Genomic DNA, 144,179 nt, shown 5'->3' with positions numbered 1-144,179 from the left:
ATAGCAATAGAGGGCAGATGGACCACACATCTGGCCGAGTGTCTCCTGAGTGGCTGCAGGTCTCACCTCCTCCTTTTCTTTAGGATGTTAAATTGTCCGACACCTGCGGTGCATGGCGTGTCGCCTCGCCTCGCCTCCTGCAACTTTCCCTTTTGTTCTACCACTGGTTTTTCTCCCCATGGCGTCATGAAGTGGCAGTTTGACTCGCCCAAGGGATGGACCAGGTTTCCTGAAAAAGCCTTTGGAAGGAGTAACAAAAATGTACGATAATGCCTTTATCATGAAATCTCCGCGAAAGTCTGGAATTTCGTTAAACATTTACACTTATACATGTTTCAGCGGAAATGAGATGCCTAAGCTACAAAAGAATGCTCACAGCCCATAATAATCCCTTGATGTCGATTAGTTGAACATCTCAGTCCTTTAGGAAAGCCAGCTCCATCTGTCTCCACCCTCCCATCCTTCTTCATCTCCACTCTCATCATAACAACAAATTATTTAGTTTTACAAGATAATCTGTTCCTTAAAACGTTGAATTGCATAAATAAATCATGCAAGAAGCATCATTATTTCTCCATAAAACTTTCCCTGGCAAACATTAGGAATCGGCTCCCCACGTAGCTTGCAGCTTACAGTGATGCAATGCAATAATAGAAGCACAGATAAAATGCATATTTGCATAATAAATATTTCAGCAATAGCAAGAACACAAGCATAAATTATCCAATCATTTCAGTGGCATGCATTTTCGCTTGTTATATTCATGGTGGAAAATCTGTTTTCTATAATTCTGACATTCGGGTGACCCTTCAGATAACTGTATGTCATAAAATACTGTGTATTCAAAATGAGAGAAGGTGTGATTTTTTTTGGAAATCCAGAAGAATGTTTTCCCTGGCATTTGGCAACCCAGATCCATTTCTCCTATAATACTTGTTCCTTTCCCAACCAGAAAGGAGCCAAATGAAAAGCAAAGGATGTGGAAATTCTTGCTCAACATAGTGACCCAATTTGTTTTTTACACTTACTGAGAAAAGCAGAAGAAAAAACTGTTGTTTTTCAGGGACAAAAGAATCCTGTGACAAGGAGAGCAGAAGGGTTTTGGCAGGAAGTAAGCTGAAGAGGCAGGAACCTGAACCCAGCTTGTGGCTTTGGTACGGCCTTGCCGGTGACCACTATCCACGTCCTTGGCACGGACTGGCACGGGGCTACACTGACCCTGACTCACGCTAACATCCAGCCTATCGTGTCAGTGCCCTTCGGCAAATTAGAGCCCATATACTGCATGGAAAAGAACCTGCAACATCTGTCCGGTTGGACATACAGTACAGAGAACACGGGAACATGACCTGCGGCAATCAGAACCACTAGCAGATGCTCAAATTAATTTTAGAACTGCCCTTCACTTGTATGGTGTTATAGAAATCGTCATGTGAAATTTAACAAGGCAAAACAAATTTTACAAAAATATGGAAAAATATGTATAAGGTGAATCAACAGTTTGCAACTGAGCTACTAATCACTATTTTGGACCGTTGTAAGGATCCTGGCAGTCTGTGAGTACATTGTTGGAGTAATTACAGTATGGGTTTGACTCTGTATCGAGTTACACGTCACAGAAACTCTAATCAAATAACTCTGAGACTAAAAGTGGAAGGACTATTTACTTTACATATAGCTGGTTGGTCATCAGTGATGTAAATTTGGAAATCTTTTGTGTCGTAAGGCTTTTTTAAGGGTACGTCCAGTGTCAGTGGAGGCCGATAAGGCCCCCCTGCAAGCGTCAATGCCAGCCCCCACCCACTCTAACGTCACTGTCCATCCATCCATCCATCCATTTTCCAAACCGCTTATCCTATTGGGTCGCGGGGGGTCCGGAGCCTATCCCGGAATCAATGGGCACGAGGCAGGGAACAACCCAGGATGGGGGGGCCAGCCCATCGCAGGGCACACTTACACACCATTCACTCACACATGCACACCTATGGGCAATTCAGCAACTCCAATCAGCCTCAGCATGTTTTCGGACTGTGGGGGGAAACCGGAGTACCCGGAGGAAACCCCACGACGACATGGGGAGAACATGCAAACTCCACACACATGTGACCCAGGCGGAGACTTGAACCCGGGTCCCAGAGGTGTGAGGCGACAGTGCTAACCACTGCACCACCATGCCGCCCCCGTCACTGTCCAATGACATGCATTTAGATGAAGTGATTTTTCTAAATGTCCAGTAGTTTGCTGTTGGTGTGTACCTTCCAGTGGACTAACATTGATCCGGGGTGTACCCCTGCATCGCACTGTGTGTTGCCCTTTCTAGGTATCAGTACCCATCACAAGCTGTTGAAAGACGGATGGATGGATGGATGGATGGATGGATTGTTAATTGATCTGGAATACTATATAAAGTGCTGAGAAAACAATTTAACTGGTTCATATTCTACCTACTAAAGCTTTAACTCATCTGACAAGTTATATTCACATTTTTACACTCAAAAATTGAAACTCTTTTTCTCAGCGTCAGTTTTACAAATCAGAATGTCCTTGTCTTCTTCTTCAAACTGATGTTTCCTAATATAAATGTTCTTCTGGGATTCCTATAATATTCACACAGCAGCGCTGAGAAACAGGGCGTCCTTTCTGGGGAACCTTTCTGGCGTCTTCAGTACCCGGCTCAGCAGGAGTTCCCATTGCTCCCAGTCCCCCTGATCCCTTTATTTGTCGCCTGCTGGATCTTATCTTCCCTGTAGTGCGACTATTCTATCTGAAATAGATGCTTTTTTTCTGGGGTTATTTCTGGTTAAATGTCTACATCCATTCCTTTTCTCGGTTTCCGTTGTCAAGTTAAAATATTCCTGAGGGGACACCTTACGCTTTGGTCTACGGTAGGGGTGGCCAATCTTACCCAGGGTGGGCCGCTGTGTGTGCGGATTTTCACTGCAACTCCCTAATTATATTACTAATTAGAGGACTGATTGGCTGAAGAGTCCTCACACCTGGGTTTGAATGGCTGACCCAAAGGTTATCCCAAAAACCTGCATGCACACTGGCCCTTTGTGGATCAGATTGCCCACCCCTGATCTACGGAATATCTCCAGTTCCCAAAGGCGCGTCCTAGCGGTGACAACCTGAATATGGTCTTCTGTCCCTGTCACAGGCAGTTATGGGGGTGGAAGTGTTAATAAAAAAATCTGATACAGCCCACAACAGCTGCTCTACACATCGGTAGACATGTTTTCACTCCCGCCACATATTTAATGCATACCGATTGATCAGATGGCTTTTAGCTTCAGAAATAAAATAAAATAATAATAAAACTGTGCAGCTGTGGAGAACGGCACATGACCTCAGCACTCCGCACCGTCGATAATGCTCCGGCGCGCTGCACCGTGAAAATGGGCTCGTGTGGCCGTATGCTGGCCACAGGAGTGCAGCAGGACCTCTAGGGGGTATCTCAGATGCATCGTAGAGAGTAAAATGTAGGTGGAGAATATCCAGAGGATGATGCATCTTTGACAGGGATGCTCACTGCTGCACGTCAAAGGAAATATTCAGAGCCACTTCCTTAGGCTATGGATTGGCGGGGTAGATATAAAATCCCATTCATCTTTATCTATTATTAATATTTTCTGTTCCAGCGATTCCCATGGCTGTATTACTAGTGTGGGCAGGCTTAATTATAGTACCATTTCGTGACTGTTTTCCATTAATTGGACTTGGGTGTATTCCACTGTGTCATTATGATTAGATATGGAATAGAATGTAATATTACTGTATTTATATATTTTGAGGCCAGAATACAGTTTCTATAATTATGATCATAATAATCTAAGTTGTTGTTGTTAGCAGATGGTTTCTGTACATACATGTTTAACTGAGGCATCTTGCTTTAATATACAACACAGTATATAGAAACGCAATAGTCGCCTCAGAAAGGGACCCTACAGCGTACGTCCCGCGTCATGTGACTGCGTTACAGATCAGCCATTCGCCCTGCTCACAGCGCCATCTCCCCGCCATCATTAAGGAGCTGCTCCTGTCATTTATCTGGCCTTTGCCTTACATTAGATCAGAGTGGAAGGTTAAAATGCATCAGGAAATCAGCCTAATAAGCAACGTGAGCACCGTCTGAGTAGCTGCTCTTGTGAGAAAGGTCGCAGACGCACAGCGAACGAGGCAAAGCACCGCCTAAGATCCCAAAAGATGCGGCTCACCTCTGCCTAACAATACTCCCATTCAGAGGATCGGAGAGCTGCAGGCAGCTTCTCATCTCGGTTCGGGGGTTTGTTATGTCGGAATCATTTTTATATACGACAATAAGTCAGCTAATCTGCATATCTTCACGAATCATGGTGCATAATTAAGTTGATTAAGTAGCCAAAAGAGGCATTATGCTTGATCTTATTAATCAAATAAACCTATCTATATGCTTCCATTTGCATTTAGATGGATTTTTTTATGTTTGCATCACACGCATAAAAGTATAATCAGCAGGGAAACAAGGTGCAGAGAACTTCTGCTTCAGGAAATGAACGTGTTTCAACGTGTTTCATGGAGGGAAGAAAAAATTCACATAATACCGTGCGAAGAGTGGAGAGTAGGACAGGACCTGAATTTCACGGTAATGTTTCCTGAATTCGATATCCCAGTGATATTTGCAGATCAGTTACATTTTAGTATTCTAAGAATGCACGACATTTAGAAAATATGTCTTCTGCAGTAAGTGGATCCTATAGTATTAGGCTTTGCCTCCCACTAAGCAGATTATTAGAACGAGGATGCAGGTCAAAAGATGCATGTGACCTCAGTCAAGTCACATCATGCAAATCTTTGGTCTTCGTTGTTTCATTGTTTTATGTAAAGTGACTCTCGCCACATATCACACGAACAGCCCGCGAGTAATGACTCATATAAACACTTTGCACAGTGTGGATTTACAATCAGATCATCGAACTATTGACTAAGGCAGCTGTTACGGCAACATTGATTAGCGGCAGTTTCTGTTTGGAGAAGAAACAAAGATTTAATTAAGAAAGGATTTTATTTCATTTATAAGGACTTTATAAGGACTTGTGGTTTATAAATAAGGATTTTAACTTTGAAAACAAGTATTTAAAATAAAGTTTGCCCTTCTGGATATCTGTAATGAAGGGGCAGAATGAAAATCTTCCCTCACAGCTTATGTGCTTTCTTCGAAACTTAAGCTTTCTGTAAAATACTAATTACTTCCAAACTTCGACTTTGGTTTGTGTTCAAGTGCTTCCATTAGAAAGTTCTTGGAGTGAACTTTATTGATATAAACAGAATACTAGTATCATGACCAGCGCATTGGAGTTGATCAATACTGATCAAGAGTTCAAGATCATCACGTGATCATTTCCCGAGGCACGATTCTGAGATATCGTAAATCATTATGTTTCACAAAACAATATGAAAGTAAATTTTTTTGCCTGTTATTGTTACTTCTGGTGTGTGGGGCCTCGTTGATTAATTGCAACCTGGTTCATTCAGTTCACCATTCACCAAAAATATGAATGTGTTCAATGAACAACACTCATTTAGTGCATTCATGCGCAACTTTGCTGTTAGACAATAAGTGGAGTACAACCCTAGTGATGAACATTTGGGACACACACAGATGGTACGTGTTATAAAAATAAGCGTAAAAGTGTCAGACTGACATTAATGAAAGCGAAACAGATGTTATGCCCTCAAAATTCTGTGGACCCTTGTCTGTTCCCCTGAATCATAGAGGAGAACAGGCCACAAATGAGGGAAATCTACATTTTGACTTTCGTGATATTCTGAAAGGAAGTGTGGGGGGATGATGTTCTCAGCAACTCTATCCTCCTTGAGAAACTTCATTCATTGACTCCCAGTGCTGATATACATTCATACTCATTTTGGAATTCATCTGTCCCCCTTTTGTAACCGTTAGCAGGGGTTCATGAGCTATGACCTCCTTGTTACCGGACATACATGTAGGGACACCTTTCTGTGAGTGCACGTTTATAGAAGTATGGAATTACCCCCCAAACTCCCAGCACATCCTTATCTTACATGTCTGTCAGTGTGTGCAGATGACTGCTTAAAAACACCGAAAATCAGATTCACATTATACACAGTGCGAACAGCCGAACGTTGTTTTCCCTGAAAGTTCTGTCAGGTACAAACGATTGATTGCAGAGCCTAAAAATAAATATTTACTTTTCTCTGGATTCTGGAGATACTTTTTATAGATTTTCCTGGGCCACAGTTGGTGGTGGCTGATTTATTATATCATGGATGTGTGTGATATATCACAGACTAAGAATACAGAGCACATTACTGAAACCTAGATTTCCAGGTCTGTGCAACTTCACCCATCTCTGCAAGAAAGGAAAGGCAGAGGCCCCGGCTTACTTTGAGGATGTGATGCTTGTCTTTTGAAGTCTCAGTCACATTATTTTGGGTGCTTAAAATTCACTCGGCATGTTGGAATGATTAAGAGCGAATGACTTTTACGTTTTGTTTTATTCTGATTAAATGGTTTTTGGGTGTAATGTGTGGATTTTGCAAGATATTCAGCTATTTTTTTCTGCACTCTTGGGCAGAAATAAGGGCCAAATCCAAAATTGCAAAATGCTACGATTTTAATGGTCTTAGCAATAAGTCATTGGTCTGAAAATGAACAAGGACTAAAAGAAAATCCACTGCCAAGACCAGTACCACCGTTAGCTCGCCGCTGAACTGAACTGTTAGCGTGAAAAAGCAGGAACCCAGTCTTCTTGCACACAAAGATTAAATCATAAAAATATTTAAATGTTTGATATACTGTAGAATTCAAACTAACACATGTCTGCGTGTGCAAAAAATATTTTCTGGCTATTTGCTGTGGAGACCCATAAAGCCTAATGATTAGCAGTTTTGGGTTTGAACCATTTTTTTTTTCTCCAGGAGTGAACATGAGTGTTCGGTTTTCATAAGCATTATCTTACTGTGGTTGTGTACATCTTGCTGAAATGAAAGGTATGATGTAATTGCTTGGTATATGTGTGTAAGCTTGCAATCACAGGCAGCACGTTGTATAGGAATACAATTTTTTGTGTCAATGCACAAATACTCACAGAGATACACAGGCACACAAAGAAAGTTATGGTTACAATAAGTGATTGGTATATGTGCATTAAAACATACAGGAACACAAACACACATGGGGTAAGGGCACATCATTGCACCTGCTCACATATATCAAATGCCATTGTACTTGCCACCTGTATAATGACGATAAAGGCATTCTGTTCTATAATTCTGCCAATTAAGTTAGATAGAGCAGATAGTAGAGCTGGATTCAAAACCAGATTGCCTCATGAATTGGGTAATTTTGCATTTCAGTTCCAATTTTAATATTGTAACGTTTTTAATATTGTAACAAATATATCATTTTATAGCAAATAAATGAATGAAGTCCCCCTAAAAAGGAGCATTATTATTCATAATCATAGCCTGGGACCCAGATCACCATGAACGCTCTTCGTTTCCTCATTTATATTTTTCCTTTTTCCATTCACAAGTAATGCATAACCATCCATTATGGAGCTGGAACATTAGTAGAAAGGGACTCTGGAGTAGCAGTCATCATTTATGCAACATAAGTACAGTTACATATTGTTGAGAGTTTCCCAAACCCGGTCCTTGGGGACCCACAGACAGTTCATGTTTTTGCTCCCTCCAAGACAGTCCACATTTTTGCTCCTGGAGCTGGGAGGGAGGAAAAACGTGGACTGTTGCAGGTCCCTGAGGACCGGATTGGGAAACTGTCCTAAAAATCATTAAAACGTGGCATGAAGATGGCCTTTCTCGGGTCATGTACAGCAAAGTGAGAAATGTTCTCCGCAAAAACATACCTGTCAGTTCTGATAAGAAACTCACGAATTATCCATGAAGCATGATGGGGTGATCTTCTGTTCTAGACCACTAATGATGTGGAATCCTTTTATTGAATGAAATTCAACTTGTGTTTTTCAACTTATTTTCTCATAAGTAGTTTATGATTATTTAGTGCCTCTCAGTAGCAGATTGTGTCTTGTTAGACAGTGTCAGCAAATTATTTATGGCACAAATATCAGTATACATGTGTATGTCTTTATTTATGTACTTATTTCTGTGTCACAGTCAGTAGGCAAAATCTTGCTTAGCAGATTCATCACAGCAATGATACAAGCATACAGCTCTCATGATCAACCATCAATGTACCTGAACCACAGAACCAAGTATGCCCTTCAATACTACACTTTGTGAAAAGTATATAGATCTAAGTAACAAATCCCCCCCCCCCCCCACACACACACACACACACATAACCCAACCCTGCCTGTATCCCGGGCCAGTTTCACCTAACAGTTCACTTAATTGCACATACAAATTTTTGTTAATTAAGTAGATTGTCTAAATTAATTTCAGCCCTGTATCAGTAGGAGTTTCATGTTCCATCCGAAGATTTACAGTTAATGTCCACAGCCATCTCATTAATCACCAGCTATCATTAATGCTCAGTTAATTGGGTATGTCAGAACATCGGCAATGTTTGACACTTCAAAAGTTCAGATGTTCCTTGACATTTATGTATTGGGCAAGATATAACAAATTACGTGTCCAAATATGCACATAAATTCAATGCTTATTTTCAGTAGTTGATGTTTTAAAACCAAGTACTAATATAAAAATGAACGATAAAAAACACCCACTGTGTAGGCATTCATGTTGTGGTGCCGAGATCACTAATATAAATGGTGAGTCTCAGCGAACAGTCAGGATCGTCAAGAGACAGGAAAATTTTCAAGGAAAAATAAACCACACAATTTCTTCTTATCTTGAGAAAAAGTCTTTTGTTATAAATAAAAAAATCAAATATTGTTAGAAATAGAACTTAGATGGCAGACTTTTTGAGGTTAATGCCTGTTTTGTGCTGAGCTGCCATGCAAATCCTTTTTTGGGACAGTGACACTTATGTCATTGTGACATCAAAGAATGATCCAACACTAAAATATGCAAATTGATGCTGATTTTTTTTTTTTTTTTTTTACTTTTTTCGTAACAGAAACTTGTGACTGGAACAGAGAGTGTATATAAAGTAAGGAAAAGGAGCTTATCATTTTTGGACCTTATTTCCAGTAATTGGCACCAGACTTGTTGAGTATTAAATTGAGATCAAGTTTGGCCCTCAGAATAATTCGTCCATACAGTATTACTGTCTTTCTGTAGGTGTCTATATACTAATAGCAAATAAGAATAATCAAATAAGGGAATCGAGATGAGATATAGTTTCCTTTTGCTTGAATTCTTTGTGTAATGCTAGGGCATCGTGTTACGGAAGATTATGGTTTCCAAGGTCTTCAACCTTTTCACAGCCATCATTAGACAGGAACAAATTAATATCAGCTTATATCTGGGTCTATCCCCAGCCTTTTCTTCCTCTTGACCTTTTCCTACATGAGTTTGATAAAGTAGGTTCCTTTCGTTTCCTGCACAAGTTTCATAAGGCAAACCCATAGTGCGTCTTGCCACTTCGATATTGATTGACTGCAATATTCATCCCCTGAGTAATAAAATCCGTTCTTCTGACATCTTGGTCATTGCTGTGAGTTATGGTTCTAAATCAGCAGGTCCATAATGACTGTGATGCGTCGTGCAATGATATTACAGCCATATTGATGGCTGCCATTACCCACAATTCTCCGTTTGCTTAGCCAGTAATGTTGTTATTGAAAAAAGAAAAGGTCAACAAAGCCAACTCATGGTGATGTATACTCGTGATTTCAATTATTTTATATTCGGCCATTTTAGAGATAATGATAATTGCATATTTCAGAAAATGGCTTAATCTAATTTTCCTGGAAGAATGCATTTACAGCCATTCGTGTCTGCCCCTACTGCCATCTTTCTCTGTAAGTATTCAGAGGTGACCCACGCAGGGGGGACCCAGAATTAGCCCAGTCCTTCTTTCTTTCCGTTTACATGAGGGCTATTTCATACATACATGCCTCGAAAGAGCATGCCAAAGCATCAATGCAAAGACCAGCCTTCATCCATGGCCAGAAAAAAATAACTCTTTCTCCTCCATCAGGATCAACGGCAGTACTCAGAAAAGGATACATACTGGGGAGCTATTCAGAGTGGTCACTCTGTGACCCCTTAGGTCCATACTTAGTCAACCTGTAAAATTCACATACCTGTAAACTGAGTTTCAGATGATGGCAGAATGATTGGAAAAGTCCTTGAGTGTCACTTAAAGACCAACACATGATTCATTGCCAAAGGACGCCTAGTAATGGCTTAACCACTTTCCACTGAGGGATGGCCTCCAGTTCCAGACCAGGCAGCGAGGAAGTAGGTCTGCAATGCATTGTGGGTGCCCATACAACAACCAGCACTGAACACATGCATTAATCAAGGTGTTGCTGAGAAATGGTACTTGCCTTCCTCTGGGTATTGGGTTCTTTCAGGCAATAGCCTTGACTGATGTGTGTTTTTTCCTGGTGCTAATAGTTGTTTTAGCTATTCAGGGATACCATTAATCTATTCAATAAAACAATGGCTGTTCGATGACAGAGCTCTATTACAGAATGTACAAGACCATCAACATCAGTTATGGCAAAATAACATCAAGCCTAACCAATACCTAAGTTCGGGGAAAAAAAATCCAACTTGTAACTTGCTAAACATTTCAGTGAGAAGATGACTATCTTCAAATAGACTACTAGTCTATTTCATTCTCAAAGATATGACTTTGTAAATACAGCAAAATAATAAATAGTGTCTTTCATGAATGTCATGCTTGTAATAATTAAGGGGAGGGTCTGATGATGACTAGGATGAACCCCAATTACAACTGCATCTGAAGTCATGATGGTAAAGTTATTGAGTGGATGTATAGTCCCTGAAAGGTTATAGCATACAGAAGGACAATATGAGCACCCGTGAAGTAATCTAAACAGCGCCCTCTAATGGTCGGACAGTGAATTAAGACTCACAAGTATCACTGCATCCGAAAGTGACCTCTAAGTAGCAGTATGAATTATTTGCTACAGCACGTGATATATGATGCTATCAAGCATATCAGCGATATCACAGGAAACATACCACATACACAAGCCAGCTGTGGCAGACTATGCTACACTGGTCTGTCATACATACCTTGGGGTAGAAAATGATGCTCAGTATCGCACAACATTAGCACAGATGTCTGGTACCACATAACATTGAAGTAGGTCAATGGATTCACTACGTCAGCGGTTTTCAACCTTTTTTCTGAAGACTCGCCGTGAATGCTCGTTTATCTTCAACTCATAATTAATGACTCTTGAGTGAGTTGTTGATCTAATAAACTAAAGGATTGAAATCATATTAAAGTCAATGTAACTTTTCAATTATATTAAGTCGTACAAGGCTTTGGTTGATAGAAATTAAGTTCAATACTAATTTGTTTTGTTTTGCTAATTCCAAATATTTTCAGATAGTCATAAAATACGCCAGATGAGGAAAATTCTATTTTTATTATGATTAAGTTGTCATTGATTAATTGAACTGATGTCCGCTGCCTCGAGTCACTGGCTTCCTGAGATAGAGGGCAGGCCTTACCATGACCCTGTACTGGATAAAGCAATATCTTTTCACTATTACAGGCATTGCTAATATAAAACACATAAACTGACATTTGTCCTTAGCTAACCTACTTATTATCATTTTGAACTCAGATTATCAAAACCTGAGCTAATCATATAGTCAGATTTTTTATATAGTAAGTTTTTATGAGATCAGCTGGAAAAAAAAGTGTAATATAGAGGGAGTGGTATTTCTGCTAACAGTCAGCCCGGTGTTTCTGTAGCTTACCTGCTAACTGTGACCCCGGTGTTTCTGTAGCTTACCTGCTAACTGTGACCCCGGTGTTTCTGTAGCTTACCTGCTAACTGTCAGCCCGGTGTTTCTGTAGCTTACCTGCTAACTGTGAGCCCGGTGTTTATGTAGCTTACCTGCTAACTGTGACCCCGGTGTTTCTGTAGCTTACCTGCTAACTGTGAGCCCGGTGTTTCTGTAGCTTACCTGCTAACTGTCAGCCCGGTGTTTCTGTAGCTTACCTGCTAACTGTGACCCCGGTGTTTCTGTAGCTTACCTGCTAACTGTGAGCCCGGTGTTTCTGTAGCTTACCTGCTAACTGTCAGCCCGGTGTTTCTGTAGCTTACCTGCTAACTGTGACCCCGGTGTTTCTGTAGCTTACCTGCTAACTGTCAGCCCGGTGTTTCTGTAGCTTACCTGCTAACTGTCAGCCCGGTGTTTCTGTAGCTTACCTGCTAACTGTGACCCCGGTGTTTCTGTAGCTTACCTGCTAACTGTCAGCCCGGTGTTTCTGTAGCTTACCTGCTAACTGTCAGCCCGGTGTTTCTGTAGCTTACCTGCTAACTGTGACCCCGGTGTTTCTGTAGCTTACCTGCTAACTGTGACCCCGGTGTTTCTGTAGCTTACCTGCTAACTGTGACCCCAGTGTTTCTGTAGCTTACCTGCTAACTGTGAGCCCGGTGTTTCTGTAGCTTACCTGCTAACTGTCAGCCCGGTGTTTCTGTAGCTTACCTGCTAACTGTGACCCCAGTGTTTCTGTAGATTACCTGCTACCTCTGACCCCGGTGTTCATGTAGTTTACCTACTAACTGTGAGCCTGGTGTTTCTGTAGCTGACCTGCTAGGTGTGAATCTGGTGTTTCTGTAGTTTACCTGCTACATATGACCCCGATATTTCCATAGCTTACCTTCTAGCTCTAATAACTCTGGTAACTCTGACCCCAGAGCCTTTCTAGGGACCATAACCGTGGTAGTAGTGCATATGATAACTCTGACCTCATTAGTGACCTCATCTGTAGACACCCGATCTGAAACCATTGTTTCTCTAACATGCTGATTTTATTTCTTTTTCATTTCCAGTTCTGTTATATTCCATTTGTTAAATTAGATAAGCCATTACTGTCAGAAAGGGGAACTGGTAAATTCATGGTGGCCTCCTCAAATAGCACATAAAGTTGCAATCTTTCCCCACTAAATATCAATGACAGGTCTCATTATGTGTGATGGATATGACTCATAATTAGACTCAGCGCTGCTTCGGACTATTAACACAAATGTGTGAGAATGTGTTTTCCCCTCATGTCCCATTTGCTTGGCTGCACACCTTCAACATTCCTCCCCACCTGCAGTGTCTGTGGCCTCCGTAATTGACAGATAGATAAAGAAAGCTGCAGAACAGGAGGTCTGGTTGATTTTTTCCTTATAATATGTCCATAGAATTTTCTCGGCTCAGCGTCCAAGGGATTTGCTTCTCCTACCAAATCTGTGAAAATGTTCCATATCCTGCAAATGTTATTGAGTGTCTTTTTCTTTATTTTTAAAATTATAATGTAAGTCCAGCATCACCAATTTGAATATAACGACATTCATTTTTATTTTGTTATTGTATCCACGAAACCACTTCCCTGTTGTTTCATAATTTTAGTATTGAGATGTATAGCTTGCTTGAAATAAAGTGAGGCTTAATTACATGGACAGTCCATTATCTGTCAAATTAGTGTCTATAGTTTATTAGTATCAATATATTAATGCAATATATTTTCATATTGGATGGCACAAAAAATAATAAATCACACTCCTTGGTAATCGGTTCTTAATGAAATCATTGATCAGTATTATTTAATGCATGCATACTATTCAATGTCAGGACCCGATGTAATATGTGAAAAACTAAATTTAATGAATTCAGAATAGTCAGTCTAAAGCTCAAAATAATACTACCACGCCTCTAAAATAGGTGGGTGCACTCGTGGAATTAGAATGTAATAGTGATGTCATATGTTTAGCCTTTATTAGGATTATGCTCTTGTGAGTTGTCATTGCACTAGTTCTGCACACAAGTCTCAGCCCTCTACTATTCTGTATCTCCTGTTACATTTTCATGCTAGTCATTAAACAATTTAAGTGTAGTAAACAAGAAGAAATTGTAGTTAATCTGCTGTCATCAGATTGCAAAAACACATCACTACTTCCTACTAACCGTTTACAGTTAAAAGTATACCTGACTAGAAGTTATAACCTCTACCCTGCACCATAAAAAAACAAAGTGTGAACACAAGGGACCCATGTGTTCAAGGAGCCAGTGTCCTTCCGGTTATACTGCACCTGCTCAAACAATCAATAGAATATATTCTAGATGGATACATACCTGGCAGGGGAGATATCATGATCACGAAGGGAGTTCAGCCAGGCTAAGGCTCAGCTATTGCACTGCGGATGTGTTGACCCCTGTGAATTCCCCAAATGTGGGAATCTCCATCCATTTTCCAAACCGCTTATCCTACTGGGTCGCGGGGGGTCCGGAGCCTATCCTGGAAGCAATGGGCACGAGGCAGGGAACAACCCAGGACGGGGGGCCAGCCCATCGCAGGGCACACTCACACACCATTCACTCACGCATGCACACCTACGGGCAATTTAGTAACTCCAATTAGCCTCAGCATGTTTTTGGACTGTGGGGGGAAACTGGAGTACCCAGAGGAAATGTAGGAATCTCAATTGCATAATTTCTGGTAGCGAGGGACTACATTCACATCCTCCCCTGATTTTTTGTAGTGATGGCCAAATGAAACTTCATGAACCATTTGCTGTATTTTCTGACCCCACTAGATGGTGCCCTCTGTTCATAAAAGGGCTCAAAGCATGCCCAAAAGCAAACTAAGAGCACCATCTAGTGGGGTCAAGGAATACATCCATCCATCCATCCATTTTCCAAACCGCTCATCCTACAGGGTCGCGGGGGGTCCGGAGCCTATCCCAGAAGCAATGGGCACGAGGCAGGGGACAACCCAGGATGGGGGGCCAGCCCATCACAGGGCACACTCACACACCATTCACTCACACACGCACACCTACGGGCAATTTAGCAACTCCAATTAGCCTCAGCATGTTTTTGGACCGTGGGGGGAAACCGGAGTACCCGGAGGAAACCCCACGACGACATGGGAAGAACATGCAAACTCCACACACATGTGACCCAGGCGGAGACTCGAACCCGGGTCCCAGAGGTGTGAGGCAACAGTGCTAACCACTGCACCACCATGCCGCCCCTCAAGGAATACAGCAAAAGGTTAATCAAGCTTCATTTGGCCTTCAGTAAGTTTTTGTTTTTTGAGCGTGGCAGGGTGGAGAGCAGTGCGTGGCTCTTCCCAGACTCCTGACGAGGCCCTTAATCCCCAGCTCCACAAGCACCATAGGTGGCTAACCCATTGCTGTGACCCTGTGTATGGATCTTTGTGTGTCTCAGGGACAGCAGGATGGGGTAGGCGACCATCATCATCATCCTCATATGCATAGTAAATGGCACTAAGTGCATTTCCATTTCATGTTGGAGCCCAGGTGTTGAGCTACCCTCACTTGGAACATGGATCATACTATGAGGAACTTTCGGAATAGGGTCATAATTAAAGGGGCAGAGTTCAGCATAAGAACTAGTCAGAGGTCCTGTGTGCAGGTATTTCTGTTATTGGTCCGGAATCGACCAACTACAAGATGTATTTCTTGGGCAATGTGTGATAAGGAGCCAATCAAAGTACACAGTAAAAACTGTAGCAGGGACACAGTCAAGTAAGGGCATCCATGCAATATCCTTCTGGATGCTGGGAAAGGTTTTGTAGATTATATTCCAATAGATTTCATGAGGAAAGGGATTAAAGTTGAGATAGGGTTAGGGTTTGAATTGGAGCTAGGTTTTGGGTTGGGAATAAGGTTAGGGTGAGTGTTACAGATTGGTTTGTAGTCTAATATCAGTCTCCAATATTCCAAATGATAACTAAATGTGTAAGTCGGGCCTAACTTTTATGATGATGGTGATGATGATGATGGGTGAAGAATGTTGAGAAGCAGGACAGCATTGACTCCATTTTTAATGGGAACATCGCATATCCCTCTCCTAGGATTTTGCAGGTTGCTTTGGTAACTTCCTAATTTAAACATTCATTAGTCAAAATATTTTTCAGCCATCCTACTTTCGATACATTTTTGCTGGTGCAAAGCCCATTGTGTCCTGCTAGAGAGTTTGTTGGTAAATGGTTTTCAGCACGCTGACACAGGTGCGGGATGATAAATCGGGCCCTATGAGCTCTCGGTGTGGGAAAACAACTTTGTGACATGTTTACGTTGCACAGAGTTTAAAATGACACATTTACAAGCCTTACACTGGGCTACAAATCAAATAACAGTTTCATACTTTTAATGTGCGTCTTTATGATATTGTTTAGCTTACAGTTAAATAGTATAAAGTTATGATGTTTTTGTTATTTTAATTTTTTTTTTACCTGATAGTTGTACTTTATGGAGAGGCTTTGATGCTTGAGCTTGGTCAATTGCTTGATGTCCCTTATATTGTTGTTGCACTCAAGTATTCTTGGTGCCTTGTTACTGTAGGTTACCTTGAGCTCACAGGCAATGCAACTAACCCCCACCCCTGACTCCTCGAGTAAACAGCACTTGGCCCTACTGGCTCCAACATGCAATAAGTTGCTTTTGCTGAGCCCTGGGGGGCTCCGCCACAACTAGGGCAGTAGAGGTGATCAGGAAAGCTGTGTTTTTCTTGGTCATGTGCTCCATGTGGGGGTGGAGGCCAATTGAGATGCATTAATGGTCCAAGAAAAAAAAAAAGAATGGAAGGCATTTCCTGCATGAACACTTACAGGCTGCTCAGAAAACTTTTAAGGGATGAATGATGTTTTTAAAAGCTTTTGATGTCAGATGACTTCAATAGGAGTATTTTTTTACTTTGCGTAAAAATAGTACCTGAGTGGTTTGAGTAAATCATTTTGTTAAAAAGCATATCAATTTTGTTTCTCCGGAATAAAGGAGCTATCAGCGAGCCAATATAATCTGTACCTGAAATCTAACATGTCAGTAATTGAAATGAATTATGTTGACGGGCCCTTAATTGAAAGAGGGAAAAAAAATCATGTTTGTTTCATATCCTTTGAAGAAAGCCTACTTCATTTCCTGATGCTCTTTAGTGGGACAGCATCAAACTCAAACCCAACCTCTAGCCCTTGGATCCATATCATCTGCATTAAATATTGCAGCTTTCAAAAACTGTGTTGGCAAAATTTGGCAAAATCTGTAACCGGACAAATAGGTGAAGAGTAAAAGCATTAGCTACAGGAGATACTTCGGTCTGTGTGTGCTAAACAATGGGATGAGAGGATTTATTTAAAACCTCAGGGTGAGGAGCAAATAGGAAATTCAGTTCACCAGGTTCTAATTAGCCTAATGTGGAGCATCATATTAAAGAAAAAGAAATGACAGTTGCTATCTCAAATCAGCATTTGAACCCACAACCTTGGACAAATCAAACTACACCCCTTTCTGTTCCTAGCATATCTTAGTAACCAATTATTGCTGCCATTTATAACCAACACATTAACGTAATAAAATGCTTTTGGGCTTTATAGTTGGATCATTTGAAATGGAAGGGAATATACTGTAAAATGTGATTGTTTTAAACATACTGAAATTGGAGCATTTTCCAGCATAACATAAAAAAGTGAGGGGCTGATTCAATATGACAAAATATTATTACTCAAAAATGTGTCAGAATGTAATATAATCTCATACTTCTAGTATTTGCATATTTAATGCTTCTAATCAAGTAGGGCAACGTTCACACTAGGCTGCTGTTACAGATACAGAGGATTAAGTGTGTTAATGGGATGTTCAGCCATTAAGTAACTTTAACTGGATACTGACCTTGTAAATCGTGCAAAGTTGACTAGGCCAGTGATCATGGTCACTCATTTCAGAAGGGTCCTTGAGGTTTTATCATTCTTAGATTGTCTTACCATTACTTTAGATTAAGTAGAACACTGTCAAATGTTGGCATATAGTGTTCTGCATGTAGAATAAGTTTGTGTTTATGTATCAGTTCTGATTGTGGGTTTCAAATCAGGAAGTTCCTGTCTTATTTAAGGAGAGTAGCTCATCAGTCATCCATATACTATCTAGCAACTGATATCCCCAACCACTCTGGCGTTCTTGTATTAGGCTTTACAGGAAAGTTACATTAAAAAGTAAAAGCAGACTGCAGTAGCAGATTGAATTAAGGATGTCTACAGTGCCTACAGATTCTAATGAGGGAGGACGGAAATGATTCAGGTCTTGATATTTGTCTTTTAGATCAGGAATTATGAATAGGACGCTGCTGAGAAGAAACAGAAGGATTCCAGAGGACAAGTACCAAGCCCTGCTGGTCATACTGGGGATGGACAGGATCTGTCGTGACAAGCCTACTCCACCCCTCTGCCCCTCCCAAAGCGTGCTCTCCATGCATGGGAGACACCACCACGACCTGGACACATGAGACCAAAAACCAAACTACTGTGGCACTGAGAAAAGGACCACAAGATGCAGGACCCGATTGGTGACATGGAGTAAAACTGACCACAGAGCATACACCAGGCAAGACATGGGGGCAGGACACAGAACAGGACACACAGCAGGACTAGGGGTACAGAAAAGGCAGGAGCAGAACCAAAAGGGCAACAGGACATAAATTTATAGATGCCGTGGATAAGCTTAGAAGCATAACATCCACGGTGGTATTCTCTGGAATACTTCCCGTGCCACGTGCAAGCCAGGCTAAGTTAGCTGAGATAAGGGGATTAAATGTGTGGCTAAAATGGTGGTGTAGGAAAGAGGGGTTTAGGTTTATGGGGCACTGGAAGACCTTCTGGAACAAGTTGTCTCCCACAAACGGCTCTTGCTTAAGCTCAAAGCTGCAGGGATTTTAGGAACTGTAGCAGCTTGGATCGAAAACTGGTTAACAGACAGGAAGCAGCGAGTAGCTATTAGAAACACAATGTCACAGTGGCCCTGCGTTCATAGTGGGGTACCGCAGGGTTCAATTTTAGGACCACTATTGTTCCTAATTTACATTAATGATATTGACACCAGTACATGCAGTAAACTGGTTAAATTTGCAGATGATACCAAGGTGGGTGGTTTAGCTGACACTGAACTAGCAGCACAGAGGCTACAACAGGATCTTGATTTAATTAGCAACTGGGCTGATACCTGGCAGATGAAATTTGACATAGATAAATGTAAGGTAATCCATGCAGGGAGCAGAGATATAAAGTACAGATATTTTATGGGTTCCACTAAAATAAAGGTAGCTGATTACGACAAAGATCTCGGTGTGTATGTTGATGCTTCCATGTCCCACTCTCGCCAGTGTGGGGAAGCAATAAAAAAGACCAATAGAATGTTGGGTTACATCTCTAGGTATGTGGAGTTTAAGACAAGGGAAGTGATGTTACGATTATATAATTCCTTGGTAAGACCCCACCTAGAATATTGTGTGCGGGTTTGGTCACCATACCTTAAGAAGGACATTGCTGCCCTGGAAAAGGTGCAACATAGGGCTACAAGAATGATTCCTGGTCTTAGAGGAATGTCTTATGAGAAGAGGTTAGCCGAGCTGAGTCTGTTTAGCCTCGAGCAAAGGAGACTAAGGGGGACATGATCCAGGTATATAAGATTCTAACAGGTCTGGATGCTGTTCAGCCAAATGGCTACTTCAATATTAGGTTAAATACTAGAACTAGTGGCCATAAGTGGAAATTAGTGGGAGAACATTTTAAAACGAATTTGAGGAAGCACTTCTTTACACAGAGTGTCTTGCTAGTGTAGGAAACCCTGGGTTCCTTTAAATCAGAGCTAGATAAGATTTTAACAACTCTGAGCTATCAGTTAAGTTCTCCCCAAATGAGCTTGATGGGCCAAATGGCCTCCTCTCGTTTGTAAATTTCTTATGTTCTTATGCAGCAGAGACAACCACCATGACACATTCCAAGACAGGACAAACAAGTAGAGGGACAAGAGACAGGAGCAGAAACATGAGGGAGCCACCGGGGATACATACCAGGAGAAAAGACAGGCAGGACAGGGTAACACGGCAGGATCTAATGCTGTGTCCCATTTACCTCAGAGGTTGGAACTCAGAACTGGGAATGACATCACACACGAGTTAACAGTGTTCTAGTACAGCAAGTTGGAAAGCCATTTAATAATATCCGGGACCCGTTTCAAAAAGCAAGATTTATTGCTGACACAGCTAACATGTCGGATTTAATTTACCCCAGTTTAAATGGCCTTCATTTTCATTCACTTACATTTTGCCCAGACTACCTTAAATCCGACAAGTTGTCTGCTTAAGCAAAAAATTCTGCTTACTGAAACAGTCCCGGTTAATTGTTAGCCATTGTTAGCAATATCAGTGGATAACAGCACATTACGCATTATTTTGCGCATAAAACACCGTAGCAACATGTTCACATACAGCCGTAGGTCAGAACTGTGTGCGCGCCCGATTTAATGAGCCACAAATAAGATGTAAGTGCTAATAAACAGTATGAAACTACAACTTTATCTTCTCTTGCTAAAGGGTGTAGCCATCTTGAATTCTGTGTTCGGGGCTGTGTCAATTCCTCTGACTTCATGACTTCACGAGACAGGAATTCCAACTCTATCCAGACCACAGGACCAAAGGGCTTTGGAGGGCCAGCGGACCAAGCGGCACTGATGATACAGCAGACCTGGAGCAGGAGTGCGCCATCGGTCCCTTCCTCGGGCCTCTGCAGGCGAGCATTCCGGGCAGTCAGCATTGTGTGAGCAGGAGTCTTGGTGGCTAGCAGAAGACGCCCTTCTCTTGGGCTTCATCCGATGGTCACCCCAGAACCTGGGATCAGATCAGCTAAGCATTGAGCTGAGGAAAGGACCCATGGAGCAGGACTCTGGGAAAGGCACAAAGGGTCTCACTCTATGTCTTTGAAAATGGCATCTTCCATATCAACCCCATCCGGCCTGGCGCAGCCATGGGGCTAGGCGTCGGCCTGACAGCAGCCGGGGAACCGTACATCGGCCTAGTGGTGAATGGCGGAGGATTGAGGTGGCAGCAAGATGGCCACCCAGGCAACAAAGAGAGACAAGGTGGGTGCCAATAGGACATTAGGAAACTAGGTGGGCACCAGTTGGACACCTGGAGGTGAGCAGTGCACAGCCAGGGAACCTGGAAAGTGAGCAGGGCAGTCCCTGTGAGATGGAAAATGAAGCAGAGCAGGCCGAACAGCCCACAACAGTGTTCTGACCAGGGGAGTGGTCTCAGCTGGGTCAGGTTTGGATGGCATACTTGCCACAGAGTCATTTACGAGCAATATGGCCTCTCTGGGCTGGGAGCCGAGAGCTTAGGTTCTGGAGGAACTAAGCTGAGAATGCAGCAGAGGTGAGGATGGGCTCTGGAGGTGCAGCAGAAGTAAAGACAGGCTCTGGAAGCACAGCAGAGGTGAGAACAACCTCTAGGGGTGCAGCAGAGGCAAGGATGAGCAGAGTGAGCTTCCTCTGGGCAGAGCTCTGGGGGCACAGTGGTAGTTCCCCCTGAGCAGGGCTCTGGAAGTGCTGTGGTGGTTTCCAGTGGGCAGAGTTCATGAGGCAGCAGTCAGGTGAGGTGGCAGCCATGGTCACAGCCCGATTCCTCTCCTTCTTCTTGCTTCGGCCAGAGAGGAGAGTTGTGATGAGGTGACGAAAACTGGTGGATTGAGATGTGGAGAGCCAGTGGGATGAGCTGCAGCAAGCTGAGGAGATCCAGCAGGCTGAGCTGCAGCAAGCTGTGGAGAGCCAGCGGGCTGAGGTGCAGCGAGTTGAGGAGAGCCGGCGGGCTGAGCTTGCATTTCACGCTCAAGTAGCTGCTGCATGTCCCCCATACAGCGTAGGACCTTCTCTGCCTCCTGAGAATTTGCACCTGGAGTGAGCCCCGCTAGCATCTCCCCTGCCTGCGTGAAGAGTGCCCAAGCCTAGGGCACCCTCCACATGGCAAGATTTAGCCTCCACTCCAGGTGGGCATCCAGGAGGGATTTCTCAGCTCACAGGCAGAGTGGATCGGGAAGGATCAGCGTGGGCTCTGGAGAAGAAATGTGCAGCAGGACTGTGGCAAGCTCTGGAGAACTAGGAGTCCTGCTCAGCAACAACTTGGGCCTGAATGGAATCGGTTTCCTTTTCCAGCGCCGTAACCCATATGGGGTTGGCACCAGGGGGACTATCCACACAGCAGTCAGCTCCGCTAGCTTGCTGTGATCATCAGGCTCCTCCAGATTGCTGTCACTTTTTGAGTCAATTACCAGATTGTCCATGAGCCACTGAGGTGAGCAGGGAAGAGGCTTGGGTTGAGAAAGGTTGGGTGTGGTTTTAGATCATGCAGGCAGAGATGCGGAGCATAAGGGGATCCACAGAATAATCGCTGGGCAATTTGCGGAGTCCGATCATTCTCTCACGTCGTGATGGATGAAGAACTCTGGGGCAGGTGTCAGCAAAGTAAAACGGGCTTTATTACCAAATCAGGAGCAGGGAAACAAACAGGACCATAAGGGGTCAAAATGGGAAGATTAACTCTGAGATGAGCACAGGCAACAGAAGGGCTGACATTAATGACCGGACTGGGGAACACAGGACTGGGAAGCACGTATATATGGGGCTAATGAGGGACTGATGTAATTCAGGTGTTGACGTTTACCACAATAGGATCAGGGATTATGAATGGGACACAGCTGGGAAGAAAACAGGAGATTCCGGAGGACCAGCAGCAACACCTGCTGGTCATACCAAGGAATGGACAGGATGGGTCGTGACAACATCTCCCTGTTGGAATAGAATGACAGAGGACAGTCACCTGCTATGGGGAAAATTAGGTTTTGGATCTGGGCTTCTCACTGAGGATTAAACGCTTTGGTGATCTTAACCATGATGGAGAGGTGTGGTCTTTGACGTACATAGAACAGGAGAGTATGCATATTTTCTGAGTATCAGCAAAACCTGTGGGAATCCTGAGGCCATCAGTCCTTGATGAAGGGCTCAGGTCACAGATGGAGTTCTCGAAGAGTGATGATGGATGATACCTGAGGCCTGGAGGAAATGGAGAGGACTCTGGGTGCTGCAGGGAAGTTGCACGCTGAGCTTAGCTGTCTAGGATGCTGTAATGGGGGTTGTGATCCCGTCTTCGGCAGAAGATGGCTTTGCGACTTTGAGGACTGCTGCTCTAAGTTCCGCTTCTCAGTGAAGGTGTTTGGGAGAGCTAATCGTCTCAGTAAACGGGAAGCAATAGATATACGCGCAATGTGTGGAGACTGTGCAGAGCCTGCATCGGTGATGTGACTTGGATTTGTGTTATAGCCCCTGCTCAGTGATGACCAGCAGAGCAGGCAGGAGGTGAGCCCTGTGTGTAATGACTTCTTTCTACTTATATGGAACAAGGGCAGCAAATTAAGTTTAATTATTTATGCGTAATTATTAAGTTTATATTTGATGGTGTAACCATCCATCTTTGGATTAGCAGACCATTATTCTTCAGTGTATTAATAGAAAGCGATTAATCAATTGCCTGTGTTAATTGTTAATTGTTGCATCTGTGGAAAGTAGATAAAGTTTCATGAGAAGAGAGGGCAGCCATGACCAAAGACAAGGGGAGAAAATGGTTTTTCTTGCATGCTGTTACATGTTTATTACTCTTTCTGTTTTTGAATGATGTATTTTCTAGTTGTATGTCTGCATATTTTTTGGACTGTTGATCCTGTTTTACATTTTTTTAATTAACAGTTTATGCTCCAGCGTGTTTCGTATTTGAGATTCTAGTTCAGCAAACTCCGGTGTTATTAGGTGGAGAACTCAGACAAAAAAGAAACAAGCAGAAGACAAATGGTTCCACAATACACTTTGTGCTGGACTGTTATGGAAGCAATTAAATATCTTCTTCACTGTTGTTTCCATTGCACTTGGTGTCATAACTGTCGTAAAAAGAGTGCTAACTATTCAGTGTGTAAGAGCTCCCCCTAGTGGTCAGAGTCAATACGCATATCTGTTGTGACACTGGAATAATGGTGCACTGGTGTCTTAAACTCACTGCAGGAGAAATGCACCATAGTACCGTCACACTGGAATTGTGGCGCACCGTTGTTACTAACAATGCATCCTTTGACAACAACGTTAAACTGAATTATGCCAACGACACTACATTTATCAGACATATTAAACAATAATGTGAAACAGACACCAGGAAATTAGCAGAAAATGAGTTGCTTAACACCTTGACTAGAGCAATAAGCACTGTAAAATTCCCATTATCATGAATGGTCAGGCAATAGACCTACTGGACTGCTTTCAATTCCCTGTTCGCCCGTGTCACGGCAAAAAGGGACACTTACTAATGACTTACAGTCTAGTTTAAGTATCACGCTGAAACATTTTGCAGCCACACTGAACACATATGGAAAAAAACATACAAATGCAAATTTGTCATATTTTCCAACGTTCCTCTCTTGCTGTTCAGCACTGCAAAGGATCCATCCATTCAATGAGACAGTTAGGGCAACTCTCACCTCACAAAAGACCAATTCCCACCTATTTAAGGCGACCAGATCACTTAATACCAAAAGACAACAGCACACAGGAATATTAACCTGAATACGTAGACAATGGGCTCAGTCTTGACCGTGTCACTGACCTTCACAGCATGAGAAAAGCAGGATTCATTCTGTCCTCCACATACTTCTGCATTACTGGTAGAAAGGGGTCTCCTTACCTTCTGTGCTTGTGTGCAACCTATGACTCATTGTCAATGGGTAATGACGCTTCCTCAGGTTTTATAGTGATTCAGTAACTGCTCACATCTCGAACACTGAGTGCAGAGTATAATATTCTAGCTAATGAGACGTTTTGTGTGTCATCATCAGTCTGCATTGGCCTTTCGAAACACGGCCGTGCCGTGTTTCTGATTCCCGCGTGGCGTCGACGTACGGACTCACACCGTGTTCTTCGGGGCCAAACTATGCAGAGCTGTGTGAGGGGAAGTCAGTAGCCCTGAGTGATGTTTCTGCTAAGACAGCTGAACAGGAAGAGGCGCGAGGCGGAATCTGAAAATAGTCCATACACATAGATTTAACTGGCGTGCTCTTGCTGCCCATTCAGCAGAAGTTCTGCTGGGTCTGCCAGGCAATGTATGTGCATGAGGAGGCTGCCCAGCTATGTGTAAGGAGTAAACCAGAGTAAAGTTCCTCTTCATGAAGAAAACCGCTCCGATCACTTCATCAGCTAGGCTGCAGCTACGAGCCATGGCTCTCCCTCTAAGGAGATTTACCTAGCAGAGACTTCTGTGCTGTACATGATCGATTCAGCCTGTCTGTCAAAAAGGCCGTATCTTCAAGGCAACAAATGCTAGAGATGGACCTTTCGGTAACTTATCTGAGGTTACCAGGCTGTAAGAAGCAAGCAGGGAAATTTTTTTTTTTAAAACCCAACAGCTATGGAAACATTGCAGATAATTCCTTCGTGGCATGTTATGGGAAAATGAGGGTGAGTCTTTAGCAAAAGAAGATAACCAACAGGATGTATTTTACTGCATGCTGGGCTGAAAAAGCAGTTTATAAGGTGGTCAGAACTGGGAGGGGGGACTTTAAAGGCTGTTTGAGATTAATATTAAAATGAAAAAACTCAGTGATAGTGGAACTCAAGAGGACCCCTGTGCTTTATGCTTCAAAAAGGCCCATGATGACAATTCTCTTCAAGAAGATAAAATTCCTGCAGCCATTATGAAAATGTCTTTCTTGCAATGTAACACCCTGCGAGGTGATTTAGATCCGTTTGCTGATTGTTGAGGGGTATTTTCGTTGTGTAACAGTTTAAAGTCCCAGCAACTCATAACAATTCTGGTATGAATGCAAAAAACCATCATCTGGAATAATAATGTACCTGAAATGTAAGAAAGAGTCAGTATGTTTCATTAAGAGCTATTGTGCAGTTTTATTCAATCACTCATTCTGGAGAAATGGAAAAAGTACGCTTCTTGGTATCCCTGGCTTTGCTAAGATGCCCCCAGAAGTTACCAGATGTGTTTCCATATTTCTTGCGCTTGACGAATATTTCTCTATTCCCCAAAGAGCATCGGGGGAGCGTCATAGCTAGTGGCAAGATGCTGACACAGAAAGCGGCAAACATGGAGCTCGGGGCCAACATTACAGAGGATACAGCCTCAAAAAGAAATAAAAGATGCCTGACAGTCTGTCGACTGTGGACCGCAGCACAAAATAAAGGGAAATTGGAGCCCGGCAACTTAGAGATTTACAGCAAACATAAACAAATAAGCTAACGGCTTTTGCAAAAGGCCGGAACAGAAATTGCAGGAAAGACAAGTCCACGGGCGAGGCAGAGCAAAGCCAGCCTGAGGAAAACAGGATGAGTGAGACAGCGCAGGAGCCACACAGAGATCTGGCAGGGAGGGAGCCCTGGAAATCTGCAGCTCATTGGGAGGCAAACAGCAGCACCGAGCGCGAGTCCACTTCCTGAAGACATTGCGGACCTTGAGGATCTGACGCGAGATTGTGAGGACTCCTTGACTTCCCAGTGCTCTAAGAATAAACTGGCTTGACTGGCTGTACTGGGATTGTCCAACCACTTCTTTCCTGAAGCAATTTCAGATACCGGGCATAAACTCATTTTAAACAAGCACTTATCGAATACGTGGTCTCGGCGAGCCTAAAGCCTGTCCCAGAATGCACAGGGCAGACTTGCAAAAGGGTGTCAGTCCATCACAGGGCACACACTTGGGTAATTTAATGACACGGATTCACCAAAACGCTGTGTTTCAAAGCTGAGCAAAAACAGAGAGAACCAGAATCCAAGCTAAAGTCAGGCAGGTGTTAGGCCACCAACTGAAAACCCCTGGTACTGACCAGTTACTGCTACAATGTAACCAAATGATCATGCACATGCACCATGGCAGTAATTACACTTCCCACCCCTTTGAAACTTTCCTGTACATAAACTCCTGGGATCAGGACTCCGGCCTCCAGGTCCGGCCGTCCGAAAATTCAAACTGACGAGAGCAGATGTCGTTAGAGCTGAAGCTGCTGGTGACCTGGTTTTCTGGCATTAATGTGCAACCGCGGCACTGATGACAGAATCTTCACGGCGGAAATGCCATGGTAATGCAGGAGCAGCTGTCTCCGGTGAGTCCCACGGCGCCCCCCCCCCATCAACAAGGGCCACTGTCATGCCCCCAGTGCCAGACCCCCTGCCGCTGAAAATTAGCAAGTGTCCACTCAGTCCTTACTCCATCAGCTGCCTTGTCTTAGCAAGCCTAATATTACTTATCCATCTGTCCATCCATCTTGGTTTATCTTGGTCAGGGTCACGGCGGGGGGAGCTGGAGCCAATCCCAGGCAGTAAAGGGCACAAGGCCGGGCTACATCACAGGGCATGCTGTGTTCTGTGAAGTGGATTCTACCGATGCGGCTGATTGCCAAACGATTCACTTGTTGAGGAAACAAGTTACTGTATGTTAAGACACGTGAACAATGTCTCAGCTGAGTTATAAATGTGTGGAATACATTACTATTACCTATGTAACTGAAAACAATCATTTCATTATATCAGTCACCCGTATCATTATGAGAATCTTGGCTCACCTGTTCCCGGGTTAATGGTCTGAACCCCAACAAAAGGATAAAGGGAGTTTAATGACCTACTGTCCTGTGTTCTCTATCCCTTTCAGCTGTTTGACGGATGCCCCTTCATCACAGGACGTCATTCTTAGTACTTTTATCATTCTTTTCATCAGTCTGGTTTTGTTCTCTGCAGGTAAAAGAAGGATTTCAGAAGCAACACAACAAATACGACATGCAACGGGACAGCAACGTACCGCGCTGCCCTGTCAGCGACAGAAACACGTCTGGGCATTCTGAGAGTGTTCTCTGTCTTTCTTTGGAAAGAAAGATACAACACGAAGAAGAAGCGAAGTGGCTTTAAGAGCTAAGCGCAAAACATCAATGCCAAAAGGAAAAACCTCTCACCTCGTCATCACATATATACAGTGTTCACAAATATCTGAAAAATATTGCTTATTCAGGAAAATGATATAATTAGCATTTAAATCTACAATAGATTGTGCTGCTTTAGTCATTATTAGATAAACACTGCATAGAGCAGGGCTCTTAAAATCTAGACCTTGATTCCAAATCCAAGCCTTGTTTTCAGTTTTCGTAGGAAGTTAGTTTAATAATGACTGATTCTGATTGGCTACATAGGCTTCACACCTGGCTGACAGGTAAAGGAAGGCTGGAAGATGAGCAGGGCTCGGACCATGATTTCAATAGCCCTGGTCTAGAGAAACACTGAATTAAAAAAGGTTAAAATACATTATGAGAGGTGAAGATCACATGTTTAAAAAGGTATGCATCTGTATATCCCTTACAGTGATCAGAAGCTAAAAAAGTGTTTACACAGTCAGCTGTTTGGTTCAATACCACACAGAACGTATTAGTGAAAAAAGAAATGTAATTATAATATAATAAAAATATTATTTAGATTTATTCAGTGAGCAACTGTGCACATTTGATGTGTCCTATTTGGACATTTTTACAGCAGAAGGTTACCTAAATGTAATTTATGCATGAAAGCACTGGCTATCTTTCTTACGGCATAAAGACAGTGTTACAAAGGCATACGGGTGAGCAGCAGGTATGAAGCACACACACACCAAGCTAAAGCGTGTGGAGAACCAGCAGGACAGACCCAAAATGGACCCGAAAGGGGATGCTGATGGAGGAGGATGGCCACAACTCCGCTGGACAGAATCTCCGTGGCAGGTACACGGTATCCATCAGCAGCGGTTAATCTAATCTGCCTCCCTTCTGCTCCATCTCCTCTCCAGCAGACGGAGGCTGTCACAGAGACGGAGGTGAAGAAATCTTAAGCTGTCTGAGATACCTTCTGGAGAGTGACAGGAAGACAGGACCGGTGACATCTTAGATGTAAAAAGGGGGTGATGTATCAGCGTCGGGCACGTGTCAGCTACATATTTTCATAATAGTTTTTAGTTAACAGTTTTCAGGTTTTCTAAGAAATAATTACACGTGTTTTATTAAAACCCAGATGGGAAAGCAGAAGGTAATTTCCATGGTCAATGACACCCAAAAACAGGAGCCTATGTCTGACTGCTTCTGTTTGATGTAGAAGGCAGCATAGGTGTGGAACTGATCACGCGGAGCTTCACTGAGAATGACGGATGGCCCAAAAGTAGACGGAGAATCGGAGAGCTTGTCACGTCACAAACTGCGCTCTGTCTATGCCCGGTGGGCTCCAGCGGTCAGCCACTTGCACGTTTTACAGGGATGTCTAACAGATAGTGATCTAATTATTATTTTAAAAATGGAATGGAAAAAATAAAGATGCAATAGTGTGAGTATAAATGCCCTTTTAAATTTGAGTTATTAAACCTGATTATCTTTACAAGTTTTCAGTTATGCGCAGTGACTGCTGCCGATGCCTGAATATTGTTGTTTGTCAACATATAAACGGAGCAAAAAACGGTAAAAAACGCTGAAAAAACGGTACTGTCCAAAAGTCTTAAGCAGTCCAAGAAAATAATGTTTAAATGACCGCTATGCTTCGAGTCTCTGCCTGGGTCGTATGTGTATAGAGTTTGCATGTTCTCCCCATGTCGTCGTGGGGTTTCCTCCAGGTACTCCGGTTTCCCCCCACAGTCCAAAGACATGCTGAGGCTAATTGGAGTTACTAAATTGCCCGTCGGTGTGCCTGTGTGAGTAAATGGTGTGTGAGTGTGCCCTGCGATGGGCTGGCCCCCCATCCTAGGTTGTTCCCTGCCTCGTGCCCATTGCTTCCGGATAGGCTCCGGACCCCCCGCGACCCAGTAGAATAAGCGGTTTGGAAAATGGATGGATGGATGATCGCTATGCTGATGTAAAACTATGACATTTTGTGTGTCAATGTGCCAGCTCAGCTATTTCAAGACCCCTTTGAAGTCACCCCAGTATTTGTAGGATGTTCCTGTGTTTTCCCGACTTGACTGCTGCCCCACATTGTTTGGGTAATCAATACCCCATTGAGTTATTTAACTAATTTAACTAATTAATTAATTGATTAGGCTGATGGTTCAAATTTAACGAACGCAAGGAATGGCCCTGATGAGAAGTTTGAGAACTGTAGCCATATTCCTCTAATCATCAACAAGATATCAGCAACTTTTCACAGAACAGAAGAAATTCTTTATGCTATATTTTTTTTATTGTGTTGTTGTTCATTTGCATATGTTCATATATTTCTTTTCTGAGCGAATATACTCTTGCTACTCAGATAAATAGCCTTAAATCTTATCTTTCACTGCGAAAGCCTTTGGCACAGTACTGTATATTTTTAGTCTTTGTTGATAAGAGTAAGGTCTGTTACAAACCCTTCTCATGCATCCCCCTCTGTCCATGTTCCTATTTCTGGACTGAGGACATCAGACAACAGTAATGAAAGCCACCCTCCCTCTCCCCATTTCGGAAAACCGACTACCCTTCCAGCAGCAGACATTCACTCACTGCACGTGCTTGCACTGTTGCTTGGGTATTGACAGTTCAGCCATCCCCTTTGGGAATCTCTTAGGGTGAGTCTTCGAGCCCTTGGAGATTTCTGGGAGAACACTGAACACCGTCCGTCTGCTTCGCAGGGTCACATGCTCGCTCTTAGGATCGTTCCAAGGGATTAGGTGCCGGTTTTGGTCTCTATCTTTCCTCAAGGCCCCAGCCTTACATCAAACTGGCTTTGATCTCCTCTGATTCCAGACTCCTCCGATAGACCAGGTTTATCAGAGCTTAGATGGGCTACGGGGAAAGAGGCGTGGTCGTGCACATCACATACAGTTGGAGAGATGGGGGAAGATCAGTATCTTCGAGCCCAATTAGAGGAGCATCAAGCAAGAGGTTCAGGGTGACACCTGACGTGGCAGCGCCCACCTGGTGCTCCTGCCCCCGCCTGGCTGCTTGTAGAAACCGGGGTTCATCTGATCCCTATTTACCTCAGGTGGGATATTTTCGTTTTGGCATATTGACACTTTTTGCCTCCCTGATTACAAGGTTACGTCAGAATACAGACACACATTGCAGCACATCCGCGGTGGACAGGCTCTCATTCTTTGGCTAAAAACAACAGATTCACATGTGTAACCTGAGGACAGGCATCTCACACCAAGCTGATCACCTCTGACATGGAATGAAAACTAGCCGTGATGCTCCAAATAGACTCCATCGCTCCTGGATAATAATCAAACTTCTTACAATTAAGGATCGTTACGAGAATATGACCATATCTTTAAAAAACAGCATAACACAAGTATTAGCACATAATAGCACATGAGTTTCATAGCAAACCCTTGGCTCCTAAGTATATAAATTACTTGAGTCGACGTCAAGGGCGACTTTGTGCCTGCGGCCTCCATTTTCCCCAAAGAGACGTGTTCATTACAAGACCCCTGCTCCCCATTGTCTGAGAATTTCAGTTGCTATATAATGAATGCGTGTTGCCTTGGAGTCACAAATAAAAATAATCGCCACCTATTGCTAACATTTTTCATACAGCCCCTCCTCACAAAGCTTGGCGTCACCGAGGCAAACGCTGACCTTTAGCGGAAAAAAACGTTTTTGCATAGCATAGTTGTCCTCATGTGTGTCAGTTGCATTCCATAACCAGAAATGTCTCCTAGTTAATATAAGGCTGGAGTATGTATTCAGTGTGATGGAAAAACAGATAGTTAGCCAGCTGTAGGGTATGGTAAAAATAACCAACATACCTCTATCCATCCATCTTCCAACCAGATATCAAGTAGAGAGACAAAGGGTGGCAGAATATGGGGAACAGGTAGGCAAACCAAATAATTTACAAAACGATCTTCTGGCTCTGAATTAAAGGAGCCAGGAATCGCAGGGTCTTTGCTTTTTGCCTTTTGGGCTCAGAGCACGTGAGCTTTGTGCTCTTAATCCATACCCTATATAGAGTTTATAGGAAAAATTCACTCACCTAAATTATGAAATGGTCACTACTGACCCTCACGTCACATCATGCTTATTTTTTGTGGTACAACACTGCCTCCTGGGGCTCATTGTAGTATTGCATTATCTCATTTAGCCTTAGGGACTTTTAGACATTAGATATTTTTTGCAATGACATGATGGTATTAAAGTTCTATCAAAAACCTTGCTGGTGGCCTTTTTAATAATGCGGTATTTTGATGTAAATGAGCGGCAAAGCATTGTCCTCTTAAGCCACTTCAAGATAATGCTACAAACTGAATCATATTCATTTCACTTTACAGTTAACTAGATGATTTAGATCAAATGAGAGATGGTGTACTGATGGAACAACCAGAGAATATGAAATAATGTACAGTAGTATATTAGTCCTGAATGTCTGCAACATGTAAAAAAATCACTTGAAGTGAATTTTGATACAAGACCAAATGTCATTTTGTGGAACACAGAACAGTTATTATTTTTTTGGTTTTGCCAGTTAGGATCAATATGGCGTATGGATGTATATGATGCTGACCAGAAGTTTGACCCTGAGTGCTTCCTCAGGGGCAGAGTAGTGACTCCAGACAACATATGTAGTTGTCTTTTACTTACAGATTTACTGACCGCAGACCCACCACTGAATCCAGACTCATATACTCCGTCCAAAAGACTCTGCATGTGACAGCAATTAACGGGAATGTTGAGCAGACCTTCACCTAAAACGCCCACAGTGCCCCGAATGGGAATCTGGCCCAGCGCTGGCCTTCAGTAGGGAGGCGTGAGGGACCCCCGCCCTCACCACTCATGCCGAAGTGAAGCGTGGCCGACTGGGGGCCTGTCGGGGGCCCTTAAGCTGTGTGCGTGTCAGCTGTCCAGACTGCCCCCCACTGGCCATCGTCTAGGCCTCGTTCCGGCTGTCAGGTGGAGGTGACACAGCTCGCCGAGCTGGGAGAGTAAAAACCTGCTCTCCTCCAGCAGGAAGACCAGCAGATGTTACCACTGCCAGCCACCCTGGGGTCAAACAAATGTTCCCGACACAGCTAAGGAAATTAATTATGCTGCAGTTTGATTAAACATTTCCATAAAACTTGAACACAAAGTAATGATTTAACAACTTAGAGTTTACGAGCAGTAACGGCAAGCGAGGTAAAATGCAAACTGAAATCACCTTAATAAACCAGAGAAACCTCTTCTGTAGGCTTCGTCATTCCAGACAGTGCAAACAGGCTGATAGAGCTTCAAGCGTGGCTGACTGCAGCTATGACGGATCAGGGCTGGACCGGAATAAAAAGTTGCCCCTGGACCTTGGGTTCCCCCACAATAAATTTTACCGACCTTGGATCCCCAATAACTTTTGCTGGTCCTCCAGGAAATGCCAGATGGTCAGTCCCATCCTACAAATCATGCATAGTTAAAACATAACATAAAACAGTACAGTAAACATCATGTTGCATTATAAGGATGTAAAATACGGATTAAATGTTGCCCTATTTACGTTCATTTAGTCTCTCAAACAAAACTGTGCAATACACGAATAATAATAATAATTTATTTTGAATAAATATGTTTCTTAGTATTATTCATTATAGGTGACACAATAAAGGGAAGAAAATGTATGCATATGGGTGTAATGTAGGCAAACTCCACACAGACAGACCAAGATTCAGGGTAAGATTCAAATGGAGCTCAAGATGTGTATGAACAGAGTTTGGAGAAGTCTTACTCACAAGGAAATACTTCTGCGTAACACACTGAGAGGAGACACCTGAAATCAGCCCTGTGTTGACTATTGTTCAGTGAGTCCGGTTCGAACAACAATGAATATAGTGGTGATCAATTGTGAGAAATCAAACTCTAGTTGAGTGAGTCATATAAAAATAAGACAGAAGAATGCATTCAGAACCAAAAAATACACGAGTGGCTAGGGGATGGATGGATGGGTGGATGAATGGAAAGATGGACGGACGGATGGATGGAAAGCCTTCAAAAATATGGGTATTGCCCTTTTCCCCTTCTTCCTCTGTGAAAGAGTTTTCTGCCTGCTGTTATGTGAAATGGGCTGTGATGTGAAATGAAAGTTAAATTGTGACTGGATAATATAGTACATTTGTATCCGACTGTGACTGTCTAATCTCCTAAAACCCAGGGGGTGCATTTTGAGTTCCACCCCAAGCAGCTCAGAGAAGTTACTATACGGTATTCAGCATCCTCACACTGAGAGCATGCAGATCTATAATTATGATTTCCCATTGTCCCTTGCATGTATACCAAAGAAATTCTTGAAAGAAATGTTTTGTAAGAGTGCTGCTGTGTTCCATCAGTCATCCACACTGTTATGCAGGGTGATTTTGTGGTGCCCATTGCAAAGAAATTATAAGGATTTAAATCAACACATTACTTCCGGCAATTTCTCTTATTAATCCAGTAAAACTAGTTCATGGCAGAAGACACACTATAGGCAATTTAATGTCTCCACATCGTATTAGTGCATGTCTTTGGTTGGGGGGGGGGGGGGGGGGCAGACATACACCACACATGGAAGCAGAGGCAAAATTCAGTACTCTAACCCTGGAGGTGTGAGGTTGGAGGGCCACCCACAGAGCCACTCTCCTGCTCTTTAAAATGACTATTAAACATATATATGTTGTTATATGAAGAAGAATATTCACCATCATCATCAATGTCAACTATCAAATCAGCCCTTCCGGAAATGAATTTGTGGCCTAGTGGGACAAACGTCAGGTAGCTTCAGGTGACAATCAAACCTAGTTCATCCCAACAACAATGTGTGCTATCATTTGGTGTTTTTAATGCCTTAATCCTGGGGTAAGATTGCTTTCACAGCCATATCAGTCTCCGAGGACATGTACAATATCGATGACACACAGGGTATTAATGTGGTTGTGCTGCACAAACGACCAACCAGAAATCAGAATCGGTCCTTCCAGCCTGAATTCAGGACCCAGTGTGAATATGTGAGTTGTCAGGTTGCATTGGAGGATGTTCAAGATCCAAAAGTCTGATATACCTGGTATGAAATATGACTCAAATTGAGATCTGTTTATAAAACAGGACATATCAGTTCAGCTTTATTGCACACAGAGGTCTCTGACAGGCGAGGTGCTAAAATAATTCTGTACCGAGACTTTTGAAGCTGCAAAAATATAATCTTAGGTGAACGTTTGAAAATATGAGAACTGCTGTTAGACACCTTTTCAGCTTCACACCGGAATCTTTTCTCCAAAGGAACATGACACCTTTTGGTTAGACCCAGGCCTCGCCTATTGAAGGTTTGAATATATGGATGGCATGACGTGCTGGGCGCACATCAAAGTCAGCACCAGGGTTGTGATTTATAAACCCTGAAATTGACATTAAAACGTTTGCAACTCAGCCTTCAGCCTACGGGTGCCAACATTTTTCTTGTGCTTGTGCAACTGTGTTGCTGGTACCAGACAAATATTTTTTTCATGAAGTGAGATGAATAAAATAGAAAAGAACAAGGTGTGCCGTAACCGTCAAGAGAAATGCATAAATCTCGGTGGATAAAATCAATAACGATATGTGATTTTTTTTTGCAACAGATTCAAGTGGCATTTAAGTTTTAGCTGCCTAAGTTTTTGAAGCCATTAAGTCTACATGTATAATACGGCTTTGCCACCTGATGCCTAGATTTAGGCTACTATTTATGCATTACTCATTAAAGCAGTGTCATAAATGACTATATGAACAAATAAGATGTAAGAGCAGCACAATACAAGAACACTGTGACATAATGAGAAATGTTCCTGGAACGGAAAAGGCGGCTGTATCAAAAGCGCTAAATCATTAGTAGTTAGGGAGGCTTCAGAGGACTTTGCTAAGGATGCATTACCAGCCATGTGTGCTTCCAGAGACGGGCCAGGCTTCTGTTCCCTGTCATGATGGATAGCACTTTGGCTGCCAGTGTTCGCTCAAGGCCACCCTCATAAACTCACGGCTGTGGGGCGTATCGAGGGGACGGGTGATGTTCCTGAAAAAAATGTTTTATATATACCATTACTGCTTCGCCCAATATTTTAAAAGTGCTGACCGGCTCCACATTTTATATTTCATTTCCGAGTTGAGGCAGAACGTCTCTGACCTTGCTGTTTGTCGCGTCGCTGTATTCAGGGTATAACGTGGCTTCCCACAGGCTTTAAGTTTACTACTGATGCCAAAACCGAGATTTAATAAATCATCCATATGCACTTTTGCTCAGTACGTACCTCATTAGAATTAAATACACACTAAATCTGAATGGGTAGTATCTGATACGTAGTGGGAGAATGAACAGCATGGAGGGACAAAGTCTGAAGACAAAAAAAAAAAAACACGAAATCAATCATGAACGATAAGACTAACTTATTACTAACTAGAGCAGGAAAGACAGTTCCTGAAAGAGGACACAAAGCTACACTTCCTCCTCAAGGATCTGGCCTTGAGGGTATAAGACAAAATATACACTTCCTACATGAACACGGGGGATGTAACGATACACTCAACTCACAATTTGATACGATTCACGAGTTCACGATACGATTTTCTCACGATTTTTTAACAGAATGAGCTGCAGACAAATTTATTCAAAAATATTCCTTTATATATATATATTTCTAAACTGTGCAAAATGTGTCCTCTTAACAGTGCAACTGAAATTCAACAAAATACTGTTCCCAAATCAAAATAAATTAAAAAAAATCTTCAAATAAACAGTAAAGCACCTACATATTGTTTATATTGCATTCATAAAGTGTTCATAAACATCAGGCATGTATACCTTGACATCCTAACATCCCTTAACAGCTATAACACATTAATATCAAACATTGTACAATACCAAACATTATAACTGTAAATCATGTAATGCATTGTAATGATTACGTATGAATGCATTATGAAGGTGCACTGAATGTTCTATAATTGCATATGAATGCATTATGAATGTGCACTTAATATAAAGCGTTACCAAATAAACTAGGGCTTGCATGTGCAGTTTTTAGCGTGGTTTGCCCTTTTACTAATCTTCGCTCTGGCTGTGGTAAATTGAGCTCACTGTGGTGCCGATGGACATGCTGAAGCATGTTCGTTGTGCTATTTGTGTATGTTATCAGTCTTTTACAATGTTTGCACGCAGTTTTTGTCTTGCATGTGCTTTCCTACCTGTTTTCGTTTGTGATTACCGTAAAGCTAACATGCTGGGGGGGGGTGTCCTCAATTTCAAATTCGCTCGACATCTCGCGTTAGGTCAAAACCAAAAACGTACGACGTCGATGTAAATACGCAGTGACATCTGAATATAAAGTAGCGATTCACTTTCTACATCAGCCGTTTAAATCGTCATACACTTACATCGATTTTTAACCGATTCGCGATTCATCGTTACACGCCTAATGAACACACATGGATATACTTCCTGTGAGAGGACACAATGCGAAACTTCCTGCAAGAGGACATAAAGCCACACTTCCTGTGAGAGGACACAAGGATATACTGTCAGGTAGAGGACACAAGCCCATCTCTCCCCCATAAGACAGGGGTTAAAGAAAGGTGGCAGCTGAAGGCTTTTAAAACAGGCTGAAATCTTGGGTTTATAAAGTTTTAAAATCCTCCATCCAATATCCCAGTGTTAAAAATGGACTTTAACAGAAGGAATTCAAGGGGAAAGCTTTTTTGTGACATCTCAGTGCATAGTGAATACACTCATTTTACAGCTGCATCCATCCCATATGGTTTGAAAAGATAAAACTGCAGGTTTTGGATGTGCGAAAATACTCCTTCTGTCAGAAAGATGAAACCTATGCCAAGAGGAGCCTCGTACAACACAACGTCTTTCTGTTTTTGAGTACACTGGACTTGGGGTTAAAACAGATGTAAACCGTATGAATGCCAGTTTAATGCATTCCAGTGCACTGTGGCATCACAATGTACCTGCAAACTGACCTTTAAGCAAGACAATGATCATTTAACAAACCCCAAACCCCCCTGAAGTACAGTAAATCCTAAAATTAGGAAAATAGGCTCATTTTGGTTTCAATCCAAGCAGTTTGCACACAGGTTTTTTTTTAAGAAATGTTGGAAAACATGGTGACGTAAACATCAGATGGGACTTCAGTCCAATTCACCTGGACCACAGGTTTCCAGACAGCCAGAGTAACCTGGAGTGACCTGGGAGACCTGACAGCAGCACAAGCAAGCTGGGGTAACCCGCAAACCTGGAAGCATCAAGCTACTCTGTTAACTGCTGAGCCGTATCCCCTAATGACATGCTTATCAGGAGCCAATTCTTCAGTTTTCCATGACGGTGCAAAGCTGTCAGCCAGATTCCCGGGGTCTTTGATCACACTCTTATTTTCATAGTCAATTTGCTCTGTTAGCTAAATTATTTCATTCTTCATTTTATCAGTTTAGTCCCAGCTGACAGAAATTCCTTTCTTCAGGGGGATCATTTTAAAAATTCTAAAATCCCACCATAATTTGCTTGTAATATGAAAAATGTAATGAGCAATTTCCACAGCCACTATCAGCGAGGTTCAAAAGCAATGTTATTCCAAACTGTCCACCAAAATGCACCCCTTTGTGCAGCAAGGTGATAAACAAGCATTCGTAATTTTTCAGAAAACAATGAAATGCAAAGACATTCTCTTTTTGACCAAATGTTTCCTGTTTTACCTAAGCAAAACAGAGGCAGTGCTTCTCTGCTATAGATTATATAAATTAGGTAAACACTACTGTCTAGGCCGGAAGTGGGAAGTTTTGATGTTTTGAAACAATGGAGAGAGAGAAGAGAGTTTCGTTTTATGGTAGGAAGTCTGGTAATTCAAAGCCATTTACTTGCTAACCCTTCTCCATATCCATAAAGGTGCTCGCGACACAGCAAAGACATTAAGTGAAATTTTAACAGCAAAACACCGAGAAGGCCACATCTGGTCATCTCGCCGGTACGTGTCAGCACGCAGCGTCAACACGCCTCGTGCTTCGGATCCAACTACGTGAACAGCGTAAGTGCAACGGTGCTTGTGGGCGGCGCGCCCTGTACGCCGCTCTGTGAATTTCGCGGGAGCGCGGCGCCGTCCTTCAGTTCCGCTGTCAGCCGCTTGGTCGGTGGATCGACGTCGGTACCGAGTGGAGACGGGATGCGCACGGCACTGCAGTGAGGTAACGGCGCCGTGCGGGTCGTGCGCAGCGCGGGCTACGGGGGTGGTGCTCGCCTGGCGGCTGGAGGGAGCCTCAGTGGCGCTCGGAACTCGTCTAATCGGCGTCCGTCTTTTTATCGCTTTTGTCGTGATTATTGTATTAATGTTGATGTCGCGGTCGCCATTGCGCGCTCCCGGGACATTCCGCATGCGGCGTTTGAGTATGTCGCGACTTAACGCGAGGTTAACTAACCAGGTTATCCTGCCTGGTTAGCAGTCCGACGGGTTCTCCGTGAGGTGGTTTCTCACGCTTGTGACTTGTTTTATACTAAAATGCGTTCTGAACGTGAGCTCTTCTGTGTCGGCGGGTCGTCTAGCTGCCAGTCGGTGGACTGGGTGAGCCGGCGTCGGCCGGAGCCTTCCGGTAGACAGGCCGGTGTAGTCACCGGCTTTTAACGTGTTAAAACGCCGAAGACGGGGCCGCGGAAGCGGCGTGGACTGAGACTGATCCGGGCTGGGACGTGACCCGGGTATAGATGCCTCCCCCCCCCCCGGGGACATTGAGTGTCGAGGGGCACTTGGGGCACTTTGAGCCTTGGGGGGGGTCGGAGTGCCAGGGCTGCTACAGTACCAGGGCTGCTACAGTACCTGAGTGTTGAGGGATGGGGCAACATTTTTTGTGCTGTTTCTGATCCCTTTAGAAACTAATTGAAGACTGATGTCTGGCTGCTTTCTCTCTATTCATATAAATCTAAGCACAAGCACCTCGTTGCTCTGTCCGTGTATGTATTTGGGTATTGGAGACCGGTACCTCCGTGAATGATGCTCTTCACTCATCAAAGCACATTTACTATTTATATATTTATTGGTTGGTTAATTATCTGCCTGCACATATAGGTCTGTTTGTCTGAAATCTGATCAGTCCTGTTGGTTTCATCGGATAAGATCTCAATCAGTGCATTACATAATTTCACACTGAAGCTGGATCCGCAGTTGTTCCTCCTGTGGAACTGAGCTTAGATGGCGCTGGATAGCAGACCTGGCCAAACCCGGGGACTGTGTCATTGAGCACTAAGGAGTTTTCACGCTTGGCCGGTGTCACAGGGTGCTGCTGGCTTGGTGTCTTCACGCTGCCACCTCACCCAAACGCCTTTATTATTGTGCTAAGTGCACACAAAGTAAAGTTTGATGCAACAAACCATGCTCTAAATGTTTATTTCTCTCTTGAATAAAACAGCAGGGCATTGTGTCCACAGGGCATTCGCATTTCCTGATGGAGAAGTCCCACTCAGTCCTTGAATGGATACAACAGCTTGTGTCTGGTTTCACTAGTAAACATTTATGGTTGAAACAACACTCACTGCAACTTCTTTATGGTTGTCTTTGCAGTTTTTCTTCATTGTGGAAGTGGGAACGTCTCATAAACAACCTTCCCTGAGTCGTCACGGTCACATGTGGCAGGGAGGCACCAAGCACTCCGGACTAGGCAAACGTTCATCATTTAGAAACAACGTGGAAGAGTTGACACATTTGCCTGTCTTACTAAACTGGAGAATGACACTGACCAAGATATTCAGCTTCCGTTGTGATCCATGTCGTAGAACCTGTTCCTGAAAATATTAAGTATATTGAAATATAAGACAGTTTATTGACAATGAAGGAAGCAATGCTGTGGTCTCCTTTGATGCTGACAGTTTTATTTATGCCTCGTGTCTGTCTGTCTGTCCGGCCGGCCCAGTCCCTCCCTCTGAAGTTCCCCAATCCAAAAATATGGTTGTTAATTTCCACTCTGGGTGCCCTGTGCTAAGCCAGACTCTTGCCACACAGGACCACTGTAGCAGAAGCGATGAGCCAGAGGCTCCCCCGCTGGCTCCTATTATAAAAGGCTGCATTTAATGTCTATATGATGGATGATGGTTGCTACAGATATTTGTATCTCCTCGGTATTCAGGATGACAGTCCTGGTGATTGAACACCACAGGCGGATATAGGCACACACGCACTGAAATGTATGTCCTGTTGTTCTGCTTTATTTCGAGGCTTCCATAACCTTTTATACTCATAATACTGTTAGGATAAATAATACAACTAAATGACAATACAAAGCTGGCTCTCTTTAAACAAGAGGTTATTGGATTCATCATGCACTCACATAAATGACATTAGCATCCATCCATCCGTTCTCTAACCGCGTATCCTGGTGCCCACAATGCCCAGATTAAAATTGACATCGCTTGTGCGACGAGATGCTGGCTGCAATATTCTTCGACTCAAATCGCTTTGAGCTTTTTATTGGGCCGTCTTTGCATTTTCATGCAGGCTATAAAACGGAAAGTCTTTCATTGTTAAAAGGAAAGATTTAGTGCAGTTTGAATGAATAAAACTATAGTCCACAGCCACCTTTGTGTTGCTGCTGTAATCCGAAGCTACACGACCGCATCGTTTTTATTAGATGCTTCATTTGTACTTTTCCCGGGTTTTCACAATGACAATAAGCTGTTTCTCTCGCAGCCAGATTGATTGTGTGTTTTACATCGGGAGTTTTATTAAGCACGAGACCACAGTGTGCTTAATCTTTCTTCTTTCCTGGGCCCCCAGAGTCAGGATTTGGTGCTTAAAGCAGCGTGATTATCAGTGTTTATCTAGAAACAGGCTAACCCAGGAATCCCCTGCCTGCTTAGGTGAGCAGCTTCTGAAAGTGACCTCATGGGGCACTTTGCTTTGGAAGCTTTAGTCAGCTACACTGACCAGATTCACATTATACTCATTAAATACAATTAGGAAATGGCGAGTGGAAGTGAACATAGCTGTCTGCACATTTTTATTATATACATATATATAGTATTTTATACAAGGGGTGCTCCTGTGAGATTTGGTATTATTTTCTATTTCCAGGTTGTACTTTCCTGCCTGTGGCTCTCTTCTGGTTTCTCTGGACTGTAACATTTGAAGTTCAGCATCCTTATCCCTCTCAGGCCTCCATGGACTCCCTTAATCTGCTGATCTTGTTCGTGACCAGCTATGAGTTTCATAGTCTGGGTTGCTTGTCCAATAGCTAAGTGTAGGCAGAACCACTTCCTCCTTTTCCCGCCCCCAGTAAATTTAACTGCAGAGATATAAAGCTGGTTCATCTACTGGTACAGGCTTTGATGTATGCACTGGTTTTCCATCACTTGGCCTGGCTGATTCTTTGTGGCGTGAAGAGGTGAGTTCTCCCCCCCCCCGGGTGTGTAATAACCTGTGTTTATACAATGTGGGTCTTCCTATCACAGGTTCAGGGATGGGGGTAAGGACCTTGATATCAGTGAGAAGGCGCTGAGCCTTAACGTTGTCCTCTGTTTTCCCTGCCAGTCGCTTTTTTTTTTTTTTAAAGATATTCTTTATTTGCCTTTTGACCACTGGAATCCTCTGGTTTCCACATACCCCGTCTTCCTCTCCAATGCAGACACAGTTTTGTGAGGATCATTATTTTGATTTGTGTTCCCGGTGACACATGTGCTTATAAGATCCTGCTTCTGTCGAGCCAGTTCATTTCATGGTTCAGATATTAGCCAGAAGGGTGACGTGTTGCTCTGGAATTACGTGAGTGAGGGTTTTGTAATGATGATTCTTGATTTTCTTTATGTATGAGAGACAGACAGGTGTTACTCTGAGGTGGTGTTTTTCCAAATGAAATTCAAATGTTCAAATTGAAAAACAAATTGTCTTAAAGGAATTGAAATTGTTTGGCAGTGGTACCGGAGTTCTTTTGTGGTTGTCTGTAGTGTCGGTGAGGCGCTAAGGATCAGCAGCAAGTCACTTCTCTCTGATGAAATACTAACTTCCTGTGGCCTGGATATCTATAGCCAGTGTTCCCACAGAGATAACAGAGCTGGAAGAAAGTCAGGTGTGGTGTATCCGTACCCCCCAGCAGCAAAGAAACAACAGCTGGAAGGGTAGCAGTAGGTGTGCTTCTTAAGGATATGCAAGTGTAACTTGAAGGTCCCTATCTTAACACAGCTGGTAAGGCCAAGCTGTGCAGATGTGCAGCCTTCCTGGCAGTCTTGTCCACCCATCGTTTTATTTGGAGGTATGGAATGCCTGCAGAGTCCAGCCTACGCACATGCATATGTTAAACTTTTGTAGTATGGCTGCTTTTGCGGCAAATGTTACCTCAGGAATTCTGGCATTGGTCACCATTATCTCTTAGCCAGGTGGGACTGTACATGTATGTTTATTTATGTGAATCTTCGATGCACCGAGAGTCAGTCCTCAGCTTGGGATCTCAGTGCCGAGCAGACCTGCATCTCATCATTTTGCGTGACATCCAAGACTAAGCAAGATGGCAGATACCTGTTACTAATGAAAAAAATCTGATAATCTGAGCAACCTGTTGAGTTGTTTTTGGAGGGGAGAATAAAAATCCATTAAATAAGCGTTCTCTCTTCTGTTTTGTGTCCAAAGGATCTCAGAGCCATCTAAAGATAACCCCACACCCTCTGTGAGAGTGCTTTGGTTTAACGTGACCGTGCAGCAGTCAGCTCGCTGGTGCACACCTTGAAAGCTTCTCTTTAGTGTGACTAAAGGGCTTGTGCAGCAGAGCAGATGGTGGACACCTTGTGCTCTGCCATGTGAGAGTCATATGAGGGAGCTGCTGCGGCCCCCAGCTAGAGCTCCTCAGCACATGACCTGAAAGTTGAGCCAAGAATGTGGGCTATCCTGGAACTGGAGAGAGAGCCTGCAGCCTCTCGGTGATGATCAGCCAGTGAGACATGCTTCTTGTGTTAATCTGTGTCTTTGTGAATATATGTGTGGTTCTTCTTTGGTCCACCTTTCTCCTCTGGTGCCTGTCATTGAGCAGAAATGTGACCGGTAGCTTCCCCCATGATTTCAAGATAGGTGACCACAATGTGGGGATGTCCTGTCCTTGCTCATGAATGCTACTGCTGCTTCTCACGTATCTATCGGCTTTGCTAGGCTTAGGGTTAGGTTGTGTAACGATACATGAAATGCATGGGACTGTAAGTTTCAGTTTTGGGTTCCCTGTTCAGTGCAGTTTTAGCACAGCAGGGAAAACATTTGTTTTGCCGACAAACGTAATTAGGAACTTGGTAAATCAAAGGCAGTGCATCTGAATAACAAAACCTAAGAGACTTATCTGCACATTTTTACACTGAACTATTTTTTCCAGTTTAACATCATAACAGTCAGAATGAACTAAATCCCATCTTCTCCATCACTGAATATGGTAGTATGTCTGTAGCAATAAGCATCCTTAGTCATGATTACCTTTTTAGCTCAGGCTGAATTTCCTGACAGAAATGCCTTAAATGCCATTGGGGAGACTAATTTGAAGAGATGTCTACCTAGCTTTGGTCGTACAAACACTCGGATGATGATGTCTCAAATGACCATGAGAAAACATCAGAGTTTGATCTATCAGAGCTGGCAGACAGCCTTGGTCTTATCAACGACTCTCCATTGTTGGTGGAATTTATTGGGAAACCAAAATGTTTTCAAACCACTTTTTTGACCATAATTAACCGTAACCAACTCCAGCGCAATTAGTATAATGTGGCCTAATGTTTTACATGTTGAACATCTACTTGTAAATTTGGGTTCCACCTGTGTCAGTAAATGTATGCATTCTTTTCGTCGTGCGAACCGAAAATGATGAAACTGAGTGACACACGACACACACGTATATCGTTACAGCCCTACTGCTCCCTGTTTATACTGACAGCTAGGAAACAGGAAATTAAATTGTATTGTGACTGTGGTATCCAGTGCTGTAATGAGAGAAGGTAATCATGCTTTGTGGTATTGGCATGTGCTTGGCCACCCCTGTATATGGTGTCTTCATGGTTTTATAGAATGTCCCAATGTCCCAATTTACCCAGAATGCTCTGTTGTGATCATGTTTTCTGGTATGATTCCATGCTATTTACTATAACTCGCTATTGGATTTGCAGAACTTAACAGTTAAACAGAGAAAGGGCACAAGGTTTTCAATTGGCTGAGGCTTCCTTGTGCAGTTTTTCTGACAGTAATAGCAAGTCACAGTAGGGTAGGAAACCAGATATAATTTCGTGAGAAATTGCTGACATGGTCATATTTGTGCAATTGTAAGCACTTTAGGTAACATTGTTCTTCAAACGTTACTTTCCAGTTAATTGTGCTGCTTCGTCACATTTATTCATTTTTTATGGACTATAACAACAAGGAGTGGAACTTGGTAAACATTTACTTTTTGTGAAGTGACTTGTGTGGCCCAGTCATGGGCAGCTTACAGATATTCACAGGCTGCAATTGCATAGAAGGAGCTCGCACCTCTAATTTCACAAATCAGCAAATAAAATGCTTTCACAAAGCATTTTATTAAAAAAAAGTTTATTTTTTGAAGGAATGGTTTAAACAGTCGAGGTATGTGGACCTCGTAGGATGACAGTCTCTTAAAGATGGTGATTCGAGTCAGATGTTCCAGTCAGTTCAGGTGTGGGATTGAACTGCCCTGTAGTATTAAAAAAGACACACACATGCAAACAAGTTTCAGCGTTTCCCCTAGGTTTACGGCTTTTTTTTTTTTTCTGACGCGCGCTCTCTGTCCGCTGGTGGGAGTGTGCTCACCTGTGTGTGCATGCACGTGTCTATGTGCGCGTGCATGTGTCTGTGTGTGTGCGTATCGGGGCGGAGCTTCACCGTGCGCGATACAGAGAGGAGAGAAGAATTGTAAACGCATGAGCATGTAGAGACGAAAATGACAAGCTGTTGTGTAAATAAATAACATAAGGCAATTTAGTTTAATAAAAGGGCAATGTATACTTAGACCTGTTCTATAGGAAATGTAACCTTAAATGACTTCTGTTGTGATCTGGTGCTATATAGAAAATAAAATTAAATAAAATTAAATAAAATTAACTTGACCTTCAAGAGGGGGTGGGAGGTGCTGTTGGGGGGGGGGGCGGGGCGCCCCCCCCTAATATAATGGTAATGCAGAAGCAGTTCATAGTCAGATGGGTAGTGTACAACTGGAAGATATCCAGTACTGTTGCTGCTCTCCCAAGGAATGGATGTCCTTCAAAGATCAGTGCAAAGGTGCATCGTGGAGTCCTCTAACAAGTGACAAAGAGCCCTAGAGTTACAGCCAAGGGTCTCTGGAGGCTCCCCTAGCACTTAATAATACCAGTTCATGAGCCTCCCATTAGCAAAACACTGAGGGGAAAAAAGCTGTACCCATGGGAGGTTACCCAGAAAAGTGTGCTGTAGACTGGATGTTCCCCAGCAGTGAACGGATGAGGCAACAGTTGAACTTTTTGGTAAATGTACACCATGGTATGTCTCATATGATATGTCTCATGTAGAGAGGGAAATGCTTGCCAAATGTTGTGCCAGCTGTAGAGCCTCGTGGAGAGAATGTAATTGTGCTGAACTGCTTTGCTGCCTCGGGGTCTGGAAGACTTCTGCTCATTGATAGGCCAACAGATCCCAATTTTTGTCTGGGAATGTCAGGGTGTCTGGTCATGCATCATTATAAGATTGGGTCGAACTGAAGACCATTCATGTTTCTGAATGACCAAGTTAGTCCTGGCGTCTGTCCCACCCTAATGTTGAGAAGTGATAAGAAGCAGGTGGTTCAAGGATGATATCCCAAAAATGTACAGTATCAGTCAAAATTTGGATGCACCTGCTTTTAATGCGCATCTCTCTTTCAGCTATGTTGTTCACCTTATACTGCAGGGCTTTGAGGCAATGAAGTAATGCATATCAAAGGTTGCAACATGGAGGAGTGTTCAACATCTCAACGTTTCTTCGAATTCTTCAAAATAACCCCCTTTTGCCTCAGTAGAGTAGACTGTGTTGGCATTCTTTCAACCAGCTTCCAGATGTAGCCACCTGGAATTCTTCTCCTACAGTCCTGAAGGAGTTTCCATAAGTTCTGGGCACAAGTTGGATACCTTCCTTTTACTCTTTGATCCAATTCATCCCAAACCAGCTCTATAGGGTTTAGGTCGGGGGATTGTAGGGGGCCAGGTCATCTGTCACAGCACTTCATCTCTTTCCTAGTTCACATGATATAGTACTTACAGAACATTGAGATGTGTAGTAGGTGTGCCCAAACTTTTGACTGGTACCTGAACTGAAATAATGTTATGTTGAGGAATGGGCAGAACTTTAACCACTGTACAGCTCTGATCAGCAGCTTCCAAAAGTCTCTGGTTGAGTTTATTGCCAATCAGAATTTCCACTGGTTACCAGATACCTGTATGAGTGTTTGCATGCTTTCTTTATAGATTATTATGTCTTGCATGAAATTCAAGTCTCATTATCTGGAGCATTCATGAAGAAAACTAGATAATTGCACAGGTTGTTCAAACATTTTCACACCCATTTGTAGTAATTGTCACTTGATAATGGTTATGTTAGTGGGCGTGGCTGCCACAGAGAGTTTACGTGCACAGGGGAAGTTCTGACCTTCGAACCCACTCTCAGATTAGTACTGTTTCGCAGCTTACAAGCCACTATCAAAAATTTTACCTACTTACGAGTGGAACATCATCTGCTGCCCACTTGCATTTCTCTACAGTCTAACCTTAAATAGCCGCACTGCAGAAGACAGAGGTATGTTTATGGAAGTTTTATTTTGGAATGGAGACCGCAGATTGTGACGAGAACTTGCTCTGAGCGGACCGGCAGGGCCGGCTACCCGTATGGTTTCGGCCAGCTGTGTCTGTTATTTCTGATCTGCCTGTGACCTCGTAAGCAGAATGAGTTTGTGGGTGGTAGAAACACGTAAACAAGAATTGGCTTGAGCCGTGTTTCTATAGTGAAAATGAGCCCTATAACGGTAACTGTAGCTCATTTGGCAGCTAATGATGTTGCTTTTTGTGATCTCTGAGCACGATCGACTTCTCCTGACTCCTGGGACCTTCTGGACAAAGCCGGCCATTGTGAGCACTGTCTAATTCGACCTTCCTCATAGGCCAGTTTCAGACAGCCGCCTGGTAAACCATGTGATGCAGCCGATCCAGTCCTAGTGGTCAGGTGGCTGTACTACAGCATGGTGGTGATGTACCCACAGTCTGTCCTTCAGGTGCTCTTGTCATGAGAGTGCAGTTAGACAGGTTTTTTTTTTTTTTAAGTTATGCAGTGGTATGCATTTAAATGATCCGCATCAAAGTCGTTGTGACATTGGAAAAAAGAATTGCCTGAGCATATAAATTGTGAGAAATAATTTTTGCATGAGTTTTTTTATATAGTTCACTAATTACTGTTTTGGGCTTAATATTTATATAGTGGTGCTTCGTTGCTGACAAGCTTTTGGCTGCGAAATAGAGAAATTTCGAAATGCTTTTGGTCAAAGTAAACGACACTGTTCGAGTCATTTACACTCACCGGCAGTGGTGTGGCCCTACGCCATCATGTCACAAAGCTGGGAAGAGGCAGGAGGCAGGGAGGGGGATTTCTCTGGGAATGGCAGCGTGTGTAGGGTGAGGGACAGTCTAGAAGCATTTTATTTTATGGATGGTTACCTACAGGTTACCCCTGTATTATCACCTGACCTCTCACTACCCCCACATGCTCCGGCTTTGTAATCTGCCCCGCCTTTCATCAACTGCCAGTGCACTAATTAATAAAGATTTAATGGTGCATTCCATTTTAACTGGGAAGTCGAAATTTCAGAGTTCATAGTCAGAAGTTTCAACTGAAATGCCCCCTGAAGTCTGAATTCGGACTAGGTAAACTCGGAGGAACCTCTGCATCAACAGAAGTGAAAGCTGTAATTATTTACTATTTATTAGCACTTATGTCCTGTTTGTGTCTCAATTGTACACAAAGTACTGTCCAACCTCTGTGAATATGTTGCTGTGGTATTTGTATGCACAAAATACCATGCAATGTGTCATGAACTGCTATTGCTAACAATGGGTAACAATGGCTAGAACTAGTATTGCTGAGTGACTTTCTGACTTGTTGTATTGGAACGTGGTAACTTGGGAGTGACATCATTCCCAGCTCAGAGGTAAGTCCTCTTGAGTCATGCTTTGGTCGCCCTGGTGTCCGGGTACCCCATGATGAACTGACACAGGCAGTCCACACTTTCTGAGTAAGTAAGGGGTAGAAAAGGCAATGTGTGATTGAAAGAGCCACTGTGATGTGCAGCCCTGCTGATAAACAGGTCCGTTGTGGGCTGGCTGCCTTCTTGCTAATAATTCAGCCTTTTGCCAACGACGAAAAGCAGCTATGTTAAAATTATCGTCACATGATAATTCCAGAAAATATAGGTTATTTTTGTTATAGGTATTTTTTTGGGGGATCTCTCTGGAAGTGTAGCGACTCCAACAAAGAGCATATTGATGCCAGACAGGGAGCCATTTGTGTGGATGAGAGATGTGGAAGGAGGGTGAGGAAAGGCTAGATTTTGTTTGTCAGAGGTCAAAGTTCACGCATTCAAGTTTATAAACTGAGTAGTTTGGAGCTCCGAAGATTAGCCTGAAATTGAGCAATGTGTGAAAGCCAAGCGTGGGGCACTGCGACGGAAAAGTACTGTGCGATTTGAAGTGAGTACTTTACAGTCTCTTGGGCTGTGCTGTTTCTCCGGCGCTTGGCGCTGTTCAGGGTCTCCCTGGGTGCAGGAGCTGCATGTTTTTCTTTAAGCTGGATCTGCTCTGTTCATGTTCTCTTTGGCTGACGGTCAAATGAATGAAGCACTGGCTTCTACCCAGGCATGGACCCTGTTACTGTGTGAACTAACTTTCATTTCAGTCAGTAGTAACTTGTAATGATGCTTAATGTTGTTTTTAGCCTGTCTGTCTGTCAATGATACCGATGCTCCTCTCCTTACGATGGTTCGACTTGGGATATTTTGACTTTACAGATGTGTACCTTCAGTAGTCATTGAACTTTGAATTTCAATCTGTTCCAAGGTTAGCGATAAAGTGTGCGATACGTTCCACTGTTCCATCTACGCAGCCACACTTAGCAATTGTGAGCGTAAACATCTCGTACTATGTTTAACAACGTGTCATATAACTATTTATCATATCATATGATATTTGGCTTATGATATTTTCAACTTACCATGGGTGCATTGGAAAATCACCCCATTATAAGTTGAGGAGCATCTGTATATATTTTTTGTACATTTCTGGGTATTAAATGTGATGCCCTGCTCAGATTGACTGGAGCCTGGTTGAGTTGTTTTTCAGACGATGTGGAACTGTAATTAAAGCGTCTGCTGTAATCTTGTCTAGACCATCTGAATCATAGCTTGTCAGCTTTTTTACAGCCTAACGACGTGTTAAATAACCTCAGCAGGGAACATACCCTCTGTGACGTTTGGTTTACGTGATGCTTTTATCCAAAACAATTTACACTTTTAAGAGCTGGATGAGACGTGTTCAGGTCAGATTCTGTTCTCTAGGGCTGTGTTTCTCCACCCGGTCTTTGGGGACCCTAAGACAATGGACTGTCCGGTAGGGAGCTGGGAGGGAGTGTCTGGGTGTCCCCAAGGTCCGGGTTGAGAATCGATGCTCAAGGGTACAACAGCAGGATTCCTGTTCCCAGCACAGAGCAGTGGGAGATGATGCCGCTTATGCTGTCTTGCAGGTGCCCAGCAGTCTGGACGTCATGAAGGTCTGCCTGCTCTGTCTGCTTACCGTCCTGCTGCAGCAGGGCTCCCCCAGCCGCGTCCACAAGAGCCAAGCCCACCACGGGCACTCCCATGGCACACACATCCACGATAGCCTGCGGATGTCCCAGACAGGGACAGCCAGCGGGCATCCCCACCAGGGCTTGGGCCCCAGTGAGGCTGTCAATGAGCAGAACTTCTACATCCAGCAACTCTTCATTCGCTATGGAAATCAGGACCGGTTGGACTTCAACGGTTTTCAGAGCCTGCTGCTGAGCCTGGGGCTGGGCCAGGTCCGGCTGCTGGGCCTGGAACACGAGAACCTGGGGCACGATCATGTAGCCCATCTGGACATGCTGGATGTCCAGGAGGGCCTCCACACCCACAGCCCGCAAAATCATGTGCACTCCCTGCCACGCTCTGAGCCAGAGCACAACCGCACTACAACTCAGCCCCCCCCTTGCAGGCCCGGAGAAGCGAGGGCCACCGAAAGCCCAGGAGCCTCATCGGGAGAACATCATGGTACACATGTAAATGACGGAGATCAGAGGAGCGATGAGCGAAAAGAGCCAGAACGGCACCCGCATCACCACAGGCACCTTGGGGAGCAGCAGGAGCTGGAGGGAGCAGGACTGCAGCCATCTGCTGTGCCCCCGGGCACCCAGAGCGGGAAGCCCAAGAAGCCCAACAAGAACAAGGAGCCTCGCAGCAAAGCCGGGGGCCACGGGAATCGGGAACACGACCACAAGCAAAGACGTCAGCATGACCCCAAACATAACCCAGACCAAGCTCATGACCACGAGCACAAGCACGATCACGAACCCAGCCATGAACCTAGCCAAGACAGAGACCACATCCAAGACCATGACCATGACAGCGACCCCAGCCAAGACCAAGGCCAAGACAGTCGCCGTGACGCAGATCTTGTCAATAACAATAATGGGCAAAACAAACGCCACCTTAGCAAGCGGTCAGCCCCTGTCAGGAGCACTGAGGCCATCCATAATGAAGACGTCACACACCAGCATGAGGAGGTAGGGGGCGCTATTGGGGCGTGGGGATTTACTGTATCTCCTCTTACGGGCTTGTGAGCATGTCATGTTTAAGTACGAGCACAGCCGCAGGGATGAACTTCTGTGTTTTACTGGCTCAGACTTATATCCTGCACCCGAACCCTGATGCCTGTGTGCCCTGAGACTCATTTCTGCATATCAGAGAAGACCAATCTCCATTTGATTTGCAATTCCTGTGTTCCTGTTATGAAGGTAGAGCACTACACAAAAGCATAAGGAACTGCTTATGTTGAAATGTGTGAAAAAGCTCCAGGAACAAAATGAAATCGTTCTAGCGAAATGCCCGGTAGTTAGTTGTAAATGAAATTTGAGACTTATTGTTTTTAGAATGGCTCTGATAATTAGAGCTCTGAACGGTGGCCATGCACTTAGCAAGAATATGAAACGGTAGCAGTCTGGGAGCAGTTAGCATGAGCATTGTTTACACAGTATGTCTGTGAGGCAGATTTCAGACTAATTCTGTCTTATCTGTAGCACATGTGGCATTAAGCGGGGATTTATGGTACAGATTATGAACACGACCTGCTTGCGGCACAGCTTATGCACAGTATGGAGTGTTTCCTCCAGGGAGGAGCTGGATGCAGGAGAGAGGCCAGTTCTGCTCTGCCGCAGCTCACGGCTGGGATCAAATTTTAATCTTTTGTCTGTGACAGAAGCAAAGCATTTTGCTCGCTGGAAAGCTCTGCTCTTTGCCGTGACCCTCGTTCCCTGTAGGGGGCGCTGTTATCTTGTTGCGTACAGTGGGCTTTTCTGTTGCAGGGCGTCAGTGTCCCGGTGCGATCGCTATACCCGTGCGGGTTTGGCCGTGTTCGATTGCAAGGAAGGCGTTACTCCGCTAGACGCTCACCATTCGGTTTTCTGATGTTGAGCAGTCACGGGACACATTGTATCGCTTAGGGCGACGCAGAGACGCCCGGTGGGGTGGGGTGGCGGAGTCACTGGGGACAGCGCTGCCGGTGACGGCGCTGTGCCATCCGCCGTCCGTCCCGCTCCTTTGTTTTCCTGCCAGCATTGTGTTCCCTGATCTCCACTCAGTAATGGCTGCCTTTCATGTTTCCTCAGACACCACATGCAGGCCCGGCCCAGATGAATTTCTGGAAGTGCTCCTTTCTGATTGTTTCTCCCCCGCCCCCCCCCACCCCCTGCAGTGCCTCAACCTCACGCAGCTGCTGCACTACTACGGCCTGAGCCCCGACGCGCTCATCTCCCCTACCCAGTTCTCCTACCTGTGCCCGGCGCTGCTCTACCAGATTGACAGCCGTGTCTGTATCAGGCACTACCACCAGGTGGAGCTCCAGCCCTCGGACCTGCAGCCGGCCTTCTCAGGTACTGCACATTATGAGAGCTTGGCTACAAACAGGATGAGCTGATTAACTACCTGGTAAAGTTAAAATCTTGCCTATTAAATACACTTGTAGTGAGGGATCCACATAACTGGTACGCAAGTACTCATTCGCTTATGTGCATTAGCACTGTTATGACAGGAAATATAAATTTTTTCAATATTATTGTTTTTTTTATTATTTTTTTATTAATAATATTATTTTCCTCTCTGTGTGAGAGGCTTGTGGTGCTCACCAGGTTGTCTTTGTAATGCTTTGGTCAGATAGGTAGTGGGCATTATGGAAGGTTTCTAATCAAACTGCCGACGACCTGGTGTATTACCATTAACAGTCTCACTTACCGTGAAGATTATACTGTATACACTTTTGGAGGGAAAGCATGAGCCCAATGAGCAGCTGAACGATCATTCCTTCCCTTTGTCTAATGCAGAGGGAAGAGCTTTCTGCCAGTCTGCGTTTTTAACACTTGGTTTCTGCCCCAGAACCAAATGAGACGCCCTCTGTGTCTGCCCTCCGTGTTGACTTGCTGCCATTTCTGGCGAATTCCCTCAGACGTAATGGGCTCCCCCTTGTGTCAGTGAGAGCATGGTGCAGGACAGGCTATGGCATATAGCAGCAATGATGTGATCTGAAGGCTGCTTTGGCAGGATTCTTAAGAACCGCATTTCCTGCGATGCAGAACACTGGCTGGAAGTGGAATAATGGCAGAATTAGCACAGTCTCTCTGACAGGCTGCTTTTCTCTGTGCGTCATGGAAAAGGCTGTACAGAATGATCGGTAACATTTCAGTCGTCTCCCTCCCCCCTGCAGTGTGGACGTGGCTCTGGGGCTTTGTCTCCATCACCATCATCAGCCTTCTCTCTCTGCTGGGCGTGCTTCTGGTGCCCATCATCAAGCAATCCTGCTTCAAGTTCCTGCTCACCTTCCTGGTGGCGCTGGCGGTGGGCACTCTGAGCGGCGATGCGCTGCTCCACCTGCTGCCGCATGTAGGTACTGCAGCTGGCCGTCTCGGAAGCAGTCAGATATTCATCCTGTCTGGCTGTCGAGAGACGCAGTCAGAAGGGGGCAGGTGGATTTACAGCTCGACAGGAAATGCTCCTCATTCCAGAGCCTGCAGTATATTAGCTCGGGTAACAGAAAAATCGTCTTTGTGCCTGGAAATGCGGCAGGTGGGCGAGGCGCACATGCGTGTGACCCGGAGTGCATTCCCACACGGTCACGCGTGCTGAGGCTTATATGCGTCTCATTTGCATGCGGCAAACTTTGCCTGTTCTGTGGTGTCCGCTGATGACTCCCTGACCCTATACCCCTGTAACTGCAGTCCCAGGGGGAGCACGACCACAGCAGCTCGGAGGAGGGGGAGGAGGAGGCCGACCTCGCTACGACGTTTGACGGGGTGTGGAAAGGCCTAACCGCGCTGGCCGGGATCTATCTTCTCTTCATCATTGAGCACTGCATCGGCATGTTCAAGCACTACAGGGACCAGCAGGTGAGGCCCGCGGGCCGTCACGCCCCGTAACCTCCGGAAAAGGGGGCACCATTAACAGCCAGATCCAGTCGCTCACTTAAACCATCTGTATACTTACCGTTTTACTCACAGGAGAGCTGGTGCAGCTCCAGCAGGAAGCAGGAGGAGGCCAAGATTGGGCGAAAGCTGTCAGACCATCAGATGAACCGGCGCTCCGACGTGGAGTTGATGCATCTGAAGCCGCTGCCTGCTGCCGGTAAAGCCTCCTTCTGTAGTGCTAATGAGCCGTCCAGCTCCCCGCGGGGTTCCACCCGCTCCTGCCAGCTTCGCTCTGTAGGCCCCGTTATTGTAACTGGCTCGTTTTCCGCACTGTGCGATGGAGAGATGCACCTCACAGAGGGAGCAGTGACACGGCGGAGACAAACACATGATTTATTAAAGCCGTTATGTGGGACCTATGAAGGCGAACTGTCAGCGCGGCTCTGTGAGAGAACTCGAACTAGCACAGCGCCCCCTCATGGCAAGACAGGCTCAGTGAGGATGGCCAATCGGCATTGCCGCTCTTCTACGCTTGGATCATCATTGCCGTCTCGCCACTCTGAGAATGGCTCTGATCTATCTGGGCTCACTAGGGGATGTCTGACTTTCCACCTTGTCCACCCACCTGTTTATCTGCATCTGTTGACTGCAAATCCAACTAGAGTTATGGGGATCCAAGCTTATCTGTAGGCCTACGTGGGATAGCCAGGGACCATCTGGTTTAGGACACACTATAAAGATCTATCATAAGATTTAAATGGTCTAAATACTCTCCTTTTTATCTGTAATAGGAAATAAGACAAGGTCTTTATTTAGTGCTAAGACTGGATTTGCAATGAGGTGGGTTTTACAGACAGTTGGCGACCGAGGTCGGTAAGATTTTCCGACCTCCCCCTCTGATGCATTCGCAGGGGCTGACAGCTCTGCATCATCACTGGTGGACTCGCAGAGCAACCCCAAGTCCTCCAGCCCCCAGGAGGAGTCGTCTTCTGTCCGCGAGAGCACCCAGAAAGCCAAGGCTAAGATGCATGGCCACGCCCACAGCCACTCCCATGGCCACGGCCACGCCCACCACAGCCACTGCCACTCGGACCAGGAAATGAAGGATGCTGGCATAGCGAGCATCGCCTGGATGGTCATCATGGGCGACGGCATGCACAACTTCAGCGACGGGCTGGCCATAGGTGGGAATGACCGACGTTCGCTCAGCGACTCAGTGGCGGGAGGTGGGATGTCTCACAGGCGCGGTTTCTGATCCCCAGGGGCCGCGTTCAGCGCTAATGTGACCGGCGGTATCAGCACTTCCGTAGCTGTGTTCTGCCATGAGCTGCCTCACGAGCTGGGTGAGTGTCACGCCACGGGGTACCCGTCAGCTGCGTTTGTGTGTGGACCTCCAGGGGAGGGTGTGGGGTAGGCTCAGTGTTCGGGGGTGGGGGTGGGGTTCACCGTTATTGTGTGATGCATTCTTCACTGTGTATAGTTTTCAGCCAGCAGTCTTGGCTGGTGTGCATTTTACCCTGAATGGAAAACAAGAAAACATTGTTTAGTAATAAACTAAATTATCCTGCAAACAAAACTGAATAAACATCACTTTTTGAAAAGCCTGAAAAATAAGAACTAAACTTCTTCTTGGACGCTTCAGTCTTCCTGCCATCATTCGGCAGATCCTGCTTGCCTTGCTGTGATCAACCCCCCCAATGACGATTTGTAAATGATCGTCATTTTGGGCTGTATTTTCATCTGAGTGTCAGATGATAAATGACCTGCCCCTTACTTATTAGCTTACAGATCTGCCCAATGATCCATGATTCCCCTGCTGTTTAGTAAACATTCCTCTATTTAATGCTCCTTTTATGGTTGTTAATATTCAGCAAGCCAATAATGATCAGCGGCTAGCCTCAGTAGCCAATCCGGTTTCTCTGTTGGAGCCGTTCACCAATCGGAGTGCGATCGACCCACACGTGGTAGCTTCTGAAATTGACAGATTGGTTTATTAGGCGACAATCTACGCACTTAGTGCCTTGCGACGCCTCAGTCGCAGATGGTGTGTTTCGCTTTGTGACGTCGCTCGTGGCCCGGAGGTCTTCACCATCAGGATGGGAGCTACTTGTCAGCTGGCCGATACGACGATCAGGACGGGGGGGAGGCGATAATCACAGGAGTCGTTTTGGGCACCCCCTTCACCCCCAGCTTGTCTAATGAGTCTGTTTTGTGACACTCATCACCAGTGACGGCTCCTCAGAGCTAATGACATCTCCTGTCACCAAGGCTAATGCCACGGGGTCTTCAGCCAGAAGGCAGGCCTGAGAACACCTGCCAGATTTAACTCGCAGAAAGTTACACCGGGGTCCTGCCAGCACACTTAACAGTACACCTAAGGATCACATGCTCGTCGGTCAGGGAAAATGACGCAGTTACACACCGTGCCAATGGTCCCGCTCGCTGGCACAGACTCTGATCTCGCTGTAAATCACTGCCCGTTTCTGTCCATGCACGGCGCGGCTCTCCGGGAGCGATCATCGGTTGGCCGCTGAATTACCGGGGAACGGCGGCCCACTATTGCTGTAGTCGAGGGCGGAGCCGGCGGCTCTAAACCTGCTTTTTGAGTCATGACCTCCACCTGCCTGCACACTTTTCGGAAATGGTTACACAAGGGTCAGACACGTGCGATTATAGCGCGCTCACGGTTACGCGCTGAGCCGTTGGAGAGGCGTTTCCCGCAGCCTGTTCTGATCAGCTGTATCGCTGTCTCCAGGGCACGTATGCAGGGTGGATGTTACAGGTAGACGTTTTTTTTTTTTTTTTGCATTAGACAGTGTGTCCCTTCCCTGGGTCTGACTTTTCCCATTTCATAAAATTTTTTTGGTTGAGTTTTGAATTTCAGATTTAACGTGTCCGCTGTTTTATTCTCCAGTAAACGCATACAGGTATATTTAGGACAGTCCCCCCATAAAGCTCCTCTGTGTCTAGGCCTTTGGGTTGTTTGTGACGTCGCTCGCCGTGCTCAGCAGCCCGGCCAGGTGGCCTTGCTGACACGCTGTCACGGCTCTGCTCTGTCCGCAGGGGACTTTGCTGTGCTGCTGAAGGCCGGCATGTCCGTGAAGCAGGCCATCGTCTACAACCTGCTCTCGGCCCTCATGGCCTACGTGGGCATGCTGATCGGCACAGCCGTCGGCCAGTACACCCATAATGTCACCAGCTGGATCTTTGCCATCACCGCTGGAATGTTCCTGTATGTGGCCCTGGTGGACATGGTGAGAAACACTGTCGATTCTAAGATTTCGTATTTTTTTTTTTTTTGTTTTGTTTAAGGGGAGACATAAGAAGGTCATTCATACAGCGGAGCCAGTTTTATCACTAGCCAATGATATGTTTTGTATCAGTGAGAAACAGGGGAGGGGCCAGTCCAGGGGCCTTTCAGCTGTGGCCTGGACCCCTGTAGCCCCGCCTCCCTGTGCCTTCACCTCTGATGGCCATGGTAAGAAGGTTCCTACAGCTCTGTGTCAGGTGTTTTTAACCTTCTGGGGTCTCGTCGGCGATGCAGTGTCCTTTTTTCCAGTTTATATCTCACTGAAATCAAAATGCCCATTGTCGGAAGTATTAAAGTTTTTTAAATTAGGTTAAATCAGCAAAGAAGTAAACCATGTCACCTTACTTTGTTTTACCTGCTTCGGGGGTGTAAAGTACTGCTCTTAGCTGAAGATCGCTATTCACAATCTAAATAGTTGCACTTCCGCATATTCAAATTGCGTTTGCATGGTAATTAGATGAATGGTGTAACGCGATCCAGATACATCCCCATCGGGGGGGGGGGATGCGGCCAGGTGTGAATGGCTCATGCATACACATGAAAATTGCTACATATTCAATGAAAGGAGAACAGAAATAGTGACATGAGTTAGCTTTTTCTTATTTATCAAACGGGAATGTTGCAACTACACCATTTAGTCATCTTCATGTAGCCAAGACTTTGGTGATCAGATATCTGGGATCAAAACAAACTGCCACCATTGCTTACTATGTACTTTTTTATAATGTTTTTGAAAATGTTCCGAGCTGCATTTTGCAATGTCTATACTTTGATGCCAAATTGCAAACTTAACAAAAATCTTACATATTTACAATATACATTAAAATCAAGATGAGTATAATGGCAAAACAAATATATAAGAAATAATTTATTTGCCATGAATTAAGTTTATGATATTTGAAGAAATGTGTGATCATGCCCCAGTCAGTGAAAGTGTGTTTCCTACCCCTAGACCCCAGAGGGTTAATCTGTCCTCTGTACGTGTGGTGGATCTGGTGAGAAGCAGCCAGGCTGTATGGATGAAGTTCTTGTCACGCTTTCCTCGTCTGGCCTCCCGAGTAAATTTGATTAATGACAATAATACTTAAACCCATTGTAAATTTGCACTATGGAGTCATGAATTGCACAGGCTGATATAGTGCTTCACTAAATTATGTCTTATCTTTTTCACAAACATTCTGTAAACACTGACACTTTCCTTATTACAATTACAAAACAAGTTTTACGAGGCTCAAATTGTAAACAGCGAGTTGAAACAAAGTATCCATAATCTAGGGGGTGGGGTGAGCTTCTGGAACGCCATGTTGTCAGCCAGGCGTCCACCCACTATGTCTCGGGTTCGATTCCACCAATGGTGCATGTTCAGTAACACCCGCCCTTGTCTCTGCAGCTCCCGGAGATGCTCCATGGCGACAGCGAGGACCACAAGCGCTGCCAGATGGGCCACTTCCTGCTGCAGAACCTGGGCATGTTGAGTGGCTTTGCCATCATGCTGCTCATCGCCATATTTGAGGAGCGCATCGTGCTGGACTTCGGCCTTTAGATGCGAACTGCCCAACCGCAGTCATTCCTGCTTCATCGAGTGGGGTGAGCTCAGCTTTCCATTCCCATAAGTCTGGGTACGTGCTCACAGCCCACCATAACGTCCTCATGGTCCAGGTTAACCTCTCAAAAGATACCTCAGAAGAGGTCTTCATTTGAACCCATCTCTCCCAGCATCAACCAGCCTGAGGCAGTTTCTTGGACAATTAGAGACTTCCGAATGTCAGCCAGGAAATTCTCCTGTTGCGCACTTGAATATAACAAAGAAGCGATCAGACGTTGGTGTTTGTTTTCATTGTAACAGGAAAGCTGCCTTTTATTCCTAAAGCTTTCTCCCAATCCGCGGGGCACGTCCATTTCAGGCTCCATGAGCACAAACCCAGCAAGCCAGCGACAGCCGAAGTCTTACGTCTGTGTACTTGTGCTATGTGTGACCGTCGTGTACCTGTGCTGTGTCACGTCCCATGATTGTGAAGTCATTGTGTAACATCAAGTTTGCAGGACCACAATGCTGAGCAAGTCATTCGTGGGCTTAATTTTTTATTTTTTATTTTTTGGGGGGGGGGGGGGGGGCTAAATAGGCCCATTCTTTGGTATCTGTTTTTCACTGTGAAGTTTGTTGTACCGTCAAGAAACATCACGACTCCTGTGCTTCCACCGGTTGACTCAAGAAGGTTTGCAGATGTGCTCATCCTCATTGGAGCAGTGAAATGCATGTCAGTGTTAAAAGAACGACCCGTTAACAAGTCCTGCATCCTGACCCGAGAGGTCTGATTTCTCTGACTTTGTCCATGTTTGATGTTGCCATTAGTGTTGAGAGACGATGAATTAGAGGAATGAAGGAATGACCTGGAAAAATGACCGGTTTCTGTTTTGCTACCTGATTGTTGTGCTCTGTAGTCTAATCACTGATCAACTTAAAAAGCATCTGCTTCGTCTAAATTAAGTCAAAGGAATAGTCTTATTTTTCATTTTTCATCGTCAGGTGTCTGGCACAAACATGTTTTAGTTCGAGTCATTTATATGAGGGTTTATGCAAAAGCATCTTTGCTCGTCGTCGTCTTGTGTAATAATGTCGGAAACTTGATTTAGGAAGTAATTTTTTCTGCCTTTTAACAGGTATTGCGCTTACACACACTCTTGGTGTTTTAAAATGTTGCCCTTGATCTGTCGAAGGACAGCAGAACGGATTCACTGTGGTGTAATGATGTTTGCCGTGGTACAGGTGTAGGACACGCTTCTGTCATACTACACAGAAGTCATACGGCTCGCTTTGACTGTGTGCTGAGATCCTCATCTGTGTCGGCCAGCTGATCCACTTACCCAAGTCTTAACCAGGTCTCTCTTAAGCCAGTGACCTAGAGACATTGAAGGCCTCGCCCCGTCAAGCTCTCGAGGCCTGCTGTGGATCATCCTTATAAATGACCTCTGTAGATATCTGTGTCCTCCATCGAGTCGTACCGCACAGCACGCGAGCCTTTCTGCAGTCTGTACTTCTAAATGCGTCGTGACTTCTACAGATCGGAATACGGCGAACCGTTCAGGATCTGATTTCACACCGAGTTTGTTCCTCGCCGTACCCAACGGTTGGCTCACCGAGGATATGCAGTAAGCACAAACTAAATGGGCAGAGAGGTGGAGAGCACATCCATGCCACATTAAATACTGAGAGTATTTATTTCAGTGTGCCGGAACAGGTGTATTAACACTCAGTGTCAACACTGCCAGTAGCAAGGAGGCAGGAATTCGACTAACCAGAGAGCTCCAGAGCACTGCACACTGTGTGTGACGACATCATTTTCAAAACTTTGTTCTATATTACGGACAGATGATTGCACTGTTATGCTGATTTATACAGATGGTGTTTTGCTTCCACATCCCAAAAAATGCCATCCGCTACAAAAGAAGATCTCTTCTTAATTCCAAATGGCGAAATTTTGTACTAGTTTATTTTGCATAATTTTCATAAACCAGAAAATCTAAATGTATTCACTGACATCTTCGCTAGTCCTCTATTGTATATTTCCCAGTCAAGACAGAACAATAAAATTATACCAAAAAAATGTGGTGCTGTTTGTGTTGTGCTTAATTAAAAAAAAAAAAAATCTCAGGTGTATAGTCATGACGTACAGGGTGGTTACGTTAAGTTCACAAATATGCTACGTTATTTCACAAATATATAGCCTTTAATGTTACAGCCTCCTCTTGGCATTTTTCAGTCATTTATCCTTGGGAGCGTGTCCATTGGTGAACGTGCATTATGGGTAATTTAGAGACACTAAATAGCTTAGCTGCATAGCAAACGCCACAGAGAGCAGAAGCACTATTCCCACCCCAACCCTGAAGGTGTGAGGTACCTGCCGCTCACTGAGCTCTAATGCAGGCTGACAACATCAAGATGGGATGTTGGGCTGCCTTCGAAACACTTATTGTCATGGGAATTTGGGTTCAGTCAGTATAGGATCCTGGTCACCCTGACACCAGCTTACTTAGTTGTGTTCACTGTCCCAAGCGGGGGACAGTCACTCAAGTCCTAAAATTAAAATGCTAATTGCAGTCCTTCATTTGCAGGCAGCTCTCTATGGACGTGTTGGTCATGCAGGGTTAGTGCCGTGTGGAAACAGGCAAAGTGTTCTGGGTCCACGGCTCTTTCTGTGGAGGGCTCAGCAGTCAATGAACCTTCTCAGACATGGTATCGACTGGCTGATGAAAGGAAGCAAAGGGAGTAGATGAGAAGAGGCGGCTTCCTCCGAATGCTGTCGCCTTTGTACCTCCCCAACGGAAGGTGCAGAAACAGGAGGCGATGAAAAGCCTTTTCCAGGAAGCCCAGGTCCACACCAATACCATTCTGACACTCTCATTATTCCTTTGAAGGTTCATGTCTTTCTGTTTAAAGATTTTGTATAATATTACAGGTACTATTAAATGATACGAAGAGCTCATAATATCATATATGAAGAATAATGGGTCCCTCCACCGACCCAAAACATCCCAAGTTGAAGTCAGCAGCACCCCATCCCCACCATAAACTTGTGTTGATGCTGCACCAATTTCCCGCCCTGAGCCGCCGGATGGTGGACCAGAATCTCCTCAATGCCGACCGGATGTCGTTTTCCATGGCCTCGCCAAACTCCTCCCACACCCGAGTTTTTGCCTCAGCAGCCACCAAAGCCGCATCCCGCTTGGCCCGCCGATAGTTGTCACCTGCCTCTGGAGTCCAAAAGGCCAAAAAGACCTGATAGGACTCCTCCTTCAGCTTGATGGCACCCCTCACCACCGGTGTCCACGAGCAGGTTCGGGGATTGCCACCAGGACAGGCACCGACCACCTTACGGCCACAGCTCCGGTCAGCCGCCTCCACAATGGAGGCACGGAACATGGCCCATTCGGACTCAATGTCCCCCGCCTCCCCTGGGATATGGGACAAGTTCAGCCAGAGGTAGGAGTTGAAACTCCTCCTGACAGGGGGTTCCGCCAGACGTTCCCAGCAGACCCTCACTATACGCTTGGGCCTGCCAGGCCTGGCCGGCTTCCTCTCCCACCAGCGGAGCCAACCCACCACCAGATAGTGATCAGTTGACAGCTCCGCCCCTCTCTTCAGCCGAGTTTCCAAGATATGCGGCAGCAAGTCCGACGACACGATTACAAAGTCGATCATCGAGCTGTGGCCTAGGGTGTCCTAGTGCCAAGTGCACATATGGACACCCTAATGCTTGAACATGGTGTTCATTATGGACAATCCGTGACAAGCACAGAAGTCCAACAACAAAGCACCACTCGGGTTCAGATCAGGGCGGCCGTTCCTCCCAATCACGCCCCTCCAGGTCTCACTGTCATTGCCCACGTGAGCATTGAAGTCCCCCAGCAGAACAAGAGAGTCCCCAGGAGGAGCGTTCTCCAATACCTCGTCCAAGGACTCCAGAAAGGGTGGGTATTCTGAACTGCCACTTGGCACATAAGCGCAAACAACAGTCAGGACCCGTCCCCCCACCCGAAGGCGAAGTGAGGCTGCCCTCTCATATATAAAAACATAATTATAAAAATAGAAAAGTGCATTTCCTGAGGAAAAATGCATATATGATTGCTCTGCAGCAGCAACAGGTGCTGTAGCTTAGTGCTTTCTATAATTATTATGTGGTAGCCAAGATAATGACATTTTTGATAGAGTAAAATAGGTAGTTATGGGAAACCCTAAGAAAATGGCAACCAAAACACCATATTGTTGCTATGCTACTCAAGGTGACTTCTAATGTATTGCTGAAGTAGTTCAGGTGGTTGATAGGGTGTTGCTATGGTTCTGCTTAGGTTGCTAGGATGTTGCTATACTACTGATACGTGGTTGTTGTGGTATCTTTGGTGTATGCTAGGGTGTTGGAATCTTACTCATGGTGGTTGCAATGGTGTTGCTAAGGTAGTTACGGTGGTTGCTATGATAGCTTATGCAGTATGCTGGCAGTGTCGTTGACAGTGACTAAGTGGGAATCCTCTGAAAAACGGATGGAAGTCAACAGGAGGAACAAGTGATGAAAAATGACAAAAGATGAGTGCGAGCCAGTTTGACATTCAGAGCATGTTGGGAGGCATGGCCTGAGGCTATCAAGTTTGGTGGCTGTGGCGTGTGAGTGAGATGAGACGTCTCTGAACAATGAATGGAAGGCAGTTGGAAGATGGAGGGATGAGAGGTATGGGGTGAAAGATGAGTCTGGGTCAATTTCTTTTTGTCTGGATTTTGTATGACCTACCCTGAAGTAGCTTATGGAGTTTGGTGGCAACGATGTGCTAAGTGACCAAGTAGCAAAAAATGACACGATCTGGAGAACAGGTTCATGTATCAAAAAGGTGTATATGAAGCATGCCTGTTGGGTATAGGACAGATGAGGGAAAGCTGGTTTGGGGCTGACATCTCAAAAGCTGTAGGATCAAAAGATTGCCAAATACCAGGCTGAACAAGAATAATAAAAAAATTATCCATAGTGTGTGATGTCTGATTATTTCATCTTCCTCATGCTCTCTGCTTCCTGGGATAGGCTCCAAGCTCCATATGACTCTGCACTGAGGCAGTATGGATGGTGTGTGAGGGGATGCCTCACGATTTCAGTGCAGCACTCCCTTTATGAAGATAAAAGATGGCGAATTTCACTGAACCCTTCAGATTAATACACTTTCCGTAGAAACCAGCAGTCTTAATTTGCGTGAACTGAGCAAATATGGAGGACTCAGCGTGCCTGGGGTCTGAGAAAGGAGAGGGAGACGGAGCCCCTACTGTCAAAGGAGGCTTCATAAAATGGAAGTTCTCTAGGCCGAGGGGCAGTTGTTCAGTTTCGTACCAGTGGGTGTCACTGTTGGGTGACCTCCGGCTGTAATGCGTTCTAAAACAACAGGGTGGAAGAGAAGTATGAACAGGCAGAGCAAGTCATATTTGTAGTATGAGCCTCCAGTATTTTTCACGGCTGGAAGTCTCCTTCTGTACCCACAGTGTCCATTTTGCAGAAGGTAAATCAATACCTACCTGGAGAGATAAAGGCATCCAGCATCAAATCAATTATAGTTTTATAAGACTATTTCTAAGGGCAGTGGGTGGCCACTTGGTTAAGGGAGTGTGTTGTTACGTGTGTAAAGATATTTTTCTGGTGACATTTGTTGTTTTCTGTACGTTTTCAGTATTTACAGATACACAATAACCTAAAACATTATGACCACCCCAGTGTGAAGCGAACAATGTTGACGATCTCATAAAAACTCCATGCGTGAAGGTCTGCGATATATTAGATGAGTCAGCATGTTGAATGCAGAAGAAATGGGCAGAGATAAAGATGTGAGCGACTCAGAAAGATGTGAGCCAGCAGGCATGCTACAGTAGCACAAATTGAAGATGATTTTGATGATGATCACAGGAGTAATGCGTCATGATACAAAGTGCATCACGCCCTACCGTATATGGGAATGTTAGCCACAGATCGGACTTCCGGTGCATCTCACAGATGTTTGAAATACCCGGCTGTCTTCATGGTGCAACAAAAAACGGGATTCATCAGACCTGGAGACCTTCTTCCATCGCTTGTTTGCCCATTACTCATTTTCCCTATTGTAGGTGTTTTCCACAGTGGATGGATCAGCATGGGCACGGACTGGTCAGCTCTGCGCCCCACAAGCCTTATGCTTCCAGAGATGCTCTGACCATAATGATTTAGTCTTTGTCAGAGTCGCTCAGATCTTTATCTCTGCCCATGTCTTCTGCATTCAGCATCTTGATTTCTAGTTCCAAATGTTAGCTTACCATCTATTACACCCCAAACCCTGACATGACCATGTGTGGCTTGTCGTGTTTTGGCTAATCGGCATACATGCACAAGAAAGCCAATAGACACGTGTTGTGCTTTTTGTTGTCCACTATTTTATGATTCATTATTTATTTTGCCTTTTGAAACGAGTACTTGTCCATTGTGCATAAGTTTACCATATTTTGCAGTTAGATGAAGCAGGTGGGACAGCATGGTGCTGCATTGGCTAACGAAGAGTCTCCCCACAGTCTGTACGCTACCAGTCAAACGTTTTTGCACGCCACATATTTTTATCACTTTTCCATTTATTTCATAAACTGCATATTTTTTATTCTTGTTAAACATTGGAAAGTTGAGTGAACAACTATAAATGAAAATTTAAGTCAAATAAAACAAGTTTCCTGTACAACCTGGGAAGAGTATGTAACAGTGCATGTCTGACATCCTATTAACTGGTTGTGTGGTGATGGCAGAGTTAAACTCTAGGCTGTCCCTTAACTTTAAATACACTAGTTCACTTGTTTCATCCCCCGAAACAGAGCAGGATTTAATGTCCAGTATATAAAGAATGCCTCAAATGTTCTCTGCTGTTATAACTACTAGAGGTTACTTTAATGAATCAAACATATGACATTTTCTTCCTAATAAAGGTACTCAAATGGTGAACATACTGTAAATGTATTTGTTAGCAAAGAATATTGAGTGTATTTTTAGTAAATGTTAAGTGAGTAACATGCAAATGTAGAAAATCTCAGTGTGTGTAAATACTTTTGACTGGTAGTGTATGTCTTTGCATGTTCTCTCCGAGTCATCGTGGGGTTTCCTACAGGTTCCCCTGACAGCCTAGAACTATGCTAAGGTGAACTGAAGTTGCCAAATTGCCAATAGGCAATGCATGTCAGTGAATGATGTGTGAGTGTGCCCTGTGATGGGTTGGCGCCCCATCCTGGGTGAATCCCTGCCTTGTGCCTTGTGTCCATAGCTTCCAGGATAGCTTCTGGACCCCCGTGACCCTGTATAGGAAAAGCAGATATGGAAGATGTCCATGCATTTTCCATGGGTATGTCAGAGAAAACCGCATCTCCACTCTGCATACCTTTAATCAAGCACAAGGAGCTGCCTGGCGTCTGTCACTGAGTGCGAGCTTCACAGTGCTGCAGTCCTGCCTTTCTCGTACGCAGTCTGCATGCAGCAGAACAGAAAGAGTTCTTATTGAGCAAAGGTACCAGCTTCCCATCACCTTGTTAATACTATCATGAGCACACAGACGTCTCACTCCCAAGGTTAGTTTATGGCTTAGCCGATTGAGAGAAAAACAAGCCATTTCAGATGTAGCGTGTCATCCCTAAAATCCTGCGTTTCCTCAGACCCACCCAGATACAGCTGGCCCATAGTCAGGAATAAACCCTACCAATGGGGACAGGGGGCTCCCCCTCAGGAGGTTTTACCCCATAATTTCACTATCTGTCTACATGCCTGAGATAGAATGTTCATTTTCCAAACTCCCACGGGCTCAACAGCATAATCTCACCTTGAACTGACCGCCTTCTTTTCGAGTTCCTTAACTGCGGTGCCTCCTGGCATTTCTAATGCCAGTTCTGCCCGGACACCAGCATGTGTGTGAGTGTTGAACACTAACTCTGCTGTAAGCAGGCTGTGCCACTTACCTGCCACCAGCTCCACAGAGCTACTGTCAGCGAGTCATTATTTATTGAACGTCTCCAGGCCTCAAAGACAGTGTGCTCCTGGCGTCTGAGTAGCTGCAGTCACTCGGCTGAGTAGAAGAGACGCGCAGATGCACTGAAGACACGCTTGCCCCGTGGTACTGCGCCTTTAGGCTTCTCGTCTTGCCGTCCCGCCCTCGTCCAGCTCCAGTAGTCTCTGCTACACATGGAATTTAAAAAAACCACTAATCGCTTCTCTTCCATGTCCCAAAACTTGACTCAAAGACCAGTAATACCTCTGTGAATGACGGTATGGACACTCCTTCAGTTAACTGAAGTGCACTTCTGTCAACCTCCTACAGGTTGACGTTTATACCAGTGAGCACCCCTAATTTAAGTAAGTGTCTAAAACAAGTGTCAGTACCCCTGTGTAGGAACCCATTCCCCCAGCAATGTTTCCATAATTTGTTTATATTTTAAACATCGTGTGTTCCACTTAAAACTCTTGGACAATTCCTCCTTGGAGAAGGGTTATCCGAACACCAGAACGTTTGAAAAATTCATGTTCTTTCTGTTTTCTGATTGATTGATTGATTGATTGATTGACCGATCGACCACCGGCAAAAACTACACCTAAACACCACTTGCACTGGTGCACAGGGTTTAGACTCTCATCTAGGCACAAGAGCTAAGTGATTTAGAGTTTTGTTTATTCCTAGAAAAAGTACAAAATGTACCTCAGGACAGACTTTGTTTCTCCTCCAGTAGGCAAAGCCAAAAGTTGAGGAACTGAAAAATCCATTCTTCATACACTGTAATGTATTTATTGTATATGTTATTTTTGAAAAACCAATGGCAACTTTGTAAAGTCGAGGGGCACACACTTATTATCACTGTGGTACAACTGATAATAGAAGACGTGATACCGCTGTCTGACTATGGGTAAGAAATAAGCATCAATTGCTGTATGGTCTGTATCACCTTAAAATGAATGGCAGGTAAACTCTGCTTTTATTCACAAAGTGTCCGAGGAACCACTTCAAAAACACCAAGGTTAGATTATATTGTTAGAAAACGAGCTGCTTATTGATTTAGGCTGTTTCTAAGGAAGATCAGTGTGGTAACAGAGTGCTGGTGCCGACCTGCATTAGTCACAGCTGAAAGCCCTAGATCTGGCCTTTCTTGCGTCTCCAGCCTTAGAAATACTGCCAAAAAAAAAAACTAAAAAATGTGGCAAGATTGTGCTTTTGTGGCCGGAAGTTTCTGCCTCATGTCAGCAGTTTGCTGACTAGCAGATGCTATGAAATCTCCAGCAGCGGGTTCCACAGAGTATTGGTCCAAAGACCCAAATCCCAAGGCAATCTTCCGAGAATCCACGAGCTGATACTCACACAGAGCTCTGGAAATGTTGACGTGGGGAATTGTGTGTAAAATGCCCGGCAAGCTACAGGTCTCTCTCATATTTTTACTTGGAGATGATTTAACTTTTATCTGCTTTGTTCTTCCCTGCTTTAATAAATGATGCATTCCTGTGTTTCGTCTTGCTGCGCCGTTTCTCGCACTGCTGCCATTTAATGTGTGCTTTGCCGAATTTGACACCGTGCGCCTGCTGCATATCTAAATTTATATCTTTTTTCCTGTAAGTTGCTCAAAAATTTCGCTTCCATCATCAAGGCCGAAGAAAGACATCCAGTGAGACACCAGTGATCTTTGAGAGGTGAAGACATGTTTTCTTGCTAGCACAATTCAGTGAGAAGTCAAAGTCAGGTTTAAGCTGGCAAGGTGACAAATGCCACAGAGCTTTGCTCTCACCGGGGCTTGATGAGGGCGGAGGGAAGCTGAGGAGCCACAGCTGCGTACCCAGCATGCTAAGCATGCAAATGCCCCCTCCCTGAATCATTCGAAAGGATTTGCACTTTGAGCAAAGGCACTGCAGTTACCTGACTTTCCAAATGGAGGACTGTACTGAAGCTGCAAATATTACACATTCTTTTTGGTTGTTGCACTGCAATTACAATAAAGAGCCCATTTACACTCTTTTATAGGTTTCTGTCTCATTTAAAAGGAATTGCCTGGAGTTCCAATAGTCTGGTCTCAGTCACGCGTTACATTGAAAATGTGGTGAAGGGAGACGCCCGGAGGATATATGGGGTAGTGCACGCATTCCAATTGTTGATTGGACATTGTAGTGCAGCTGTAAGGAGAAAACCCAAAGCCCTACTGACCACTTAGTGTTTTAACTAATATAATACTACAGACCGGAGTTTTAGCTGTTAAATGTCACAGACCATAAGGAGTCTATGGTCTTAAATGCTACAAGTCAATGTAAGTCATCATTCTTTAGACGTCATCTGTATGGATTGAGTTGAGAAGTGTCCTTGTGAAAACTGTTTATCTCTTTTAGTTTGTCTGAATGGCAGGGAGATTGGACAGGGAGCCCTGAGCACTGAACTTAAGTAGCTTCCTCTCTGTTTTCTTGATGCCCTGCTGATCTTCTCAGGTAGGAGATGGAAAGCAGGACTTGATGGCAGCCTTTTGAAGTTCAGTAAGGGGTGTGCGACATTCAGCAAGGCAGTCGGGTTACTTCACTGCTTTCTCCAAACTAGCAGCACTTCTGAAGCCTGGCTCCAGACTCCTCACCAGGTGCTTCGGATATGATACAGGCTGTTTATGCAGTTTTTCCCCAGTATTTGGAGATTGCATCACGATATAAAAATCCACAGTTGACATTAAGAGTTTTGGTGGCATGTCTGAGAAATCTCAAAAGAACATTGCTTCATAACCTGAGAATGATAAATCGTTAACATTTTATCTAAAGGATTTGTATGATTTTTTTATGATATTGATAATTTTTTTTCCCTCCAGTTCCATGGTTGACGCAGGTGCACACTAATATGTTAGACTGTGGGGGAAGGACTTTTACACAACAAAAGCAGAAGATTCCTTGTGATCCCAGAGAGAGAAGGCTGCTGTAGATAGGAGACAGAGTAGCTTGGATACAATGTGCGAGTGAATCTTTTAGCTTGAGTAAATGAACTTGGAGACTCTGATAGAAACACCGTGTCTGAAGGAGGCAAACGTGTCTCTCCATGGGGACGGAGGCCTGCAGAGATACAGCAGGCTCGACATTCTGCTCCACAGTCATCTCTCTGCAGAGCACCAGACATTTGCATAAACACACAGAACACCTATTGCCTCTAATACGTAATAAAAATGCAGCGATTGTGGACATCGTCTCGCCAGTAGGAGCCGTTTTATTATGGCCGGTCGGGATAAGGCTGATCCAGCTGAAGTGGAATTTAATTACGGATGAAAAGGCTGACGGAAGAGATGAGGACACTTCGCTGACGTGGATCTTTGCCATTGTTCTGCTCATAATGAATTTGCACGTTTAGATAAACTGCATTTTGCTCTCTGGTTCTTTATGAATCTGATCTTCAGCTACAAAAAGCAGAATAAACACTATGCAGCCACAAGGCTCTGCTTCTGGGCCAGGGGCTGATGGGAGCACGATACCTTCCTTCATACGCAGAGTTCTGCTTAGAAAGTAAGTGCCTCTGTTCCCCAAGGTCGTCAAGGCACCAGTGGGTAAAAATGGCCAAACAGAACCCTCTCATCCCACATCAGTCGATATGTGGAACATGTCCTGGGTCCATATTAACCACAGCACAGGACCTGTCTATATCCATCCATCCATCCATCCATCCATTTTCCAAACCACTTATCCTACTGGGTTGCAGGGGGTCCAGAGCTTATCCCGGAAACAATGGGCACGAGGCAGGGAACAACCCAGGATGGGGGGCCAGCCCATCGCAGGACCTGTCTATAAAGACATGAAAAAAAATAAACATTTTATTGATCAGAAAAGGGATAACCGTGACACGGGCCCCGTAAGAGGGGTGTTGCAGGAGCCCTAAGAAAAACGTAACAGGTCTGATTAGCAAAAGTGGACTCAGATTGACAAAAGCTCCCCGCCGATCTGCAAAATTTATGAAGTGGGAGACACCTTTCATCCCCCCAAATTTTTTTCTGGCTGGGGGCCCGCCTATGGCCCCAGACGAGGCAAATTCAACTCTGATGACAGGAAGATGACAGGAAGAGGGTAAAAATTCTGAAATAAATACCACAGAAGCAACTCAGAATGGCATTTAGGAGACATTATTAAAAGAGAGGATAAATATAGTTGATAGACATTTTAGTCAGTTTCACAGGAAGTGTCTGATGACAGCTTTCCTATGTGACACACTCACTGCATTCACACTGACAGCCAGTGTCACTGTAACGTTGCAGCTGCTGTGCTGGATGCTTACTGGCTATGGCAGCTCTCCCCCCCTGACGGCCACGACCCCTGCGGCCACTGGATCGCAAATTCAGTGAGAGCACTGAGATTCCTGTGCCTGACGTTTGGGGCTAGATTTCTGTTTTATCACCTGTCAAGTGAAAGTCTAAAGACAGCGCCACCCGCTCTCCAACCCCCCCCCCCCCCCCCCCCCCCCCACCCCGACAAGGTTTCAGTTATTTCAAGGAATCTCCTGGGAGAGATTTGGTTTGTTTTGTGATTTGACTGGCAGGTAAAGAAACAGCAGGGATATTGAAGGAAAAAATATAAAAATATGAAATGGCAGATTAAGGGTCATGGTGATGCGATTGTACAACTAACTTAATCATAACGACACTGCCTGCTGTTATTGCTTGGTGTCCACGCCCATTCCAGTTTGGTGCCCTTTGAAGGCTGCTAAGCGGCATTAGTCCCCAGTAATAGCACTGAGATGGATTTACAGCACTGAGTACGGTGACCTTACCAATGGTTTTGTGTATTTAGGAGTCTGACCTTGACTGTGATCAGTATAATTATAACATTTGGGTGATGTCGCTGCCCTTATCATAATTATGCTAAAAAACACAGGTGTCTGCAATGACACCAAAATTCCGTAAACTCGCAGCTTTCGCCTTGAGCACAATGGAACAAACTTGCCAGAGTGACATTGAGACGCCGCTGGTGTCATTAGGATTGAGATGATGGTAACAGTGTGGTCTCAGTACCATATGAGTCAATTTCTACTGCCGTCAGAGTCGACATATTGAGAAGGACGGATATCGCTGAGAGCGGCGTCCCTGTTTGCCAGACGGGCTATGTCTGTGCAGTAAAGGAGATGTCATTTTTGATCAGACTGCTACACATCCCTTTGTCTAATTAGTAATCGGTTCTCTGTTTAATTCGGATTCTTGTGGCCGCTAAAAAGAGATTATGAAAAGCAAAGGAAAACTGTACGCAGAAAGCCGCATACATCCATAGAGCATGGAGTACCTGTTTAGTTAGCATACATGCTAAGGTGTTTTTTGTTTTGTTTTACATACGCGCATCTCCAAATGAGGCACTATCAAAGACAGAAAAGAGCATCATTCCCCGATTTGTTTTCTAGGGCCACGTTTCATGCTCTCGCCGTCTTATGAATGAAGGCATGACAGGCCCCTCCTGTCAGTTTAAATTCGTCCTTGCAGCCGTCGGAAGAACGGTGTGCTTTCTAATGTCACTTTGCTAACTAGTCACTAGATTCAAGATTTGAGAGCTTTATTTGTCACATTCACAGTTACAACACGTAGTGAAATGTATCCCTGGTCACTCCGAGCAGCTGCACATAATAAGAAAATAATAGAATATAAAGATAACAATATAAAATATATGAAATAATATATTCAGCTGCACATAATCACTAGCGGACGTTTTAACTAAGGCTGATGAAGCCTGATGGATTCATGTTCATTATTAATATCTTTTAGTCATGTGTTGTTTTCCAAAGATCAGGTTATTCACTTGTAATTATGAGACCTTCAACCATGCCAGTTCCTACAACTAAATTGTAATATTTAGTGAGTCGTTCTATTTGCAAAAAGAGAGACCAGTATATGTCAAAATCCAGATTTCCTAACTAAACTTCACCCAGCCTTTCGTGTTACCAGAGGCTGGATGATTAACTCTAACGAACGTGTCAATCAATATGGTCTGCCATATTTTAGTGAGTAACAGTCAAATTCTTGTGTATGAATGGAAACTGCAGTTATGTTTTCGGACATCCTGACAAACTAAATAAGAACAATCATGGCAGCCTATTCTGCATTCAATTGGGTTTTGCATTGACAAACAACATCCAGAGTCACCATTCTCTGTTTTAAGGCAATCAAAACCATCGATTTTCTTCTGCTGAGAGTCAATGAAAAATTATCATAAAGAATTGTCATAAATGAGGAATGATTCAGATCTCAGGCATTGATCAAAAACTCAAAGGAGCCTGAACTGGAGAAAGCAACACTTCTGAAGGCAGAAAGAAACTGTGCAGAGCTGGTGCTGTGTAAAGCCTCGGGGAACTACTGGAGAAGTTACTACATAGACGTACAAACCCTCAGTAAGCACCAACCTATTCTTTGGATCAGTTCCTTCTGGAAATGACTTTGAGATCTTTTTTGTTTGATCATTGGTATCAGAAACATTGTAAGGAATCATAGCTGAACAAATTTGTGCATCAAACACAACCCCCTCATGCCTTCCCCCCAGAGAATCAGGACCATAGCGTGAATGAGAACTAGGTTTACTTCAATGACCCAGAGATCCATAGGGGTATTCCACAAGGCAGGATTTCTTCATTAGTCAGATAACTCAAGCCAAATGAAAGGATTGGCCAATTGGACGACCTATTGGACGATTGTCATGTTTGGCTTAAGTTATCCAGCTACCTGAAAAATTCTGCTTTGTGGAATAGCTACTCTATACATCATCTGAAGCGTGAGGTCCTGATAGGGCTTCCCACCTCTACTCTGTATGTGTGGACTTTGCATGTTCTCCCCATGTTGTGGTGCTTTCCTCCTTGCATACATGTGCCCTGAAATAGCCTGGCAATCCCATCCAGGGTGGACCTCAGCCTTGTGTTATTCAGGTCCGCATAGCATGCAGCTCGGACTAATGTAGATAAACAGTGCCCTCATGTGGTATATTTAATAATTACTGTTCGGTTCAGTAACAGCGTTGCCAGGATTGTTACATTTAGAACTTCGAGAAAGAAAAGAAAAATCCCAAGGTGCATGCTGGTGTCTTAAGAGGTTTGGCATCATACCTTCAGACTTCTGCTCCACCTCTGTGTGTGGAGTGGTGTGTGCTGGGATGGACTGGTTTAGACTGTTGATCAAGATGAAATGGTTTAAGGCTTAAAAAAAGGGTTTTACAGACCTTGGAGTTTAAACCATCACATTACAGCTATTGCATATATGCATATTTTCTTCTAGTGACGTATCAGGGAATACTGAAATACCCGAATACCGAGTGAAAGCGGTTGGCTTAACATGGTAAATGTGATTTACACTGTCATTCCACACATTTTCATAAATCAGGTACTGCACCCACAACCCCGGACATGTATGGCCTCATTAATAATTGGTCATTTTTACTAAAAAGAAAATCTGACCATATCAATAGTGCATAATATGTAGTAAAATTCATTCTCTGAATGTGCAGGTACTTGTATAAAACATTTAGCAGGCGTGACTGGGACGTAACTTGTGAAGTACCATGTTAAAAGCTGCTGGTCTCTACCGCCGATTTCAAATATTACAGGGAAAAGCGGCAGGGGCGCGGCTACAAGTGGGCAGTGCCGACCACCAGAGACAGGCCAAATTTGAACGATCATTGGCGATTTAGCAGAATCGCTAAATCAGCAAATTAATAACTTTTACCCGCGTCCCTAATTCGAGCACTGGTGCCCGTCAAGCATACTCAAAAGACCCCCCTCCCCCCGTCACACCTCTCCGCTTCTGGGTCACGGATCTCCACGCAAACAGGCATCGGCTGCCTGACACCGGCTGTCTCACACGGGTTTATGCGCCGCGCTGTGGCACCTGGTAGGTCTTGGGGGTGGAGAGGGCGTGGAGCCGTCAGTGGGTGTGGAGATCTGCGGCTCACAACACGGAAGTCAGAAAGTTCCCCGCATCCAATCGCGATTTCGGCTTATCCACCAAAGACATGTTTAGATGTAGATTTTAAACAGAGGGGAAAAAAACACAATTTGGTGATGGGCTGCACACTCACTGGTTGACTCTGTTTAAAGGTTTGACCCTGCAGCACCTCACTCCGATCTCCAGGAATCGTTTGACATTAAGAAAACATGAATCCTCCTGGAGCCACCACGGAGAAGGAGCCCAGCCCGGGCGCCGCCGTGAACCAGATTCCGATGGAGTTCCTACTGCACTTCGGGAAGCTCCTCTTGGTGCTCTACCCCGTGTACCTGACGGGCTACCTGGGTTTCAGCATTAGCTGGGTGTTGCTGTGCCTGGCGATGTGGACCTTTTGGGGCAAGAACCAGAGAAGCAAGAGCGCCCGGTTGGACACGGCGGTGGACTTCGTGGAGGACGAGAAGAGCGTGATCAAACGGGAGCTGAAGGCGCTCAACATGCCGGCGTGGGTGCGTGGCGCTGCCTGTGAGCTTCGGCTCACTGCGGGGGTTTTATTAACGCTCTCAGGTTCATGCCACCCGACTGGGGATAAAAGAGAATCCCCGATTATACTCATTCTGTTCTTTTTATTAGCGACCACCCTGCTTAAAAACTTTAATACATTACATCAAGTTTGTTTTTTTGTTGTTGTTTGCGTGGCTTGTTTGTTGTTAGGGTGTTTGCGTGTTTATTTATCTGGACTGCATGTAACTTAATGTCCTGATAAAAATCTCCGCAGCACTCAGATTTAATTGCTTTTAAATTTTAAATACTCTGACCACGGTCCACAGACTCGATCTCTCTTAGTTTAAGTTTAGATGTGAGTTGAGAAGCGCTTTTCAGAGCTGAACTTCAGGCCACAGACTCTCTTCTAGACGTGCTAGGTCTCCTATGTTATATCAGTCAGGCCTACTGAATAACCAGCAGACGTTGATTTTTCCTGTTTGAATGGTTTACCTCATTATATTATTTACGTCATAATCTGATTTTGACGGATTTGGCGTCGGTGCGGCAATATCCCCATTTGTTTTCCGTATTATATATCGCTCACCTGAGAGGTGTACACAGACCTGAGTGAGTTAATGTGCAAAGGCGTAAGTTAGAGGTTGTGAAACAAACCGAATTTTTGAAAAAGCTGTATAGACTTTAAAACAATGCTGTAAAACAACCACATGTCCCAGAATGCTGTGAGACAGGTTGTCGTTTTTGTCAGCATTACAAGCGTGACATTTCGGTGTCTGTCCTGTGCAGCTTCCACATGCATGTTGTACCTGAAGAACAAATTAGTAGGACATGGCTATTCACCGACTTAGTAATTAACAAATAATTCAATAATTGCGTATTACCATATGCCTTCAGCATGCCACTGGCACATTCTGACAGGCCTGAAATGTTAGGTGGCCTGTTTAGTTGCCTGATGCTTTTTACTCTAGTGTTTTAGGGAAGAGATGGGAAAGTATCAGTTGCATATATATTTAAAATAGCACTTCGTCATGATCTTTAAAGACGTTTTTTTTTCCACCTGGTTTTTTCGCAACCCCCCCCGCTGTCCACTTTTTAAACACATGGTTTAGTGAGTGATTTCTGTAGCCGAAGGACTCGATGGGTCAGTCGTCCTTATCGGTCTGATGTCTGGATCCTTTCTGCTGCAGTTCTGCTGGATTAGTAGCTGATTTTTGTGGAGATGTGAGATTATGTCTCTAATGACCACGACAAAATTGGCAAAGTACATCCATAAAGGTTTAACTTGTGTACTATAGACATAATTCTCCATTATTTACTCCTAGCTGTATACAGTAAGTCAGGAGAACACAAACTGGTCAGACTTTGTTTCTGTAAATACAGATATGATTCTGGCAAAAGTACGTCCCCTTTGGGAAGGAACCAACACCAGTTTTGACTGAAAAGCAGTTTATAATGTCCTGCCACCTCCATGATGGGCAGTCAAAGTCAAAGAGATGCATAAGTTATATGTCATGGTTGTGGAGAGTGTTGGAGACCCAACACACAAGTATAGATTCAATAACGGTATGAAAACAGTGAACAATGGAACAATGTCAGGCTGCCTTCTTAACCATGCCATTGATGTACTCATTTGTAATGTGTAAATGTGCATTTACACATTGGGGGGGGGGGGGGGGGGTCACCAACTCATGGTTAAGCGAGTGATTTTTGTGCTCAAAATACTCAATGTTTCAGTCGTCTTTATCATACTTTGCCCAAAAAGTTTACAATTCACCATTATTGAATAGACTCCACTCCCTCTCTCTGTCTATCTGTCTATCTCTACTGCAGGTCAGTTTCCCAGAGGTTGAAAAGGTCGAATGGCTGAATAAGGTACACTCTTATTTCCCTCCATTGCCCTCTTATAATTACAGTTGCGTGCCACACAATGACGTTTTGGTCAATGACGGACAGCTTGTATGATGGTGCTCCCATACTTAATAATAATAATGTTACTGGTTTATGTATTTCCTATACTCTACTTTTTATCATTATTTTATGGCGTACTCTTTCTACTTATTAAAAAACAGTGTCATTTAAAACAGTATGCCGCGTTACGCACAGTGCGTAAGTACACTCTTATATTCCCACAATGATGAAATTGCTTAACAATACATTTTTCAGAAGGCATCCATGTCATTTAGTGACACATGACTGTATGACAACCAATCAACTTTCTGCTTTTGGGGTTACAGCTGCAGTCCGTACAGCACATGACAGACTGCATCATCTGATCCTAAGGCAGCAGTATCTGTGCACTGTCTGCAAAAGTCGGTCAACTTTCAGAAATGTCTGCTGCTTCAAAGCAGTGATTTTAGTTCACGCCTCAAGAACATTTCCCTGCTTGATTTTTTTCCCCCAAAGATCCTGTTGCAAGCCTGGCCTTTCTTTGGAATGTTCATGGAGAAGTTCCTGAAGGAGAAGGTCCAGCCATCCATCCAGAGTTCTAACCCTGCCCTCAAAACCTTCACCTTTACCAAAGTGCACTTTGGCCAGAAGGTTGAGTCATTTTGCTTTCCCTTTATTGAAGTCACCATCATTAGCGGTACATTTGGGGGGAGTTTTTCCTGGGGTCCAGTACAGTAGCAATGCTAACTATCCCTGATTAGTTTCCTCTGTAGTCTAATAATTGTGCGATTTAATATAAAATTAAGAAAAATATGTACCTCTGTTGCATAATTGTTTGACAAATATATGAATCTTAAATTAACAGTAAATCAAATGCAAATCCTTCCATGTTTTAATTTGCCTAGGTCAAGGGGATAAACCATGACTGTAATATTGCTGTTTACTGTATTATAAGAGCATAAATGCTCAGTATTGCAATGATAATGCAACGATGGTAAATGAAACTCCCATAATAGAGTGTGAGTCATGGTTAAATTCCATTGGGTAAAATGCATTCCATGTTGTTCAATGTGCTTTGTGTTTTGATTCAGCCCCTGAAGATCACTGGAGTGAAGGCATATACTGAGGAAGTGGACAAGAGAGAAGTCGTCCTAGACCTGAATCTCAGGTATGTCTGCCACCTAAAGCGCTGCGTCCTCAGAGGACAGGAATGAAGGTTTTCCACGAAACACCCTAGGCCTGAAAATAATGCTGAGCTATGCAGGGCCTGGTTTTCAAGTTCACCTGAAGTAAATAACATGATATGTGTGTCTGTGTGTGTCAGGGCAAAATTGTTATTGAAAGAACAGTTCACATTGCACTTAAGTCTTTTGCCTCCTTTAAAGGGCTCGTTCTCTGAAAGATGAGAGAAAAACATCCAGCCATGCTAATTTCGAGTGGCGCAGTCTTGACATGTTATCATCGCTCTCTGGGAAAACAATCTCCAAAGGGTTCTTTTTTTTTTTTTTTTTCCTTCTTTTGATTGGCAGTTATGTGGGTGACGTGGACATTGATGCTGATGTGAAGAAACCAATCACCGCTGGAGTGAAAAGTCTGGAGGTGTGTGCACCTTGGGGTAGCTCTGTCCCATCTTCTCCATCTCCTCTCGTCCCTTATGTTTTGTGCCCTGTATACCCACCTGTGTGCTGTGTCAATGCTCTCCTGACGCGCTGCTCAAACACTCCTCAGTGTTTCTGAGTCATCTTGCCAAACTGGTCAAACGAGCCCCATCCTTCCATCTGGTACTCCACCTGAGCTATGGGAATGGGCTTCTGTCAACGGCCAACCAATCAGAGTTGAATAATTTGCATTCTTTCAAACAAAGATTGCGATTGAATGTCTGACTGCTCCCAAGCAATCAAACAGAGCAGGAAAAACCAGTTTTCCCTTTGTGTCAGGAGTTTGCTCCATGTCTGTGATGTGCTGTTTTCATGATTCTCTTTACACGTCTTGTGGATGTGAATTTTCCTTCTAACTTTGGCTTAATCTTCTGGCTCTCGGTTCTTGTCTATACTTTTGTGGAAAGTGTTGTGTTCCGGATCCTTCTCTGGGATGCTGCCTCTGCGTCCTGACAATAGAAAATACTTAACCACATATTTTATTTTATGCTTGGTCTGCTATTTAGGTATCTTCACAGCAAGCTAAAGACCTTTTAATTTATTTGTTTATGCACACATATCTGGCTGTCTTTCTCTCTGCCATATTTGTTTGTCAAATTATACTCCTGTATTTTATGCTTGGTCCTTTCTGTGACACTTCCTCTTTTAGTACCAAAGTTAGCTTTATTCTCAGTCTGGTCCCTAGGGAACAGATAAACTGCTCCCTCATTCATATGTAAATTGTTATGAATATCTATTCCTGTTTGAACCTGGATTACGCCCTTTACAGTTTCATTTGTTCCGCTGCACTCATTTCTCCACAGTTACAAAAACACACTTGCTTATCAGGCCCTGTCTGGTCACCCCCAGTAACGGCCCCTCCATTGCTTCCCCATTTGGTGCAAAGGTGCCCTTGCACCATTCACAGTGTGAAAAAGAGGGAGTTTGGCTGGGACTCTGAAATGCTTGAAATCTACCCCCAGCTCTGTCTGTGTGGGATTTTTCTTCTTCTTCCTGTGTTATGGGCATTTCTTCATGTCCAGTTGTCCCTATAAATTTCTAACAGATATTGGAGGGCTTTACCACCATCGAGGTTTTTCCACTGAAAGTAATAAGTAATGAGCAGAGTTGGAACGTTCAGATCAAAAAAGTAAAAATCCAGATGAAGATCTTTTTTTGACCAACGACTTGAATCTAATGAGTCACAGTCAACTGTACTCAAGTTGACTGTACTCAACTGATTGGTTGGAACAAAATCTTAGTCTGGATTTTTACTGTCTGAACCTGAACTTTTTACATCTGCTAATGACAAAATGCATTCGGTGTTATCTAAAATGGCAGTCTGGGGCAATATCTTTTCTGTTTCAGCTTCATGGAATGCTGCGTGTGGTTCTTCAGCCTCTGATTGGCCAGTCTCCCCTGGTGGGTGGGATCACAATGTTCTTCATACGCCGACCGGTGAGTAGACAAGAGCCAAGTAAATTTGACAGTCTTAACTTAAATTTAATCGCAAGATCTTGTTTGTATAAATTTGTTTCCTAGAAATTGTTGATGCATACATGCTGTATCTTGATGGATGTCTTTTACTATGTATATTTAGACACTGGAAATAGACTGGACAGGAGTGACCAACTTCCTGGATTCACCAGCACTAAAGTACGGCTTATTCAGCTGTGTTTTTCTAAACTCTAGTTTTAGGGAGGACCTTTAAGTAACCCTCCTCCCACCAAGACGCTCACTCAAGAAGGATAGTTCTCAGAGCTAAGGGACCGTGATGAAGACCAGAATGTCTCTACTTAATCTGCCTTAGCCAAATTTCTAGCTGTATAAAAATTTTGGCAGATGTTTAGGATGGCCCCATAGGAAAATGACCCATAATAAGCACTATAATATACTATAAAGATATTTTCTCTCTAATTTAAGATCACTGTGCCTGGGTGCACTAAATTAACCACATATTTTCTCACGCTCATCTGATATTTAGGTACCCTATTTTGGTGAACATACAGTAGGTCTATGAGTTAATAGTGGTGCAGACCGATTCTGAGTAGTGAAAATTAGATCTATTTTTTTTGTGTAGCTGAGCCCTCATGCTTATGACTGTTCCCCTCCCCCCTCTCTCTTCATCCCCTGCTCAGTAACATGACAGAATCTGCCATCTTAGATGTGATTGCCTCCTTGATGATGTTGCCCAACCGCATGTGTATCCCCCTGATAGACCAGGTCAAGGTGGACCAAATGCGCTTTCCCCTTCCTCGGGTGAGTCTTCTTGGCTGCTGCTGGGGTCGCTAAGAAGTTGGTTTAGTTTTTCACTGAGATGTATGACATTGCATCATCATTAACTACACGGTGAGTGTTCATTTGTGATACTAATTTGAGTGTGCTCTAGGGGATAGCTCGAGTCCACCTTGTGGAGGCCCAAGACCTGGTTGCCATGGATAGCTACATGATGGGGCTGATGAAGGGGAAGTCAGACCCATATGCCATCCTGAAAGTGGGCAGCACCCAGAAACGCAGCAAGACGATCAAAGAGACACTAGACCCTTGCTGGCACGAGGTCTATGAGGTGAGGAAAAATCCCATTAGGCTTTAACAATCAACACTTACCAAACTCTGTCGTGACAAATGGGATATGCTAGGTCTATAGTTATATTCCAACTGCAGGATTTTTTTTCCAGAACCAGTGATTCATTCCGGGACTCAGAAGTTATATCATGTTCCCTTCCCTGGAACTTGGCTTAATTATGATTCCTCTGAGATAGTTCTGGAACCTTTTTTTTTAGTCCCTACTCTGGAGTAGGTACTTTTCACTCTAGCAAGAACTATTGTGTAGGGCTTATAGAGATAAACTTGCTGATTAGCTGAACAGAAGCACCAGTACTAACTAAGAAAAGAGATGGTAGTGTAGCAAAAATTGAGCTGATGAAATTATTTTTGTGTCTCAATTACATTTCCTGCATTAATGAATATGTGTTTGTTTGCATCTCCGTATTTCTGCATTGTAAAATTCAATCAATAACCGTTATACTTTTGTCTAACATCACCGGTACTAGCAGTGGATCTTGCCAGTGCTGATTAATGGAATAACGTTTTATCACTTTCTGTTCTGTGGAAAAACAAAGATCGATCTGCTGGCCAGATTTAATAATGAATTATAAGTAGGTTGTGGGTCATATAAATAAAATATAGCTAAAAGGCTGGGCCCTGTCCTTCACACTGCGCGATCGATCCCCCAGTAACCAACAACATAACTTGTTCAATCTTCCATTGGTTTGGGGCTTGCGGTATACTTTTGTATGAAATTACATGTGAAGTTCAACCTACAAGCTTTGTGCAGTGAGACACGTGGAAGATGTTCCCAGTAGATATGGTTGAGGAACTTGAAACCAGGCACTAGGTTCCTGAACTTCAGTGGAAAACATCTCTTTTGTCAGAAATGGTCTGTATTTGAGTATAGCTTAACCTGACCTTGAGAGACCAGTAGCTGACAGTCCCAAGCTGGGCAGCTTCATAATATGGGCAGCAAATTGGGCATTAGCTACCAGAATGATTTTGGATGGTTAACATCTGCCAGTTGTTGCTGTGAAAAATATAAAAAACAATTGACTTCTAAACTCTGTTTTTACAGCTGGGTTGTGTTTGGCGTTTACAGACTGTCTGGTATTGAAGGTTGCGGATGAAGTTCAGTTGGTTAGTTGAATTTTCTACGTAGGATCAGTAAAGTCCATCTGTGTGTCTACAGTTTGTGATCCATGAGGCACCAGGGCAGGAGTTGGAAGTAGAGCTTTATGATGAAGATACGGACAAGGACGACTTCCTGGGCCGGTGAGAACAGCATTTTCATGAAAATCTTATTTAAGTAAATGACTTGACAAGAGGAGAAACGCTTGCTGTCAGCATACCACTGTGATAGATTGACAATTTATCAGGATTTCTTAACGTAAACGTTAAGATTTGGCTTTGTGTCTCCAGCTTTAACCTGGATTTTGGAGAAGTTAAGAAGTTGCGAGTTATGGACAAGGTGAGGTAATCATGAAAAAAGAAAGCGTCAAATATCTGCATGCACTATGAGAGGAGCTCCAGATGAATATCTCATCTTGAAGCTGGGCTACTGTCATTTCGAAAGACATGCAGGCAATGTTCTGAATGGTAGAAGAGATCAGCATATGGTTTTGAACATTGCTTGTAGGGTGTCAAGTGACACCTTGAGAGTCCTTGCTTTTATGTGTGTTGCCTCCTCCTAGTTTAGTGCAAAAGTCCAGAATCTTGAAATGTGAGATTTCTATATAATCTGTACATTGCAGTGGTTTCCACTGGAAGGAGTGGAGCATGGAAAGGTCCATCTGAATCTGCAGTGGCTGTCACTTCAAACGGACCCCAAACTGCTTGTGGAGGTTAGAGCCAAGCTGCAGGGAATTATGGGTATACACGCACAAACATCTTCTGCAGAGTTTTAGCAAAGAGCTTATATGAATAAACATTTCTGCAAGCAATCATCACCAACACTCTAGGAAATGCCACATGAACTGTTGCTGCACCTATAGAGTCTGGCAGGTGTTACTTCTCAATAATTCAATAACTGCTCAAATTGGAAAGAAATGCTTCTGAAATCTTATTAAAACATAGCACTTGTTTCATGTTTTCCAAAATGTGTTTTCAGCTTATGGTAGCTTTGCGAAAAATGATTACCCAGGCAACTACGGGTGGCGGGACCAACCAATCTTATGTCTTGGTCCCACCTCCTCTGTAAAACTGCCATGTCATGTATGCTGTCATGGTGTTAGTAGTGTCTGCGGTTGTTCTTCACTGTAGCCTATGCTATGTAAGCATTCATTATACAACCTTGCACACTCAAGTTGAAACCTCTTGGGTGATATATTGCGCTCTGATACGCTGACAGACGTCTCCATGTTCAATGTAAACATTGGCCATCATTGATGTACTTTATTGTGGTCCATATACTTGGACAAAGACCACATCCATGTGGTATTGGCAAAAGTGTGGATAAAGTGGACTTCACTGTGAATAAAGTCCACTTGAAGCTCCCTGCACTTGGCTTATTTGAGGAACGGGAAACCCTTGAATACTTGCAGTAAGTGCATGAGCGTGCATGCCAAGATTGTTAGCATGTAAGTGGGGACCAAGTGGGACAAATGGCTCAGAACCATAGTCTGTGATTTGTCTAGGTGCTCCAGTATCAATTGGGGCCCTCTTATGCCTTCCGACCCCCGGTCTCATGTCTGTTTCAGACCCTGGATGGCTGTTCTTGTGCTATGCTTGCTGTATATGTGGACAGCGCCTCCAACCTGCCAGTAAGTGTGGTGGTGATGTCAGAGACACTGATCTGCTGAAATCTTCTTTGTGTTACAGCTGCTGTAGGATTGTTTATACAGTCATTTTTCTTTGTGGTGCTGTTTGGCGCTTCATGCTGCATCATCACAAGGCAGCCAACCGACTTTGTCTCTCTCCTCTGCAGAAGAACCAAAGTGAGTTCAGCCATACTGAGAAGCCAGGAAAGCACCACAAGGATACCAAGGTACAGATTTCTGTGAGGAAATCTTCGGACCTGTGACGTTATGGAGGGCATCAAGCTGTGGAGGTTTCTTTAAGATAAAAGAGAGAAATTGTAACATTCATATCATTTGATATCTTTATGATGCCGATGTATCATGACAACAACCATTTCCATGTGAAACCAAAAACGTAAAAAAAAAAATTGTAACAATGTATTGTGCAAAACAGCACCACCTGCAGGTTGATAAGGGAACTTCATTGAAACAAAACATTCAATTCAGAAAGCTAATACACTTAATACACTTAAACTTTAATTGATTGAATAGTTATGGATAATGACCAGGTTAATAGCAACACAATTGAAGACTTGATAAACAGGTTAAATAGGGGTACATCTGTGTGAAATTAGCAACCAATAGAAAATGATTAGGACTACAATGTAATGAATGTTAATATTTGGAATTTGCTATAGTAAATGTTTTGGTCAGCAGCTGCCTCTGGTATTAAGTTTGCTGCAGGTGGCATACTATAAAAACTAGATAAACAGATTCTTCGAAATGTTACTGCATTTTGCACCAACCAAACCCCTGCTAAGTGTTTTTTTTTTTTTTTTGGGGGGTTGAGGGGAGGGGTGACTTCATTGTCCCAGCAATGACAGCCCTGTTAAGATATTTAGGTTTCAGAAATGAGCCCTTTCTGCACCCATTCTTCATCACCCACCCTGTTTCTCTGGTTCCTGCTCCAGGGTCGGGCACAAAATTTAGGTTCTTTGCGTTTTATACTGTTGTGCCACAAATTACCTTTTCATCCCTCTAGTGGTCATATACTGTCACAGCACAACGTGACTGGTGATTTCAGTTAAACATTTAGGGGGACATTAAATGTGATATTGTTTTGCTACTATCTCCTCATTATCTGGAATTTTTATTTTCTATTCAGAAAAGTACGGCTTTATTGACTGAAGAAATCCTGGTTAGTGCCTAAATAGTCACTTTTTCCCCGTCTTCTTTATAGGTAACCAGGAGAAATGCCAACCCGGACTCCTATGTGGAAGTCTCCGTTGACAAACAGAGTCAGAAAAGCAAGGTATGGATGTTTAAGTGTCATTCTTGGGCACTGCTTAGTTGTGCTCGCCATTGATGACGTTATGAAACCGGCTCCTCCATCTTTGCTTCACCATTTGCCTGTCCTCCCATTGCTCGTCAACAGGTGGTGTTTGCATCCAAAGACCCTGTCTGGGAGGACTGTTTCACTTTCTTCGTTCAAAGTGTGACAAACCAGTCTCTTCACGTCCAGGTAAGGATATTGCTCTGACGAGTCAGATCTTTGTGTTGGGTGGATGGAAGAGTGTCCCTCTACCCCTCCCTGGAGAGAATACACCCTGTTATCAGTACCAAGGTCATTTTACTCTTCTGGAGTGATTCTTGTCAGCTTTCTTAGAAAGTGAAATGTTATATCAGTGCTTCTCAATCTGGTCCTCAGGGGCCCACAGATAGTCCATGTTTTTATGGGAGCTGGGAGTGAATGTGGACGTTGAACACGGTGGGCTGTATTGGGAAACACTGTGTTAGATGACTTCTTAAGTCTCATGTATCTAGTTATTTGACAAGTGATATATGTCATTTAAATGTAAGTTTCCTGGAAACATACAACATTTAAAGTTATAAATATGGCTAATTGTATAAAGCTCATTTCCATCATTCTTTATGAATGGTACAGAATTTCTCTTAGTACTTTCCAGTACCAAACATGCTGCTTATGAAAGTACTTTAAAACAAACACAAAAAAAACAAAGCTTTACTGGTCCCTGTCTTCAGACCAGATTGTGTCGCTCAGAATTCGCATTGGATCCACCCCTAGCATGATGCAATGTCACCAGTATTCATCATTATTGGGACACATGAATTTTAGTGGGTTTTCTTGAATCTTGAGTTGCCCTTTAGTCTAGTTGATGTTTGCCCTGCAGGTTTGTTTTGCACAACGTCTTATTTCTAGTTCCTCTGTTTATTTATTTAGTCCCATATTCCTGCTGAGTGATTTTTATTTTTTTTTTTTCTTCTGGGAAAATCAGGTTAAACAGCACGAGAAGAAAACATTACTCGGCACTTTCACGCTGCCTCTCGCTCGCCTCCTCACCGTCTCTGACATGACGCTGGATCAGCGCTTTCTGCTGGAGCGCTCGGGAGCCAACAGTCATCTCAAGATGAAAGCTAGCCTCAGAGTGAGTATAAAATGATAGTGAACTACAGGTTGTTGACTCCCAGTTGACTTTCATTGGGATTGGGGGTCTGTCCAGCAGTTGTGTTCCCAAAGAAATGGTCAGTGGCTCATATTTTCAGGTTTTGCTGGGCCTGTATCAGCCGATGATGCCATAGCCTTGAAAGTGTCCCTCCCCCACAGATCCTGAAGCCAGAAAAGCCAGAGCCCAAAAGTATGAGCCCCCCCCCTGCCTCTCAAACCCAGAAGACCTCAGAGGGGCATCTGCAAAACACCGTTTCCACCCCTGGAATGCAGAGCACCCCCAGTGCACTGCCAGAAGTCTCACCCAGTACCATGACCAATGCCCATTATGGTACTTTACCCAGTACCTCATCCAGTACACTAAGCAATGCCCATCCAGATGTCCTACCAAGCACCCCCTTGGTTAATGCCCAAAGAAAGTTCCAATCAGAGTATACCCCCCGTCGGACCGAGTCGGCGTCCGACACGCAGTCGATGCTCTCTTCCACGGCCAGCTCCAGAGACCTGTCGCACCTTCGTCAATATGACTCCCACAACATTTTCTCCGATAAATCCATGACATCGTCGCGCTTCGACCTGACAGAGCCCTATCCCGAGTGAGTCCTCAGCACAGTGGTGGTGCTGTTCTTAAATCCGAGCTGTCACGCTTTACTACAGAGCTATCGTGCTTTACTAATTCATTCTGGATGATCTCTGGTAGCAGTGCTTGTGTGATTCCTTTGGGTGTCATGGTGTGATGTTTTGAGCTTTGGTCTTGGGTTGACTGCAGGGCCATCCTGAACCACCAGGGAGACTTCGGAGCGATTCATCTGACTGTGCGGTATGCTGCCCTGAGGAAGAAGCTCATCGTCGTCGTGAATGCCTGCAGGTGAGCGGGCTGCATGAAGAAGTTAGAATTTTACCAAGAAATTTTATGTCTTTTTTTTTTAGGGTTGTACAGTGACTTGGTGGAGAACATGGTCATCTCCAACTACTAGGTTTGGGAGTTTGAAACCTGAGTCCTCTTTGTGTTGTATGAGTTTCCAAGTTTCCTTTGGGTTTTCTTGCACAGTTATGTGAACTTGGATCTTGGATCGTCTTCATCGCCTTTATTACATGCAATCATGTGGTTGGAAACTGGATGTAAATTTAACTTGTCGATGTGATAAGTTCATAGAAGATTATCATTGTTTCCTCTTCTGCGGGCTTTGTTTGAGATGCAACTGCAACAGCTGTCCATTTTTTTAAGAGTAGCATGTCTTCTGTGATCTGCAGGAGCCTGTTTCCCTGCAGCGATGAAGGGTCTGACACCTATGTCCGTATCTACCTGCTTCCTGACCAGTCCTGGAAACACAGGATGAAGACGTCCGTAAGGAAAAAGACCATGAATCCGGTCTTCAATGAGAAGTACGGCTTGTCTTCTATCCGGGCTGAGGACACAAGGCCCTGTTCCACCTCTTCTCATTTCTGCTAATGTTCTCATGTCTTGTAGGTTTGAATTTGCTGGATCGATTGAATCGGTAAAGACCAGGAAGTTGGATGTAGCCGTGAAAAATAACAGCATGTTCCGCAAACGTGAACGAAAGGACATTGGGATGGTATGTAATGAGGAAACGCTGTATGAATTATAGTATAATGAACAGTATCATTTGATATACCTGTGTATTTGGTGTTTCAGTTAAGACTTTGCCCCTTTTTTGTACAGGTGGTGATTGATTTATCCGATAAGGACCTAGTCAAAGGCTTCACTGACTGGTAAGGGCAGCTTTGCTCATTTAACTATGACTAACAGTGATAAAATGGCAATTTGAATGTAACTTGAATTATGAATGTAACTTTATTAATCCTGATCGACACAAATAAGTAGCATCACATATACAGAACTAACAGGTTGTTGTAAAATTACTGACAGGATGACATGACTGTTAATGGCTACAAAGTACATGCACAAATCAAGCTTATGAGAAAATCAGCCATTTAAAAAATCCATAATGCACAGCTTGGTGAAGCTTTGCAGTTGAAGTGCAGTAAGTCCTACTGGAATTCTGGAGTGCAAGGACTGGCCTGCCAGAGGTCTAGTAAACTAACGTGACGTACAGAGAAGATCCGCAGACTTATGCTCAGTCCATCCCTCCGTTTACTTCTCCTGACGCAGGTTTGAGCTGACCTTACCTGGGCTGAACAGGCCAGAACAGAGGGAAATTTAAACCAACTTTCTCTGCGAGAATGAAGACTCGAGACGTGCAGCTTCATTCCACGTTTTCTCCTCTCCGTCTTTCATTTCTGCCATTTCTAGTCATGCTCTTATGTTACCCTGAATTAATTTAAAAGCATTTTATAGATGGAAAAATAATTTCTGGAATGTACATGTGTTTATTGTTGACTTTTTTCTGTACTTGTCTGAATTTGTTTCTGTGTTTGAAATTTTGAACATGATGAATTTCATATTTGCTTTTTTTTGCATGAATAGCATGCGATTATTTTAGAGGCATAAATTTGTATGAAATATATATTAAAGTATCAAATTCCGGGAATTTAGTCATGCAGTGCATGGCTAAATAAAGTTCGGTGAGCAATAAGGAGCATATAGTTACGATTACCGTTGTTTACATAGCCTTCCGCGTTCAATGTACGTCCAGCCGTGTATTTGGATCACATGATAGCCGTCGCTGTGTCACTAGTGCGGGATCAGATGGCCTGTGTAACGTGTCAGTGTGCTGAAAGCTGTGCGGCTGCTTCCAGAACATCCCTGGCAAGCAGATTAATGAAACATTAACAAAATGTTACCAGTCTGAAACGCTGGCACTCGGAATTACAGGCAAGAGAGATGAGGCAGCACCACAAACTCGGGGCTTATATAAAGACACTTTTACTGTTCAACCCTCTAATCATATTCAGGAGGTTGGGCTACAAGTTACATTTATTCACTCAACTTTTTTTTGTGATTTTTTTTTTTTTTTGGTCCATTTGTGATATTTATTATTTACTTTTTCAGTCTGTCATATTGTTTCTATATCTGGGATATTCGGTTTAACAATAACAAGCTCTGTGAAGAACAAGGTTACAGCAAATGTCCACTGAAGATCCAAACTGTTGTGAAACTGCACATTAAAACTATACATATGAAATGGATGAAAATGCTGTCTTTGTGTACGGCTCTTCTATGAAATGTGACGTGATTCACTACACATGGAAATGTGACTTTTTGATGATGCTACATCTGCTTTATCTTCACCTATAATCAGGCAGGAAGGGGCAGGTGGAGTAACACCCAGGAAGTGGATGGCAAAGGCTGTCCACTGCCCCAGGGGCATCTTCAGCATCTTCTGGATCTCACTGTTATCACTGTAGACCAGGGCACGCCCATCCAGCATGTTCTCCCGCACCAGGGCAACATAGCAATCAGGAAGCTCCAGTTTCTTCAGCTAAGGATTAGAAACAACTTGGAGTCAGGTATACTACAGCTGCATGTAGGAGTACCACCTAATCCATGTCAGGGAGGACACTTTGAGCTAGAACAGTATTGGTAAACTGCCAATTCAATTAAAAGGACATGGATTTCACTTAAGTACTTGCTGGGTATCAATTTGGTCAGTCTCATAATCATGCATGTGCCACTAATATTAATGTGACACAGCTAGATGAGTCTTTCAATCAAGGAAAAAAACCAGTCAAAGCATAAGAGGAACGGAACTATTCAGCCAATCACAGGAGCCTTTCAGTTTTAAAGTAGATTGTAAAACCTGAAGTAGCTCAAAATGTCCTTTCTAACATAGATTAGGTGGTAACCCTAGCCCACTGTTTCTCAAACCCGTCCTTGGGGAACCCAAGACCACGTTTTTGCTCTCTCCTAATTCCCTGAGACTGGTCTGAGAAATGCTGCCCTAGTTGCACATCACTTAAAGCAGAGATCACATGACACTGTGCATAGCAGCTGAGAAATGGAGTACAATTGTATGGGTGTTTTTTGGGTAATTGTTCTCCTGGTCTCCAAGCACGTCACACCCTGCTTAAAAACGACCTCTGTCTTACCTCCCTACAGATGTCGTCCGTGCTCATGTTGATGACGCTCTTGACTGGCAGTGGTATGGGTGTTTTTTGGCTAACTGTGTCTTTCAGACTGGATATTCCCCTGATCCGAGCCAGCTGCCTTTGGATGGAGTGGTCCAGGTTCACAGTGGACAATTTCAACCTGTTGGCATCGTTGATGGTGAATGTGAAATTAACCTTCAGAAACATTTCAAACAATTCAGGGTCACCATCCTGTTCCAAGAGAGGACGAATCCTGTTTCTGATCATGTACAGCTCCACCCTGGATTCACTGAAGACTTGCCATAAAGTTTTCGAGGTATCAAAGCTTTGTTGGTTTGTTTCGGCATTCTGTTTGTCATCCTCTATGCACTGGAGGATCCAACTCAGCCGACATGGCCACTGATTAGCTAGAACCACCCAAGCAGCCATGTGCTCTGCGGAGGGCAAGTCATGTCCCAAAATCTTCATAATGATGATTGACATTCTAACAGAGGTAATTACTCTTCTTATAGACATAGTGTCTCCCGTAATATACTTACGGATAATACATTTATCACGAATACACTGAAAAACTGATTCTATTAGGTTCTCAAGATCTTCCTCATTCAAATTAATTTCTGGGTCTTTTCTCTCAGTTAAAATAATATGGCATTCCTCTGAATATTTCTCAAAGGAAGAGGGCAGTGGTTCATCTTCAACGTCATCTGGAAGCTCCAAGTGTCCTGAGGAAATCCTATTTATGATATTTCGCTTGGAAGAATCACACAGCTCGGGTATAGTGAAAGCTAGCGTCACAAGACGGTTCAAGAAGGAATGAGCTTGGTCTTCTTTACTAAAACAACTTTCTGTATAATTCAGTTGTTCAGCAAGAACTTCTGGATTCACAGCAATCATGGAAATAAATGGACTGCCTTCATCTGAAAGTAAGATGTTGATGGCATCAAGCACGCAGACAATCCTCCTTGGATTGCATCGGTCCAGGTGGGTAATCTCTAGCACCACTCGTATCTTCTTTTTCTCAAAGGTCTCCATGAAACTGATGAAATAGGAAAGGATCTCCATTTCTTTCTTCACCTCATTCATAAACCCCAGCTGGCTACTCACTTTCTCATTGTCCATCATCTTCTTGATGTTAACACGCTGGTTGTAGAAAATGTTTTTCACAATAAGAAACACGTAGCTGATGACATAGGTGGCAGGCAGTCCAATAATTCCAATGAAAAAGCTTTCAATCGTGTGTAACTCTATATTACTATCTAGTGCATCTATGTCCTCTTGGGAGAAACAAAATATCAATGAGAATCCTACCAGGATCCCCAGGAGTACAAAAAGTATGAAAAGCCATAAAGGAATGCAGCAGAACTTCTTTGACTTCCACTCTGCGGTACCACATCTACTCACTATCCTTGTCATCGGTGTTCTGTATTGAGTTACACGGTATAGGCTCAGGAGGAACTTACCAAAGTCCTCATGTAAAGCTTCATACAGCCGCAACACCAGACCAGCCCACAGCATGTCACTGGCAGCAAAGTGCCAGGCACTAAACCTCACGAATATGTACCGCAGAGACTTTTGTCTCTTATTTTCCTTTGTGTCCACTGGTTGATAGAAGAGCAACCTGAATATAACTTTGAATAAATCCACTACAGATTGCCTGTGCTTCCAGTGTTCATTCTCTTGAGCTTCTTTCGTCATTTGTCCTAAGGAACAGAAAGAACAGCTGACGAAAGAGCCTCACTTATGATATGATGTTATGATATGGTACCTGATTTTGACCGGACAATCTGTTGCATATGATTTCAGAATTTAGTGCTGTTATATTTAAATAAGTGGTCCTCTTCTCGCCCACAGGTACTGCACACTTACTCTCTATGCTCTTCAGTACCATGTGGATGCGACTGTGGCAGGATGAGTACAGGCCCACGGTGGCTGGGGTGGGGATCCTGCTGAGGGTTTTGGACAAGGCGTAGGCATAGATTCTGTCTGAAGGCAGCTCTGTAGGTGAAAATCAGCAACGTCTGCTTTTAATTCCCTTCAGCACATACTTGAGGATGCAACAGAAAATCGGCAGAGACATACAATGCCGCAAATGATCCATCTTGAGTTTAAGTCTCTGCTCTTGGTACCAGTCTCCCACTTATCAAAGTCTATCAATACAAGCCCAAACAACATCCAGACAGACAACACCAAAATGGTGGGGGATCCCCAGGGGCTGCACTGTATCGCTACTACCCAGTATTGGTGGCACGGTGCTTATCCAGTTCTGCTACCCCAGAAAAAAAGAACATGTAAAAATCACTAAATATCATTACATATCAGAAAACATCTCTCTGGGATCCATAGCCAACATCTTATTTTACCAGGTTGACTCTATGTATTCACAAACACTCCCTCAGCTTACCTTCAGTCATTTTAATGATGCTGTAGTGGTCGCTTAAAAAAAGAAAAACACCTTTTCTTCCTGCAAAACAATAAAGTAGACTTGTTACGTTTTTACTGATTCATTATTATTATTGTTATTATTATTATTATTCCTGGCATTTAAAAGGGCTATAAGACTCCAAGCGGAAAATACTCCAGCTCTATTGTTTTGATTACCACTGTGAATTAATCTCAGAATGGCCACCCAATCACCTTGTGGCTCACCTTATTGGTGAATAATGCTGTCAATCATGCAACGGTCCAGTTTTTACCTATATAGTTATGCCCGCCCTTTTCGGCACTTGTTGCGGTAGATGAGCATGTGCGGGTAGTAATTCTAAATTTCGTTTTTAATAGTGTATTCAGTTTATACATTTATATGATTGTTTTAATCCTTAGAACCCTACAAACGCAAAATGGGTCGATTTCCGCAATGAGGCATATATTTTAAACATTTTCCTCCAAAACGTACCCCCAATGATCAATGATCATTCACATTAAATGATAAACAAGGCGTATTTTCGCTTCTGCGACGATCCATGTACTACCCTTCTGAGGAAAAACATTTATTTTATAATAAATTTATTACAAGCCAATAAATAAAGGAATATAAAAACATTCAAAATTGGCTGGAATTCGACTGAAAATAACAACAAAACTCAACATTCTGTTCACTAAGAAGACAATGACAATTTCTGAATATTTATTCGCAGAAGTTTGTATATGAATGTTTGTTGGCAAGCTCTGTCAATACAGTTGAGAGAGTACGCGCCCATATTTCAATTGGAACTCCGATGTAAACAATAACGTACTACTGCACCAGTCATGGCGTGTATAGGCGTTGAAACGATAGCAATAAACATTCAGCGTTAGACGTTGTAAGAGCCTAACAGGATGCAATTGTTTGGTAGTAATAATTAAATTTTTAAAAGTGTTAATAATACTAGTTAATTTCATCAGAATTTATAGATAATACTTTCCCTAAAGTACACAATTTAGTGATGTATAAATTCTAAAATATTTTGAGCACTTATAGCTGATTGGACGTAGTTTTAGTTTGAAGCCAGAGACGTAGGAAGCAACACAGTTTTTCGACCAAGTCTCGAGTTCCCTGTATAATTTGTGTTTTCAAATAAATATTTTTAAAAGATTATCTGATCTCACTCCCTTCATAGGGTAGTACAAAAGAAATGAAACGGAGATGCACTACATTTAGTCAAAAACTCGCTAGCGGAACTAAGCTGGATTGCCTGGAGGCGGATAACGCGGACATTTTTCCGACTCGCGTGGGAAAGGACAAGTGCTCACCGAAAGAAGCTAACGCCGAAGCGGGTAATCCTTTGAGCACGCTCCAGGAAAAGGTATAAAAGTCATCCTTTCTTCTCTGAACATTATGAAGAAAAAATGTGATTTGGGTGCGCGAAGATAATTAGAGAGTTCGGACAAAAACGAAAGTTAAACCGCGTGTTAGAAATAGCGAGCCCTATCTCTCCCTGCAAAAACGTATTTTGATAGCAAGACTTTATTCAGTCAGTGTAGAGTTTTGCCTGTTTTTGAGAAGTTGTTTGCACTTTGTTTAAGAAAGGCCCTTTTTGAGGAAAGTACTTTAAACCTTGGCATGCAGCTGAAGCATTATCTACGATTTGTAAGATAAAAATGAACAGGGAATGCTGTGGAGCAGGGCAGGTCACGCAAGCTAACAGAGAAGGCATTAGAGGAGAGATTGCAAAGGTATATAACACTGAGGAGACAAACATTAGGAACTCTGACAAGCAAAATGAAGAAAATAGAGACAATGAGGTGTGATGCTCAAAATGTCCAAAATGTGAAAGCTATGATGGAAATGATTTTGCAGTCTCTAAATGTTTAATAGTTCTAATAAAGACGTTGGTAACCTTTTGTCTGAATAAGAAAAAAATGTATGATCAAGACAATTGGTTTGAACCTAAAGAATCATCAGTCAGAGAATTTATGAAAACAACTAAAAGATGGATTGCAGCTAAGCATGAGTTCTCAGTGCCAAAGGAAGACTTACAAGATGCTGTTAAACCGAATGAGTATTTCACAAGTAGGGGTCAGCAATGTAGCATATGCTCACACACGCGCATCTCAAGTGGGTTGTGCATAAGTCAAATCACGAGATTCTTCTACATGTGCTAGACAGGAAGCAGAACATGCAGACTTGCTGGAACGTGCTGCAGCGCTGAAGAAAAAGCAACAGCTTGAGATTGAATCTGCCAGGATTAAGCAAGAGTTTGAGTTTGAAGCAGCTAGAATTAAAGCTGAAAAGGAAAAAAATGGAGAATGCATTAGCCGAAAGCCAAGCAAAATTTAAAATGCTTAAAGAATCTGAAAGGTCTGAAGATGGTTCGAGTAGTTATGCATCAGTGTCTCTATGCGGGAACGTGAAGAAGCATAGAATTAGCACGATGCTACCACCACAAGTGAATTTGAATGTTCATGTACAACCTCAAGAGCAGCACTTTCAAATACCTCAACCACAACTGCCATAACCAGTCTCCAATCGCAGGTATGATGCTCAAGTTGCTAGACATGATGACTTCTTAACAGTCATGCAAAGGCAGAATGTAATCACCAAGCTACTTGTAAGGTAACCGCAGCTAACTCAGCTACCAACGAAGGACATTCCTGTGTTCAAGGGTGATACACTACAGTACAAATCCTTCATGATGGCGTTTGAGCATGCAATTCAGCAGAAGACCGACAATGATCAAGATAAATTATACTTTTTGGAACAATTTACAGCTGCTGAACCTCAAGAGCTTGTCCACAGTTGTGCCTATATGACATCTAGCAAGTGCTACCGTCAAGCAAAGCAGCTACTTCATAAGCACTGTGGGGATGAGCTACAGATCGGCAGCGCGTCCATCGACAAAGCACTCAAATGGCCCCAAGTGAAGTCAGATGATGGGAAAGCATTAAATGCTTATGCAATGTTTTTCATCAGATATCGCAATATCTCCATGTAAGATATCGATTTTTTTAGAAGAGATGGATAATCCTACAAACCTATGGACAGTGATATCAAAACTGCCCTGCAAAATGAGAACATTAGCACACCAAAGCTTTTGAGCTCAAAGATTGAAGAGGTGGGAGAGCAAGATTTTCAAATTTGGTGAATTTCATAGGTCACCAAGCTGAGATAGCTGTGGATTCCCTCTTCTGTGATATCTCAGATGGCTGCCCAACCACAAGTGGAAAGAGTGACCAAAAGGAAAGGCATCCTGGAAAGAAAGAGGTCCGTGGAAGCCGTTTCGTAACTAATGCTTATGCCTAAAGCAAAAGGCTTCAAGAAATTCATGTTAAGCCGGCAACCTCAGGCAAAACAGTCACTGTCTTGTAGAAGTCATGTTTATACTGCAGGCAGTCTCATACCCTTGCTTTGTGCAATAAAATCAAAGGTCAGCCACATAAAGAGTGAATGGAGTTTTTAAAATCAAAGGGCCTGTGTTTTGAATGTTTGGGTCCAGGCCATCTCAGCAAATTCTGCAAACGAAGAATTGAGTGTAAAGACTGCATTACAGCACCCAGACATTCTACGCAAAGTAAAAAATGAGAATTCTGTCTTACCTGAAAAGGAAGACGGTGCTCAAGGTAATGGAGTGCCATGTTCTCAAGTTCCTATCACTCAAGAGTCTTGTGGCCTTACGGGGATCCAAGAAGCTGAATGTCTGCTATCACTAGTACAAGTATAGGTCAAGTCAGAGTAACAAGTATGTTGAAATGTACACCTTTCTGGACCCGAAAAGCAGAGCCTGAGACCTGAAAATGAAATTGAATGTGAAGGGAAAACCAACATGAATTCTTCTTAGCATTATGGGTCAAGATAAACCAGGAGAATACAAGGCCATGAACAGTTTAGTGATGACAGACTAAGAATATGTGTGGGCTGGAAGACTCCAAGTTCACTGAGTTACCCAAGGTGTTCACGCATAGCAGTATACCTGTTCATAATGGTAATGTACCCAAACAGTCAGATATACAGAAGTGACCTTATTGTCATGAAGTGAACATTCTAGAGATAGAAGCTGAGGTAGGCCTACTTATTGGAGCTAACTGTTCAAGAGTGTTGGAACCATGGCGCATAATCAGTGGTCGAAATGGAGGTCCTTATGCAGTGAAGACAGCCATTGGATGAGTTGTGAATGAACCCAGCAGGAAAGAACTGAACGACACAGATAATGAACCGCCTCATTTCTCAGTAGGCAGAATCTCTGTGATGGAAACTGAGAAACTACTGACCCAACAGTACAACACAGATTCTCCAGAGTGTAGTTATGATGATAAGGAAGAGATGTCTTAAGACAAATAGTTTTTGCAGTCTGTGGAGAAAACGATGGTTTTGGGGAACGGGCATGGGATTGCCGCTCAGGACTGAGAAGCTCCAAATGCCTAATAACCGTTGTGTGGTGGAACAGCATGTAGTATTGTAGTATGTTTGCTTAGGATGTTTAAGAAGAATTCTTTGAAGATTACAAGAGTTTCATAGAGATCATGATTGGCAATGGCTTCACTGTCCAGGTTCCAGCACATAAGCTGAAGCATGATGACAACAGGGTGTTCTATATACTACACCACAGAGTTTATCACCCGAAGAAAAGAAAACTGCAAGTGGTATTTGACTGCACAGCCTCGTTCCAGGATAGGTCTCTGAATAGTACAGTTACTCCAGGGGCCTGACCTGACCAACACATTAGTAGGTGTCCTAAGATTTTGTGAGGAACCAGTAGCAGTAATGGCAGATATTGAGTCGATGTTTTATCAAGTCCCAGAACATGATGTGGATCTCATTCCATTTCTTTGGTGGCCCAATGGCATGTTGGATGAGCTTATGAAGGAATTCCATATGACAGTGCACCTCTTCGGAGTCATTTCCTCACCAAGTGTTGCCTCATATGCATTGAGAAGAACTGTAGAGGATCACAGAGATGTTGCATCTCTAGAAGCTGGTCAAACAGTCCTGTGCAAGTTCTACGTAGATGACTGACTGAAAAGTGTAGCTACAGAGGATGACACAGTGACCTTAGTCAGAGATCTTCGTGGTTTGTGTGCCAGTGGAGGCTTCACCTTGACAATGTGGATGAGCATAGTAGGAAGGTGTCAATCCCTGAAGAACACAGAACCGGTGAAAGACCTGGATCCGAGACATGACACTTGGATCTAAGTACAGAGGACACTTGGTGTACAATGGGACACGGAAATAGATACTTTCACCTACAGTATAAAGCTGCAAGACCAGAAGAGGCATTTTATCAGTCGTCAATTCCATCCACAACCCCCTTGGGTTTTGGCTTCGGTCACTTTGCCTGCTAAACTCCTATTGAAAGATCTCTATAAAAAATAACATGGTTGGGATGAGAACATCGATGGAAAGCATGCTGAAGACTGGAAAAGATGGAAGGACGATGTTACTTACCTCTCTAACTTCCATGTGAGTAGATGTTTGAAATCTACGGAGTTTGGATGCACTACTGCAGCGCAATTACATCACTTTTCAGATGCCTCGGAATACACATATGGCACTGTATCTTATCTGCTGCTACAGAAAAACTAAGGCAAGAAACATATTGCTTTCCTTATGGGGAAGTCCATAGAGTGACTCCACTCAAGCAGGTCACAGTCCTGAGACTTGACGACAGTAATTGTTTCAGTGAAGATCGACATGATGTTACATCAAGAACTTCAAGTTCCACTGCAACAATCTGTTTTTTGGACAGACAGCATTACAGTGCTTATGTACTTTGAAAGTTATGTCAACAGAATTTCATTGATCTGAGAAGCCACTAAGCCATCACAATGGAAGTATGTTATAACAAAGGAAAATTCTGCCGATCAAGCCAGCAGAGGGCTGAAAGCAAGGAGTTTGGTACAAGAAGGAACATGGATGAATGGACCAGATTTCCTGCTGAATGAGTGTGACTGGCCGGAACAGCCTGTGCGATCCAAGGAAAGCCTTCAAAATGATCCATAAGTCAAGAACACAGTCACAGTTACAATCAAAGTCAATGAAAATATGGAACAAATGAACCAGCTGATCAAATATTACTCAGACTTAAATAAGCTGAACAGATCAGTGGCCTGTATTGTGAAAGTAAAGGAAACTGAGAAAACTGAACAAAGAAAGACAAGTCATAAAGAACAATCAGGCAAGCCGAAAAAGATCCTCAAAAGCAAAGATTGAAGTTAGAATAACATGTTCCTTAACCTGTTCTAATTTGCCTTTCAGAACAGCATCCTTTACCCAGCACACTTTAACACTTCTAGACTAAAGTGCCTCATAAGCATTCTGAAACTTCTTTATTTCCTTTCTAAAGAAAGCATTAGCTTTCTAAGCTGCTTCTAGGCACTGCCTAAGAAAAGCTACCAGTTGCCTCAGTTCAATACTGTTTTCGGCAGCTAGCCGACACTCCGATCGACTAGCGGAGTTCTCCTGTTCGAGACTCTATTTTATCCCTCGATTCACCGATTGTACTCCTACACTGAGCACACTCAGACTGCGAACCTGCCAGTCTGCACTTAATTTTTTGCTGTCCTTCCAGCAAGGCCTGTAACATGTTAGCATGCTTCTACTTTTTCTTGGAACATTTCATGTTCCTTTTCCTACATGCCTCTTAGTTTTCTGGTCAGTCTTCTCTCTTAGATGAGGAAATCTTCTCTCTTCTTGAGGAAAATATCAGCCACAATTAGTTCCTAGGTCACTCTTTCAGTTGTTAGCCCCTTCTCCTGGCTGGCTCGCCAATAGGATGTAAGGAATCCACTTGCAGAGTCTCCACAGTTTCAGCAAAACGGTGGTTTTTTGAAAAGTAAAAATAATATAATGTAATAATAATATGTAATACACTGGGTATTGAAAGGCAGCTCAAATACAAATTAAGGGCAGTTTTTCAGCCCCCTTTATACCCCAAAAGACCCCCCCCCCAACAATGTGCTATGTGTAGATGTTGTGAGTGAATTTACATAAAAAGAGTGACCTCCTGGACTGTGAGGAACCTGGGGCAGGACAGGATGGATCCTTTCTGATCATTGTAATTCAGTTATCTTCCTTATCACGCTAGTGGTACCAACTGGACCCCCCATTCTGTCCCTGACTTCCCCCATGATTATGAATTGCTAACACCGTCTGTATTCAAATGATCAACCAAGAACACTGCGACATCTTTACTACTTTTCCTTACAATTTGTAATGCCTGCAAATTTTGTATTGGATGAGACGAATGGCTCAGAAATTTCAATAGGCACAAGTATTTTTTTCCTCATAAAAAGGATGATGTCAAGACAGTGTCATCAAAATATGACATATCTGAGCTGCTCAGAATACCCTGAAAACAAAAACATTAAGCATGTGTGGCTACCTCATGTACATGCCTCGTAATAAGGCTAAGAAAGGGATAGGAAAACACTCAGAAATGGATAGGGTTGAAAGGGTTAAAACTGTTACTTGCTGTTTTCGTTAGACCTATTGTTTGTTAGCGTGATAGTGATGCGTTGGCCACGTGCCTTAACAGCAATCCATATCACTCCAGTTAGCATTATTATGTTCTGTTATTGTTAATAACACATTATATACAGCCCTACTGTCATGTGGTGCTTCCATCAAAAGATGTTATTTCATCGACAAATCATGTTAGTGTTAGTCTAACCTGTGTTAAAAGTATTGATTGATTGTGGTACGTACTGCTTTTGTAGATTGATCCCCATTATAGTCATAGTAATGCAAGGAATATTCCTGTTATTCCACTGTCTAGTGAAGTTGTATGTGCTACTAAAGTTACCTGTAAATGTATTATGGCATTGAAACATTTATATTGCATATAATATATTGATTGTTTGATAATATCTAAATAATACAGTACGATGAGTATTTTTATTTCAGAACCACACACAAACAGCCACACTCCTATAAAAGGAAGTTGACGAGTGTCTGCTTTGTGCACAATACGAAAAATCTAGAATATGACATCTATCTCATTGTTTTTACCACACAATCTCCATTGACTGTCACCTCACCACTGGTGCTTGAGATTGAGTTTGTCTAATATTCCAACCCAGCACGACACCTGGTTAAAGTGTGAATATTATTAATTTGTTATCTCTCAAGAGTTCTGACATGGATGCAGAATTTGCGCTTGATATGACATAAAACAGAACATGAAGGTTTGATAAACTAAGCATTAATATAACTTTATCCAGTTATGAGAAAAACATAAATGAACTAAAAGAAGACACTAACCTTCAAGGAAAGAGGTACTGCAGACTTTAGACCATAATCAACAGGTCAGTTTTCAGAGTAAATAGCTGTAAAACTTTACAACATGTTGTCATGGTGAGTCCAATGAGTAGTACACAACAGTAGGGGGTGAGTTCGGAGTGGCCACCCTGGAATTGAATATCTTTGCACTGTACCTTTAATTAAAAATAAAGTTGTCCTCCGACGGGGGGGGGGGGGGGGGGGGTGTAGGCAGAAAAAAAAACACAACAGAGACGGATAGTTCATGTTGTTGTCATGATACCAACATTTAAAACTTGCATGACCAAAAAGAAGTACTTAGATTCAATACCATTTTTATACCATTGGGCAAGAAATGTTAACTTTTTTTCTGCTTCTGAAATAATAAGTGGTGGTGTTCCTGAAGGGGTTTTTGCTGCTGAATTCAAATCCGTCTTTGGTTTCTGACTTTCTAGCATTTACAGTTTTTGAGAAAAACAGAAATGACATTTTGCATAGTCAGTCTATAAATAATAATGCATTTTCCCCGGCTTACACGTCTGGAAACATTGCACAACAATTTTTTTGAAAGGTTTTGATTCCTGGAAAGTTTTTGCTGATTGAGACAGGTGCCTGTTGGTTATGCACAAATATAATTTTGGTTTAGCTGCATCACGTAGGAACTCTGAGGAACAGACGGTTAACTCTTTACCAGCGATAACGTATTTAATCGCATTTATGTTTCTCATATGCTATTAAATTCAACATAATTAGAAGTCATTTGCACCGGATGAGCACGGTTCAAAATCCGGATCAGTGTCACTGGCAGTTCCCTGCATTGCAGTTTCTTCATCTGGCATCTAAGGTCCATTCCTCTGGTGGTTTCGGAATTGGAAGACTGTGATCATGTGTCACGGGTCTCATTGCTGAATGCAGATTAGGATATTCAATTGACTACTTGTTTTTGGCAAAGAAACCAGACATATTAGTCAAACATAAATAACAATCCGTCACATGGTCCTTCTGTTCTCGCCATAGCATCGGGCTTTGTCATAGCAAGTCTGCAAACGACATTGTCTCTCGAGTGCCTCTGAGGCAGGGTCTCAGACAGACAGCACATGTCGCACAACAAATGTGAGGCACCCATTACTTGTCTTCATTACTGATTTTACAGCTGGACAGATGATATGCTTTCTTCACAAGAGCAATCATTGAGCATCTGTGAGGCGCAAGCGCATATTCGCAGCAAATAAAGCAGAATGTTTTGCAGCTATTAAGACACTGAGGAGACATATCGACTGACACCAGTCGTCCTGCAAATGTCTATAGCATCTACCTTACTTGTTACATTGCTACTGAGGCAATGCTATATTCTGAAACAATACATATACTGTCAGGTCCCACGGAGGACGGGTAGGCTGGCAGTGGCGAAGGATGAGGCAGGTAGGCGGAATAGGGCAAACAAGGGTTTATTAGGACTGACAGGGGGTATAGCGATGCACATAACGTGGACTGATATACAAAAAGACAAGCCGAAAATAACAGGAAACAGCTGGGCACATTCGGGGGAGCACACGTGGATCGGATGAGCTGGGCGTGACAGAACCCCCCCCCCCCCAAAGGTGCACACTCTGGGCGCACCTCAGGTGAGGCGACGGACGAGACTAGACCGGGGACACGGAACCTGGAAGGCAAGAACAAGACCATTAACGTGGAACCGGGAACAGAACGGACAGACAAAACAAGCACAACAGCAGAAGCCAGGACAGGACCTGACACAGAACAGGGAATGCAGACAGGCAGATAAGGAAGGGAGACACAGAGAACGGAGGAACGAAAAGGCCAGGAGTGAACAGAGGGACTAGGAGTGGAGACAGGAGGTACAGAGGGACCAGGAGCGGGCAAGGAAAACCAGACAGGAAAGGCCGGGAGACAAAGGGGCACGACATGCAGTAGCTGGAGGGGCCGCAGGCGACTGGGAGGTCGGAGCAGGAGGGGACCTCGGAGGGGCCGAAGAGGCAGGCCGGGGGACAGACAAAGGGGACGAGGAGGGAGTCGGAAGGGGCACCAGGGGAGGTGAGGAGGAAACCGGAGGGGACACCGGCAAAGGCAGGGAGGGGGAGCTGCAGCAGGCGACGGCATAGCCACAGCCAGCCAAGGCGACGCGCCGGAGTGGGGGGACCCACAGGCGACGGAGGAGCCGCAGTGGGGGAACCTGCAGGCGACCGACGAGGCGTTGGAGGTGGGACCGAGGCAGAGTGACAAGACGTTGGGGGGGAACCCGCAGGTGACAGCCGGACCGGAGCCCCAGGACCTGTAGGCGCCCCCCGAGCCCCAGCCAAGACGAGTGAGGGTGAGCCAGGGGGCAGGGCAGGTGGGACCCTAATCCTGCGTCTGTGTGCTCTCCCCTTTCCGGACACTGAAAGGCGGGGCTGTGGCCAGGGTCGACCTCACGGGGGCGAGGGCAGAGGAGTCATTAACAAGGTCCCTGGTTGGTCCCATTCGAGCTTCTTTACCTCCAAGGAGGAAGGAACGGTGGTTAGGAATTCCGGGACCTCCTCGGGGACTGGCTCCGGGTCAGGGACTGGGACTTGGGCCACAGGGGCAGTAGTCACAGGCGGAGGCTGAGGGACCTCGGATGTAGCAGCAGGCGGGGGCTCGGGCGGAGGTGGTGGCTCGGGCGGTGCAGTGGGTGTCGCCGGGACCTCCAGCTTGGGCGGTGCAGCAGGCGGAGGCGGTGCCTCGGGCAGTGCTGCAGCCGCCAACTTGGGAACAGCAGGGGGCGCCGCGGATGCAGGAAACACAGGCAGATCAGGCGCTGTAAAAATGGGCGCTGCCCCTGTAAGTGTCATGGGGATTCTCAGAATGGCGTCCTGATTCACCAAGCGCGCTACCCGATAGTGGCTAGAGGCGGCGGCTGCTCTGCGGCAGCGAAATCAGGGGCGAGCCATACCAGTGCTTGGATCAGGAGGAGTTCCTCCTGATACTCGGCAGGGAGAAAGACAGAGGAGAGAGAGCAGGCGCCCAGGTGGATAGTCTGGTCTTCCGCTGGCCTCCCCTTCCGTCTCCTCCGCCACTTTCTCCGGCCAAGGCAGCGGCGAAGGACGAGGCAGGTAGGCAGAATACGGGCAAACAAGGGTTTAATAGGACTGACGGGGGATATATATAGTATATATATATATGTATAGCGATGCACATAACCACAACGACCGACATCAGACAGGGCAAGATGTGCACTGACATACGAAAGACAAGCGGAAAATAACAGGAAACAGCTGAGCACAATCGGGGAAGCACACGTGGATGATGAGGGGGCGTGGCACACACGAGGATCGGATGAGCTGGGCATGACATATGAACTAACAGTTCTGTATTAACCCAATGAGCAGCATCTGTGTATGCAAGCCGCTTTTATAGCCTGCTGAGGTAGCGTCAAGCTGGCTCCGGCCTGTCCAGGCATGGCCTGATTCCGTTCTCAGACTGTACACAACATTGTTGATAGATCTCTTACAGAAATTACAATTTTTGGACACAAATATGAGAAAAATACATGACAAAACTGAAGATTTCCATGAAACGGTATGTGATGGGCAACTTAGGATGTGATTTTCTTGATCAGCAAACCAAAAATCTATAAGGAACACCCAACAATGTTCAAGAAGCAAAAACTTTGTTGTGCAGTGTACTCTAATGTATATAATGTAACTTAATTTAAAAAAGTTATTTCAATTGCAGTTTTGTTTGCAATAAAAACTTCACTCGTCACTATATCTAAAAAACTGCATTGCATTGTCTGTCAATCCATAATAATATTAAGTACAGTAGAAGTCGATTGTGCTGTAATCTTGTTCATAGATATTCACAAGCAGTAAATAAATACTGTTAGAAATTACATTTTGTGTTATTCTTGCAATGCATAATAGAACAGAAATCCGTTACGTATATGCCTTCTTTAAACTGGAAAGGTGAATCATCCCTCACTACCAGTAGTGGCAGAGAATTGCAAGAACCAAAGAAGCCAAGTTCCTTGTCTAGCTGTTGTTATGCGTGTGGTCAGGAACCATCTGGACCATCTCAGTATTGAACATTTCATGGAGAAATACAGGCTGACCTGGGGTGAAACAATGAGCCTCCTTGGTCTGGTGCAGGATAAATTGAGAAGAGGAACACGCCAGATTTTTGCCCTCGGTGCATCTTGCAGCTTCTGACATCTCTCTGCTTCTGCGCCACCAGTTGACTCCAGCAGACCGTTAATTTACATTTACATTTACAGTATTTGGCAGACGGCCTTAGCCAGAGCAACTTGCATAAGTGCTTTATGACTCTGCAATGATTTTTTCCGATACTAGCTCAATAAGGACCCATGCTATGAATACCATCTATCTGAATACTCTGTTGGGAAAGTCCAAAACTTTTTTTTTTTTTTTTTATACACACACAAGGAAAAGAGCTTAGAGTAAGAATACAGAAGTAGTACTTCAGGTATTTCTGAAAAAGGAATGTTTTCAGTTGTCGCTTGAAGACAGTCAAGGATTCAGCTGTTCGGACATCAAGGGGGAGTTCATTCCACCAACTAGGGACCAGGACAGAGAAGAGCTGAGATGTGTGTCTTCCTTGTGCCTTGAGGGGTGGTGGGACCAGTCGAGCAGTGCTGGAGGATCGGAGAGATCGTGGTGCAGTGTGGGGTGTTAATGATGTTCATGGCCTCATCAAGGCTGCTGTGTCCTGAGACTGTGCATGCATTGATCACATTTCTATTGCACTGTGTGCACAACTACATACAATTTCCAGCAGGAGTGGATGCCTCACATGACACAAAAATTTGTTTTCATGCTATAGCAGGCATAACCTGCCCTGTAGGTGCAGTGGATGGAACACTCAACCCTCTTCATACTCGCAGCCTCTTGAGTCTGGCCTACTCCGGTCAAAAACAGTTCTTGGCACTAGGCTTAAATGTCCAGGTGATATGCAACCATCAAGGACATTTTACAGACTTTGTCGCCAAGTGGCCTGGGAGCAAACATGATGCTTATATCTGCTCCAGCTTTGGAGTGTCAGATGGCAAAGGGTGGTGTGTTTGCTGGTGGCTGGTTATTGGGAGACAGCAGGCATCCTCTTAGCCAATACCTGCTGGCTCCGGGACTGAATCTCCAAACTGTGGCTGAAGAAAAGTATAACATCACACGCCAAAGACACACACTGCTGTAGAGGGGGCCTTGGGCATGTGGAAGATGTGACTAGAGTCCTTGTTAGCTCTAAGATTCTACCCTGAGTGCTGCTGTGCTGTTTTTGTGTGTAGTATCATTGCAGTAATCATTTTATTAAAATATATTTCAGTAATTGTTTTCAAGGCTTTGTTTGAGAAGCATTCCTTCCTTTTCCTACTACTGCTCGTTATTGAGCTTTTTTTACAAGAAACGATACCACATTTTGACTATCTTTATACTTTCAACAAATAGGTTATTTTATTTTTGGTCTTAATTTTGGTTGCTTTGGTGTGTTAATTAGGTTATATATTTTGCATATGTAAGATGTGACAATCATATGACATATTTCACCTTTGAATCGGTGTTCCTGTTATGAACAGTGAGTGCTTTTCTCACGCAAAAGCTGGGAAGGAGCCAAGAAAGTACTGCTCAAAGTTAATTCTGGAATAGTGAAACACTCATGGATCTCGCTCCTTCTTTACGTACATCGTTTGTTATCTTGTATATTACACACTAACCGCTGGCTGGACTGGAGTTTTACTTCTGGACCTGAACTTTCCACTTCTTGCTCATAGTCCCCAGTTGATGTTCTGATGGTGCGCCCAGTGTCACACTTTTTACCGTTTCCCGAGCATCTGCTAAGAAGCTAGGAAGATGAAGAGGAGTTTCATCTGCATGACAACGACACAAGGCATCCATCCATTTTCCAAACCGCTTATCCTACTGGGTCGAGGCAGGGAACAACCCAGGTTGGGGGGCCAGCCCATCGCCGGGCACGCTCACACACCATTCACTCACACTCCTACAGGCAATTTATCAAGTCCAATTAGCCTCAGCATGTTTGTGGACTGTGGGGGGAAACCGGAGTACCTGGAGGAAACCCCACGACGACATGGGGAGAACATGCAAACTCCACACACATGTGACCCAGGCGGAGACTCGAAGGTGTGACACAAAGCATATGTCTAAATAAAAAAGGAATGGCTTCAGCAAAAGAGAATCGATGTCTGAGTCCCGAGTCAAAGGCCTGATTCCAGACATTGAAAATCTCTGGGGTGACTTGAGGTGGGCTGTGCAGAAGAGGCACCCTTGCAATGTGACAGATTTGAGCACTTTTGCAAGGAAGAGTGGGCAAATATTGTCAAGTCCAGATGTTCCAAACTGATACACTTACCTGAAAAGACTGAGTGCTGTAATAAAATCTAAATGTATTAGTTGAGGGGTTATATCCCCCCCCCACCCTTTTCACTAAAGTTTCTGATTTGTTTTCACCTTCTTTTTATTGCTTGACATTTTGCAATAAAGGTGGAATAAGCTCTGACATCATTTGTCTTGTTTTTTTTTTTATTATTATTATCACGCAGAAACCAACCATGTTGGCAGGGGTGTGTTGACTTTTTATATCCACTGTACAGTGCCGAACTGTCAAGCCGCACTGACACCATAACGTAGTTCAAAGAAGTCGATGTAGTTCAAAGAGATTTAAAGAGTACACAGTACACAAAATAAATATCCTGAAAAACATAACAATCTTCTCATATTCTAGCAGTACGGGGTCACCTGGATGATGAAATACATTTCAGTGTCGTGCATTGTATGGCACTCAGGGTTTCGTTATTACACAGGTAGTTGTTACCAGCAGAGGGAGCCATACACCAGAAAATAAATAACGTGCTATTTTTTTTACAATGGCGCCGGAGTGGTGCAGAAGAAAAGCTCATTTTGCAAAATTCTTTTGAAATAGTAAATCCCAACTTTTATAAAGGTAAATTGTTCTTATTAAAATAAAGGGATTGTACTTTATGCAAAATAAAATGCAAAAAGAAATTATTATAGGATGTTGGTGAAAATGCGTGATATGCTGTAAGGAAGAATGGGAAAATATATGTTGGTCGAAATAATTTATATAACGTTTGCATCCCTAAAAAGGCGGTACAATAAGTTGACTTTGGCTTTTTCACATGCAGTTCTGCTTTTGTCCAGTAGATGGAGGACAATCAACAAGGAACATACCCAGGGGTAACGAGGGAAGGGGATCTCCTTCTCCTCCATCTCAAAATGAGTCTGGCTGCTAGTCACATCTCCAGAAATCAGCAGTTAATGGAGCCGAACAACGTCATTCCAAATGTTCTTGCTTCTTACCTGTGTACATGCGAATTAGTGTCCAGAGCAGTCACCAATAATGAGTGTCAATTTAGAAAAGAATAGCACGTTCAGAGAAAACGCTAGTTTGCTGGTTGAAGGGGGAATTCCGATAAACACCTTAAAGCCTGATATGTGTGTAAAAAAGACATGTAAAAATGCAGGACATTCAGCAGGTCAGGAATCAGTGCTGGTACAACAGTGCAGGATGCTTCGTCGTGCCGGAGGTGGCGGAGGACCCTCTTATAGGCCTTTTGTTTGTGTGTCGTTCTCTTCTCAGCTTTCTTTGTCTCCAGCTGGCCTGCTGTGTAATTAGCCCCAGATTAATATTGAAACGGCATGCACTCTGTCAGTCATGCTCACGCCACTGAACCTGGGTGTATCGCTGGGCCCGTCCCCCAAGCTACGGCCATCACAGATGGCAGGCTAAACGCAAGCTAAATACGTTCCCCACACATGCTGATCTCTGCCGGCCTCAATGTGACGGTGAGGCTTGGTGGCTTAATGGTAGACGGATAACCAGACATACAGAAAAATGTTATTCATCCAAGAATATGGGTGTTTTGCTTGCACCCTGAGCTCCGTGGTTAGTGTTAGAATCCACATTATAACTGTTTCTAATTTTGGCACCATATATATATATATATATATATATATATATATATATATTTATATATATATATATATATATATATATATATATATATATTTTTTTTTATTCAGTCGTCTAGGGATGGCAATTTTGAAATATCCGAGACATTTCAAAAACATTTGAAACAAATGTTTTGAAACAGCACTCTCAGAATCTTCTGACAGAAACCATCGGCACATCAGAAGGATATATAATAACAGTATTATCTCGGGCACTCGGGACACTGTTTTGAAATGTTTTGAAATTGCCATTCCTACTATGTATCTATATATTAATCTCTGACACACCAACAAACCAATCAGAAGGTTGCCTGCGTGCCTGCCATTTCAAAGTGGAGTTGAAGAGCCGAGCTGAAATCAGAAGGTTTCAAAACAGCGCAAACCCGAGTGTCGAATTTGCCATCAGTACAGTGTTCATCTAATTGCACCCATATCCCATAATGCATCTTTGTGCTTGTGGAGAACCAGCTCCAGTTGTAAGTGTCAGAAAAGTGGGAGCTGCCAAGTGCCATAAATATTTGCCCCAATACACACACACACACACACACCGTCATGGAGTCACCGTGCACTCAGTCAGCCCTGTCCCACACTGGGCCAAAAGACGAGCTTGCAAGCTCAGCACTGTGGATGAATCTGATAATGTTTCCATGAAGGATCTCTGCCATACTGACAGGTCTAAGATTAACTTTGTTAAGCTGTGGCCCAGTCATGCACACTAAATTAAATTAATGGAACAAATTTCCCCCTTAATTAAGATTAAAAAAAAAAATCACGTCAGCTGTAACCTTGCTGTGCACTAATTATGTACAAAGGATTTATCATCTGTTTCAGCCGTAATATTAATCTGTAGCCCATTGATAACAGCGGTGCTGTTAAGAGACAGGACTTGATTAACGCTGACAGTCTGTGCAGCCCAAGTTACCAGGCTGCTGGTCTCCAGCCAGGTGGAACTGCTGCTTCTGTGAAGCTGCAGTCAATTAGCTTCCTCTGACACGCACAGGTACATCAGCCCCGGAGATGCCCAGCCAAAGACCCGACGTTTTTCGAGGAAGTGGTGCAGTACAGCTGGGTTTCCACATCCCTGGGATGTGCTGGGTGCATTTATTCATAAAGAATATTGGACAATGCACCATGACCTTGGGCGTCGCGTGGCTCTGTGTCTCAAGGCGACACAGCGACTCGGCCGCTGAACATCGTTTATTTTGAGGACAGGCCAGCTTATGAGGTCAGCAGAGCAAGGCTGTTTTGCAGTTAGCCGTTAGCACGCTCTTCTCTAATATCGTGTCGTATACTCAGACATTAAGCTGCAACCCGAGCGAAACAAAAAGCAGATGCAACTGGATGCGGTTTACAGACAAATTTTAACATAGCCTATGTTCACTCAATTATGTGGACTTGCGCCCCGCAACGTCTGGAAATGGCCACCAGATGGCGAGATGAATTCACCCTTCATAGGAAAAGCAGCAGCGGCCTGGAGTGTCACCCCTGCTCCCGCTTTGACATCTTAAATGAAGAGCATGATTTTAATATTTATATCCTGACTGGTTTACTCATATTGCTTTCTTTCCGTTCCCGCTCCCGTTGTTCTCATATTTCACCAGCTATCAAGCCGCGCTTATGCGCAAGTCGACATCACTTCCCCTGGGCGGCGTCAGGGTGCTGTTTGGTAGCCCAGGGCGGTAATCAGTGCCCCGCGAAGCCGCTCCGCAAGGGCGAGGCACACACGACTCCACCCAGCTCCCGCTGTCGCCTCTGCGCTTAGTCTCACCAAAACTATTGTTTTTTTAATTTGGTGGGGTTTTTTTTCGGTTTTTGTTTTGCACAAGTCGCAGATTTCTGCTTTGTACACTTTTCATAATTCATGAAAATAGAGGGATTGAAACGCTATGTTTGTTATTTACTTAATGAAGAGTTCTTCGTTATGTTGTGGTTATATTTAGTCATGTGACTTCCGCAGTTCCGGTAGATAAGCTATATAAACAGATTTTTATTTTAAAAAAAAAATCTGCTTCAGGAAGAAAATATGACTAAAAAGGACTTATTTTCAAGTATATGAATAATGCTTATTTCACTTCACACCTTTCTGCTCATAGATCATGACTGAAAGCTATTTCCATGGAAGCAGTCTTTGTTCCCGATGCACGATTAAAACAGCCTGACCAGATCAGTTCCGTGAATAGCTACAGTCTTCCCAGGAGGGGCCGGCAGGAGCAGCCCTATAACTCAAATTTCTCAATTAATCCCAGGCCTGTCCGTTCTCCTCCAGCGGCTCCCCGGCAGAGCCCACGGTGCGGAGCTCAGCAGATGTTTATTGCGGTACTGGAGCCTGTCACAGGCACTTAGGGCGATTTCTTGATCTGCCCCTGCACGGTGGAGCTGCGGGCACGGCACGCCGAGCCGCACTTCACTAAACGTTTTGCCGCTCTGCGAATCTGAGTCTGCGGTTTAAGGGGTGCAGCGAAGCCTGTGCACTTTGCTGTCAGGTAAGTCCCTAACAGCCACGTGTGCACGCCCCTGGTTTCCCCACTGAAAACATAATGGATTCATTCCACTCTTAGAAAAGGAAACCGTGTTCAAGTTAATGAAGGTTTGTTTCAGAGGTGCGTTTTGACCACTACAATCGCATAAAATGAATCCTTTGCTGTTTTATTGAGGAAAGTGGGTATTTACCCACAGCTAGAGGTTTGAATCAAGGTATCAGCCTGCATTGGTTCTGACCATGTGCAGCGTGACATGTAGGATTCTGCTACTGTTTCATCTCGGTTTAACTTGGAGCAAGTTACACAACAGAAGTTATTCATTTCTATGTGCAAGTCTAATACAGCTATAAATAGTTCGATTTTTTTTGTACCAGGCTTCCTTTTCCCACTTCTAAATGGTAGTAACTCATTAATAATAAAAAACAGTGTGTTATAACTTGTTTATAATCGTCTATTCATGATTTTCAACTTAATCAATAACCTGATTATAAACCATTCATAAACCCTTTGTTAGCATGGTCTTGTTGTAAAGTGTTGAAAAAATTTTGTTTATTAAATTCTGTCAAATTGAATAGTTTAACTCTGTACTCTCCCCACCAAACAGTAATGGCTGTCCATGTCAGCCGGACATTATGGGATATATTTAGCGGTCTCTTCGTTGACAGAGAATTGGCCCTTTACACTGGGGTTGAGGGGTTAATTACAAACAACAGAACAGAACGGGGGGCAGCCATGTTGGGTCTGTGACATGTGGGGAGGGGGGTGCAAAGGGTGACCCTTGAACAAGGGCCTGTGACACTGTGTGTGCACTGTGCATACGTCACAGGGACAAAGAGCACTGGTGACACAAGACCACCCTCGGGCATGATGCCGCGTTACGGTGTTAGCTTAGCTGCTTAACCCATTTTTATAGCTCTTCATGCGAAATTACCTTGTCTTGAGGGTGGCACAAATAATGTAGCATTATGCTATTACTGCTGTACTAATTAACCACAAAGTAAGTCTTAGTTACATACTGATCTCATGTTCATTCATCATTAAAGAATTGACATCTTTTATCTCAAGCAGTTACTATATTTGTTACTGTATCTGTTAGTTCTGCAAACCTTTGTGAACTACTGAAGGAAGAAGTAATGAATAACACAAGTGAAACACTAATCTCCTATTTGTTCATCAGTAATGAAGTGCGACGTGTTTTATCTCTATTAGCTACTTTATTTGTTCATGATGTGTACTTCAGGAGTAACTGAGTTATTACTAAGTATTTGTGCTCCATCGAGTAAAGTGTTGCCAGTTAATCCTGTTTCTGTCCTGCTTTCTCCACAAACGGCACCGGCTTGGTTATTAAAATTCCAGAATGTTCATATGTATATTGAATGTGTTCATGTAATTTATGTGATTTAATTTAATATGTCTTTTAATTACTGGTTCTGATGTAACCGTGGCCTGCGTGTAGCCTTTCAATCCCCCATTTGGCTTGTTTCTCTAAAAAGCGGCCGTCTCCCTGGAGTCGTCACCGCGCCGCTGAGCAGCCTGCCGGTGGTGCCAAAGCCAGCCGGATCCTGTTCCAGCCAACGAGTCGGCCCCCGTATCGATCCGGCCGTGCTGTTAGCCGCTTGCAGTCCTGCCTGCTTTCCTTGTCTCGCTCTGCAGACCCCAGCATCGGTAATTGCTCTCCTCTATATCCTCCCTCAATATATTTACTATCGCTCCCACTCTCGACTTACTATAACATCCACTCACTGAACATCTCTGATTTGCTCCGTATCCGGACCTAATAGGCTTATGTTCCTGAGCTGGGAGAGGCGAGTTGGATTAAGAAATCCCTGTCTTGGTTAGTGCTCTTCCCCCCACCACCCACCCCACTGCCGTACGCACCCACCCATGGACACCCACGCTGCCCTTGTTGTATTTGTGGACCGCGGGAGGAAGATAACCCACGTAAACACAGGGATAAGCGAAGTCTGCCATCCCAAAATCTGCACCAACAGGGTGACTAAGCTCCACTTCGGCTTATATCCTTAATAAAAGAACATTCTCACACGTTCATTCTTTTAATCCACCTTTAATTTGATTTCTTTTATCGGTTTTAATTGGTTTAATTAGTTTTGCTTTGTCAGTTTTCCCCTTCATAAGATTAACATCAAGTCCTTGAAGATTGGCCACATAAGGTGATCCTGAGTTCCCATGCCTGACCATCACCATAATTTCAGATGAGTAACGGGCATGCAGGCCAGTTTTCGGAGGTCAGGATGCTCCTGCCTTTTTAGCCCCATCTGATGCCCAGAAGCGTCCTATCTATACGAACTCTCAGTTTAAAGGAATGCGTTTCGTAGGTGGGCTGACCCACCTTCTGTTTACTAAAACAGAGACTCACAGAGACAGTGAAATCAGTCCAGGTTACAGTCTGAAATCAGGAGAGACGTATTATTACACTGAGACAGGGACAACTAGACTGGGGCTGGTTCAGCTTTTCGAAACGGATTAATTTAGATTTAATAAAGCATGACTTTCCATGACTTATCTCTGTTTTGTTTTGTTGTTTTTTTTTTCATTTTCAAACGCTACTTAAAAAAAGTTTTAAGCAGCGAAACAGCCTTGAGAGGGAAAAGTACACAAATACTGTACATAGAGCCTGTTAGGAAACATAACCAGCAGTGTAAAGGAATCATATCATCGCAAAATTTAAGTCCACCGCATATTATAGGTCAATAAATGATGAATACATGAAACATGCCGTGTTACTTTGTGGGCATCAAATGTCTCCACAATTTGATAAAAACCTGTTATTTGCATGTTTAAGGGACCACCTTTTTGGGCCCCACAATAGAAACTGAATTTTATAAAAAATCTGTGACTGCAGTCAAAAACTAAAAGACTTGTATTTAGTTTGGTTACTTATGGTTAAGGTTAAGTCTGGGTAGGGGTTAAGGTCGTCAAGTTGGGATTAGAGTTTTCCCTATAGAAATGAATGGAGAGTCCCCACAAAGATATAATTACAAACCTCTGTGTGTGTGTGTGTGTGTGTGTGTGTGCGTGCGTGCGTGCGTGTGTGTGTGTGTGTGTGTGTATACCCTGCTTTTCACTGTCTTCCCTTCCAGGTCTCTCCTGGGATCTTCTGCCTTATGTTCCTGAGATAAGCTCCAGGCTCCTGTGACCCTGTGCTGGCATAGTGGTTGGAAGAACAAATATAATAGGTTATATATAGTATTTATATATGAATCATAAATATTTCATAGTCATGCATACGCACATGATGCACAAATCTATATATTTTTTAAATTTTATATATCATGCACAAATCGAGAAGACGTGTACATGTATGTTTTGTATGTGCCTCGTGTTATTCTGTCCCTGCGTGGGCACTCACATATATGTACAGTGTTTCTGATGATGAATTTACATGCCCTCTTACACGGTGGGGTGTAGTTTGCGTCTGTGTGAAAGTAAATGAGTGCCATGATTTCTTAACACTTGGCAACGGCTTTCCCAACAGAGAAGGCAGATCACAGGGCAGTTAGGCCTGAAATGCTTCACTCTCTTGCTTCGTAACTCAGAGATGTATTAGTATGACAGCACAACAGAGAGAAGGCAAGGCCTGTTCCAGGGTGGTTCTGGGCTAATGTACACCGCATGCTTCAAAATCGCAACACCACGGCCGTCTTTGCCAAAGGCCTGTCTCTGGAAGCGGCTTTGGCGCATTTCAGATTGTGATTCAGCGAAAAGCCTGCAGATGCCAGCTTTAAAAAGCATGCAAATCAGGGCTGGTGGTGGCCCAAGATGTGCATTTCATCCTGTTAGAGCAGTTTATAGTGGGGGGGGGGGGGTGAACAGGTTGTTTTTATGAGCTGAGCAATTATTTCACTGTGTGGGAATGAATATACTGGACATTCCGGTGGAGAGGAAGTGTTGTTCATTAAAAAGTAGCATGCGTTATTTCGAATCAACTTGTGTTTGATTTTTTTTCCTCTGTATTGTACACAATATTGAATCAACTGCAATGTCATTTTACCCAACCTGACTTTCTGCAAATGACTTTGTGAAACTGTTCAGCAGTGATTATTTATTAATTTCATTCTTCCACTATTATGCTTTAATCCAAAAATCAGTGTCCAATTTTAAAAGGTATTCTGTGCCTCTCTCCCAAAGCAGGGGATCTGAGAAAACTCTCCCATAAGAAGTGACTTCTATACCCATACTTTTGTACCTAATATTATTTGTACACCCTACTTTGTGTACCTTATATTGCTTATACACTCTACTTTGGTACCTTATATTACTTATATACCCTACTTTTGTACCTAATATTATTTGTACACCCTACTTTGTGTACCTTATATTGCTTATACACCCTACTTTGGTACCTTATATTATTTATACACCCTACTTTTCTACTTTATATGATTTATACACCCTACTTTTGTACCTTATGTTATTTGTACACCCTACTTTTCTACCTTATATGATTTATATACCCTACTTTTGTACCTTATGTTATTTGTACACCCTACTTTTTGTACCAAGTCACAGCTCTACATCTGATGAGTGGGAAAAAAAGACAAGGTCCCTGCAGAGCACACCGGAAGCTAGTTATTTCTCTTTATTTTAGTGTTTTAATGTACCAAGGCTACGCCACTGGGGGAAAGTTGCCTCCTCCATGTGTTTTGCCGGTTTTTCCGAAACCGGCGTGGTTCTTTTGGATGCCGGGGCGTTAAACACTGCAGGAGTGCAGCAGAACTGACTCATGCCAAGCATCGCGTTTTATGAGTAAGCTCCTGGGTGGCCCAAGTCATCGCCATGCCACTCTCCCCAATAAGTGCCCTCTGTTCCCACTGGGAATTCCTCGCATTCCCTCGAGGTTTTCGGCATGGAGCTGCAGCCCTGTGCAGGAACAGCTTCGGTAATCAGCACTGCAAGTGTTTGCATTTCTCACTGCCAACATCAAGTGAGCGCCTCGTCTTCGGATCTTCAGAGACTAAGCGGTTTGTTCCACTGGAGGCGGGCCGGGAGTCCTAAGCTGTCACAAATGCTCCAGAAACGTGCACCTGTCTGCTGGAACAGCTGAAGTCCATGTCCACATCGGACCCCTAACCCTTCCACACTCCCGCCTCTGTCTGGCCGCACTGTCCTCGCTTTCTAAAGTTGGCTTGCTTACTGTCACATGTAACGATATTGTTACAGCCATAAATTTGGACCCAGAATTTTCCTGCCGCTGTATTTTCTGTGGTGGATATTTGGTGACAGCTTTCAAGATGCACTGCTACAGTTGCCATGTGGTGCATTTTCTCAGATCAGTTTTTGGCTGGGTGCTGGACCTGCTGGGGGGGTTGTGGCTGCCTCTGTAAAGCACGATGTGATTGGCTGGTGTGAGTTTCAACACTGGTATCACTGAACGTGCCAAGTGCTAAAGAAGTAGCAATCATATCGTTACTCTCCATCCAGTCACTGGTGTTGCATCACCAAAGCAGCACAGGCCACCGGGCATGGGAACACCCCCGACAGGGTGCCAGTACATTGTAAGACATGGACAAGCATATATGACCTCATATTAGAGGCAGTTTATAAATACCAGTTAGCCTAACTGCATGTCTTATTTCAGTATTATGAATGTGGTGTACCAAGGGTAACGCCACACAACACAGAGAGATCATACGAACTTGGTGCACACACAGTCACACACACAGACTGGGACATTTGACCCCCCCCCCCCCCAGCCTTGGAGGTGTGAGGCACTGAGCCACAGTGCCACCCCTCATGCGGGACCATTTGAAGCTTTTAATACCACCCAGAGGACTGAGCGTAATAGGAATGTTACGCCTAATGCCAAGTCTTGCAGCTTGTGAAGGCCTGTCACAGTTGTAGACCACTTGCGTGTGGAATGTCATCGCATGTGTCTAGGGCAGACCTCCCACAGACAGGAAATGCGCCTTACCTGCTACAGCCTCATTCCTCAGAGTGTGGAATTCCTGGATGTCCCGCCTTCTCGCTGTCACTGCGTGATCATATGACCATTACTCCTGTGGTGCTTCTCCCAACAACTGCTCTTTAATCTTTAAGAAGGTTGTAGTGTTTTCTGTGGTCAGAAATCAATCCAGATTGTTTTAGCTCAAGTTTCGGTTGATGCGTCCAAACACCTTTAGCCTTGAAGGTTAGGGTTTTAACGGCTGTACCCTGCTGTGTGTGTGATGTTTGCATGTTCCTGCTGTGTTGCTGTGTGCCCTGTGATAGACTCACATCCCATTCAGGATGACCCCAGCCTATCCAGTATTTCCTACATTAAACTCCCTGCCCACATGACCCTGCACTAGAAGATTAGAAAAGAAGTTGAAAATCTTATATATTTACATAATCAGGTAACTTGAATGGTAGTTCACAGACTGAAAAAATGGCGCCTCTCAAAGAGGTCAATTGAATACCTAGGATTTTTGTGCATATAGTGAGTACATGTCACATGCTTGCTGTAAACGTGTAGTTGCAATAGATCTTGCTTGGGCATGTCTTTCAGTGGCATGCGTGGCTGCGTGTAACAATAGTGGCTGTGAATCGTGATGTTTTTTTTTTCTCAAACTGCTCTCTCCAGAGCTTGTCTCACTCCTGCTTACCTGCTCATTCTCCTTCACATGAGCAGGTTATTTTCGCTATTGTTTGTCAGTGTTTAGCTCCGTTTAATAAATGTTCACGTTTTACTCATGACTCAGTGATTCTCATTTCAGGGTGAGGACGGTAATATCCCATCAGCCTCCGTCAGGCATGTTTATATTAAACCGCAGCATTTGCCTGATACCCTCTGGGGACGATCTCACAGGAGCGAGTCACATGATCATGGCTTCTCACTGCAAGTGTATATTACCCTTTGTAGCCTCTAACTCAGGCAAGATAGGGGCGTAATTGTCAAAGGACACCGATCACTAGTGACAGTTACAGACAGGGGCCTGATCTACTCTTGCGTTAGCTTCTAACATTGGAATAGCGCTTAAATTACATTTCTTTGTTCAAGCTGAACACATTGGGCACTTTAAAATGACCTTTTTTCACATTTCATTGTTATTTGTATTTAGGTCTTTGGAGTCATATTATTTATCATTTAAACTGGGCTCACGCCAGTAATTACATTTGAATCAGATAATATTAATCCAAAGATGGTTAATATATTGCAGATAAAATCTCTGAAGACCACTGCTCCAAGGGTTATGTTACCTTTCCTGCATTTCTGTCCCATTTGGTCGGACACCCTGCATTCATTTTCAATTTGCACGTTCCTCCCACACAAGATGTTCATTTACAGAAACCCAAATACTGAAAAATCAGAATATGATCATAATTGATTGGTAGATTTCAGATGTGTGTTGCACAACTCTACGTATGATAGAATGAAGACAAATGTAGTATAATTGTATTCTTGGAGTACGGAGATGAAATCATGGATTCCTAGTCTTATTCATGAGATGGAAAGATGCTGATATTCCTAAACTATTAGGTACTAAATATATTATAGGTGCTGCTGGAATCACATAGGCACTGAGCTGTACTGTTACCGTACTGAGGGGTATTAGCACTAAAAAACTGTCTGAAAAACATAATTGTGTCAGGTGCTTTCCTCAGGAAACGTTAATAATCTGAAACAAAACACTCAGGCAACTTCTGCACTGCCTACGTTGCACCTCATTTCTGAGTTCTTATGGGGGTGTTTTTCATGATTTCCCTGCTGTGAGAAAGCCAGCATGGCTCATAGACAGTGCCAAGTGGCACAGCTTGGGAAGTTGGTAGCGCAAATGCGAAAAATTATTTTCCGTTTTCCCTCTTTTCAGGGAGAAAGAATGTGGGTGGGAGGTGAACTATATAACACAAAAAAAGCAAGACAAAACGCTCATGGAGACAGCACCAGTATTCATACATATACCCATGGAAAATGAGTAGCAGGTGGCGAAACGTGCTGTGGACCCATGAATTTGTCTGACTCAGCCTCCCAGATTGGAAGGTGGTCTTGCCCCCTCGCACCTGCTAAATGCTTTTTTGGAATTCTGTCCTATTTAAGGAAAGGGGAAAATGGTGGGTGTAGATTTATCCGCCGCTTCTGTCCAGGTACCACAGTGTCCCACAGGTCACTACCATCCTGAAACGGTTCCCGCAGCCTGTGTTTGGAAATCATCTTGGTCTGACTTTTACAAAACCCTGTGATACACAGGAAATCGAAGATCACGCAGGCAAATTGGTCTGTAGTTCCTCATCTAAATGGGCTCAGACTGTGACTAAATAGCACAACAACAACATTGGTCAATAAATAAAACTATGTTAATTTATTCACTTATTCCACCGAAGCAGTTAAAAACTGGGTTGAGACTTCAGTGGAATTCAGAGCACCATTTTGCCAGTAAGAGCATGAAAGACATGCCTTTCCTAAGCTCTGTTGTATATAACCGTATAAATTTAATTCCTTCAGTGTCTTTCGTTTTGGTATTAGAAAGCTATTAGCTGACATTGCGACATTGGAGCTATTAGCTGACATTGCGAGACTTTAGCCATGATGCCATGATACTGTAAAGCAGGGGTGGGCTATCTTATCCACAAGGGGCCAGTTTGTATGCAGGTTTTTTGGGTAACCTTTAGGTCAGCTGTTCAAACCCAGATGTGAGGCCTCTTCAGTCAATCAGTCCTCTAATTAGTAGTATCATTAGGGAGTTGCAGCTAAAACATGCATAGACAGCGGCCCTTTTGGATAAAATCAGCCACCTCTGCTGTAAAGTATGTACGGAAGCCGAGAAGATCCGTGCTTGCGATTTTTTTTAATGATAAAAAACAACTACAAAAAGTAACGCCCATTCTCAGTCTCTGGGGGGGTGAGTGGGTAGGACAAGGGGGCTAAAAGGAGGACACCCAACAGAAGGCGGGAAAACTGGAATGTCTGGACAAAATCTGGTCATCCTAGTTGTGGTCCAACATGGTAGATATCGGGTCACCAGATGCAGCTGGTGTCTGCTGGTGGCACCTGGCCATTTTACCATTGATGGTGGATTTCAGGCAGGAAGCTCAGGATCTGTTCCAGTTATCTTCATCATGAAGATCGAGGGCATGGCAGTGAGTCATCCTCGCCTTTGCAAAAGAGTTTGGATGGGCTATACGGGACATCCTAAACTCCCTGGTTATGAATTTAATGTTGTGTGGCTCCAGCTGCCAATGCCAGCTAAAGAGATCTTACAGTGCATTGCTGGATTCCATCTCATCCATGATGTTTGCTGACAGATCTTAGCCATCTTGATTTCACGCATGTCTTCAGCCCTCAGCCGGACTTCCTGCTGGACTTGGCTCTTACACCTGTGTTTGGCTTGAACTTTGTCATAACGGATTGCTCAGAAGGAGATGAAGCCCGGTTCTCCAAAGTTCACAGAACCAACGGGCATGTTTGTCCTTGGTTTTTGGGCCATCCAGCCCCCACAGTTTAAGGTTGCTTGATGCGTTTAACATGGAAAGACTGAGCATATAACCATTGATATCAGCAGATACGTTGGCCAAAGGGACCTGAGGGTATGAGGGAGAGCAGATCATGTAACTTCAATTCTATGTCCATCCGTGTTCTATAACACCAAGACCAGTCATTTTAATATTAAATAACCTCAAATTACCACAGTGTCTTCTAGCCTAATTATAAATACTGTATGATTTGCCCAATGCATTTTATTATGATTACAAATAAAATCCAGGGTTGGTTTATATCTTTTCAGCTGTTTTAAAGAACACACAGATTTTCTTTCCTAGTTCTTTGGCTATTTTATTGAAGAAATCCTTAGAGTTATGAATAAAATCCATAAATATAAATAAAATAGCTGATGTAATTCATAAAAAAAAAAAAAAAAACAATTTACACATTAGCCGTAAATATATTACAGAGGACACAGTGGGCAGTAGATAACTGTAATATTTTAGGGGGCAGTTAGCATGTATGTAGAAAAGGCAGATGTAACCCTTATCAGATTTCCCTGAGTAGGTGAGTATAGCGGCTGATAGCAGGAAAGATACACAATTCATTTGAAACCAGTAGCAATTTAACAAATTTCCACATACGAGTACCAGCAGCTGGACTCGCAGGTACTGTACATGGGATTCACGGAAACAGGAAACAATGTGTCATTATAAGCAAGGGCTAATGAGTTACGCGCACCGTACCTCATTGTTCTCCGTGTGGGTCATTACTCTTCCTAATTGATATAAACTACATTTCGACACCCTTAATAAACCGTCTGTCACCCTTAATAAGCTAGTCAAATCTGCAGACAACGCAAAATTGTGCGGTGGAGCAGTTATAAGAAAACAGATAAAATTATGAAGTGGGAAGACAAGATGGAAATGAAGTTCAGCGCAGATTGATGCAGGGCAATCCGTGCATGGATTAGGGCAGTGCGGGTACTGCAAAGGGTCTGGAAGATAACAGGCTCTTAAAAAAGCATTGCACATTCACGGAGATCCCTCCATTTTTTAATTGATTACAGTCCAGTGGACCAGTCAAAGGCAGTGGGGATGGTGTGCTGGTGTATGTGTGTAGAACTTTAGAACTGTGCAGAATTGCACACGAGTCATTGTGAGGCCTGACTGCAGCCACCTCGCTTAGAAAGGGAAGCACTGCTTCCTGCAGGCTCCGATAAGAGCCGTAGGGATCATTCCCAAGCTGCCAAACAAGGCCGCCTCACAAGCTCTAAATCTATTTGGTCTTCGGCGCAGGCGAGCGATTTGGGACATCATCCAAATACCCCAGGGAAACGGACATGGGCAGCCCGTACCGCTACTGTGCTATCGCTGATTCAAGAAAGGGAAGCCACAAATTGAAAGTAGAGAAGAACCTTAGTAAAGAAGAAAGGAACGAAAGCATGCTTGGGGCTTGTGATCCCCTCTCTGAGTTAATCCACGTCAGCAGTTTGAAAAAATACTATCTCTTGGTTATTCATTTTCGGCTGAAGCCATCTTGGGTCTTTTGGCTGATGTAAAAGATCTGCCCACCTGCTGATTGCGTATTGTGGTCAGGGTCAGTGTAGTATTTTCATCTGCCTGAGGTGTGTGTCAGTAATTTCTTACCTTATGTTTAAAGGTCACAGTAGTGGGCCGTATTCCGTAGCATTTCCGGGGTGAGAATACAAATGTTTAATTGTGTGTCATTTCAGCGAAGTGTGTTGAGGTTCCTGGCCGCGTACTGATAGAGCTGGAAAGAAATCATCTGTATGCACAGCTCTGAAAATGAGGTTGCGGCTTAAAGGGTGTATATTTTATTTAAGCGTCCTCGGGGGGACTGGACGCCCAGGTAATCTGTAGCTTTACAACTCAGTGGCCGTTCTGCCTTCCGAGAGAGAAGATGGAGAGGATCTAATGGGGGGCCATCAATCAACATCAGCTTCCAATTCCGTGAGTGTCTTCCCAGTCTCTGCTACTGTACATGGGCCTTAATAAGAGAGAGAGAGAGCCCGCTCTCTGGGTCATATTGCGATTGGCCCATCTGAAGGTCTAATTTACAGATGGGCTATGTGATTGATAAGTTATCATCTCTGTTCGTTGTTGGATTTAGCCAACAGGTAACCTAATGTATACGCTGTTTAACTTCTGACACATAAGGTGCCAGGCTGAGACTTATTGGCCCAGATGTTGAAGCTATATAACAAATTACTCAACCTGTATTGCTACAGTAAGAATATTTAGCTATATAAATGGTATCAGAATGTGAAGAGCTGGGAAAGTCACTTTGGGTAAATTTTTCACATGTAGCAAGTCTTACCAATTTCTTCCGCGTGAGGACTTTGGCAAGAGAATCGCAGCCTTAGGGAAATACACTTCGTAATCTGGGTTGATATTCCTTTATGTCTGGAATCCAGAGAAGATCACCACTGTTCATAGCACGTGTGTAGAAAAGGCCGGTTTCATAGACAAGCCCAGGAACAACTAGAGTAATATGCTGACACACAGCAACTCTGACCAGTTTGAGGTCAACACTGCTTGCAAAATCCTAAGCAGAACCCTTTCAGAATGTCCCAAACACACACATGTTTGTAATTATATCTTTGTGGGGACTCTCCACTCATTTCTATGAGGAAAACTCTAATCCCAACATGACACCTTTAACCCCTACCCAGCCCTAACCCTAACCATAAGTAACCAAACAAAATATGAGACTTTTTGCATTTTTAGTTTTTTGATTGCATTCACGGATCTTTGTGAGGACCTGAAAATGGTCCCCACAATGTCAGAAAAACAGGTTTTTATGTAGGGAACACTTGGTCCCCAAAATGTAATATGAACATAATTCACACACATGAACACACACACAAAAACACATAAAAAATGCATACAGATAAATTCCAGCGGCTTTTTCTGTTGTTTTAAAGAACAGAAAGATGATCTTTCATAGTTCTTTAGTTTTTCTATTGGTGAGAAAATAATAATATATAATATATAAAATAATAGGCAATTATTGTTAAACCTGTTTTATGCCTGAGGAAGAGAGCGCGCTCAAACGTTATAACAAAGTCACCAGAAGGTGGCGCAGAGCTTCTGAAATATAGAAAAATTACCTGGCAGATGCTTAGTGCTGATGCGTGTGCGGTGCTACTGAGAACGCAGCGGCCGACGAGCATGAAAAGGAACGCCAGTGTGCACCGTATGCGTTCCCAGTATAAATACAACATAAAACATCACAACTCCTGCATCTGTTTAAATGAACTGAAACTATATTACCGCAGTGATGTGATCATTTTGAAAGAGAGAACGGTCCTTATTAAGCACACTTAATGTGAATTGCGCTTTTGTGGATAGCTGATATTTACCCCAAAATGCTGAAATGATAAACATCTCTTAATACCGATTTTAAAAATCAGCGCCTCGTCGCTCATTACCAGAGATATAAAATGTTTGGTTAGAAAACCATATAATTAGTTTGACCCGATATAATGGCTATAATGTAGGCAATATAATTTATACTGATCATGAAAACATTATGCGATTCTCTAGTGTGAGGATATTTGCTGCTGTACTAATTATGATAAAAGAAGTAATAATAATAATAATTATTATTATTGTTATTATTATTGTTGTTGTTGTTATTATATGGTCTGCTCACCTACAAATATTTATCTGATCCATGAAATTTGTTCACATTTTAACATTTCTTTCTGTCTTTTTACGCTATGCAATGTACCATAAAATTATTGCACAGTAAATAGGTTTTTGGACCATGTGATAAACACACAGAAAACACAGGAAGCCTGTGGAGCACACTCACCTTCTGTACTCCCCGGTTTGCATGCTATACCCAACGGGAAATACAGAGAGCAGGACTTAGGCGAGTGGAAAAATGCGGTATGACGGAGGGATATGAGGTCTGCATGTCTGGGGTAATCTTCCTAAGGAGGTTAAGTAAGAGCATCACTGGAGCTCTGTCAGACATCGTCTTTTCTTTGTTGGCTTTTGTGCTGTTTTCAGTGGAAGGGACACACCTGCCAATCAAAGCCCTTACAGGCGGGAATCGCTGTGTCGTCACAGCAACAAGGCCGTCACAAAGTAGGATGCGCGCTCCTCACTCGCGGGCCTTTTAATAAGATTAACCAGGGTCATTGTGGCACCAATAGAAACATGGTGGTACGGGACGATGTAGCAGCAACTCAAATTAAACATGGATCGCACTATACACAGGGAATACAAAGCACTCCGCAGAATTCCGGTATGGGGGAACGGGAAGATGAGGAAGCAGAAGATCAAAGGCAAAGGCTGTCTGCAACATCTGCTGGAACCATCCAATCCTTTAAGTAAACTTTCAGTAAACCCCACACGGGCAATATCACACATAATGCTGCGATATTTTACACTCCAACGTGGCTTTCATTAGAAAGCGTTACCCGTGTGTGAGTGCGTGTGGTCAGATAGTAACCTTCACAGTGCTTTTTGGACAAGGATCCTTCATAACTTTTAATGTATTTGTGTACTTTATATATTAAAGTGTGTGTCTGTACATTTATATATATATATATATATGTGTGTGTGTGTGTGTGTGTGTGTGTGTGTGTGTGTGTGTGTGTGTACGTACTTTCTCATTAATATTGGTTTAAGTATCTGGCCCCGGTTCCCAGCACATGAAACCCACCTCTCCCAATTCTGTCAAAGTGCTGCCTTCGCGTAGAGTCGTCCTCCTACGGCAAAGCAATCGTATAAATGGAGCAGCGTTCGGCTTCTCCACACGGGTGGAGGCTGCGCCGCGCTGCATCAGACTGAGGACTTTGTTTGGGCTGAACAATGGCCCGGTCGTGCACCGTGGCAGGGCGACCCGGCGAATCCGGGAAGACACCAGCTATAACGCGGACACTCAGCACTCGCCTGAGCATTAGCTGTTCAGCACCACCTGAAATTAGCAACAATGTGCATATAAATAATATTAAATGTTGAGAACAGTGAATTCCAAGGGTGCGTTGAATGTATATTAAAAATTCATGTTAAGTGTAGGCCTAGGTTATATTAATTTGTGTCGGCAGATATGATATTAATGCAGATAGGCCTATTAATTACAGTTTTGTAAGTATAATTTATAAAGCCACCACAGAAAATGTTAATTATGTAACTTATTTAATACATTTTCTAATTATTATTTTATTGGTACATATGATGTATTATTATCATTATTGTTAATATTATTGTTATTATTTTTTGCCATATTTTTATTTGCTTTATGCACCCGTGGGAAAGTTCTAGGCCTACAAAGGTGCATTCTTCTGTTTTTTTCTTTTTTTGATATATTGATGGACCTATTAAAATTAACTGTGAAAGGAACTAAATTTATTTGTACCACCCACCGCTAAAAGTTACATAAGCGTCGGAGGTTATATTTTCAACTGCACGTCTCTGCGGGTTTAAATCCATTTCGGACCGGACCGTGACAAAAGGCACAGGAATGTGAAGTGAACCAACAGAAACCAGAAGGACTCGGGGCCGGCGGCCGGGCTGAAGGCAGAGCACACAAGGGAAGCCCTTTTAGGGAACACTGTGGGTACCTCAGTGTGAGAACATGGGTCCTTCTGCCCACATTCCCATTAGCAGCATGAATAAGGAGGCAGGGCATCAGTAACCGTAATTTGCCGTTAATTCTGGGACTGTCCCATGAAACAAGGGGCTCTTCCAGATGAACCTACATGCTGTCAGCTGACTCCGTGTTAAAGTGCTTCATTACCGGATTAATGGAACCCAAGGCGACTGAAACACGGAGGGCAAAGGGAGCATCGCGCCGAACACGGCGGAGACAGTGATTGTGGAGCATGACCTTTTTCCCCTGGCAGTGACTGCAGGAGGAGCAGAAGCTCAGGCTGTGTTTGGGTCTGAGTGCAGGCTGCTGGGTCTCCGCTGCGGCTCATACGCGCAATTAATATCATAACGTAATAACGCAGCGAGCACATGCAGCCTCCCTTATTTACCATCCTGCATTATACACGGCTGTATGTGGGTACGGTACATCTGCATTTTACCCCGGAGCAGCATGTGGATGAACAACTGTGCAATTTTCATTTGTATTATTATGGGAAACAATGCCACAGAAAAACAAACAAAGCCTTATTAATACAAGTACATGCAAAATTCATTAGTTATGTCATAAATGAAATCGTGGAGTAATTACTTTGTGTATTGCATCATTATTACATGCACAGGCTCATTTATATAACTGAAAAATTAGTTATCTCAGTAAAAACATTTGGAGGTATATTAATTCTTCTTACGGAGAGTGTGAGTGTAATAACCGGTCTAGTGGTATAATATTCCCTTTTTAACTTGCGGATCACATCGGACACGTGGGTCTTTCTGGTGTGGGAGTCAGCTGTGTTCGCTCAAGGCCACCCACATCCCCCATCTCCGGTACAGAGATGCACGTGCCTAACTTGAAGGCTGCCTGCTCAGCGCGAGCGTTGCTGTTGCACCGTGGATTTCGATATTTAGTGTACGATGCTCAACTTGAACATCCAGAATGGCGTAACCAAAACGTTAAAATAGAAATCACTTCCTGTGAAAAGCAATAAAAGGATGTTAGTGTTGACGACAGAAATAGCACTGGAAATGTAATCATTCATGTAAAATTATTAATAATGTTATTCAGTCCTTATGATTGCAATAAAAATGCAGAGACTCTTTCCAGTTCAATCCTGTCCTTTTGATTTTTTCAACTCGCATGATGTGTGATGAGCCAAAAATTCCAAAGCAAGCATCTGAAATGTTTCAGAATACTATCATCGGACAGCACTGATTAAAATCATAAGAGCAATGCTGGAGAGCCTTGGATAATTTCAAGTTACAGTTTCCCTTCTGTTTGGACCGCATTACGTCATGCCACCATTGTCCCCGACATTCCGGAATGTTTCAAAACATTGTAGTGGTGGGCAAAGTAAAAAATTGCCCCTGAAGCGTCACTACTCTGGTGAGACTGGGGCAATCCTCTTCCTGGATACTTATTGTTCCTTCATTGTTGAAGCTGCTAATGTAATGTAATGCTGCTAATGTAGCATTTAGCATAGTTGTAAAACGGAGGAGTACTTCGCAGACCTGCAGCACTTCTTCTATAGTTATGGGCCCAATTTCATGGCCGACGTTAATGAACGCACCAGTGGGCTGGATTCCCCTTCGCACGTGTGGGGCAGCCAAACCTCTCACACTGGTCTATTATTTACTCTAAAACAATCTCGGAGAAACAGACCCTCTCCTGCAATTTTGGCACCGGGAGGGCTTGCGCCCTTCTGTGGTGAAGATAGCGAGGGAGGGGGTATTGTCTCCGTTGAATGCGACGCAGCTTGCAGGAGTGCGCGGCCGGCGCGTTGCGCCCTGGGGGATGTCTGCCATGCAAACAAATATTTTTATAAATTCAGAGCCTCCCATCGTGTTTTCCAGGTCCTCTCTAATGCAAATGGAGCCACCGTAATGAAAGTGAGGAAGGCCAGAGGATGACCGCTGGCTTGTAAGATCAGGAGCCGCATGACAGAAACGATTATGAGAGCGGTGGGGTTTTATTGGAAGGCTTCGCCTATTGTGTCTGCCCTAATGAATATTAAGGTATTTGGAGCACTTTAAGGAGTAATCTCCGCACTAATCCCTTAATCCCTTGAAAAAACACATTTTAACACATGAAAAGGGGTCATTTAACTTCTCCTCATTCATTTTCTGCCTTGAAGATGCTGTGATGCTAGAGATTAGTTTCATTAAAGGGTTATATTGTCTGTGCGGGGTTCGCTGTGTCATGGATACCGAGTCATTACGCAGTGGCCCAGGTTAAATCCCTCTGCCCCACCCCCCCTCCTCGCCTGGCGGCTCTTGCCAATACGGCTGCATTTAAAAGCGCTTCACCGTAGCTACTGCATGCTGCCCCAAGCGGATGCCGTTTGCTGCTGATGCGGCAGGTTTACATGCACAAACCTGGACCCATCTTACAGAACACGGGACCGTGGCCCATAACGGGAACGCTGTGCTGCTTTGCTGCTTAATGCTGTAATGCTTCACTGCTCAGCACTGCGCGCTCCTCTAGCTCCATAAGTAGCAGGCTGTGCTAGTAACACAAAGGTTGTGTGTACAAGTTCCAGGTAGCATATTGGGTACGATGAAAGAGTTAAATGTGCTGCTGGACACTATGTTCCCAACAGACATCAAATTATCTCGACATCATTTTCAAAGTCAATGGCAGTAAAGCACTTGTTGGCTGCCGTCCCTTCCATGTTCATCTAACGTAAGCTGCAGGATTCTGCTGTTGCTGCAGCGCATGGATCTTCTCCCCATTTCTCCTCTGGTCTCATCGCTCAACCTGAAGGCCTGGTTCATTTCGGCTCTGCCAGGACTCGCTGCATCTTCTCTGAGACACCGGGGACAAGCGCAGCGAAAACGAGGCTTCTGTTGTAAAGGGAATGCTGTCGGGGGGGGGGGGGGGGGGCTTGTGGTGACCCCCCGCCCCAGAAAGACCAACCCCAAGACATACAGCTCATGTGCCAGGAAGGGTGGAGGCGTCTGAACAGAGAGCAGGTCACTCACGTGTGAGAGAGACAAGCCTTTAAATGTAGGGGCTCCGGGATCCTCTTTAAAGGTGAGTGGCGACATAATTAAAAAGATAAACCTGATGAACGTGGCAGACAGATAAGGCTTAATGAGAAGGAACTGCAGGGTTATCAGCCTATCAGTTATAATACCCCCCCTGCCCCCCCCCCGTCTGGCTAAACAGAGCCCTGATGCCAGAGGAGCTTCCGCTCCCATTGGGCTACAGCATCCGGCCCTCGGCGGTGTCAGTTTTTATCTGCCTTCCCCCAGACAAGGCCGCAGACAGCTCTCCCCACAGCCTTGTACCTCCTATCAATATATACGCAGCCGAAAGCAATTACGCGCAGGCGGCCAACGCCGCCGCATTTAATGCGAGAGACGAGCAATCAGACGAGGGTCTATTGGCTGCAGATTTTAGTTTGTGCATTAATCCTAAATTATGGCTGTTTTTCTCTGAATGGATTTGTGCACTCTAACAGAAAATGGCCATTAAAGGGATATACAGTTTGGACAGAGTGGGGACACCTACCTGTATTAGCTTAATGGGAAACGGCTATGGGTTATGAATCTGTCGGGGACGGGAAGAACAAGAAAGCTTTCAAATCTGATTTATTGCTCCTCACCTGGTCATTAATCAAGCTTTGAGGAGAACGTTGTTATATTGATTTTAATTTATTTTTCACGTTAGCCGGACCCACTGTGTTTTCCCGCGGAGAGGCAGGAACACCTGATAGATAAGTAAATGTTAGCATTGTCCCGTGGAATTCTGAAAAACCGGGAGCAATCCGTTTCGGGGAGTTTGAGCGCTGCTCTCGTTTCTGAACCGGCACTCACGCCGGACGTCTTCGGAAACTCGCTCGTCTCTCCATTGTCATTTGGCGTAGTTGCCAGGGAATACGCCTGCTAACCTTCGCTGCTGGGCTATAAATCGAAACCAGTGACATTTGGAGGCTCCACTCGAAGCCGGAGATGCGGGGAGGCCTTAATTATCCAAGAAAAGTGAACAAACGTGCCTGGGCAGCGTGGAGGGAAACGAGGGAGGAGGGCAGCGCTGTGATAGAGTGAGGCAGGGCTATGAGGACAACAAGCATTCAGACACCACTGTCCTTGAGACAGAACCAGGACTTCATGCTCATAGTCAGAGACGTACTGCTCCTCCTGGGCTTTAAAGGAGCAGTCCTGCCACTGAAGAGCTTCAAGCTAAATCAAACGTATAAAGAAACGTCAGGAGTAACTGGGAGTGAAAAACTCAAATCAGACCCTGCACCTGCACCAGCTCTTAAACTTCCATGCATTCAGAGAAGCAGCAAAAAGGCAAGAGGTTGGTTTGCGTCTCTAGCCTAGATCTTCTAATGACATAGAAATGCCCCTGTCTGCAATATCTGCTTCGCGCTGGGGAATCTGGACCCTCTTACTCTTCCCAGTAAAGCCTGGGATTCAACCACTTCCATCAGCAGCATCTCAAGCCGGAGCAGGCACCCAGAGAGATCAGCCCCGAATTTTATTTTATTTTCTGGAGGATTTCAGGAGAAATCTTAATGCTGACTGTCATGGCAAATAAACTCATAAACAACAGAGATTCTCTCATTTACTTTTTTTAAAATAGCGACTGTCTTGAAAATATTAATTTGAATATATATGCCAAAGGATTTCTTATCTTTAAGTACGCATTATTTGTGGTCAATCTCCTCGCAAAAACCCTAATCCTCCTAGATTATGTAATTTGTCACATAATTAAATACAAAGCATACACTTTCTGGAATAAAACAAATTACAAGCCTCATAAAAGGGTTTTATCTGGTCTTTCTTTTCATTCCATTAATTAGTGGCATAGTGAACTAATCAAAGGCTATTTCGAGTTACAGGATAACTACATAATTTTACTTTAAATCTAGTATGAAAATTTGTGCCTGCACAAATGTGCAGTGACGCTGACATCTTTACGATTATATTATGACGCCTAAGTTGTCGTAAAAAGAGAAGTTACTTTTCAGATTTCTACCATAAAGCTTTCAGTTGTCATTCTAAGAAAGTGGCTCGCTGTAGTTATTTTCCACAATTAAAGGTTCATTCACATGTATGAAGCAATTGTCCTAAACCACATACGTTATTCATTTATTTTTTATTTATTTTTTATTATTATTATTATTATTATTATTATTATTATTATATCTTTGTTTATTTCTGAATTTATTTATTTGTAGACAATTTATTGGGCAAATAAGGAGAAAGGGGATATATGATGACAACATGAAGGCGCAAACGCACACGTACGGCGGGGGCCAGCCTGTGAGTGCATGGCTAAAACGAATCCTTTTAGTTCAACAGGGAGCGAATAGCCTTCAGTATCCCGACGGTGCAGCCCCGTTGCGGTCGGGGGCTCGCCGACTGACGGCCTTCGCCTAATCCGATCGCGAAGACGCGCCTCCGCTTGTGAGAGATCGCCCTTCACCATGAGCGCTAATCCAGCTTAGCCCCTTAAAGGTGCCACTTGTGGCGACCCAAAAGCGACGGCGAGCTCTATAAACTCCTCCATTAAAATGCAAATGTCCCCTGCGGAGAAAATCAAGTCGCACAAAAGTGAGTGAATTTGCCCATGCACACCGAAGCACAACACAGATACTACAGTAATAACTGATGCTGCGATTACTGCTCCGGCAGCACGAAATACACCCTCAGCCAAAAATAAAACGGCATCCCATTTCATTTCTGAAGAGATTTCTATATATTTTTGTTGTTGTCAGGAAATGAACAAATTGTTATCAAGCTAACAAAGGCTGTATGCTATCTGGCTGCCAGCCTTTTTTTGCTGATATTATTTTCTCTCTATCACACAGGAAATGATTTTACCTTTTTACTCTATCTGAAAATCCCTTAACAAAAGTGCCTCCCCCCACTTTCCTATATAGAAAACTAAGCCGTACAATAATACTATCTGGATATATTAAAGCCAGACTGTAATAAAGCAGTTTCAATTTACACAATTACGTTCTCTGGAATGAGACTTTCAATCTGTTTGAACATAGATTGCAAGCCATCGTCTCATTTTTTCTTATCAATATCTTATTGACAATTGTTAATTTTAATGTATTTGCATTTCCAATAATAATATTACCAGTGCAAACTGTTTTTTTATTTTTTTTGTTCTAGTCAAGCAAGTACAATCGTGTTTGTTCTCAGAGTAGCTTACTCTGGTCTCCTTCCGCAGTCCAGTGATATGTAATTTAGGTGAATTGGTATCTAAATCATCCTTAACATGTGTAATTCTGCATTGGGTATGTGCTTATGGAAACTGAATGGATGGATGGATGGATGGATGTTCACCCCAAAGGTGTGAACTCAAGTGCTATAGGGCAGATGAGTCATCAGACTGGTCAAATAACAACGGAAGTGATTTAAAATATTTAAATGTTCACAAAAACCTATATAAATATAAATGCTGCAAGGTTTGCATTGAAAAAAATGCATATTGCAGCATTTCATTAAAATTTCTTATGTGTTTATCTTTCCACCCCTGGCTGTTTTTCTCTGTGTTCCTCAGACTGATTGGGCTGATTAATTGCACTAATTATTGTTTCATTGCTTTTCCTCTGGCGTAGCTAAATTCTGTTTCCATGGCTACCTGTCCTTCGACCTAAACCATTACGGGAGATAAGCAGGTTACCTGGTATAGGTTAATGAGTCTGGGTTCAGGCACACGTGTGAGCATGTGTGAGTCACACAGACCCCATGTGGGGGTATCTGATGGGCCCTCAGCCTTATGGCAGATGTGCAGACTACCCACACAAAGGGCGAAACACTGCTATCACGTGAAAGCGCAAAGCATTCTGGTCCGTCGAATCTTACAGAGCCGCATCAACAGCTTTTTGGAGCAAAAGAAAGTAATAAATGTTACAGATTTCATTTGTGTGATTTTCTTACGCACCTCATTTAACAGTGACGCATTGTGGTAAGTGTGGATGCGCGTGACAAGCGATGCAAAGAAACCGCGTTTGAAGCCCTGCGCGGAGATGAATCTGAGTGTCAAGGCGAAGTTGCTGAGGAAAACATTTTTTTTTCTGAAATTGTGAGTTATAAGATATGAGCTGGAGATCATGGGGAAAGGAGAAGCACAAAGGCATCAAGGAAACGAATAGCTTCACTGGTCTACCAGTCTGCTTCACAAGCATGTGCTTTATCTGCCTTTTCACTATTAATTACATTTCTTTTGAATGTTGGGAAGCCCTGAATAATATTTATAGCTCATTCTGGAGTTTAGGGCCAACAGCTTGCATTTTAATTTAACGGGACACACTGAACATCAGCACCAGTAAAACCTCCTGATGAATCTTTCGATTTGACCGAAGGCAAACATGTTTATTAAAAGTACAGCGTGTCATTAATTCAACGGCGTCCTGCGCATTTCTTAATTATTTATAAGGCTGATTTATTGCAGGGCTGCGTTTGTGCTGATTTGAAATTTACCCACCTCATATTGTAACTGGAAATGAACGCCCGCAGCAGCACCGAGAGAATATGAACTTATTATGGTGGGAGGGAGGGGGGGGCTGCGTAGGCAAGGGACATCGGCACCGGTAAACAAGCTATACTGGTGTCAGGAAATGGGTCTGGAAGCTGCTGGCTGTGGGTACGGGAGCTGAAAGGTCCCTTGTCACTTAACCATCTGTCACATCCAGAGTCTTCCGAAGGCTTCCGACGTGATGTGGCTATTTGCTGCCGTACGACAAAAGAAGAGCAGCTCTGTCTCAATAAATCACTGAGAGGTTAGTTAGGAACCGTAATGAAAATGAATACTAGCCAAGTTGCTATTTCTGGAGTAAAATAATTCAACAACACAGAAAATGCTTTTAATTCACCAGACAGATCATAATCGTCTGTCAAATTCATGAATTAATTATGTTATGTTCGCAATGAATGGTGCGCTTTGTAAGGTCGTTTTGTAGAGTTTTTCCTGGACATAAAGTTGTAATTTTGATTTGTAGGTGGATTCATATTAAAGCTTCTTTAAAACCCGGTTTGTACTGTGTCTCTCCCATCTGTATGTGACTCACTGTAACCCGGTACAACAGGGTCCAAACCAAATGAGGAAACTAATGAATATGCCATTTAATGGGTAGAGATCAGTCTAAGTGATTTAACTGGGCCCATTTAGGGTCGCGCCAAAACCCGCAAAAAGGCAGGGAAATCCGATTGGATCCGATTGCAGAGATGGTGAGCACTACTCCAGGCTCCAGGAGAAGTATTGCAAACAGTTGCACACATCTGCAGAGAAGATGAGATAATTCTCAATATATATCTCAAAATATTGGGTGAGATCATCACTGCTTTTTACTTATATGCTTATATAAGCAGGTATCATAATAATACCGGTGACTACTGTAATTATGATGTATTTTTATGAGAATGATGATTATAGTAATGCTTTCTTCATCCCTGTCAGGAGGAACCAGGCCAAGCAGGACATGAAACACTATGTGGGGGGGTTCTATCAGGAAGTCTGACTATTCTCCCCCCTGTGTAGAAAATTAGGTAGGCTATGAAAGGGGAGTCTGGAGTAGGTTTTACTGGTCAGTGGTGGGGGGGGGGGGGGGGTTAGCTTGTGGAGGGGGAACCCATAGGACACAGTTGGGGGGGGTTCTGGTGCATTCTGGGTTCTAGTGCCCCCCCCCAACTCATTGAATGCCCACAGAGCTCAGAGGGGCCTGGCTGTCTGCCACTCCTGCCTGGGCTTTCATCTGCTGTATCCATCATATCTGCACACATTCCCAGCCCCACCTCCCTGCACCACCCTCAGCGCCCCCCAGCCTCTCTGGCCCCAACACCCATGCGGCCTGATCCCTGAGCTTCTGAGGCCCCCAGGAGCAGCGGCCCCGTTTGGGCTGACATCACTGCTTTCCCAACCCCTCTGGGAGTGAAGGGGGCCCGGACCTTCTCCAGCGCAGACGTCTGAAGGAGAGGACTTGCACTGTACCTCCCAGTGAGGATCTTCCTTGATGTGCTCCATCACGGTCTACAAAAAAAGACAGTTACCGCGAGCGTTCTGCTTTTTTCCACTGTCAAAATAGAGCGGAACAATGAAATCCACACGTGGCCGTCGGGCCTCCGGGTGAGCAAGCGGGTGACCACAGCGCTGCACTAACAGAGCAGGTCAATCACTCTCCATCCCTTTCTCAGCCTGGGAAGTGCATGTTACAGTCTATGAGGCATAAACATCAGCCCAAAAAATAGCCCAGAAAAGTAATAATCCATGGTGAATCCACTTGCCTTTTGTATTTAAATATTATAATACTACTGAGGTTTATATCCTGGAATTGTGTTTTATTTTTGCTTGTTTTTTTCTATTGTAGGAAAGAATGAAAGCAGAGGAAGAGGGACTCTGATGCAGGGAGGGATAGAGTCGTGGAGGCAGACAGGGAGGAATGGAAGCAGATACGAGCAGAGGCTCTGAGGCAGGGAGCAGAGACACAGAGCTTGCGGACATGCTGAGTCTCGATGGCTTGGAGTTGTGGAGATCCTGGGAGCACATGGGATGTGGAGCCTCATGTAAAATGGCCATTGTCCAGGCACTTGATGTACCCCTGGCACTAGTCTCCATATTTCCGGTATCCGAGAAGGTAGCAGCAGCCTCAGGAGGCCAGAGGCGGCCACCGGAGGAGGTGGGTGGTTCTCACAGCCCCACAGGCCCACGACGCGGAAAGTTCCGGAAAGGAGGGAGACGACGGCATCAGGAAGCCGGCTGGACAAAAGCGGCGTGTTAGCATGTTAAAGGAGACGTCACACACGAGTGTGTGTCCTCCGCAGGGTCAGCGTCCCCCGAGCCCCGGTGTCGCCCGGGGATGATGCATGGCCCTGAGATTGGGCATTGTGCCTCTGTCCTCGCTGGCGTCTTTGTGAGACGGGCCACCCCTCTGCCGGCACCTTCCAGCTGCCCTTTGTTAGCCACGTCCCCAAATGTCACCCAGCAAGCTGTCATTTCTGCACGACACCCTCGATGGCACCTCCACAGTACAAAACCACCCACTTTAATTTTTATGTATTTACTTTCTGTTACTTTGCTTTATGTGAGCTCTGAGCTGCTTTTCCTTCCTGAAGGATTAAAAAAAACATCCCACATAGCCTCTAAGTACAACATCTATGCTGCAGATGGTGTAAATTCGGTCCGCATTATTTAAATTACTCATAATATTTTTTTCTTGCTTTACGTGGTTCTCACACCGACACTCTCTCAAACATTCGCTGATCCCAGGTCGTGTATTATGACTGATGACAAAGCAGGATCCAGTCTGAAACTTGTGTCATATCCCTGGGGGGTTTCTGCCATTTTTCAGGGAGGTGCTGCCACTCTCCTCTCCCAGGCCACCGAAATGGAGGTAAGGAGAGAGGGAGCGGGCGGCCGAACCCAGTGTCACCGGTCGGTGAGGCTCCAGTGTCAGTTCTACACTCCTCCCTGAACCCCATGTCTTTGTCATGCCGCCAGTCTGGGGTCCGACGCGCCGTCACATGCCTGGCAGGAGAGATGGCGGACAGTGACAGATGGTTAGATGGTTGCCAGGGCGGAGGCCCCTGAATGGGACGGTAATAACGGTGGCGCCATTCAGAGGCACGGGACGGGGAAGGTCCGCCGGCCAGAACAGGAAGTGGCCGGTTTTGCTTAGAGGTAGCTCTAATCAGGAAGAAGGGAGCCCGGCACACACCAGACGATGGGAAACACTGTTAAAAAAGGGAAGGTACGGTCTGAAGTGGAATAGGAAGCATTCTACACTTCGAATAGGTCCACTGGACACCCTTATAATCCATTCCAAAATATACACCCCATAAGCGACTCTTCACCCTATTTACAGTGGCTTAAGCAAACCTATTTTTTGTCTGCGTGTTTCCCAACCCCGTCCTCAGGGACCCACAGGTGGTCAGGATTGCGATCTGTCTCCGCTCCCACCAGACAGTTCATTTTTTTGCTCCCTCCCAGCTCTCTAACTGGTTCTAAAAACTGTTTTAAATCGATTTAGTGATTCTGTCCCGTACATTTTGCGTGCTGTGCATTCCCAAAAGGTCAAACCCAAGAATCGGCCCTTATGCACGCCCATGAAAAGGAGGGTGACCTCATGGATCCCCTGGTTGGTGTTTGTGTTATTGTGGGATCCTGGAGGAAAGAGGAATGATGCTGTTGCTTCCGCATCTCAACATCTAGGCACGTCTGACGATCGGACTTAAGCGAGTCGTGGTTTAATAGATGCTGGTGTTTCCCATTTACAATGGTTTGGCCAAAAATTACTGTGCTTGGCCAAATAACCCTACAGTATCCCAAAACCCACCAAAGGACTCTTATTCTGTTATTGATTTCTGATGAAACGGTGACGTTGATTATTCAGCCGCTAATAAAGGTTTTGCTGAAAAAAAATCTGCTTTTTTACTGTATTACTCAAAGCAATTTAATAATGTCATGAAAAAGGCACATTTTAATGAAGCAATCCCTATTTAACATCAGAGGTATTTAACAGCAGTGGGGTTTAATCACTTTTTATGAAAGAATGCCGCACTTCCTCTCTTGATACATTTTCATGCCTGGGGGCTCATTCCCGGCTTCTGAAAGATGAAATGTTATTGGTCGCTTCCTGTGGGGTTCTCCAGCTGATCAGACTTGCTGTGTGCTGCCTTCAGTGTTTTGGGCTGGATCTTCACCTGGAGACGTTGGGGCACCTCAGTGTTCCTCACTAATTACTTGAGACCGTCCCTGTGTATTGACTGGGGGCTTGCAGGTGCGGTATTGGCCCGCAGGTTAGCGTGGTTCAGGCTGTTAGGGGTCAGGTTTGGGGGGGGGGGGCTGTTTGCTCAGCCATTTACAGCGTGACAGCAGCACGTCTGTCCGTCCGTGTGGCGAGCCAGTATGGGGGCGGATCATGGGGGGAGTGTGTGTGTGTGTGTGTGGGGGGGGGGGGGGGGTCGCACAGGCAGGACCTGTTGAGCTGTGATGGATGGGGTCGACCAGCAGCTGCAGACTAAAGCAGCACCCAGCAGGCTTACTCCTATCGCCGGTGCAGTTTGGGAAGTCGATCTTAGTCACCTGACATGAGAAATAACCCTATATGACTGTCAGAAGACGGAGCACCAGGATTTACAGAGCTGATTCAGGGTTCCACTCTCACTTTAAAGGGAGCATAACAGGCAGAAACTTTTATAAACTTTTATAAAAAATAAAAACTATCTGTGAGCTTTTGTCGGCTCATCAGGGAAATAAATGCGTTTATGTAATCATGGCATAAACTTTCTCTTTGTTATGAGCTGATGTAGTCATTATTTCATGATTTAAAAGCATTTTTGCGGTTTTTCTGAAGCAGATTTTCCCTCTTCTTTCAACAATGAACAAAGAAATTGGTTTGACTCCCTAGCAACACTTCTCATGATTTGGTGCATATGTATGAAGGAGGTACTAGTACATTTTGTTACTAAAAGCGGAAAACACTTTCTGAATAGCTGTAAACAGTAACAGGGTTTAACTTTCCCCATACGCTCTATGTTTCTATAAAATAATTGTGTGTAATCTATGTGAGTGCAGGCTCCTGCCAGCCAGTGTTAATGTAAATGATGACCTGTGCTTTCCGGAGAGCTCCTTACCTCACGGTCTTCATTGCTCATCACCCTCACCACCTTCCCCTCCTTCTCTAACTCGGAGTGGAGCTGCTTTTTACAGTCATACTGTCTTGCTGCATCCGCATTTCTATCTGTGATGAGGCTCAAAATCGACGGGCTCCTAGAAAGCTCGCTGCTAATAAATGTTCCCGTTTTTTGCACTGAAAAATCCCTGCAACTCTTTAGTTAAGCTGTGGACAGTATTATGGCCTGGCCATGACCACGATGGCAGACCAGAGCAGAATATCAACTGATCCTGCTTTGCTACTAATCTGAAGAAAAAACAAAAGTTGATTGACGTTTTAGTTCACTTTTTATTTAGATTGGCATTAGAACAACTCAGTCGATGGTCTTCCCGCCTCTTTTGTTCACGTCCAGGGAACAGTGACAGTCATATGTGTTAAAAAGACCCCCCCGGCCCCTGTCGTTGCTCGCATGCGGACCTGTGACACACCGTCTTCCCTGCTCTCTCCTCACAATGGGGGGGTGAGGATTTGCAAGGAGACAGTAGCGCTGTGCATGGCGTTCCTGCCAGACAGCATCGGGCCTGGAGCGTGCTAGCTGGCCAGCCTGCACAGGTGTGCAGAGTGCAGTCACATCCTGTTATGAGTTTTTATATTTCTGTGGGCATATATATTTAAAGATAATGCGGGCGTTAGAATTGCCTGTGTGACGCTGCATTCAGCTCACATCTTCTGCTGCCTAAGGAATGACTATTAAGAAGCTGCTAAAAAATTTCCCTGTGCTCTGAATAACATAATGCTTTTTTTCACAAAAATGCACACTGCAGTGTTTTATGAATTCTACACTTTCTCTTACCATGTTGACCAAGACGTTTTTTTGCTACAGTCACACTACAATCACTGCTCTGCAGGCGTTCAGCCCCGTTCAGCTTTGTCCCCACTTGTCACGCTGCAGAAATGGCATGTATATCCCTGACTGACAAGCAGGAAGAGCCTCTCTCTGTGGGCACCAGACAAGGGGCGTGGCCCAGTGCCGTGACTGACAGAAAGGGCATCCACCCGTGAGTTATAGGTGGGAGGGGCTCTGCTCGTGACGGACAGACAGGGAGACAAGGAGAGCCTATTGTGCAGATGAATTATCACTGTCGGTTTGTGCCAGCTCTTTCTCTAGCACAGAGCTCACTCATGCTCTCTAATTGAACTAATTATTCCATCTAATGAATCCACGCAGACTAATTACACTCAGCCCATATAGATATTGATCATTCATCCAGACCCGGAGTGTTGAGGATTTCCTCATATTGAAACATCATTTTCCGTGACTCTGCTTTGGATAGTGGGAACCGGACAGATGAGCTATCATTTCTCCTTAGATATTTCCTGCTTGCTTTCTGTGCAGTTTGTTTCTGGTGTCCTGTTTAGTTTTTCCAATATATAAGGAGATACCAGGGTGTATGTGAGTTGTTAGGATGCACTGACCCTGTCTGACTTACCTGCATTTGCTAAATCTCATCTCTTCACACTATGCAGGAGGAGGAATGGGTCTGTATGCTGGCCTGAGAGGGGACTTTAAGTGCCAAGGAGACCAGGAACGCTCATGAGGAGGACAGTGAGGCAGTTAAGGATGCACAATCAGCGGTCACTAGCTACATGTAGTACCAGGCCGGATCCATTCCTGTTACCATTAAGGGGTTGGGCCATTCCTCCCTGACCCTAACAAGGCATGTCTTCTGACATGAAAACGTCATTGACTGAATGTGTTTCTGTTTATCTCACCATTCTCTGTAAACTAGAAACTGTAGTGCATGAGAGTCCCAGGGGGGGTGGCGGTTTCTGAGATCAGAGCACATTGAAAATCACTTAGGTCAGCGTTCAAATTTCGAGTAAATTCAGTGTTGCACCAACACACTAAAATACATCTATAACGCTTCTGAATTAGCCCGTGAGTTTCAGTTTATACTGAATAATATACTGAGTTGCAAACGAAACCGGTGTTGATAAACATCCCATTGCATGTTTCTCTGTATGCGTGGAAACACGTAACCCCAGTCAGGGGCCAACCGCTTCTGGCTGTCCCGCTCTCAGCTGTGTAATAAATGTCAGCGCATTACAAGGCCATGCAAGGCTGCATCGGCAATTGAAAGTTGCAGATGGGACGACTCAAAGGCCAGCCTGTCATGACTGCCTCTTCTGCTGCTGGAAATGACCCGTTCAAATTAATTAGCGGTTTTAAATGAGACTGGAGTCCGTCCCCGGAGACCTACCGTGATGAACGTGTACGAGTGATCGAAGAGGACCCCCCCTCCCCCCCCTGGGAGGCCAGCCAAGGGACTCTGGCGGTGTCCATAAACGTCCCCCAGAGCCCTGGGCCCACGGTGCTGGGGGTAGGGAGACCCCAGACTGTGATTTGTGACTCACTAAAGTGTCTTTGTCGTCCTAATGATTTGATGTGAGAAAAAAAGCTCAGGCACAAATACATGGTTTACAAGGCCTACGATATGAATGACTCACAGGAGGAGACCAGAGCAGAGACGAAGCAGCCGGTTGTTTTGCTGGTGAAAGTGAAGAAATCCGACTCAGCAGAGACTGAACTGTTTCCTCTGGGAAGTTTGGTCCGCGACCAGTGGTGAAGGACAGAGTTTGATGTTGAGCGGTAAAAGCTAAGTAAGTGATTTGAATGCAGAGGTCTATTTATTGTGGTTGGGGGGGTAAAACTTGAATTAAATTTTGAGTGTTTCAATCACCACCCCCCACTCTCCACCTCTATTCCTATACAGACCCAGATCCAGACGAAGGCGAACTAGGCATCTGCCTTGAGCCCGATTGGCACAAGGGGGTCACGAAAAACTAAACACATTGTATACTGGGTACTTCATGCTGTAGGCAGAATAGGCAGCTTCTTAGGCTCCCTGAAGAGGTAGATCTGGTCTTATTCCTACAGCCCTGTCCACATCAACAGACATTTGAACAAGAGAGCTCTTTGCTCAAAATCAACACAATGGGACATGGGACGGAAAATTCCTTTTCTCATCATCCAATGAAAAAACCTGTTTGCATGACAGATTATTAACTTAAGCTTCCTTTTCTAAGATGATGTCATCCTGTAGCATTCTCAGCCTGTCCCTACAGCGCCTATTAGAAAACGTACAATAACATTCAATGTCCAGTTAAGAAGCTGGACCAACCAAGTCACATATTAAATCATATTCTACTAAATTATCGCAGAATATATATAGTAAAGAACATGGGGGTTAAAAAACTCGCAAACAGGTTTCTAAAGGGAAACCCCTTGAAATTCTTCAGTGTTTTGCATTTACCTAATTGTATCCATTAATTCTTCAAGAGATCGCGTGAAAATAATCTCTGTCATATATATTCACATGGTTACTATGGTTTCCTTAGCGCTCTTCGCGGACTAACTGCAGGGAGAGAATCTGAAGAAACAGTAATAAATTTTATAAACATTTGATTTGTCAGTGTAGAGGAGGCCGGGAGCTAAAGCACTATTAAGTAATATGATATATAAGGAGGCCAGCTAGCAGGAGAGTGTCAAGCTCAGTCAATGAAGCCGGACACAAAATAGCTATTCTTCCGACCAGTCCGTACTCCACCCCCCTGCGGGTCGACACCAGAGCGGATTAGGATTTTCACATCTTAACGAATGGCCATTTCATAAAAGCATTAATTATGGCAATTATGGAACCAAATAAGCAATTGATGTCATGCGTGATTTAAGAGATAACTCTAAGGGTTCATGATATTTAAATATATCATTTCCCCCTTAATTTTGAATTAATTAGGATAAAATACAATACACATTAGCCAAATAATACCAAGCTCTCGTCTCTCCTCATTGTAAGGAAACCAGATAAAGTAGACCCCCTTTTCTTCCTATAAGTTAAAGTTAATTAACTTCCTTCTAATTATATTCTTTTTAACAAAACCTGAAATTTTGCCACCATTGTGGTACCAGTCAGAGAGCTTTTAGCAAGAATGAAGAAAAAAAAAGGAGAAAGATTAAACTAATTCTTTTTTTTTCCTGAAGAAGAACTGAACTGTCAGCAATTTTGGGCAAAATGAATTATTTCAGCTTGATAAACCTTTTCATGCATCTGACTCCATATAAGAAAAGGCAATTAATAATGTCAAACATGCTTTCTCTCCCAGGACGGCTTTTCTGCAATGAGCCCCACAGAATAAACTCAGCGGGGGAAACTTTCTAATCAGGGCCCACCTATCAGGCCCATCCCGCCAGCGGCCCAACAACGGGCCACCCTTTGT

At 43.9% G+C, this 144,179-nt stretch overlaps 4 protein-coding genes, 1 long non-coding RNA gene and 1 pseudogene across 12 annotated transcripts; 4 read left to right on the top strand and 2 right to left on the bottom strand.

Moving 5' to 3' along the window:
- The first annotated feature begins 14,233 nt into the window (after positions 1-14,233).
- Positions 14,234-14,361, top strand: LOC125710369 (U1 spliceosomal RNA; annotated as a pseudogene).
- A 24,445-nt stretch (positions 14,362-38,806) lies between these two features.
- slc39a10 (solute carrier family 39 member 10) lies at positions 38,807-61,555 on the top strand. 6 transcript variants are annotated; one of them, XM_048978202.1, is made up of 11 exons: positions 39,040-39,118; positions 40,486-42,301; positions 50,683-51,738; positions 52,926-53,103; positions 53,931-54,106; positions 54,442-54,609; positions 54,721-54,844; positions 55,539-55,811; positions 55,890-55,970; positions 57,691-57,881; positions 59,328-61,555. In XM_048978202.1, exons 3-11 carry the CDS (start codon positions 50,704-50,706, stop codon positions 59,478-59,480), a joined length of 2,379 nt encoding a protein of 792 aa, XP_048834159.1. In that variant the 5' UTR covers positions 39,040-39,118; positions 40,486-42,301; positions 50,683-50,703; the 3' UTR covers positions 59,481-61,555. The 6 variants fall into 6 exon arrangements, with proteins under 6 accessions (XP_048834163.1, XP_048834160.1, XP_048834159.1 ...); XM_048978208.1 differs by lacking the exons at positions 39,040-39,118; positions 40,486-42,301 and adding exons at positions 42,324-43,165; positions 43,540-43,840; XM_048978206.1 differs by lacking the exons at positions 39,040-39,118; positions 40,486-42,301 and adding an exon at positions 38,807-38,961.
- Positions 61,556-75,345: 13,790 nt separating this feature from the next.
- Positions 75,346-90,255, top strand: esyt3 (extended synaptotagmin-like protein 3). Of its 2 annotated transcripts, none has more exons than XM_048978200.1 (23): positions 75,346-75,874; positions 77,700-77,741; positions 78,273-78,407; positions 78,848-78,924; positions 79,286-79,355; positions 80,762-80,851; positions 80,994-81,049; positions 81,532-81,652; positions 81,783-81,959; positions 83,136-83,218; positions 83,366-83,414; positions 83,698-83,787; positions 84,643-84,705; positions 84,870-84,929; positions 85,922-85,993; positions 86,117-86,203; positions 86,979-87,128; positions 87,308-87,744; positions 87,918-88,016; positions 88,403-88,534; positions 88,620-88,725; positions 88,833-88,882; positions 89,283-90,255. In XM_048978200.1, the coding sequence occupies exons 1-23, from the start codon at positions 75,578-75,580 to the stop codon at positions 89,332-89,334; spliced, it is 2,595 nt and encodes an 864-aa protein (XP_048834157.1). In that variant the 5' UTR covers positions 75,346-75,577; the 3' UTR covers positions 89,335-90,255. The 2 variants fall into 2 exon arrangements, with proteins under 2 accessions (XP_048834157.1, XP_048834158.1); XM_048978201.1 differs by lacking the exon at positions 75,346-75,874 and adding an exon at positions 75,894-76,638.
- Positions 90,256-92,137: 1,882 nt separating this feature from the next.
- Positions 92,138-93,570, bottom strand: nkpd1 (NTPase, KAP family P-loop domain containing 1). Its single transcript, XM_048979987.1, has 4 exons — positions 93,561-93,570; positions 93,026-93,154; positions 92,620-92,859; positions 92,138-92,195 (listed from the first exon to the last, which is right to left on the bottom strand). Exons 1-4 carry the CDS (start codon positions 93,568-93,570, stop codon positions 92,152-92,154), a joined length of 423 nt encoding a protein of 140 aa, XP_048835944.1. The 3' UTR covers positions 92,138-92,151.
- A 10,687-nt stretch (positions 93,571-104,257) lies between these two features.
- LOC125710362 (uncharacterized) lies at positions 104,258-104,659 on the bottom strand. Its single transcript, XM_048979986.1, has one exon. It carries the CDS (start codon positions 104,657-104,659, stop codon positions 104,258-104,260), a length of 402 nt encoding a protein of 133 aa, XP_048835943.1.
- A 6,491-nt stretch (positions 104,660-111,150) lies between these two features.
- LOC125709600 (uncharacterized) lies at positions 111,151-116,230 on the top strand. Of its 2 annotated transcripts, XR_007382761.1 has the most exons (3): positions 111,151-112,290; positions 113,781-113,952; positions 114,069-116,230. It is a non-coding gene; the product is annotated as an uncharacterized LOC125709600 (long non-coding RNA). The 2 variants fall into 2 exon arrangements; XR_007382760.1 differs by having other exon boundaries at positions 113,781-116,230.
- Positions 116,231-144,179: the final 27,949 nt, after the last annotated feature.

Source organism: Brienomyrus brachyistius, chromosome 16 (genome assembly GCF_023856365.1).
Source record: "Brienomyrus brachyistius isolate T26 chromosome 16, BBRACH_0.4, whole genome shotgun sequence".
Classification (NCBI taxonomy): domain Eukaryota; kingdom Metazoa; phylum Chordata; class Actinopteri; order Osteoglossiformes; family Mormyridae; genus Brienomyrus; species Brienomyrus brachyistius.
Note: the sequence above shows the minus strand (reverse complement) of the source record. Positions and strands in the feature narration are given on the sequence as shown.

Bases quoted from the DNA above. Each gene is read 5' to 3' on its own strand.
- slc39a10 (XM_048978206.1), top strand. From the start codon at position 50,704: ATGAAGGTCTGCCTGCTCTGTCTGCTTACCGTCCTGCTGCAGCAGGGC. The intron at 53,104-53,930 runs GTACTGCACATT...TCCCCCCTGCAG, and splicing joins CCTGCAGCCGGCCTTCTCAG to TGTGGACGTGGCTCTGGGGC. The intron at 54,845-55,538 runs GTAAAGCCTCCT...ATGCATTCGCAG, and splicing joins GAAGCCGCTGCCTGCTGCCG to GGGCTGACAGCTCTGCATCA.
- esyt3 (XM_048978200.1), top strand. From the start codon at position 75,578: ATGAATCCTCCTGGAGCCACCACGGAGAAGGAGCCCAGCCCGGGCGCC. The intron at 79,356-80,761 runs GTGTGTGCACCT...TTTCTGTTTCAG, and splicing joins CTGGAGTGAAAAGTCTGGAG to CTTCATGGAATGCTGCGTGT. The intron at 84,930-85,921 runs GTACAGATTTCT...TCTTCTTTATAG, and splicing joins AGCACCACAAGGATACCAAG to GTAACCAGGAGAAATGCCAA.
- nkpd1 (XM_048979987.1), bottom strand. The intron at 92,860-93,025 runs GTAAGTGTGCAG...TCTGTTCCTTAG, and splicing joins GGTACTGAAGAGCATAGAGA to GACAAATGACGAAAGAAGCT. The intron at 92,196-92,619 runs GTAAGTTCCTCC...CTATTTCATCAG, and splicing joins AGCTTTACATGAGGACTTTG to TTTCATGGAGACCTTTGAGA.
- LOC125710362 (XM_048979986.1), bottom strand. From the start codon at position 104,659: ATGACACTTACAGGGGCAGCGCCCATTTTTACAGCGCCTGATCTGCCT.